General features: G+C 50.8%; 9 protein-coding genes across 20 annotated transcripts in view; 4 read left to right on the top strand and 5 right to left on the bottom strand.

Annotated features, from left to right (window-relative positions):
* Nucleotides 1–1,080: 1,080 nt before the first annotated feature.
* On the top strand, nucleotides 1,081–3,479 carry LOC101734214 (arylamine N-acetyltransferase 2-like). 3 transcript variants are annotated; one of them, XM_004915013.4, is made up of 2 exons: nucleotides 1,081–1,402; nucleotides 1,803–3,479. In XM_004915013.4, exons 1-2 carry the CDS (start codon nucleotides 1,148–1,150, stop codon nucleotides 2,625–2,627), a joined length of 1,080 nt encoding a protein of 359 aa, XP_004915070.1. In that variant the 5' UTR covers nucleotides 1,081–1,147; the 3' UTR covers nucleotides 2,628–3,479. The 3 variants fall into 3 exon arrangements, with proteins under 3 accessions (XP_004915070.1, XP_012820597.1, XP_004915071.1); XM_012965143.3 differs by having other exon boundaries at nucleotides 1,323–1,402; nucleotides 1,811–3,479; XM_004915014.3 differs by lacking the exon at nucleotides 1,081–1,402 and adding an exon at nucleotides 1,411–1,579.
* A 7,209-nt stretch (nucleotides 3,480–10,688) lies between these two features.
* Nucleotides 10,689–26,042, top strand: naprt (nicotinate phosphoribosyltransferase). The gene is given in 12 exon segments (NM_001112995.1): nucleotides 10,689–10,964; nucleotides 13,994–14,125; nucleotides 14,537–14,619; nucleotides 17,732–17,862; nucleotides 19,151–19,266; nucleotides 19,601–19,797; nucleotides 20,442–20,741; nucleotides 22,396–22,476; nucleotides 22,839–22,941; nucleotides 24,529–24,683; nucleotides 24,861–24,974; nucleotides 25,673–26,042. Coding segments are annotated over 5 exon segments (663 nt in total). The 5' UTR covers nucleotides 10,689–10,964; nucleotides 13,994–14,125; nucleotides 14,537–14,545; the 3' UTR covers nucleotides 20,587–20,741; nucleotides 22,396–22,476; nucleotides 22,839–22,941; nucleotides 24,529–24,683; nucleotides 24,861–24,974; nucleotides 25,673–26,042.
* Nucleotides 26,043–27,615: 1,573 nt separating this feature from the next.
* Nucleotides 27,616–40,614, bottom strand: eef1d (eukaryotic translation elongation factor 1 delta (guanine nucleotide exchange protein)). Of its 7 annotated transcripts, XM_012965137.3 has the most exons (11): nucleotides 40,336–40,614; nucleotides 38,710–38,729; nucleotides 34,758–35,987; nucleotides 33,369–33,501; nucleotides 31,844–31,918; nucleotides 29,370–29,441; nucleotides 28,776–28,863; nucleotides 28,429–28,517; nucleotides 28,088–28,309; nucleotides 27,793–27,987; nucleotides 27,616–27,706 (listed from the first exon to the last, which is right to left on the bottom strand). In XM_012965137.3, the coding sequence occupies exons 3-11, from the start codon at nucleotides 35,972–35,974 to the stop codon at nucleotides 27,668–27,670; spliced, it is 2,130 nt and encodes a 709-aa protein (XP_012820591.1). In that variant the 5' UTR covers nucleotides 35,975–35,987; nucleotides 38,710–38,729; nucleotides 40,336–40,614; the 3' UTR covers nucleotides 27,616–27,667. The 7 variants fall into 7 exon arrangements, with proteins under 7 accessions (XP_012820591.1, XP_012820594.1, XP_012820590.2 ...); XM_012965140.3 differs by lacking the exons at nucleotides 34,758–35,987; nucleotides 38,710–38,729 and having other exon boundaries at nucleotides 40,336–40,548; XM_012965136.3 differs by lacking the exons at nucleotides 38,710–38,729; nucleotides 40,336–40,614 and having other exon boundaries at nucleotides 34,758–35,989.
* Nucleotides 40,615–42,330: 1,716 nt separating this feature from the next.
* On the top strand, nucleotides 42,331–44,931 carry tigd5 (tigger transposable element derived 5). The gene has a single exon (XM_012965135.3). The coding sequence runs from the start codon at nucleotides 42,352–42,354 to the stop codon at nucleotides 43,960–43,962; it is 1,611 nt and encodes a 536-aa protein (XP_012820589.1). The 5' UTR covers nucleotides 42,331–42,351; the 3' UTR covers nucleotides 43,963–44,931.
* A 1,532-nt stretch (nucleotides 44,932–46,463) lies between these two features.
* On the bottom strand, nucleotides 46,464–53,848 carry pycr3 (pyrroline-5-carboxylate reductase 3). Of its 2 annotated transcripts, none has more exons than XM_004915011.4 (6): nucleotides 53,703–53,848; nucleotides 51,990–52,054; nucleotides 51,569–51,748; nucleotides 50,387–50,575; nucleotides 49,996–50,088; nucleotides 46,464–48,878 (listed from the first exon to the last, which is right to left on the bottom strand). In XM_004915011.4, exons 1-6 carry the CDS (start codon nucleotides 53,791–53,793, stop codon nucleotides 48,696–48,698), a joined length of 801 nt encoding a protein of 266 aa, XP_004915068.1. In that variant the 5' UTR covers nucleotides 53,794–53,848; the 3' UTR covers nucleotides 46,464–48,695. The 2 variants fall into 2 exon arrangements, with proteins under 2 accessions (XP_004915068.1, XP_004915067.1); XM_004915010.4 differs by having other exon boundaries at nucleotides 50,363–50,575; nucleotides 53,703–53,847.
* A 4,624-nt stretch (nucleotides 53,849–58,472) lies between these two features.
* Nucleotides 58,473–69,086, top strand: LOC100491633 (protein brambleberry-like). 2 transcript variants are annotated; one of them, XM_012965134.3, is made up of 12 exons: nucleotides 58,473–58,754; nucleotides 59,528–59,656; nucleotides 60,705–60,890; nucleotides 61,838–62,060; nucleotides 62,384–62,500; nucleotides 63,635–63,814; nucleotides 64,418–64,624; nucleotides 65,310–65,457; nucleotides 66,193–66,254; nucleotides 66,478–66,662; nucleotides 67,187–67,287; nucleotides 68,475–69,086. In XM_012965134.3, the coding sequence occupies exons 1-12, from the start codon at nucleotides 58,506–58,508 to the stop codon at nucleotides 68,611–68,613; spliced, it is 1,926 nt and encodes a 641-aa protein (XP_012820588.1). In that variant the 5' UTR covers nucleotides 58,473–58,505; the 3' UTR covers nucleotides 68,614–69,086. The 2 variants fall into 2 exon arrangements, with proteins under 2 accessions (XP_012820588.1, XP_017950681.1); XM_018095192.2 differs by having other exon boundaries at nucleotides 67,184–67,287.
* A 2,118-nt stretch (nucleotides 69,087–71,204) lies between these two features.
* gpaa1 (glycosylphosphatidylinositol anchor attachment 1) lies at nucleotides 71,205–82,640 on the bottom strand. The gene is given in 13 exon segments (NM_001015809.1): nucleotides 71,205–71,871; nucleotides 72,549–72,719; nucleotides 73,909–74,105; nucleotides 74,217–74,288; nucleotides 74,791–74,944; nucleotides 75,981–76,177; nucleotides 76,267–76,463; nucleotides 77,434–77,535; nucleotides 77,707–77,854; nucleotides 80,068–80,179; nucleotides 80,778–80,957; nucleotides 82,186–82,280; nucleotides 82,614–82,640. Coding segments are annotated over 12 exon segments (1,848 nt in total). The 5' UTR covers nucleotides 82,260–82,280; nucleotides 82,614–82,640; the 3' UTR covers nucleotides 71,205–71,627.
* A 4,016-nt stretch (nucleotides 82,641–86,656) lies between these two features.
* Nucleotides 86,657–98,950, bottom strand: LOC100135371 (uncharacterized loc100135371). The gene is made up of 8 exons (NM_001114043.1): nucleotides 98,914–98,950; nucleotides 98,567–98,640; nucleotides 96,992–97,268; nucleotides 94,956–95,110; nucleotides 94,143–94,416; nucleotides 93,078–93,223; nucleotides 88,671–88,944; nucleotides 86,657–86,909 (listed from the first exon to the last, which is right to left on the bottom strand). The coding sequence occupies exons 2-8, from the start codon at nucleotides 98,637–98,639 to the stop codon at nucleotides 86,768–86,770; spliced, it is 1,341 nt and encodes a 446-aa protein (NP_001107515.1). The 5' UTR covers nucleotide 98,640; nucleotides 98,914–98,950; the 3' UTR covers nucleotides 86,657–86,767.
* Nucleotides 98,951–108,906: 9,956 nt separating this feature from the next.
* The window catches only part of a4gnt (alpha-1,4-N-acetylglucosaminyltransferase), an 8,368-nt gene continuing 1,926 nt past the window's right edge, over nucleotides 108,907–115,348 (bottom strand). Inside the window, 2 exon segments of one of the 2 annotated variants that reach the window (NM_001016662.2) lie at nucleotides 108,907–110,212; nucleotides 113,785–114,221. In NM_001016662.2, the coding sequence (NP_001016662.1) occupies nucleotides 109,625–110,212; nucleotides 113,785–114,201 (1,005 nt within the window). In that variant the 5' untranslated portion in view covers nucleotides 114,202–114,221 and the 3' untranslated portion in view covers nucleotides 108,907–109,624. 2 annotated transcript variants of the gene reach the window in all.

Below are 115,348 nucleotides of genomic sequence, written 5' to 3'. Positions count from 1 at the left end.
CTGTAGCAAACACCCCAGCTGTACCAGTGCAGGAATGGCTGCCCCCGGGGCTACTCAGCGGGGTATTTATATAAACTATAGTAGGGTTTCTGTAGCAAACACCCCAGCTGTACCAGTGCAGGAATGGCTGCCCCCGGGGCTACACAGCGGGGTATTTATATAAACTATAGTAGGGTTTCTGTAGCAAACACCCCAGCTGTACCAGTGCAGGAATGGCTGCCCCCGGGGCTACACAGCGGGGTATTTATATAAACTATAGTAGGGTTTCTGTAGCAAACACCCCAGCTGTACCGGTGCAGGAATGGCTGCCCCCGGGGCTACACAGCAGGGTATTTATATAAACTATAGTAGGGTTTCTGTAGCAAACACCCCAGCTGTACCGGTGCAGGAATGACTGCCCCCGGGGCTACACAGCGGGGTATTTATATAAACTATAGTAGGGTTTCTGTAGCAAACACCCCAGCTGTACCGGTGCAGGAATGGCTGCCCCCGGGGCTACACAGCGGGGTATTTATATAAACTATAGTAGGGTTTCTGTAGCAAACACCCCAGCTGTACCGGTGCAGGAATGGCTGCCCCCGGGGCTACACAGCGGGGTATTTATATAAACTATAGTAGGGTTTCTGTAGCAAACACCCCAGCTGTACCAGTGCAGGAATGGCTGCCCCCGGGGCTACACAGTGGGGTATTTATATAAACTATAGTAGGGTTTCTGTAGCAAACACCCCAGCTGTACCGGTGCAGGAATGGCTGCCCCCGGGGCTACACAGCGGGGTATTTATATAAACTATAGTAGGGTTTCTGTAGCAAACACCCCAGCTGTACCAGTGCAGGAATGGCTGCCCCCGGGGCTACACATCGGGGTATTTATATAAACTATAGTAGGGTTTCTGTAGCAAACACCCCAGCTGTACCGGTGCAGGAATGGCTGCCCCCGGGGCTACACAGCAGGGTATTTATATAAACTATAGTAGGGTTTCTGTAGCAAACACCCCAGCTGTACCAGTGCAGGAATGGCTGCCCCCGGGGCTACACAGCGGGGTATTTATATAAACTATAGTAGGGTTTCTGTAGCAAGAAATAATAAGCTGCAGAGAGGCATTTGCACATGTAATTGGTATGGAGAGCTGTATCTGCCCTTGCACTGATGGTTCCGACTACATGTATCATGTCAACACTGCAAATTGGTTCCTTCCGGCTGCACGTGTCTGTGATATGTGCCCTCCCCCCCGCACTGTGCTCTGCATATACAACCCCTCCCCATTATATACAGCTCCTCCCCTCTATACACAACCCCTCCCCTCTACAAACAGCTCCTCCCCTCTACACACAGCTCCTTCCAGAGTTCAACTTCCACTTTGGGTGCCCGAGGTGGGGCAAGATCTGTGATTGCTCAGCTGGGGTAGGTGCAAAGCCGTGGGCTGCCGAGGGGTCGGGCACTCCATTCACTCCGTATCCTTCTGTTCCTCGTATTCCTCTTATCCCTTATCCTTCATCTCAGAGGCCCCTGCTCACTTCTCTGTGGGTATGAGACAGTCGCCAGCGTAGGAATCTGCACACATTGCAGTGCCACCTGCAGGTATTCTGATGTAACTGCAAGCAGTGCCTTCCTATATTTTTATCTTTCTTTCCTATTAATAACATTGGCCTTAAGCATCATTTCTACTGCCCCTACTGCCAAGCGATAAATACAATGGAGAGCAATGCAGATCTGAATCTGCTGGCTGTTCTGTTAGGGTGCCGGAGCCTTTATCCTGGGGGAGACATTTCCTTTGCTCTGACCTAGTATTGTCCTTCTGTAGGTTGGCAGGATGGATCTAAAGGGGTATCTGCACAGGGTGGGCCTCAGTACCCAGAAGCCACCGTCCCTGACTGCGCTGCGGGAATTACACCACCGGCACCTTCTCTCTGTGCCTTTTGGGAGTCTCGGCATTCACAGCGGAGAGAGGATCATCCTGGACCACACTCTTCTCTATGATAAAATAGTAGTGAGGAGACAGGACGGGTTCTGCTATGAGAACAACGGGCTCTTTCTGTGGGTGCTTCGAGAGTCGGGGTACCAACCTGTGGTGCTCTCAGCCAGGGTGTGTAACAGTATAACCGGGGTGTATGGGCCTCCCTACGATCACATGATCCTGGCAGTGGAGCTTGAGGGGCAGCGGTGGCTTTGTGACGTTGGCTTTGGTGAGGGGATTGCATTCCCAATCCCCCTGGAGGCCGGGTGGGAGGGGGAGCATCCGAGTGGGGTGTTCCGACTGCAGAAAGCGGAGGAGGAGTGGTACTTGGAGAGGAAAGAAGATGGAGGCTGGAGAAGCCTTTACAAGTTCAGGCTGGAAGAGAAGAGGTTTGAGGACTTCAGGGACATGTGTGACTATCACCAGATGTCCCCTAGCTCCATCTTCTTCTGCAAGTCCTTCTGCTCCCTTCTGCTCCCCCGAGGCAGAGCGACCTACATGGGGTGCCGGTTGATCAGCACTGAGTACACTGCCGGGGGCGGCACCGTGAAAAGCACAACGGAGCTGACGGAGGGTGAGATCCCACGGGTGCTCAGGGAGACGTTTGGGATTGTCCTTAATGGGAAGTTGGTGCCTAAGGACGAGCCGATTGTGCCACCAGAATGTGACTGACGAACTGATGGGATCATGGAAATTGCTTTATTGTAGATTTTATTCATAGGCCAACAAGTACCTTTAGGGCAATGGCGCAGGGGGCAATACAGGGGGGTTTATTTCTCTAGTAAAATCCATTATAACAGCAAAACACTAATAATCGTTCCTCGTTGACTCAATCTGAAATCCCATGGATCTGTGGTGGGACTTATGGGTCTTGCTGTAGTAGCTCAAAAATGCAGTAATAGCAATTTCTGCACCTTCACTTGGCCCATCACAGCACCCATAGCCTCAGGCAAGTAGTACCCCCGTCTGTGTTGTTGCCCCGAAGAAGAAAAATGAATATAAATGTAGGGTTTGTCTTTGCGGGGCCCCTCCTCTGTATCTCAATATGGATATGGGTTTATCAGTACCCATACTCCTCCTCTACACTGGGAGACCCAGTGGTGTAACTATAGAGAAAGCAGACCCTGCGGTTGCAGGGGGTTTATCATTACCCATACTCCTCCTCTACACTTAGAGACCCAGTGGTGTAACTATAGAGAAAGCAGACCCCATGGTTGCAGGGGGTTTATCATTACCCATACTCCTCCTCTACACTTAGAGACCCAGTGGTGTAACTATAGAGAAAGCAGACCCCATGGTTGCAGGGGGTTTATCATTACCCATACTCCTCCTCTACACTTAGAGACCCAGTGGTGTAACTATAGAGAAAGCAGACCCCGCGGTTGCAGGGGGTTTATCATTACCCATACTCCTCCTCTACACTTAAAGACCTTGAGGGAGGATCTTTCCTACAATGTGCAGTAAAAGGATTTTGGTGAGATAATGGTACAGTTTTATTCCATAAAAACAGAATTAAATAAAAAAGAGCGGCTTATGTGACCCTGTTATTCCTTGGACCGTACCATCAGCAGGGGGTCGGGGGGCTTCTGTGGGAAACAACACAAACAGCAGCTCTCTGCTAGTCTTCCTATACCCTCGTTAGTCTGCTGGGTCACATGATGGGATGCCAGTACTAGCCATGTGGCAACCTTACTCACTAGGAAACGAATGGGGCCGGCCAGGTGCAAGTTGCAACTCCCAGCATTGGTGTCAACAATGTGCTGATAGGGCGCAGCCGCGCAGGTAGGTGCACCCCCTGTGGGAACCATGTTGAAGAGGTCTTGGGACTGGGCGGTGGCACCTTACAGCCCCCCTGGCATTCCCAGTACCCAGAGGCACAAACAGCCCCCCCCAGCCCAATAAATAGTGACTGTCTGTGGCACCTTACAGCCCCCCTGGCATTCCAGTACCCAGAGGCACAAACAGCCCCCCCCCAGCCCAATAAATAGTGACTGTCTGTGGCACCTTACAGCCCCCCTGGCATTCCCAGTACCCAGAGGCACAAACAGCCCCCCCCAGCCCAATAAATAGTGACTGTCTGTGGCACCTTACAGCCCCCCTGGCATTCCCAGTACCCAGAGGCACAAACAGCCCCCCCAGCCCAATAAATAGTGACTGTCTGTGGCACCTTACAGCCCCCCCGGCATTCCCAGTACCCAGAGGCACAAACAGCCCCCCCCAGCCCAATAAATAGTGACTGTCTGTGGCACCTTACAGCCCCCCTGGCATTCCCAGTACCCAGAGGCACAAACAGCCCCCCCCAGCCCAATAAATAGTGACTGTCTGTGGCACCTTACAGCCCCCCTGGCATTCCCAGTACCCAGAGGCACAAACAGCCCCCCCCCAGCCCAATAAATAGTGACTGTCTGTGGCACCTTACAGCCCCCCTGGCATTCCCAGTACCCAGAGGCACAAACAGCCCCCCCCCAGCCCAATAAATAGTGACTGTCTGTGGCACCTTACAGCCCCCCTGGCATTCCCAGTACCCAGAGGCACAAACAGCCCCCCCAGCCCAATAAATAGTGACTGTCTGTGGCACCTTACAGCCCCCCTGGCATTCCCAGTACCCAGAGGCACAAACAGCCCCCCCCCCCCAGCCCAATAAATAGTGACTGTCTGTGGCACCTTACACCCCCCCTGGCATTCCCAGTACCCAGAGGCACAAACAGCCCCCCCCCCAGCCCAATAAATAGTGACTGTCTGTGGCACCTTACAGCCCCCCCTGGCATTCCCAGTACCCAGAGGCACAAACAGCCCCCCCCCCCCCCAGCCCAATAAATAGTGACTGTCTGTGGCACCTTACACCCCCCCTGGCATTCCCAGTACCCAGAGGCACAAACAGCCCCCCCCCCCAGCCCAATAAATAGTGACTGTCTGTGGCACCTTACAGCCCCCCTGGCATTCCCAGTACCCAGAGGCACAAACAGCCCCCCCCCAGCCCAATAAATAGTGACTGTCTGTGGCATCTTACAGCCCCCCTGGCATTCCCAGTACCCAGAGGCACAAACAGCCCCCCCCCAGCCCAATAAATAGTGACTGTGGCACCTTACAGCCCCCCCGGCATTCCCAGTACCCAGAGGCACAAACAGCCCCCCCCAGCCCAATAAATAGTGACTGTCTGTGGCACCTTACAGCCCCCCTGGCATTCCCAGTACCCAGAGGCACAAACAGCCCCCCCCCCCAGCCCAATAAATAGTGACTGTGGCACCTTACAGCCCCCCCGGCATTCCCAGTACCCAGAGGCACAAACAGCCCCCCCAGCCCAATAAATAGTGACTGTCTGTGGCACCTTACAGCCCCCCTGGCATTCCCAGTACCCAGAGGCACAAACAGCCCCCCCAGCCCAATAAATAGTGACTGTCTGTGGCACCTTACAGCCCCCCCTGGCATTCCCAGTACCCAGAGGCACAAACAGCCCCCCCCAGCCCAATAAATAGTGACTGTCTGTGGCACCTTACAGCCCCCCTGGCATTCCCAGTACCCAGAGGCACAAACAGCCCCCCCCAGCCCAATAAATAGTGACTGTCTGTGGCACCTTACAGCCCCCCCCCTGGCATTCCCAGTACCCAGAGGCACAAACACCCCCCCCCAGCCCAATAAATAGTGACTGTCTGTGGCACCTTACAGCCCCCCCGGCATTCCCAGTACCCAGAGGCACAAACACCCCCCCCCAGCCCAATAAATAGTGACTGTCTGTGGCACCTTACAGCCCCCCCCTGGCATTCCCAGTACCCAGAGGCACAAACACCCCCCCCCAGCCCAATAAATAGTGACTGTCTGTGGCACCTTACAGCCCCCCCCTGGCATTCCCAGTACCCAGAGGCACAAACAGCCCCCCCCAGCCCAATAAATAGTGACTGTCTGTGGCACCTTACAGCCCCCCTGGCATTCCCAGTACCCAGAGGCACAAACAGCCCCCCCCAGCCCAATAAATAGTGACTGTCTGTGGCACCTTACAGCCCCCCCCTGGCATTCCCAGTACCCAGAGGCACAAACAGCCCCCCCCAGCCCAATAAATAGTGACTGTCTGTGGCACCTTACAGCCCCCCTGGCATTCCCAGTACCCAGAGGCACAAACAGCCCCCCCAGCCCAATAAATAGTGACTGTCTGTGGCACCTTACAGCCCCCCTGGCATTCCCAGTACCCAGAGGCACAAACAGCCCCCCCCCCCAGCCCAATAAATAGTGACTGTCTGTGGCACCTTACAGCCCCCCTGGCATTCCCAGTACCCAGAGGCACAAACAGCCCCCCCAGCCCAATAAATAGTGACTGTCTGTGGTACCTTACAGCCCCCCTGGCATTCCCAGTACCCAGAGGCACAAACAGCCCCCCCCCCAGCCCAATAAATAGTGACTGTCTGTGGCACCTTACAGCCCCCCTGGCATTCCCAGTACCCAGAGGCACAAACAGCCCCCCCCCCAGCCCAATAAATAGTGACTGTCTGTGGCACCTTACAGCCCCCCCGGCATTCCCAGTACCCAGAGGCACAAACAGCCCCCCTCAGCCCAATAAATAGTGACTGTCTGTGGCACCTTACAGCCCCCCCTGGCATTCCCAGTACCCAGAGGCACAAACAGCCCCCCTCAGCCCAATAAATAGTGACTGTCTGTGGCACCTTACAGCCCCCCCTGGCATTCCCAGTACCCAGAGGCACAAACAGCCCCCCCCCAGCCCAATAAATAGTGACTGTCTGTGGCACCTTACAGCCCCCCCGGCATTCCCAGTACCCAGAGGCACAAACAGCCCCCCCAGCCCAATAAATAGTGACTGTCTGTGGCACCTTACAGCCCCCCTGGCATTCCCAGTACCCAGAGGCACAAACAGCCCCCCCCCCAGCCCAATAAATAGTGACTGTCTGTGGCACCTTACAGCCCCCCTGGCATTCCCAGTACCCAGAGGCACAAACAGCCCCCCCCAGCCCAATAAATAGTGACTGTCTGTGGCACCTTACAGCCCCCCTGGCATTCCCAGTACCCAGAGGCACAAACAGTCCCCCCCCAGCCCAATAAATAGTGACTGTCTGTGGCATCTTACAGCCCCCCTGGCATTCCCAGTACCCAGAGGCACAAACAGCCCCCCCCCCAGCCCAATAAATAGTGACTGTGGCACCTTACAGCCCCCCCGGCATTCCCAGTACCCAGAGGCACAAACAGCCCCCCCAGCCCAATAAATAGTGACTGTCTGTGGCACCTTACAGCCCCCCTGGCATTCCCAGTACCCAGAGGCACAAACAGCCCCCCCAGCCCAATAAATAGTGACTGTCTGTGGCACCTTACAGCCCCCCTGGCATTCCCAGTACCCAGAGGCACAAACAGCCCCCCCCCCCAGCCCAATAAATAGTGACTGTCTGTGGCACCTTACAGCCCCCCTGGCATTCCCAGTACCCAGAGGCACAAACAGCCCCCCCAGCCCAATAAATAGTGACTGTCTGTGGTACCTTACAGCCCCCCTGGCATTCCCAGTACCCAGAGGGCACAAACAGCCCCCCCCCCCAGCCCAATAAATAGTGACTGTCTGTGGCACCTTACAGCCCCCCTGGCATTCCCAGTACCCAGAGGCACAAACAGCCCCCCCCCCCCAGCCCAATAAATAGTGACTGTCTGTGGCACCTTACAGCCCCCCCGGCATTCCCAGTACCCAGAGGCACAAACAGCCCCCCCCCCAGCCCAATAAATAGTGACTGTCTGTGGCACCTTACAGCCCCCCCGGCATTCCCAGTACCCAGAGGCACAAACAGCCCCCCCAGCCCAATAAATAGTGACTGTCTGTGGCACCTTACAGCCCCCCTGGCATTCCCAGTACCCAGAGGCACAAACAGCCCCCCCCCCAGCCCAATAAATAGTGACTGTCTGTGGCACCTTACAGCCCCCCCTGGCATTCCCAGTACCCAGAGGCACAAACAGCCCCCCCAGCCCAATAAATAGTGACTGTCTGTGGCACCTTACAGCCCCCCTGGCATTCCCAGTACCCAGAGGCACAAACAGCCCCCCCCCAGCCCAATAAATAGTGACTGTCTGTGGCATCTTACAGCCCCCCTGGCATTCCCAGTACCCAGAGGCACAAACAGCCCCCCCCCCAGCCCAATAAATAGTGACTGTGGCACCTTACAGCCCCCCCGGCATTCCCAGTACCCAGAGGCACAAACAGCCCCCCCCAGCCCAATAAATAGTGACTGTCTGTGGCACCTTACAGCCCCCCTGGCATTCCCAGTACCCAGAGGCACAAACAGCCCCCCCCCCCAGCCCAATAAATAGTGACTGTGGCACCTTACAGCCCCCCCGGCATTCCCAGTACCCAGAGGCACAAACAGCCCCCCCAGCCCAATAAATAGTGACTGTCTGTGGCACCTTACAGCCCCCCTGGCATTCCCAGTACCCAGAGGCACAAACAGCCCCCCCAGCCCAATAAATAGTGACTGTCTGTGGCACCTTACAGCCCCCCTGGCATTCCCAGTACCCAGAGGCACAAACAGCCCCCCCCAGCCCAATAAATAGTGACTGTCTGTGGCACCTTACAGCCCCCCTGGCATTCCCAGTACCCAGAGGCACAAACAGCCCCCCCCAGCCCAATAAATAGTGACTGTCTGTGGCACCTTACAGCCCCCCCCTGGCATTCCCAGTACCCAGAGGCACAAACACCCCCCCCCAGCCCAATAAATAGTGACTGTCTGTGGCACCTTACAGCCCCCCCGGCATTCCCAGTACCCAGAGGCACAAACACCCCCCCCCAGCCCAATAAATAGTGACTGTCTGTGGCACCTTACAGCCCCCCCTGGCATTCCAGTACCCAGAGGCACAAACACCCCCCCCAGCCAATAAATAGTGACTGTCTGTGGCACCTTACAGCCCCCCCCTGGCATTCCCAGTACCCAGAGGCACAAACAGCCCCCCCCAGCCCAATAAATAGTGACTGTCTGTGGCACCTTACAGCCCCCCTGGCATTCCCAGTACCCAGAGGCACAAACAGCCCCCCCCAGCCCAATAAATAGTGACTGTCTGTGGCACCTTACAGCCCCCCCCTGGCATTCCCAGTACCCAGAGGCACAAACACCCCCCCCAGCCCAATAAATAGTGACTGTCTGTGGCACCTTACAGCCCCCCCGGCATTCCCAGTACCCAGAGGCACAAACACCCCCCCCCAGCCCAATAAATAGTGACTGTCTGTGGCACCTTACAGCCCCCCCCTGGCATTCCCAGTACCCAGAGGCACAAACACCCCCCCCCAGCCCAATAAATAGTGACTGTCTGTGGCACCTTACAGCCCCCCCCTGGCATTCCCAGTACCCAGAGGCACAAACACCCCCCCCCAGCCCAATAAATAGTGACTGTCTGTGGCACCTTACAGCCCCCCTGGCATTCCCAGTACCCAGAGGCACAAACAGCCCCCCCCAGCCCAATAAATAGTGACTGTCTGTGGCACCTTACAGCCCCCCTGGCATTCCCAGTACCCAGAGGCACAAACAGCCCCCCCCAGCCCAATAAATAGTGACTGTCTGTGGCACCTTACAGCCCCCCCCTGGCATTCCCAGTACCCAGAGGCACAAACACCCCCCCCAGCCCAATAAATAGTGACTGTCTGTGGCACCTTACAGCCCCCCCGGCATTCCCAGTACCCAGAGGCACAAACACCCCCCCCCAGCCCAATAAATAGTGACTGTCTGTGGCACCTTACAGCCCCCCCCTGGCATTCCCAGTACCCAGAGGCACAAACACCCCCCCCCAGCCCAATAAATAGTGACTGTCTGTGGCACCTTACAGCCCCCCCCTGGCATTCCCAGTACCCAGAGGCACAAACAGCCCTCCCAGCCCAATAAATAGTGACTGTCTGTGGCACCTTACAGCCCCCCCCTGGCATTCCCAGTACCCAGAGGCACAAACACCCCCCCCCAGCCCAATAAATAGTGACTGTCTGTGGCACCTTACAGCCCCCCCCTGGCATTCCCAGTACCCAGAGGCACAAACAGCCCCCCCCAGCCCAATAAATAGTGACTGTCTGTGGCACCTTACAGCCCCCCTGGCATTCCCAGTACCCAGAGGCACAAACACCCCCCCCCAGCCCAATAAATAGTGACTGTCTGTGGCACCTTACAGCCCCCCCCTGGCATTCCCAGTACCCAGAGGCACAAACACCCCCCCCCAGCCCAATAAATAGTGACTGTCTGTGGCACCTTACAGCCCCCCTGGCATTCCCAGTACCCAGAGGCACAAACACCCCCCCCCAGCCCAATAAATAGTGACTGTCTGTGGCACCTTACAGCCCCCCTGGCATTCCCAATACCCAGAGGAACAAACAGCCCCCCCCAGCCCAATAAATAGTGACTGTCTGTGGCACCTTACAGCCCCCCTGGCATTCCCAATACCCAGAGGCACAAACAGCCCCCCCCCCCACACCATGTGGTTCCTGCCCAGCCCACAATAGGAATAATAATAGGAATATCCCCCCCCCCCAGGGCAGACAAGGTTACCTTGCAGAGTTAATGCGCGCCCTAAGGAGCAGCCGGTGGGCGGGGCTACACATTTGGGCACGCCCCTGTGCCGGGGTTACTAGGCCATTGGTATATCCCAGCATGCCCTGCGCGCAGCCTGTGCCGGGGTTAGTAGGGCACTGACATAGGGAAGGCGGGAGTGCCAGTGGGCAGGGGCGGAGCTAGATGCCTGTGAGACAGGGGTTGCTAGGGCAGGGGCGGAGCTGACGGGGGTTGCTAGGGCAGGGGCGGAGTTTGGCTGGCTGTTGGATGGGTACGGGAGTAATGCCAGGAGTAATGCCAGTCAGTAACATGGCGCTGCCGTTGCTGACGGATCTGTACCAGTTCACTATGGCTTATGGCTACTGGCGGGGCGGGCGGCACCGGGACCGGGCGGAGTTCGAGCTCTTCTTCCGGGAGGCGCCGTTCGGGGGCGAATTCGCTCTGTTCTTTGGGCTCCGGGAGTGTGTGAGATTCCTGCGCGACTTTCGCTTCTCTCCTGAGGGTAATGGGACCCCAACTGCCCCATCTACTGCCCCATCTACTGCCCCATCTACTGGCTCTGCCCCATCTACTGGCTCTGCCCCATCTACTGGCTCTGCCCCATCTACTGGCACTGCCCCATCTACTGGCTCTGCCCCATCTACTGGCACTGCCCCATCTACTGGCTCTGCCCCATCTACTGGCACTGCCCCATCTACTGGCACTGCCCCATCTACTGCCCCATCTACTGCACTGCCCATCTACTGCACTGCCCCATCTACTGCTGCCATCTACTGCACTGGCTACTGCCCCATCTACTGGCACTGCCCCATCTACTGCCCCATCTACTGGCACTGCCCCATCTACTGGCTCTGCCCCATCTACTGGCTCTGCCCCATCTACTGGCACTGCCCCATCTACTGGCACTGCCCCATCTACTGGCACTGCCCCATCTACTGCCCCATCTACTGCCCCTGCCCCATCTACTGGCACTGCCCCATCTACTGCACTGCCCCATCTACTGCCCCATCTACTGCACTGCTGCCCATCTACTGGCACTGCCCCATCTACTGCCCCATCTACTGCCCCATCTACTGGCACTGCCCCATCTACTGCCCCATCTACTGGCACTGCCCCATCTACTGCCCCATCTACTGGCACTGCCCCATCTACTGCCCCATCTACTGGCACTGCCCCATCTACTGCCCCATCTACTGGCACTGCCCCATCTACTGGCACTGCCCCATCTACTGGCACTGCCCCATCTACTGGCACTGCCCCATCTACTGGCACTGCCCCATCTACTGGCACTGCCCCATCTACTGCCCCATCTACTGCCCATCTACTGGCACTGCCCCATCTACTGCCCATCTACTGGCACTGCCCCATCTACTGGCACTGCCCCATCTACTGGCACTGCCCCATCTACTGGCACTGCCCCATCTACTGCCCCATCTACTGGCACTGCCCCATCTACTGGCACTGCCCCATCTACTGGCACTGCCCCATCTACTGGCACTGCCCCATCTACTGCCCCATCTACTGGCACTGCCCCATCTACTGGCACTGCCCCATCTACTGGCACTGCCCCCATCTACTGGCACTGCCATCTACTGCCCCATCTACTGGCACTGCCCATCTACTGGCACTGCCCCATCTACTGGCACTGCCCATCTACTGCCTCCCATCTACTGGCACTGCCCCATCTCTGGCACTGCCCCATCTACTGGCACTGCCCCATCTACTGGCCAACTGCACCCCATCTACTGCCCCATCTACTGGCACTGCCCCATCTACTGGCACTGCCCCATCTACTGGCACTGCCCCATCAACTGCCCCATCTACTGCCCCCATCTACTGGCACTGCCCCATCTACTGGCACTGCCCCATCTACTGCCCCATCAACTGGCACTGCCCATCTACTGGCACTGCCCATCTACTGCCCCATCTACTGGCACTGCCCATCTACTGCCCCATCTACTGGCACTGCCCCATCTACTGGCACTGCCCCATCTACTGCCCCATCTACTGGCACTGCCCCATCTACTGGCACTGCCCCATCTACTGGCACTGCCCCATCTACTGGCACTGCCCCATCTACTGCCCCATCTACTGGCACTGCCCCATCTACTGGCACTGCCCCATCTACTGGCCACTGCCCCATCTACTGCCCCATCTACTGGCACTGCCCCATCTACTGCCCCATCTACTGGCACTGCCCCATCTACTGGCACTGCCCCATCTACTGGCACTGCCCCATCAACTGCCCCATCTACTGCCCCATCTACTGGCACTGCCCCATCTACTGGCACTGCCCCATCTACTGGCACTGCCCCATCTACTGCCCCATCTACTGGCACTGCCCCATCTACTGCCCCATCTACTGGCACTGCCCCATCTACTGGCACTGCCCGGGGCATTCCCTTATGTACTGGCACTGCCCGGGGCATTCCCTTATGTACTGGCACTGCCCCATCACTTATGTACTGGCACTGCCCGGGGCATTCCCTTATGTACTGGCACTGCCCGGGGCATTCCCTTATGTACTGGCACTGCCCGGGGCATTCCCTTATGTACTGGCACTGCCCGGGGCATTCCCTTATGTACTGGCACTGCCCGGGGCATTCCCTTATGTACTGGCACTGCCTGGGGCATTCCATTATGTACTGGCACTGCCCGGGGCATTCCCTTATGTACTGGCACTGCCCGGGGCATTCCCTTATGTACTGGCACTGCCCGGGGCATTCCCTTATGTACTGGCGCTGCCCGGGGCATTCCCTTATGTACTGGCACTGCCCGGGCTCCGGGGCATTCCCTTATGTACTGGCGCTGCCCGGGGCATTCCCTTATGTACTGGCGCTGCCCGGGGCATTCCCTTATGTATTGGCACTGCCCGGGCTCCGGGGCATTCCCTTATGTACTGGCACTGCCCGGGCTCCGGGGCATTCCCTTATGTACTGGCGCTGCCCGGGCTCCGGGGCATTCCCTTATGTACTGGCACTGCCCGGGCTCCGGGGCATTCCCTTATGTACTGGCACTGCCCGGGCTCCGGGGCATTCCCTTATGTACTGGCACTGCCCGGGCTCCGGGGCATTCCCTTATGTACTGGCGCTGCCCGGGGCATTCCCTTATGTATTGGCACTGCCCGGGCTCCGGGGCATTCCCTTATGTACTGGCACTGCCCGGGCTCCGGGGCATTCCCTTATGTACTGGCGCTGCCCGGGCTCCGGGGCATTCCCTTATGTACTGGCACTGCCCGGGCTCCGGGGCATTCCCTTATGTACTGGCACTGCCCGGGCTCCGGGGCATTCCCTTATGTACTGGCACTGCCCGGGCTCCGGGGCATTCCCTTATGTACTGGCACTGCCCGGGCTCCGGGGCATTCCCTTATGTACTGGCACTGCCCGGGCTCCGGGGCATTCCCTTATGTACTGGCACTGCCCGGGCTCCGGGGCATTCCCTTATGTACTGGCACTGCCCGGGCTGCCAATAGCTGAAGGCTGGACTATGGGCCAAGCTGTCAGACTCACTGGCCGTTTGTTCTCTCCGCAGATATCAGCTTCCTGAAGGCCACCATGCCGGGCAGCCCAGACGAGGGATTCTTTCGGTACCTCAGTACGGTGACTGCAGAGGAGGTGACAGTGTCGGCCTTCCCAGAGGGCTCAGTGGTATTTGCCAGAGTAGGTATGGTTCCTACATGGGTGCCAGTGTGGCTACTGGGCGCTGCTGGGCCCAAACCCAGGGTTCTGTAGTTAGTGATCAACATACAACCTTTAGCGGCAGGTTGGGCGCCAAACCTTTACTGAGGCCCCACCCAGATTAAGAGGCTGCCGCTCATACCCCACCCTCTCATGTGACATAAGCACCAGAGAGCCCGCCCCTCTCTAAAGGGGAAATATCCCATTCATTGCACAGTGCAGCAGAAACACTGATATCTCTTAATCCGCATTTAATTCATAATGAAAAATGTAACTTTCCTGGTGAAATGCAAAGTGTGATGTGGGGCAAAACCAACCCCAGAGAGTGGGATGGAGAGGGGTATAGACAGGCTTTCTCTCCTTTATTGGGTCTCTGATAGTGTTCTGCTCCCTTTAGGAACCATTGATGAAGGTGCGAGGCCCCCTGCTGGTGGTGCAGCTCTTGGAAACCACGTTGCTCTGTTTGGTGAACTATGCCAGGTGAGTGACGGCCAGTGAGGCAGCCTGATTGGCTCCCATTGCTTTGCTGCTTTGGAGCCCTCCCGCTGATAGTATAGGACCAGGGGAAGAAATGGGAGAAGGATGCAGCAGTGCAGAGCTGTAATACTGGGCAAGGAGTGCAGCTAAATGATGGCTGGGAAGGAGCACAGCAGTGTAGTAAAATGATGGCTGGGAAGGAGCACAGCAGTGTAGTAAAATGATGGCTGGGAAGGAGCGCAGCAGTGTAGTAAAGTGATGGCTGGGAAGGAGCGCAGCAGTGCAGTAAAGTGATGGCTGGGAAGGAGCACAGCAGTGTAGTAAAATGATGGCTGGGAAGGAGCGCAGCAGTGTAGTAAAATGATGGCTGGGAAGGAGCACAGCAGTGTAGTAAAATGATGGCTGGGAAGGAGCGCAGCAGTGTAGTAAAATGATGGCTGGGAAGGAGCGCAGCAGTGTAGTAAAATGATGGCTGGGAAGGAGCGCAGCAGTGTAGTAAAATGATGGCTGGGAAGGAGCGCAGCAGTGTAGTAAAATGATGGCTGGGAAGGAGCACAGCAGTGTAGTAAAATGATGGCTGGGAAGGAGCGCAGCAGTGTAGTAAAATGATGGCTGGGAAGGAGCGCAGCAGTGTAATAAAATGATGGCTGGGAAGGAGCGCAGCAGTGTAGTAAAATGATGACTGGGAAGGAGCGCAGCAGTGTAGTAAAGTGATGGCTGGGAAGGAGCGCAGCAGTGTAGTAAAGTGATGGCTGGGAAGGAGCACAGCAGTGCAGTAAAGTGATGGCTGGGAAGGAGCGCAGCAGTGCAGTAAAGTGATGGCTGGGAAGGAGCGCAGCAGTGCAGTAAAATGATGGCTGGGAAGGAGCACAGCAGTGTAGTAAAATGATGGCTGGGAAGGAGCGCAGCATTGCAGTAAAATGATGGCTGGGAAGGAGCGCAGCAGTGTAGTAAAATGATGGCTGGGAAGAGCGCAGCAGTGTAATAAAATGATGGCTGGGAAGGAGCGCAGCAGTGTAGTAAAATGATGGCTGGGAAGGAGCACAGCAGTGCAGTAAAGTGATGGCTGGGAAGGAGCACAGCAGTGCAGTAAAGTGATGGCTGGGAAGGAGCGCAGCAGTGTAGTAAAATGATGGCTGGGAAGGAGCACAGCAGTGCAGTAAAGTGATGGCTGGGAAGGAGCGCAGCAGTGTAGTAAAATGATGGCTGGGAAGGAGCACAGCAGTGTAGTAAAGTGATGGCTGGGAAGGAGCGCAGCAGTGTAGTAAAATGATGGCTGGGAAGGAGCACAGCAGTGCAGTAAAGTGATGGCTGGGAAGGAGCACAGCAGTGCAGTAAAGTGATGGCTGGGAAGGAGCGCAGCAGTGCAGTAAAGTGATGGCTGGGAAGGAGCGCAGCAGTGTAATAAAATGATGGCTGGGAAGGAGCGCAGCAGTGTAGTAAAATGATGACTGGGAAGGAGCGCAGCAGTGTAGTAAAGTGATGGCTGGGAAGGAGCGCAGCAGTGTAGTAAAGTGATGGCTGGGAAGGAGCGCAGCAGTGTAGTAAAGTGATGGCTGGGAAGGAGCGCAGCAGTGCAGTAAAGTGATGGCTGGGAAGGAGAGCAGCAGTGTAGTAAAGTGATGGCTGGGAAGGAGCGCAGCAGTGCAGTAAAGTGATGGCTGGGAAGGAGCGCAGCAGTGTAATAAAATGATGGCTGGGAAGGAGCGCAGCAGTGCAGTAAAGTGATGGCTGGGAAGGAGCGCAGCAGTGTTGTAAAATGATGGCTGGGAAGGAGCGCAGCAGTGTAGTAAAATGATGGCTGGGAAGGAGCGCAGCAGTGTAGTAAAATGATGGCTGGGAAGGAGCGCAGCAGTGTAGTAAAATGATGGCTGGGAAGGAGCGCAGCAGTGTAGTAAAATGATGGCTGGGAAGGAGCACAGCAGTGCAGTAAAGTGATGGCTGGGAAGGAGCACAGCAGTGCAGTAAAGTGATGGCTGGGAAGGAGCGCAGCAGTGTAGTAAAGTGATGGTTGGGAAGGTGCACAGCAGTGTAGTAAAATGATGGTTGGGATTGAGCGCAGCAGTGCAGTAAAGTGATGGCTGGGAAGGGGCACAGCAGTGCAATAAAGTGATGGCTGGGACGGAGCACAGCAGTGCAGTAAAGTGATGGCTGGGAAGGAGCGCAGCAGTGTAGTAAAGTGATGGTTGGGAAGGAGCACAGCAGTGTAGTAAAATGATGGTTGGGATTGAGCGCAGCAGTGTAGTAAAATGATGGCTGGGAAGGGGCACAGCAGTGCAGTAAAGTGATGGCTGGGAAGGAGCACAGCAGTGTAGTAAAATGATGGTTGGGATTGAGCGCAGCAGTGTAGTAAAATGATGGTTGGGATTGAGCGCAGCAGTGTAGTAAAATGATGGTTGGGATTGAGCGCAGCAGTATAGTAAAATGATGGTTGGGATTGAGCGCAGCAGTGTAGTAAAATGATGGTTGGGATTGAGCGCAGCAGTGTAGTAAAATGATGGTTGGGAAGGAGCGCAGCAGTGTAGTAAAATGATGGTTGGGAAGGAGCGCAGCAGTGTAGTAAAATGATGGTTGGGATTGAGCGCAGCAGTGCAGTAAAGTGATGGCTGGGAAGGAGCGCAGCAGTGTAGTAAAATGATGGCTGGGAAGGAGCGCAGCAGTGTAGTAAAGTGATGGTTGGGAAGGAGCGCAGCAGTGCAGTAAAGTGATGGCTGGGAAGGAGCGCAGCAGTGTAGTAAAGTGATGGCTGGGAAGGGGCACAGCAGTGCAGTAAAGTGATGGCTGGAAAGGGGCACAGCAGTGCAGTAAAGTGATGGCTGGGAAACAGAAGCAAAGGGAAGGTTTCTATGCTTCTATATATTTCTATGTTTGTCAGTATTTTACAATATGGGGAAACACTGGAAGGTTTGTGAGTTTGGGATCCGTTCATTGGCTAATATCAGGAAGTGGTCAGTAGGATGTACCTATGGGTGGGGTGGGGGCGGGGCTTGTAACATCATGGAGTTTCCCTTCTGCCCCTCCCAAGGGGGTGCTGAGGTACCTGCCCAGGAGGGGGCGGTGGGGTAAGTGCTCAGAACTGAACAAGTTTCCTGCTTCCCTTCCCCCTCTGGTTTAGCCTCGTTGGTACCAACGCCTCGCGGTTCCGCCTGGCTGCCGGCCCAGACAAGAAGCTGCTGGAAATGGGTCTGAGGAGGGCACAGGGACCCGACGGTGGGCTTTCTGCCTCCAGATACTGCTACCTGGGGGGTAAGTGGCCCGGAGGCCTGTGTGCTTCCAAATACTGCCACCTGGGGGGTAAGTGGCCCGGAGGCCTGTGTGCTTCCAAATACTGACACCTGGGGGGTAAGTGGCCCGGAGGCCTGTGTGCTTCCAAATACTGCCACCTGGGGGGTAAGTGGCCCGGAGGCCTGTGTGCTTCCAAATACTGCCACCTGGGGGGTAAGTGGCCCGGAGGCCTGTGTGCTTCCAAATACTGACACCTGGGGGGTAAGTGGCCCGGAGGCCTGTGTGCTTCCAAATACTGCTACCTGGGGGGTAAGTGGCCCGGAGGCCTGTGTGCCTCCAAATACTGCCACCTGGGGGGTAAGTGGCCCGGAGGCCTGTGTGCTTCCAAATACTGCTACATGGGGGGTAAGTGGCCCGGGGGCCTGTGTGCCTCCAAATACTGCTACCTGGGGGGTAAGTGGCCCGGGGGCCTGTGTGCCTCCAAATACTGCTACCTGGGGGGTAAGTGGCCCGGGGGCCTGTGTGCTTCCAAATACTGCCACCTGGGGGGTAAGTGGCCCGGAGGCCTGTGTGCTTCCAAATACTGCTACATGGGGGGTAAGTGGCCCGGAGGCCTGTGTGCTTCCAAATACTGCTACCTGGAGGGTAAGTGGCCCGGGGGCCTGTGTGCTTCCAAATACTGCTACATGGGGGGTAAGTGGCCCGGGGGCCTGTGTGCCTCCAAATACTGCCACCTGGGGGGTAAGTGGCCCGGAGGCCTGTGTGCTTCCAAATACTGCTACATGGGGGGTAAGTGGCCCGGGGGCCTGTGTGCCTCCAAATACTGCTACCTGGGGGGTAAGTGGCCCGGGGGCCTGTGTGCCTCCAAATACTGCTACCTGGGGGGTAAGTGGCCCGGAGGCCTGTGTGCCTCAAAATACTGCCACCTGGGGGGTAAGTGGCCCGGGGGCCTGTGTGCCTCCAAATACTGCCACCTGGGGGGTAAGTGGCCCGGGGGCCTGTGTGCTTCCAAATACTGCCACCTGGGGGGTAAGTGGCCCGGAGGCCTGTGTGCTCTGTGTAGGTCCGGATGCCGAGAAGCTCCGCCCAATTAAAGGGGAAGTGTCCTTGGATAGTGAGTCTTCAGTCACATGAGCCAGTGGCCCTAGGCAGGTATGAAGGGATAAGTGCAGGGCCCCAGTCATTCTGCACCGCACCCCAACAGTAACATGGTATGACTGGCCGGCACCCCCCCCCCCCCGTTTGGCGCCATTACTAAAGGGTTGGCAGGGACTTGTAGTTCCACTAACTGCTTCTCCCTTTCCCATAGGGTTTGACTCTACCAGCAACGTCCTGGCCGGCAAGCTCTATGGCATCCCCGTGGCCGGCACCGTCGCCCACTCCTACGTGGCATCATTCTCCTCGGTGGCAGACGTGAGGCACGGGGTGAGTGCTGTGGGCTCTGTGGGACCCTGAGCAGTAATCCATAGCAACCAATCAGCAGGTAGAATCTACTGGTCACCTGTTTCAAAGCAAACATCTTATTGGTTGCTATGGGTTACTGCTCTTTTAGTGCTTTTTATTAGATATGGGGATTGGTCTGCTGGTGGCCTCTATGTTACACTGACAATATCCTGTCAGAGAACTGCTTAGCCAATGGACTTCCAGCTGTCATATAGCCTACAACTCCCAGCAGCCTTTGCAGGGGCCCCAGTGTGGGAATGCTTGAAACAGATTGGCAGCCGAGGAGCCCAATCGTCTCTCTCTCTCTCTCCGGCAGTCTCTGAGACCTCTGAATGGAGACGACCGTGGGGGGGACTTTGTGGAACTCTCGGAGAGGTGCCTGGGGGAGGTGTGTGAGCTTCTGCGGGTCCCCAAGGAACATACCAACAAGGGGGAACTGGCGGCCTTTATTTCCTATGCCATTGCCTTCCCACAGAACTTCCTGGTGGTGCTGGACACTTACAGTGTGATGAGGTAAGAGGAACCCATTACATCAGCATGACCTGTAATGAGGTAAGTGATGCTGCCTGTCCTGTAATGAGGTCAGTATAACACATGACATCATTGTGACCTCGGGTAAGGCTTGCTTTACATCCCAGGGACCTTAGATTGGGTACAAGTTGCATATGACATCAGTGATGAGGCCAGAGTTGCTCATTACATCATTGATGAGGTAAAAGTTGCTCATTACATCATTGATGAGGCCAGAGTTGCTCATTACATCATTGATGAGGTCAGAGTTGCTCATTACATCATTGATGAGGTCAGAGTTGCTCATTACATCATTGATGAGGTCAGAGTTGCTCATTACATCGTTCATGAGGTCAGAGTTGCTCATTACATCATTGATGAGGTCAGAGTTGCTCATTACATCATTGATGAGGTCAAAGTTGCTCATTACATCATTGATGAGGTCAGAGTTGCTCATTACATCATTGATGAGGTCAAAGTTGCTCATTACATCATTGATGAGGTCAGAGTTGCTCATTACATCATTGATGAGGTCAGAGTTGCTCATTACATCATTGATGAGGTCAGAGTTGCTCATTACATCAGAATGTGACTGGCAAGGTTACACATACCCCTCTCGCTAACCCCCCCATCCCATTCCTCGGCAGGAGTGGGGTCCCCAACTTCTGTGCGGTGGCCCGAGCCTTACACCATTATGGCTACCAGGCGGTGGGGGTGCGGCTGGACAGCGGAAACCTGGCCCGGCAGTCGGTGGAGATCCGGGAGATTTTCCATAAGTGCGCAGAGAGGTGAGTACTTGGCCCGCCCTATTAATGGGGATAGACGAGTGCCCCCCCTTATATCTGTCTCTCCTGTGCCCCAGCTTTGCCGTCCCACCATTTAAAGACTTAACCATCGCCGTCAGCAACAACATCAGCGAGAGCAGCCTGAGGCTTCTGTGCAGCGAGGTGAGGGGCGGAAAGTGTGGGGGGCTTTCCCTTTCGGGGGGTTCTATTGCCCCAAATGGGAGCTCTGTAGGCAGGGGCAGCCCAGGTACTAAACTCTTGTACCAGCATCAGAGGGGTTAAAGACTGTCAGGGGGTGGGACTAGAACATTAATGGCAGCTTACAGGGGGAGTGGCATGGGGGTCTGCAAGTCAGGCAGTGGGTGGGACTTAAACATTGTGGCAGCTTCAGGGGGAGGGGCATGGAGTCTGCAACTCAGGCAGTGGGTGGGGCTAGAGCACACTGATGGCAGCTTACAGGGGGAGGGGCATGGAGTCTGCAACTCAGGCAGTGGGTGGGGCTAGAGCACACTGATGGCAGCTTACAGGGGGAGGGGCAGGGAGTCTGCAACTCAGGCAGTGGGTGTGGCTAGAGCACACTGATGGCAGCTTACAGGGGGAGTGGCATGGGGGTCTGCAAGTCAGGCAGTGGGTGGGACTTAAACATTGTGGCAGCTTCAGGGGGAGGGGCATGGAGTCTGCAACTCAGGCAGTGGGTGGGGCTAGAGCACACTGATGGCAGCTTACCAGGGGGAGGGGCATGGAGTCTGCAACTCAGGCAGTGGGTTGGGGCTAGAGCACACTGATGGCAGCTTACAGGGGGAGGGGCAGGGAGTCTGCAACTCAGGCAGTGGGTGTGGCTAGAGCACACTGATGGCAGCTTACAGGGGGAGGGGCAGGGAGTCTGCAACTCAGGCAGTGGGTGGGGCTAGAGCACACTGATGGCAGCTTACAGGGGGAGGGGCAGGGAGTCTGCAGCTCAGGCAGTGGGTGGGGCTAGAGCACACTGATGGCAGCTTACAGGGGGAGGGGCAGGGAGTCTGCAGCTCAGGCAGTGGGTGGGGCTAAAGCACACTGATGGCAGCTTACAGGGGGAGGGGCAAGGAGTCTGCAACTCAGGCAGTGGGTGGGACTAGAGCACACTGATGGCAGCTTACAGGGGGAGGGGCAGGGAGTCTGCAGCTCAGGCAGTGGGTGGGGCTAAAGCACACTGATGGCAGCTTACAGGGGGAGGGGCAAGGAGTCTGCAACTCAGGCAGTGGGTGGGACTAGAGCACACTGATGGCAGCTTACAGGGGGAGGGGCAGGGAGTCTGCAACTCAGGCAGTGGGTGGGACTAGAGCACACTGATGGCAGCTTACAGGGGGAGGGGCAGGGAGTCTGCAGCTCAGGCAGTGGGTGGCAGCTCTAATGGCAGCTTACGGGGGGGGGGGGTGACAAGGAGTCTGTAACACAGTGGGTGGGACTTGAACATTGTGGCAGCTTATGGAGGAGGGAGTCTGTAACTCACAGTGGGTGGGGCTAGAGCACACTGATGGCAGCTTACAGGGGGAGGGGCAGGGAGTCTGCAGCTCAGGCAGTGGGTGGCAGCTCTAATGGCAGCTTACGGGGGGGGGGTGACAAGGAGTCTGTAACACAGTGGGTGGGACTTGAACATTGTGGCAGCTTATGGAGGAGGGAGTCTGTAACTCACAGTGGGTGGGGCTAGAGCACACTGATGGCAGCTTACAGTGCCAGGGAGGGAGGACATTACACAGTGGCTGAGGATTGGCCAGTCGGGGGTCAGTGGGGGCTCGGTTTCTCTTCCATTTTTGATTGATGACTTTTGGCTTGGCAGAAAAATGAAATTAATGTGATCGGTGTTGGAACCCACCTGGTGACTTGCCCCCAGCAGCCGTCCCTGGGCTGTGTGTACAAGGTGAGAGCCCCTGGGTTATTGCAGCTTCTCAGCCTGGAACTGCAGCAGTAGGGGGCGTGGCTGCGTTTGTGCAGTGGGCTTGGCCACACGGGTGTGGTTGTGCAGTGGGCGTGGCCATATTTGTATGATTGTTTAGTGGGCGTGGTCATATTTGTGCGATTGTGTAGTGCGCGTGGTCAATATTGTGTTGTGGGCGTGGCCAAGTTTGTGTGATTGTGTGGTGGGCGTGACCACACTTGTGTGATTGTGTGGTGGGCGTGGCCACACTTGTGTGATTGTGTAGTGGGCGTGGCCATGTTTGTGTGATTGTGTCCCCGACTTTACCCACAAACCCTACATTAAAGTTCCTTCCCTCCCAACAGTTGGTGCAAGTGAATGAGAGTCCCTGTATGAAGCTGAGTGAGGATACAGAGAAGGCGACGATCCCCGGCAGCAAAGCCATTTACCGACTGTTTGGCCATAACGGTGAGTGCATAGGGGCAGGGTGATTGTGTGTTATCTGATCCCCCCATTGTAAGCAGCAGTCCTGCCCTGCTTTATGGCTGAGATTCTAGCTATCTGTATAACAGAGCATTCTGTCACAGTGGCACAGATCCTATCTGATCCCCCCATTGTAAGCAGCAGTCCTGCCCTGCTTTATGGCTGAGATTCTAGCTATCTGTATAACAGAGCATTCTGTCACAGTGGCACAGATCCTATCTGATCCCCCCATTGTAAGCAGCAGTCCTGCCCTGCTTTATGGCTGAGATTCTAGCTATCTGTATAACAGAGCATTCTGTCACAGTGGCACAGATCCTATCTGATCCCCCCCCATTGTAAGCAGCAGTCCTGCCCTGCTTTATGGCTGAGATTCTAGCTATCTGTATAACAGAGCATTCTGTCACAGTGGCACAGATCCTATCTGATCCCCCCCATTGTAAGCAGCAGTCCTGCCCTGCTTTATGGCTGAGATTCTAGCTATCTGTATAACAGAGCATTCTGTCACAGTGGCACAGATCCTATCTGATCCCCCCCCATTGTAAGCAGCAGTCCTGCCCTGCTTTATGGCTGAGATTCTAGCTATCTGTATAACAGAGCATTCTGTCACAGTGGCACAGATCCTATCTGATCCCCCCCATTGTAAGCAGCAGTCCTGCCCTGCTTTATGGCTGAGATTCTAGCTATCTGTATAACAGAGCATTCTGTCACAGTGGCACAGATCCTATCTGATCCCCCCATTGTAAGCAGCAGTCCTGCCCTGCTTTATGGCTGAGATTCTAGCTATCTGTATAACAGAGCATTCTGTCACAGTGGCACAGATCCTATCTGATCCCCCCCCCCATTGTAAGCAGCAGTCCTGCCCTGCTTTATGGCTGAGATTCTAGCTATCTGTATAACAGAGCATTCTGTCACAGTGGCACAGATCCTATCTGATCCCCCCATTGTAAGCAGCAGTCCTGCCCTGCTTTATGGCTGAGATTCTAGCTATCTGTATAACAGAGCATTCTGTCACAGTGGCACAGATCCTATCTGATCCCCCCATTGTAAGCAGCAGTCCTGCCCTGCTTTATGGCTGAGATTCTAGCTATCTGTATAACAGAGCATTCTGTCACAGTGGCACAGATCCTATCTGATCCCCCCATTGTAAGCAGCAGTCCTGCCCTGCTTTATGGCTGAGATTCTAGCTATCTGTATAACAGAGCATTCTGTCACAGTGGCACAGATCCTATCTGATCCCCCCATTGTAAGCAGCAGTCCTGCCCTGCTTTATGGCTGAGATTCTAGCTATCTGTATAACAGAGCATTCTGTCACAGTGGCACAGATCCTATCTGATCCCCCCATTGTAAGCAGCAGTCCTGCCCTGCTTTATGGCTGAGATTCTAGCTATCTGTATAACAGAGCATTCTGTCACAGTGGCACAGATCCTATCTGATCCCCCCATTGTAAGCAGCAGTCCTGCCCTGCTTTATGGCTGAGATTCTAGCTATCTGTATAACAGACCATTCTGTCACAGTACATGTAAGGAGATGAGAATAAATACTCTATATAACATGCTATATTCAATACTGTAGATCACCCAATCTTGGATCTCTTGGCCTGTGAGGATGAACCACCCCCAGAGACTGGGATAGAGCTGGAATGTCACAAACTGGGGGGCAATGGAGAAACTGAGCGAGTCGCCCCAGTTAAAGCGGAGCTTATGCACAGCGTTTGCTTTGATGGGAAGGTAAGTGTCCCTACACCCCCTACCAATCGTATTGGGCTATTAGCAACTGATTATTATAAATGAACCATTTATATCATATCATTACAATATGTCCTTGGTTCTTTCCTGCCCAATCAGATTACAGTATTGACATTAATATAAATCTGTCTGCCCAGTAAGATTGCTTTGTATTTTTAGGAAAAAGATGGCAAAACCTTTCCATCTCTAATGCAAATCCGGGATCTTGCCCAGAAATCTGTAGCTAAGCTCAGCCCAGAACAACGGGATCTCGATGAGCCAAAGCCTTACAGGGTAAGTGGGTTTCTGCTTACTGAAATGGACTTAACATAGGGATAATGTACCCCCTACTGTAAATAAGGATATTAGCAGTCACTGAGGGGTTCTGTGCCCCCCATATAAAGGCACAAGGCTGCAGGCTGAGTTATAGAGGGAACTCTGAGTATCACTCATGTATTATAAGGGATAATGTACCCCCTACTGTAAATGATAAGGATATTAGCAGTCACTGAGGGGTTCTGTGCCCATATAAAGGCACAAGGCTGCAGGCTGAGTTATACAGGGAACTCTGAGTATCACTCATGTATTATAAGGGATAATGTACCCCCTACTGTAAATGATAAGGATATTAGCAGTCACTGAGGGGTTCTGTGCCCCCCATATTAAGGCACAAGGCTGCAGGCTGAGTTATACAGGGAACTCTGAGTATCACTCATGTATTATAAGGGATAATGTACCCCCTACTGTAAATGATAAGGATATTAGCAGTCACTGAGGGGTTCTGTGCCCATATAAAGGCACAAGGCTGCAGGCTGAGTTATACAGGGAACTCTGAGTATCACTCATGTATTATAAGGGATAATGTACCCCCTACTGTAAATGATAAGGATATTAGCAGTCACTGAGGGGTTCTGTGCCCCCCATATTAAGGCACAAGGCTGTCAGGCCGGGGGCAGTAAGTTCCTCACTGTATTTCTGTTCTTGGCGCTCAGGTTGCGGTGACAGAGAAGCTTCACGCCTTATTGACGCAGCTTAGAGGAACGAGCCCGTTGCAGTGAATTCCCTCCCAGCTTGTGTTCCGGACCCGCCCCTTTCTGCAGCTCCACCTCTCGCGTTACACGGAATCACGGCGGGCCCTTGCGCCCCTCCTGTTCTGACTCGCCAATCAGAAATGCCTTATTTACTACTGTGAAGCTGAGACACTGCCAGAGACCCCCGGGGGGCGCTGCTGCTGCTCTGCTTTCTGCCTATGGGGGTCTGTAGGTTAGAGGTTCAAATACTGTGAAATGGATTTTGCATCTGAAATATACTGTTTTTGCTTTTGTTGTTTTTATATTTGCAAATGATCAAAATCTAAAATGCGTTTATTGTTCTTAGTGTGGTCCGAAAAGTCGTCAAGTCTGAAGCCCCCGACTATATATCTCTCCCCCCCCCCCCCCCCCCCCACTTGGCTCAGTCCCATTTACCTCTTGCCTGCCATTATACAGCCTACTGCACTGCCTAGCAACAAACACAGTGTGGGAAAAGCAAAGATCCAGGCAGGAAGGGGTGTAAGTAAACGGCGGCCAGCCAATGACAGATAAAGCACAGGAAAGGGTTTTCGGGGTGGGAATGGCGGCCAATCAGCCTGACTAGGGAGGCGCCAAATTTACCATTTTGGATTCGGTCAAACCTTTGTAACAGATTCAGCCGAATACCAAACGGAATGTGAATCCTGACACCAAGGAAGGGTTAAAGAGAACTGCGTTCCCATTGGATTTAATTGATTTGGCCGAATGTGAATCCTACTGCAAAGGCCCAAATCCCATATCTACGTACCAGGATTATATGAACCCCATGTTGGCCAGCGTGTGGTGCTGCAGCTCCTCTTCCTGAAGAAGCAGCACAGGAGGAAGGGGCGTGTGCTGTGTGACCCCTGCTACAGTTTTGATTGGACAGATACTACATGGGATCTAGCCCTGTGTGGCTGCCATTAGGTCAATGGATTCTGGGGAGTCCTGCAGTCTGGGGGACCCCGCCTTCCTTCTTTTCTCTGTATATTCCCCTTACCCTTCTGTATTCCTATTCGTCTTCTCCAGCTCCACCCCTGCTCATTTATTCGCCCTCACTCCTTTCTGTCAACCCTGTTGCAGTAACTTAATTTTCATTCTAATCCAACCCATTCCTATTCCCAGCCCCACCTCTCTTCCAATCCCCTCCCCTGTTCCCAGCCCCACCTCTCTTCCAATCCCCTCCCCTGTTCCCAGCCCCACCTCTCTTCCAATCCCCTCCCCTGTTCCCAGCCCCACCTCTCTTCCAATCCCCTCCCCTGTTCCCAGCCCCACCTCTCTTCCAATCCCCTCCCCTATTTTCTTGTCTCCAGCTCCACCTGGATTCAATACCCCTCCCCCATTCCCTTTTTCCAGCCCCGCCTCTATTCCTTTCTCCAGTTCCATTTCTGTCCCAATCCCTATTTCTTTTCTCCAACTCCATCTTTTCCCTCAGTTCCACCTCCAAGACTGGCAGAAGAGCATAGGTCCAACTCCAGATGTGGGTCAGGACTCCCTTGGTACCTACCCCCTGGGGCAAACTGCCACTTTCGAAGCTCACTAACAAAACTCTACCTTAGAATGTAATTTAATGGACAAGGTACCCCCCCCCCCCCAATGGTAAGGGCTGAGCCATTATTGGTTCCATGGAGCTGCTGATCCAGAACCTACAAATTAACTATTTCATGGCATCACTGCCCCGGTTTGTATCTATGGAGTCTGGGATCTGACCCGTTTATACTGCACCCCCCTGTGTCAGGGTACAATGCCCCCAGGTACAGTAGGGAAGGGCTTCTGTAACTGATATGGCAGCCCCGCCCCCATTACAAGGCCTGAATAATGAGTGCTAGCTCTGGCGCTACACTCCCAGCGGTTCGGTCGGCGCATGAATGAGACAGACAGACATGGAGCAGTATCTGCACGGTGCTTTATTGGCAGCCCAGCCTGGCAGGGGCCATTTTAGATCTTGTTGAAAGCAGCGATGTCGACGCTCTGCACCTGAGAGAGAGAAGCAGCCATGTTAGTAAGTGAGCTGGTAGGGAACAGAACCTCAGCGATTGGACCAATCAGCACTGGGCACTTACATAGTCCTCAAACTTGGTGATCTCCTCTTCCAGGATGTCTGTGCCGACCTTGTCGTCCTCGACGACACACTGGATCTGTAACTTCTTGATCCCGTAACCGACCGGAACCAGCTTGGAGGAGCCCCACAGCAGGCCGTCCATCTGAACCGTTCGTACGCACTCCTCCAGCTTCGCCATGTCCGTCTCGTCGTCCCACTGCAGAAAGCAATGTCAGTCGCAAGTGCCGCCTGCTAAATACTCACAGAACCAGTCGGTGAAAGTAAAGGGGAAGTAAAACACGAGGAACCAGACTCACCGGCTTCACGTCCAGTAGGATGGACGACTTGGCTATGACTCCAGGCTTCTTGGCTTTCTTCTCAGCATACTGCCGTAGCCGCTCCTCCCTGATCCTCTCGGCCTCCGCATCCTCCTCTTCATCGCTGCCAAAGAGGTCGATGTCATCGTCATCATCCTCAGCGGTTCCGTTCTCTTCCTTAGCGGCCGGCGTGACTTGGACCTTCTGTACGGGAGCCGCTACCTGAAAGGAAGCAAAACAAGCAGCTGGACGTGGGGGAGATATTTTGAAAAACACCAGGAACCAGAAGAAAAATAGCGCCCCCTAGTGCACTTGCTAAAAGGCTGCCGTTCATTCTGTACCTTTATGGGTGGCTGGGAGCTGGCCGACTTCTCCAGTGTGCTGAGGCGGCTCTCCAGCTTAGAAATGGCCGACTGAAGGTCTTTCACAACTAGAGCGGAAATGAAGAGGTTAAACTGGAGCCCATTGACATATACAAAAATAATACATTTCTGTAATATAGTTAGTTGGGCACAAATGCCATCTATCAAGGCCGGAGTGGGCAGATGTCTAACATAATAGCCAGAACACCAAAAGCAGGAGTAGTGCTCTGGCCATTATGTTAAAGTTATAAGCAACAGTATGAAGCCATTGCTCTAAGGTTACAGTCACATGCCAGCCCCGGCCAATCAGAAGTAGAGTCGGGCACCTTTATGGAGGCTTTGGTTCTCCTGTTCCAGATTCGCTACTCGGGCGGCCAGCTCACTGCTGTCTCCGCTGTTGGAAGCGGCCCCACTCTGAAAGACCAAAAGGAGAGGAAGAGGTTAAGGAAGGATGAAGAATTTTGGGTAACAAATAAAAAAAAAAAAAAAGGTCACATGACCCACAATAGCTGGAGATGAAATACATGAGCGGGGGGGGGGGGATAAGCAAGTGGCAGCACAAGCAGAGAGAAGATGGGGGCGCAGAACCCCACAGCATTGCCCTGACACCGGGAGAGCAATATAAGCAATGACTGCCCTCACTGCCAACTACAGGGCTGAGACAGCCAAGGCGACAGTTAGCAATTCATATATTTAAAATTTTCTGCCATTTTAAAGTGGAATGGAGGGGGGGGGGCTGCTGAGGAGCTGCACTCTCCTACCTCTAGGACATCGACCATAATGGGCAGCGGAGTCCTTGGCTTAATGCCACCCGGGGCCCCAGTTGTGAATCCAACACACTCAGTACATAACAGTATCTGGGGGGGGGGGGGCCTACGGTACCAGTTACATGTCTGTCCCACGTTCCCAGAGAAACTTACAGTACGGGGCCCTGTTTGGCCCTGGGGGAGGGCGGCCTGAGCTTCCTTAGGGTTATGCAGGACTGTCCTGAGCTAGAAAGGGGAAAACGTGGATTTAATGGCGGATCATCAGGAGGCAAGGGGGGCAGAACATGCATCACACGGGGCAGGAAGGCCTGAGCATGCACCCCCACTCTGGCCATTCCATATAATGAGGGTCTGTAGCCCCCCGAGCTACTATTAGCATCCATGCAACTAGGAGTCAGGGGAGAGGGGAAACACTCCATGGGTCAGGTGTCATGGCTCCGCCCATTGGATGGGGGCAAGTGGGTACAAGCATTGCACAGCAACACTCCATGGGTAGGTGGGAAGGTCAGGTGTCATGGCTCCGCCCATTGGATGGGGGCAAGTGGGTACAAGCATTGCACAGCAACACTCCATGGGTAGGTGGGAAGGTCAGGTGTCATGGCTCCGCCCATTGGATGGGGGCAAGTGGGTACAAGCATTGCACAGCAACACTCCATGGGTAGGTGGGAAGGTCAGGTGTCATGGCTCCGCCCATTGGATGGGGGCAAGTGGGTACAAGCATTGCACAGCAACACTCCATGGGTAGGTGGGAAGGTCAGGTGTCATGGCTCCGCCCATTGGATGGGGGCAAGTGGGTACAAGCATTGCACAGCAACACTCCATGGGTAGGTGGGAAGGTCAGGTGTCATGGCTCCGCCCATTGGATGGGGGCAAGTGGGTACAAGCATTGCACAGCAACACTCCATGGGTAGGTGGGAAGGTCAGGTGTCATGGCTCCGCCCATTGGATGGGGGCAAGTGGGTACAAGCATTGCACAGCAACACTCCATGGGTAGGTGGGAAGGTCAGGTGTCATGGCTCCGCCCATTGGATGGGGGCAAGTGGGTACAAGCATTGCACAGCAACACTCCATGGGTAGGTGGGAAGGTCAAGTGTCATGGCTCCGCCCATTGGATGGGGGCAAGTGGGTACAAGCATTGCACAGCAACACTCCATGGGTAGGTAAGAAGGTCAAGTGTCATGGCTCCGCCCATTGGATGGGGGCAAGTGGGTACAAGCATTGCACAGCAACACTCCATGGGTAGGTAAGAAGGTCAAGTGTCATGGGTCCGCCCATTTGATGGGGGCAAGTGGGTACAAAGAGGGCAAGCACTGCACAAAAACACAATTACACAATTCTGGACCATCAGAACCAGGTGAGAGTCATGCAGAGCCCGGAACCCGACTATACGGGGCACCCACATTGTTACGAGAGCAAATGGAGAGCATTAAAGGTTTCTTAATTAGAACCTTATTTTTTTGGAGCTTTAGGTTAATTAGCAACAGCAAGCTGCCCAACGTCTGTACATTGCCCTATGTATGTACATTGCCATAAAGCAAGGCAGGACTGTCGTTCTTGTTAGAGAGGCGGTAGAAATGGCCACTCATGGAGAGCATTTCCCAGAGTTTAGGCCGTATGGTATTGCCTCAAAGCAGATTGGGCAGTTTGGCAGCTTCTGGCCAATCGTATTGCTCCTTGGTTGGTCAGCTGGTTGCAAATTAACAGCTAAATGCAGTTGTTGACACAAGCGAGCTAGGGGCGAGAGTCTGACCGCAGGACAGGGGAAGCCTCCCATGATCCTCTGGGTGTGACCAAGCTGCGGCCAGGAGACCATTATGGTTGGCCAAGGCAATAATCACACGGCCCATATGCCATAAATGGGGCCAGGGCGATAGTAAATAAACAAGTCACCTTTCATTTGCACCCAAGAGAATAAAAAGGGGGGAACAAATGCCATGAAGGGTCTGCCTAGCAACAGGGCCACATTCTACATAGAACACCACATGGGGCAGCTAGACATGGAGTTACAGGGAAGGGTTAAATCATGCAGGTTGTGCAATGGTACAGGGGTGGCAGGCAAGGAGAAACCATGTGACCTAAAGAGCAGCTGATAGGCCGGAAGGAGCACATTAGCCTATCATGCACACTATTGGCTTATTAAATTATAATGCCAGAATACCCGGTCCCAAATGGATTAACAAGATGGCTGCCTGCCCCTCCCACATACCCAGGCTGCTCTCTCTCATGGTCATTAAGGGGGTGGCGGGACCCTAGTCCATAGATATCGCAGCAATGTGACCCCCTCAGGTATGGAACACAGGTAGATCATTGGCTAAACCTCTAAACAGGCCCCTCCCTCCAGGGGTCATCCCCTGTAGCTCCCCACCCTCTTCTAAGCACCTGCCCCTATCTGACATCACAGGGGGCAAGTAAGGTGCATATTCTTAAATCCCCTCTAAGGTTTGGGACAGGGGTAGGTGAGGGAACCCCAGACCCCATGGGGTATCAGTGTGCAGTGGGAGCCTATCACAGTTTGGCCTTGCCTGCCATGTACCCCGACACACAAGCAATGATGGAAGCAGAGACGCGGGTTAGGGTATGGCAGCTCGCCCCGCCGCTGGTGAGACTCCGCGTCCTTATGTACTCACTCCGGCCAGCGATTTCTGGATATTCTCCCTGGCTCTCGCAATGTCTCGGAGGATTGTGCTCGCTCCGTCCTGCTCCTGCCGCCGCCACCACCGCGCAAACAACCACAGACAATTACACGGAGAGAGAAAGAAAAGGACGAATCCAATTATAATGCTACAAGCTTTTGGCTTTGGCCAACTGGCCTGTTCTGTTGCGTTGATATGGAACCTTAAGGGGACACACAGAAGAGCAGATGGGCCAAGGGGCGTCCTTCAAAGAAGGGCCAAGGGGCGTCCTTCAAAGAAGGGCCAAGGGGCGTCCTTCAAAGAAGGGCCAAGGGGCGTCCTTCAAAGAAGGGCCAAGGGGCGTCCTTCAAAGAAGGGCCAAGGGGCGTCCTTCAAAGAAGGGCCAAGGGGCGTCCTTCAAAGAAGGGCCATGGGGCGTCCTTCAAAGAAGGGCCAAGGGGCGTCCTTCAGAAAAGCGAAAGAAACCGGGTAACTGACACACATGGTGCTTAAGGGGCTCAGCCCTACGTCCGATGCTAGTATGCACTCACTGAGTGGGGCAAGAAGAAATCTGTCCTATGAACAAACTGAAGGGGAAAGAGCAGCCAGGAGTAGTCGGAGATGAGGACACAAGACGTCCCATGAGCACCCAAGATCATGCAGAGACAGCAAGAGCCCCATTAGCCGTCCTACAAGGGCAGCCAGGTAACAGTAGCACAGGATTAGTAGACACCCCGTACAAGAAGCCGAGCATTAAGCAGGAGTCTGTAGGTAGGAGTAATGGAAGCTGATTGGAGCTTGAGTCCCCTCCCTGCCTTTCAGAACATCCAAGTATACTTAGTAAATAAGGAAGGAGTTGTGTTTGGTGAGAAGCTCAGAAGATACTGCTGGGAATGTGAGCAGGGTGGAGTCCCAACTGTGCTACTACCCAGGGGCACCCATATAACTGGGAGCCAATGCAGTGTTACCCAGGGGCACCCATATAACTGGGAGCCAATGCAGTGTTACCCAGGGGCACCCATATAACTGGGATCCAATGCAGTATTACCCGGAGGCACCCGTATAACTGGGATCCAATGCAGTATTACCCGGAGGCACCCGTATAACTGGGATCCAATGCAGTATTACCCAGGGGCACCCATATAACTGGGAGCCAATGCAGTATTACCCGGAGGCACCCATATAACTGGGATCCAATGCAGTATTACCCGGGGGCACCCATATAACTGGGCCCAATGCAGTATTACCCGGGGGCACCCATATAACTGGGCCCAATGCAGTATTACCCGGGGGCACCCATATAACTGGGAGCCAATGCAGTATTACCCGGGGGCACCCATATAACTGGGCCCAATGCAGTATTACCCGGGGGCACCCATATAACTGGGAGCCAATGCAGTATTACCCGGAGGCACCCATATAACTGGGATCCAATGCAGTATTACCCGGGGGCACCCATATAACTGGGCCCAATGCAGTATTACCCGGGGGCACCCATATAACTGGGATCCAATGCAGTATTACCCAGGGGCACCCTTACCTGTGGGGAGTTGTGGGGGTTATTAGGTGCGGACCCCCTGCTTAGGGTCTCATAATACTGCCTCTCGGCATCGTCGTACTTGCACTTGTCGAGCCAGACCTTCTCTGTGCTGATAAACGAGGCCGACATTTTCCTAAAAAGTGAGGGAAGAAAAAACATTGTTATTTTACAAAACTACCTTCCTGCGTCTCATTCACTTACCAACTTAGTGCTTATTTCACGTCTATGGGCCCTGCGTGAAAGCCCCTGTATTCTAATTGGCTTATCCAGTCTCCCCTACAGCTCTATTGGCTCTAGGGTGGGGGCGCCACGGCCACACTGGCTCATTTATACAATACAGGTTAGAGCTGAATATAAACTGTAATGATACGCAATTCCTGCCCCACTATATAGGGAGCATCTAATAGTAGTAGTACAGGGGGTATATAATACTAGTACAGGGAGTGAAGAATACTAGTGGTAATAGTATTATAGGTAGTATATAGTAGTAGTGGTAGTATATAATAGTAGTAGTATAGGGAGTAAAGAATAGTACACTTAGTATATCATAGTAGTATATAATAGTAGTAGTATAGGGAGTATCGAATAGTAGTGGTAGTATCTAATAGTAGTAGTAGTAGTAGTAGTACTATAGGGAGTATATAATAGTAGTAGAAAAATGGCAACTTGGCTGCCGCTCTCTCTGGACTCGTTGAGTGCAGTTTTATTGTTGTACCCAAGTGGCCCAGTGGTGCCGTTAGCACTCCTATTGGCTAAGGAACAGAATACAACTAGCCAGGTGCCCAAACTAAACTCTACCTGACAATTTCCATGTGTTTAACATCTGAAGACCCCGGGCAGCACATGTGTGGGGTCCTCGGTACAACCCTTTCCAATCCTTAGCTTGCTTGGGTTCTACGGAAGATCAGTAGCCCATACAAGGTCTGACCCCACAGGGTATCTAACCAATGGGCTGAACCGACACATATTATGCAGTATGGCTGCCTTTACACTGCCCTGACCGATATCAACATTTGGACAATCAGGCCACCATACACATACCTTTTATCATTTCTATTGGCTACATGTATGGCGAGTTTATCTAGTTATCTACCCTTGTACCCTGCCGAAGCATCCCAATGGGTACCACCAGAATGGGTGACCACTGCATGGAACCATTAGGCGGCACCCAGAACACGAAGTCTAGAATGACTGGGAATAGCGGCCTGTGCATCTGTAGCTCAAGGGAGCAGGCTGGCCGTACATAGGTGGGCATATTACACATACAGACCGATAACGAGGGAGCACAGCACCGATCCCACCACCCTTTCCATAAATACAATTAGTAGTTAATAATTTTGCGCAGGAAACACATTTGGCCACAATACTGAGAAGCACAAAAAAGCCTACTTAGAATGGCAGGGGGCGCCGCATCGCTTGGACTTGGCGGGTCTTGAAAGCTTGGAGGCGGGCGAATCCTTGAAATTTAAGGAGGAGCCCAAGTGTTGGCCTATGTAGAACGTGGCCTCCGCTCTGTCATAGGAAGTCTTATCAAGCCACACGGTTTCACTGTCCGGATGGAGGAAATAATAGACGGGTTTATGGAGCAGCCCTCCCGTTTCCTCGGGAATAACGGGCAACTCGCATTTCTTGGTGGTGGCCTGTTTGGTGGTGGATTTCCGATTCCACTTGTCGCGCTTGTTTTTCTTCCCAGAGTGCACGCCCCAGTGTTGCTGCGCTTCAACCCGTAATGGAGAGTGGCTTCTAGCCACCGTCTCGTAAAAACTTCTCTCTGCCTGGTCATAGGCCGGCTTGTCTAGCCACACCTCGGCCAGGAGATCTTGGAGACCGGCCCAATGAGGCTTTCCATTCACAGTTGGGTCGGAGGAGGGAACCAGCGAGGAGACAGAACCCAAATCCAGGAAGGGGTGCGAGGCGGGAGTAGGGATGGCACTGACGTACCCTTCATCAGGGGTTCCTTGTATGCCCCCCGGGAATCCACTCTCGGGTTGCCTAAGTGGAAGTTCAAGGGAATGTGGGGCAAAGGGTGACCCGAACCTCATAACAAACTGATGCTCTGCATCATCGAAGTTCAGTTTATTCAGCCATATGCCATTGTCTACATGATGACAAGCAACCAGCCCACTGTGGCAGCAGTTACTGATGGGTGGGTGCCCAGTACCAGACCCGATATGCTCAGATTCCCGAGGAGTCAGTGTGACAGCACCGGTTAGTGGATTTGTCTCTGGCGCCCTGGCCTGCTCTGCGGCACCCTTGGTATAATAAGCGCGTTCAGCCTCTTCATACGCACACTTATCTAGCCACACCGTATCGGCCATCAACCCAGCAAGAGTGCAGTCGAAACTCGGCAGAACGACCTTGTTCTTCGGAGACTTTCTTCGCCTTTTCTGCCTTTTGCCGTTCGCCTTCTTTTGGTCGATATTCAAGGAATTTTCACCGGAATCGGAGAGGCTTACACCATTGGAGACACTGCGCTCTCTTTGGCCTTTGGGCGGTGCAGCTGCATTCCCAGCCTGAGCTTCACAACTGGCCCGTGGGGCCTCGACGCATTGAGGCTTCTCGACCCAAGTGGACTCCACTGGGCTCTGGTGTTTCCTGGTCCTCATTCTGCCTGAAACGCTACAGAGCATAAACTAAGCAACTGGAAAGCATTGGTCAGAACATGCAGGTTAATATACAAAGCTTTAAACAAGAAGACAGATTAGGGGTAAACGGCCCATACCCAAGCTGAAGGGCATAATCTAGACTAGTGGAACGTGCGGTCACCAACTGCCCAATGAGGATATTATTGGCTCATCTTGACCGTCTCTTCCCTGGAATGGTGCAGGTGGTGAGTAGGTCGCTATCCCAAGAAGGAAACCCACCTCCCATTGTTAGTACCCCCCGTTTAACAGTAATGTCAGCACGACATGGAAACTTAAAGTCTTCTTGTGTAAAACTTGGCTCCCCATTTAGCTCTCCCACCGCCAAGACTCAAACATGGAACATGCAACAACTGACTGGGCTGCAGGAAACAAGTGAATGATAGAGGAACCCAACAGAAGATCCATTCTTTACTCTAGAACTCTTCTGTATGTGCATGGCTGGAATAATGGCGGCTCTACTAATGCAGTCTTTGGAATCAGTTTGCCACCAAGAACTGGACTGTTTTGGTGTCTAAAGCTTGTGCCCAAGCAAGAAGATTCGGAGGGTTGTGCATCATTTCCAGCCAGACTGGGCACTTCATTTGGGAGAATGACTACTATTAAACCCCAGGGCACAGAGCCTTCATATCTGCCCTACTAAGGACTTATGTTGGGTCTCTCACACCTTCACAATTACTTGCAGGCTCGGGACTCTAGGGTCGGGGCTCGGGACTCTAGGGTCGGGGCTCGGGACTCTAGGGTCGGGGCTCGGGACTCTAGGGTCGGGGCTCGGGACTCTAGGGTCGGGGCTCGGGACTCCCAACCAGTGACTTGGGGGCAACATGTTGCTCACCAGCCCCTCCGATGTTGCTCCCAATGTCCTCAAAGCAGGTTTTCATTTTTAAAATTTCTGACTTGAAGACAATATTTGTAGGCATAAAGACTGTGTGTACTGCCAAGCAGAGCCTCCTGTAGGCTGCCAGTCATCACTGGGCTATCAAACAACCAATCACAGCCCTTATTGGTCATCCCCCAACATTTTTTACATTTAGAGACCCCAGGGTCGGGGCTCTCTAAGGTCGGGGCTCTCCCACTTATTCCCCAAGTCACAGCACACTGTGTATGGTTCTTATGTGCCCAGGACGATTCCTCTCCATGTATCTGTTTTTACTTAACAGCAGCAGTCTCAATTGCCCCAGCAGAAGCATTTACCAACCACAGAACAGCAATGTTAGACCACTAGGCGGCGCCGTTGGGGTATGTGGAAAATACTGACCTAGGCAATCCGCTGCTGCTTGTTATTGATATACAGTACATAAATAGCAGAGAAATTCTCAGTGCACAGAACCCACATCATCCGTCAGTGACTAGAGGGTAATAAATGTAAAATAGCCCCTGCTTACAACCAGGAGTATAATTTCCTATTAGACTAGGAGCACACAGCCCCTTCATCTTAGGGCCATCAGCAAAGCACAAGGTGTGAGCCCTCCGGCTAGTAGCCCCCCAGTCCTTAGCACAGGGTGAGGGGTGCCCAACATGCAATGACAGTGACTAGCCACAATACGGGGACAAGCACACAATAGCTGCACCTACGTTACAATGCTACGGGCGAGTGGAATGAACGAGACGACGTCACAATGGAGATATGAAATTGCTCTTTCCATTATAAGTTGAAGGCCCAATCAGAGAGTATATATACGTATAGCTGCTACTCGCACCTATAGAAGGGGCAGGCGACCTTTGGCGCAACCACCCCCCTTCGGGTTTGCAATGATTAACCCTTATGGGTTTATCCAATCAAACGATTCTGCAGTCGGGAGTGCATGGGATCGACTTTGCTGATTGCGTAAACCAAAGTGTTGTGGTCCCTTAAGCAACAATTCAATTTAAGTTAGCTTTCAGTATGTTATAGGATGTCCTAACCCTAGTAACTTTGCAATTGGTCTTCATTATTTATTTTTTTATAGTTTTTAAATTATTCGCCTTTCTCTTCTGACTCTTTGCAGCTTTCAAATGGGGGTCACTGACCCCGGCAGCCAAACCCTATTGCTCTGTGAGGCTCCAGTTTTATTGTTACTTTTTATTCCTTCTCTTTCTATTCAGCCCCTCCCCTATTCATATTCCAGTCTGCCATTCAAACCCCTGCCTGGTTGCTAAGCTAAACTGAATTGGTCTTCATTTTCTATATGTGCTTTTTTAATTATAAAGCTTTTTGTTCAGCCGCTCTCCCATTTGGAATTTCAGCAGCTATCTGGTTGCTAGGGTCCAATTTAACCTAGCAACCAGACAGTAGTATGAAAGACATGGGAATATGAATAGAAGAGGGCACACATAGAAAGAAGGAATAATATAAAGTAACAATAAAACTGGAGCCTCACAGAGCAATAGGGTTTGGCTGCCGGGGTCAGTGACCCCCATTTGAAAGCTGCAAAGAAGCAGAAGATTGTTGCTCAAAAAATATAAAAAATAAAGGCCAATTGAAAAGTTGCTAAGAATAGGCCATTCTACAGCATAGTAACATAGGTTGAATAAAGACCTACTCTGTTTCCTGAGGGTGAATGACCCCTTTAAATGAAATTGGTTCCTAAATCCTAACATTTTAATGGGTGACCCCCATGGAAAGAGCAGATGAAAGGGGGGTGGGGGGTGGGCATGCACTGGTGCAGAGGATTATGGGATGGAGCGATGGCGGCAGGATAAGGTCGAGGCATACTCACTATGTACCGGGGTGCAAGTCCTGAGTCAGCAGTAAAGAGAAGGGCAGGCAGAGTTAGAGCAGAGACACCCCAGCCGGCAACCGAGACAGTCACAATAAGGTTAGTGCTGGGAGACTGCATGCACACCCAGCGCTCTCACTCACTGGCACACTCACTATACATACGGTAAGGGGGCAATTATACACGGCTAGATACATGCACTGCGCGGGGGCAACGGCTAAACTCCCCCAATCAGGTTGGAACATGTGGGGTGCAGAGTGGGACTCCCTGTGTAGAATGAATCCTGGGGTCTGTTGGCTGATACAGCGTCCCATATACACACATATACATACGGTAAGGGGGCAGTTATACACAGCTACATACATGCACAGAAACGGGGGGCGATGCACAGGGGCAACGGCTAAACTCCCCCAATCAGGTTGGAACATGTGGGGCGCAGAGTGGGGCTCATGTAGTATGAATCCTGGGGCCTGTTGGCTGATACCGTATGTATATGTGTATATATGGGACGCTGTATCAGCCAACAGGCCCCAGGATTCATTCTACACGAGTCCCAACCTGATTGGGGGAGTTTAGCCGTTGCCCCCCCGTTTCTGTGTATGTATCTAACTGTGTATAATTACCCCCTTACCGTATGTATGTGTGTATATATGGGATGCTGTAAGGGGGTAATTATACACAGATACATACACAGAAACGGGGGGCAACGGCTAAACTCCCCCAATCAGGTTGGAACATGTGGGGTGCAGAGTGGGACTCGTGTAGAATGAATCCTGGGGCCTGTTGGCTGATACAGCGTCCCATATATACACATATACATACGGTAAGGGAGTAATAATACACGGCTAGATACATGCACTGCACGGGGGCAACGGCTAAACTCCCCCAATCAGGTTGGAACATGTGGGGTGCAGATTGGGACTCATGTAGTATGAATCCTGGGGCCTGTTGGCTGATACAGCGTCCCATATATACACACACTCACTCTCATATAAATATATATATATATTATACACAACATCCATTCAACCGCTATAATGCACCCCAGTATGTATGTATGTATGTATATCTTTATTTATAAAGTGCTATTATGTACGCAGCGCTGTACAGTAGATACATTAATACAAACAGGGGGTTAATAAGATAATAATATGAAATCCGTGCGCCCCGAGAGTGACGGCTCACAGTCCCGGTGTCTATAGGAACAATTACACATATATACAGTGTATAGATATTATACATAGATATTATACATAGATATTATACATAGATATTATACATAGATATTATACATAGATCAATAGTGACCGGTTACATCAGACGGAGGCAGCGGGAGACTGTACAGTATTGATCCATATCCCCCCAAATAACTGCATAAACCCCCCCAGCTGGCAATAAACATCCCTGGTTCCCTTACCCCCCCCCCCCTCCTGATACCCAGGTCCGGCACAGGACCCATAGAGACCCACACAGACGCCACAGGGCGCCGGCCCCGTACCCACGCACACCCGCCGGCCCCGTACCCACGCACACTCGCCGGCCCCGTACCCACGCACACCCGCCGGCCCCGTACCCACGCACACCCGCCGGCCCCGTACCCACGCACACCCGCCGGCCGGTACTCACACAGATTCCGCTGGTTGCAGCCCGGAGTGAGGGAGGGAAGGGCCGAGGGAGACCATGTGACGCGCACTACTAGACAGGCTCGGCCGGAGCAGCCCACTAGCGGGGGTTTCCTTCTACTAACGCTCTCAGCGCTAGAAAGCTCGGGCCGCGCTGCGGGCTAGCGTTAACTCCATGGCAGATTTAACAGCCTTTTATAATAAACCGCTCTAATTTCCGACCTACGCTGTTGCTTTATACTCGCTCTGCTAAGCGTTTAAACTCCCGGCTCCCCCTTGCCGATTGGTTTAGCCCGATAGAGAGAGGGGGTTTGACATTTGGAGCATGCGCAGTAGCACAAGCTGACGCGAGTAAAATTTCTCAAGCGTGCGTGACAGAAAGACGAATCCAATATGGCGGCGGAAGGCTTCCTGCGCATGCGTGATACCGTATCAGCTGTGCGTAAGTGCCGAATAGGACGCACTGCGCATGCGGGATGCTCAGGTTGGATGCAGCGGGGTGAGGAGTTTGTGCGCAGGCGCAGCATCCTCTGGCCCGTCCTTAGCCTGGCACAGCTGGGTGCGGAAGCAGGCTTCTGTGAGAACTGCCAATGGGAGAGAAGAAAGAGAAGCTCCGGGCTGGATATAAGCACAACCTGACGGGCTGCAACTGCCAATCCCATTCCCAATGAAGGGCAAATACAGACTGTTCAGCTGGCATTACAGTGGGCAACCCCCATATTCTTCCTGCCACCCTGTGTAACCACATCTGCAGCACCCAGCATTGTGTAAAGGGGACTTGTGTATTGTTACAGCTTGTGAATGCTTATAACTGGCACAACTTGGCATCCCACTGGTATTGGTGCCACCCTGGCACCCTGTGTAACCACATCTGCAGCACCCAGCATTGTGTAACAGGGACTTGTGTATTGTTACAGCTTGTGAATGCTTATAACTGGCACAACTTGGCATCCCACTGGTATTGGTGCCACCCTGGCACCCTGTGTAACCACATCTGCAGCACCCAGCATTGTGTAACAGGGACTTGTGTATTGTTACAGCTTGTGAATGCTTATAACTGGCACAACTTGGCATCCCACTGGTATTGGTGCCACCCTGGCACCCTGTGTAACCACATCTGCAGCACCCAGCATTGTGTAACAGGGACTTGTGTATTGTTACAGCTTGTGAATGCTTATAACTGGCACAACTTGGCATCCCACTGGTATTGGTGCCACCCTGGCACCCTGTGTAACCACATCTGCAGCACCCAGCATTGTGTAACAGGGACTTGTGTATTGTTACAGCTTGTGAATGCTTATAACTGGCACAACTTGGCATCCCACTGGTATTGGTGCCACCCTGGCACCCTGTGTAACCACATCTGCAGCACCCAGCATTGTGTAACAGGGACTTGTGTATTGTTACAGCTTGTGAATGCTTATAACTGGCACAACTTGGCATCCCACTGGTATTGGTGCCACCCTGGCACCCTGTGTAACCACATCTGCAGCACCCAGCATTGTGTAACAGGGACTTGTGTATTGTTACAGCTTGTGAATGCTTATAACTGGCACAACTTGGCATCCCACTGGTATTGGTGCCACCCTGGCACCCTGTGTAACCACATCTGCAGCACCCAGCATTGTGTAACAGGGACTTGTGTATTGTTACAGCTTGTGAATGCTTATAACTGGCACAACTTGGCATCCCACTGGTATTGGTGCCACCTTGGCACCCTGTGTAACCACATCTGCAGCACCCAGCATTGTGTAACAGGGACTTGTGTATTGTTACAGCTTGTGAATGCTTATAACTGGCACAACTTGGCATCCCACTGGTATTGGTGCCACCCTGGCACTGTTTCATTAGACTTTAGAGCTCTCCCACTTTAATGGCGGATAAATCCCTTCTCCAAGAAGCAGATACTGAGTTGATTGCCATATTCTTACCCGCTGATGCCAGTCCTGATTTCCTGTAACCAACCAGCCTGTCTGTACCCAGTGGCGCCACAGCTGGAATCTCCGAATGCACGCCCACTATGGTAAAGATGGCATTTCGCAAAGCCTACTCTATCAAGGATAAGCTGGAGGCCATCGAACGGGTGAAAAATGGAGAAAGGCAAGCAAGTGTATCGAGGGACTTTGGGGTGCCGGGGGGGACCCTGCGGGGCTGGCTGAAGGACGAGCAAAAACTCAGATGGTTCCTGGACCAGCTCGGGGGCGATGTGGGCACCCACAGGAAAAAGATGCGACTTGCCAATGAGGAAGAAATAGACAGGGCAGTGTACAGCTGGTTTATCTCCCTGCGCCAGCAGGGCATTCCTCTGTCGGGGCCCATTATCCAGGCGCAGGCAGAGGCGTTTGCCAAGCAGATTTACGGAGACGAATGCACCTTTAAGGCGAGCCACGGCTGGTTCTGGCGCTGGCAGAAAAGACACGGAATATCCAGTCAGCGCATATATGGCGAATCGGAGGTGAGGCAGACAGAAATGGATCCTGTGATAATATTCCCGGAACAGCCCAATACTCCAGTCGCTGACAGCGGCTACGGAGATGAGCAGATATACAATGCCAATATTACCGGGCTGTACTGGAAACTGCTGCCCGACCAGACCCACGACATGATCTTGGCCAAGCAGCCCGACGGCTACAAGCACATAAAGGAAAGGGTTACGGTTCTGTTGGCCGCCAATCTCACGGGAAGCCATAAGCTGAAGCCTCTGGTGGTCGGGAAGCTCCGGGATCCCCCCAGCCTGCGCCACCACAATCAGGACAAGTTCCCCGCGGTTTATCACTACTCTAGAAACGCGTGGGTGACCCAGGAGCTCCTGAGAGAGTGGTTCCTGGAGGAATTTGTTCCTGCAGTCAAGCGTTACCTGAAGAGATGTTGCCTCCAGCAGAAAGCCGTGCTCTTAGTCAACCAATGCCCTGGGAAGCCACCTGAGGAAGATCTGCAAACGGCTGATGGCAACATCCGAGTCTTATTTCTCTCCAAAACCACGAGGAGTAAAATCCCTTCCATGGACCAGGGAGTCATCTCTTCCTTCAAGCAACTGTACAGGCGAGAGCTTCTCAAGCTAATGGTGTCCTGCGATAGCTCCCCCTCTGACTTTGTCACTTCTTTCAGGCTCAAAGACATGATTTATCTAGCAGGCCAGTCGTGGAACATGATACAGGCCGGGAGCATTGAGAAGTGCTGGCTCTATGGTCTTCGGGCGGCTTTTGAGACAAACGCCAGCGCGGAAACCAAGGAAGAGGAGTACAGCAAGGTCTTCGCTGATTTGACCAATCTGGCCACCTTGGCCTACAAGCAGATGCTGCCTGAGGACATCGCCGAGTGGGTTCACCTGGACGACTCCATATCCGTTGTTGAAGAGGACAGAATTGGAGATTCTGGCTGCACGTTCCTTGCACCCGATGACCCCTCGGGAGATATGGACATGGGCGTCGATGAGATAGAGAGGGATCCTATGCCGTCTGCGGCTGAGGCCATCCACGGCCTGAAGACCGCTCTACGTTGGTTAGAAGCTCAAGACCCGCAGAAAGTCGGTCCTCTGAAAATAGTGCAACTGCGATCACTAATAACCACGGCTCAGCGGCTTCAAGCGCAGCTACAGGGCAAAGCAACAGACTGCGACGGAAGCCCCTGATCCTTACGAGACTGGGGGGGCAAATAGCTAAAAGCACTAGAGAGTTTGTGAGCACACATAGAGACAAAGTATATATTTTGCACTACAACGTAGTATTGTCCAATGTAAGTCCTCGGGGGCAGCTATCGAGCCCCCACTCTTCCTTAGCAATGTTCTCTTCAGTACAATGTAGCAATATGAACCCCAAATGTTGGGCCAAATAATCCAACTCTGCTTGGTAGTCTAGCGCCCCTTGCTGCAGGCAGGTAGTACTACTCAGAACTCGGGACCCAGCTCACTACTGCATTATACACAACTGGGTCACTGCTGGGCCTGGGGTTTCCCTTATGTATTTCTCCAAGACTTTCAGTGCTGAGGACGGGGGGTCCAGGGTGTAGCACTCGTGCCCCTCAGCCTTCGCCACTGTGGAGAGGTATAGTCCATTTCATTGCTATGGCTTTGTACCATAGAAACCAACAGCAGAAGCTCATCTTGTTTTCATTGCTTTGGGTACAGAACCATAGGAATGAATTGGACCAGTTTCTATATACGGTGCCAATTGGCTGAGCCCTGAGGCTGCCAACGTTACTGGGCATGTAGACTTCAGCCGTCCGTATGTGCCCACATTTGGTCAAGCAGTTTGGCCGATTTCAGCCATAATGCCTGGCCATCTGGACATGTACTCCAGGTTGGTGGATCATCTTGTGATCCTATTGGATGATGCCAGCTAACAAGGAAAAGGAGCAGCAGCTCTTCATCATTTCCTATTGTTCTTGCTGTCGGCCTCAATAAATGGACCAATCAGAAGCCATACTGGTACCCCTCTGTTTAGCGTATGGGCCAGTCAGTTGGATGCCTGATATCATTGGCCGGTGAATGGGCAGCTTTAGTGCTGCAAAGTTGAATTTGTACTTCGACGCAGACAGCAAGTTATTTCCAGTTGGGCTTTCTTTTTTATATTATTTGTGATTAAAGGATAAGTAAGCCTTTTATCTTGAAATCCCTTAAAATTACTCTAAACGACCCCCAGCATGCAGATTTATTTCGTTTCACTATTACAGCTGAACTGCATCTCTTTTACTGACTTCCTTGTCTACTGAAAAGCCCCACCCCTTTTGCATTCTGAGCCCTCCTTCTCTCTCCGACTATGATGACCTCAAAGAGGTGCCGACTGCTCGTGCCTGATTGATTTTAATTGGCGCAGAGGCACCACTTTGAGGTCATCATAGTCGGAGAGAGAAGGAGGGCTCAGAAAACAAAAGGGCGGAGCTTCATGCTAGATATGGAAGTAGGTAAAAGAGCCGCAGTTCAGCTCCTTGTAATAAAGGTTCTGGACTTGGAAGCGCTCTACAGCTGGCCGTGACAATGGTTTGTTTACAATTTGTGGAGGATTCGGCCTACGGTGCATCCCTAGCAGTGATCCGTGCTTTCTGATTCGCCAGTGGCACTGCACGTGCTCAGTGAGCTCTTGGCTGCTGGTGAGAAGCTGAGGGTTGGGGGTCGTTGGGGAAATCATCAAGGTGAAAATGGAGGTCCAACTGTTCTGATTTTGAATGAATTCTGATGCAGACTGCACTGATTTCTATGCTGTAATGTAAATCTGCATTCGTTATTCAGCCCTGGATTGTGACTGTTATATTGTAGGAAACCCTGTTGAGCTGTAGTTCAACACTAAACGGTTATGTGGTTGCTAGGGAACTGCTCATCCTTGTACCACTGACCCTAGCAACCACATAATAAGAGGCAACTAATTAAAAAGAAAAAAACAACTGCAAATTGGATCAATATTCTTATATAAACTTCGCATTTGAACAGGTTTTTAGCTGCTAGGGTCTCTGCCCCTAACAACCAGACGGGTTGCTGTAACGATAGGAGCTTTACAACTTTTCAATTGGTCTTCATTATTTATTCTTTATAGTTTTTGAATTATTTCAAATGGGGGTCACTGACCCCGGCAGCCAAAAACCTACTGCCCCAGTTTTATTGTTACTTTTTATATTCTATTCAGCCCCTCTCCTTTTAAAGGGGATATTCACCTTCAACTTTTAGTATAATGTAGAGAATAATATTCTGAGACAATTTGCAATTAGTCTTCATTTTTTATTTGCAGTTTTTTAGTTATTTCACTTTTTGTTTAGCAGCTCTCCAGTTGGAGGTTCAGCAGCTGGTTGCTAGGGTCTGAACTACCTTAGCAACCAGGGAGTGGTTTGAATGAGAGACTGATATATGAATAGGGGAGGGGCTGAATAGAAAGATAAGGAATAAAAAGTAACAATAACAATAAAACTGGACCCTCACAGAGCAATAGGGTTTGGCTGCCGGGGTCAGTGACCCCCATTTTAAAAGCTACCTGGGCCCCCAGTGTGGGGGGTTACAGCCCTGAATAGATGCCCCCGTATCTCAGGACACACAGGTAAGGAAAGTCACAGAAATGCCCAATCCCTGCCAGCTCAATGCAGCGCCACTGATACCTGTGTATAATCACCAGTGTAATAAAAGCCACTTTATAGGGAAACTTTCCCTTTAAATGAACGAACTTGTCCAAAAAATTCTTTATTTACAGCATTTTGGGTAATTGAAACAGACGTGTAGGTTGGGTCGTACCATTGTGGCCTCCCAGCAAGGTGTGTCTCTGGGCTCAACCACCACTCTCCACTCCGGGTAATGGGGGGCTCACAGGGGCAGTGGGGTAAGTGCATCAGTGTTATATCTGATACTGCCTGGGTCAGTTACTAGGACTGTATATTGATAGACACTATGATGTGGTAAAAATATTCACCCGCAATCAGCACTCGATAGGCCGCCTGTAATCATGGCTTCCTGTCAGTCTGGGGACCAATAAGATATTATTCTGCAATGGTTGCCTGGGACCCAGCAGAATCTTCTTCATCCTAAGTGCACTGGGGGTGGGGGAGGCTGCTGGGAGTTGCAAAAGGAGTGGCCTATATGGACCAATACTGTGCCTGGGGCAGGGAGGCTGCTGGGAGTTGCAAAAGGAGTGGCCTATATGGACCAATACTGTGCCTGGGGTGGGGGAGGCTGCTGGGAGTTGCAAAAGGAGTGGCCTATATGGACCAATACTGTGCCTGGGGTGGGGAAGGCTGCTGGGAGTTGCAAAAGTAGTGGCCTATATGGACCAATACTGTGCCTGGGGTAGGGAGGCTGCTGGGAGTTGCAAAAGGAGTGGCCTATATGGACCAATACTGTGCCTGGGGTGGGGGAGGCTGCTGGGAGTTGCAAAAGGAGTGGCCTATATGGACCAATACTGTGCCTGGGGTGGGGGAGGCTGCTGGGAGTTGCAAAAGGAGTGGCCTAAATGGACCAATACTGTGCCTGGGGTGGGGGAGGCTGCTGGGAGTTGCAAAAGGAGTGGCCTAAATGGACCAATACAGTGCCTGGGGTGGGGGAGGCTGCTGGGAGTTGCAAAAGGAGTGGCCTAAATGGACCAATACAGTGCCTGGGGTGGGGGAGGCTGCTGGGAGTTGCAAAATGAGTGGCCTAAATGGACCAATACTGTGCCTGGGGTGGGGGAGGCTGCTGGGAGTTGCAAAAGGAGTGGCCTATATGGACCAATACTGTGCCTGGGGTGGGGAAGGCTTCTGGGAGTTGCAAGAGGAGTGGCCTATATGGACCAATACTGTGATTGGGGTGGGGGAGGCTGCTGGGAGTTGCAAAAGGAGTGGCCTAAATGGACCAATACTGTGCCTGTGGTGGGGGAGGCTGCTGGGAGTTGCAAAAGGAGTGGCCTATATGGACCAATACTGTGCCTGGGGTGGGGAGGCTGCTGGGAGTTGCAAGAGGAGTGGCCTAAATGCACCAATAATGTGCCTGGGGTGGGGGAGGCTGCTGGGAGTTGCAAAAGGAGTGGCCTAAATGGACCAATACAGTGCCTGGGGTGGGGGGGGCTGCTGGGAGTTGCAAAAGGAGTGGCCTAAATGGACCAATACTGTGCCTGTGGTGGGGGAGGCTGCTGGGAGTTGCAAAAGGAGTGGCCTATATGGACCAATACTGTGCCTGGGGTGGGGAGGCTGCTGGGAGTTGCAAGAGGAGTGGCCTAAATGCACCAATAATGTGCCTGGGGTGGGGGAGGCTGCTGGGAGTTGCAAAAGGACTGGCCTAAATGCACCAATAATGTGCCTGGGGTGGGAGAGGCTGCTGGGAGTTGCAAAAGGAGTGGCCTATATGGACCAATACTGTGCCTGGGGTGGGGGAGGCTGCTGGGAGATGCAAAAGGAGTGGCCTATATTGACCAATACTGTGCCACTATCACTTCTCCCTCTGATCTCCTATTTACCCCAGGCCGGGGGTTTGCACACAAAAATGAGCCTAACATTTTTTCAGCAGAATTTGGAATTTTCTATGTATTTATTTTATGTGTCTGAAGAGGATCCTGTCTCCCGTCACAGCCGCACATTTGCCCCGCAGCGTTGGGGGCTTTGATAGGACGAGAGTCCGGGGGTAACAAGTGGTCGCCACCCACAATGCCGATTTGATATCATTGTCGGGGGCCGGAGGAGGGTCTGGCACCGCTGCTGAGGCTGAAATGTTTCAGAACATGGTGTTACTTGCCCTTTAATAAGGGAATAAAAGCATCATATGCTGCAGGGCAAGGTCTGGGCACTGTGCCTGGGGCCAAACGATGCCATTGGTAGGCGGAGTTTGCTTCGGTCAAACCTGGACCCCCCTATTAACATAGAATCATCTGCCTGCAGCTCCCCCCCTTCTGTGAATGGGCCGGACCGGTACCAGAAGTTCTACTTTCTGCCCATATCCATTGCCCTTGTTGTCGCCGCTTCCACAGCGTTCATGACCGTGGCCCTTAAGCCCCCTTTCTCCAGCTCGTGGAGCCCATGAATGGTCGTTCCTCCCGGGGTGCAAACGTCCGACCGCAGGGTCGCTGGGTGCTCCTCACTCTGCAGAAGCATCTTGGCCGCCCCCTGGGGGGGGAGAAAGAAATGTGATCATAAAGACAAATCTGCTGCGTATACAGAATAGTGCAAACTGAGAAAAATAAGAGATCCTATTTAAAGGGGCGGTTCACCTTTAAATTAACTGTTAGTAGGTTGTAGAATGGCCAGTTCTTAACAATTTTTCAATTGGTCTTCATTTTTTATCGTTATTTCGGACTCTTTGCAGCTTCCAAATGGGGGTCACTGACCCCGGCAGCCAAACCCTATTGCTCTGTGAGGCTCCAGTTTTATTGTTACTTTTTATTCCTTATCTTTCTATTCAGTCCCTCCCCTATTCATATAGCAGTCTCTCATTCCAACCACACCCTGGTTGCCAAGGTAGTTGAGACCCTAGAAACCAGCTGCTGAAACTCCAGTTTTATTGTTATTGTTACTATTTATAACATATCTTTCTATCTAGCCCCTCCCCTATTCATATTCCTGTCTCTCATTCGAACCACTGCCTGGTTGCTATGGTAATTTGGACTCTAGCAGCCATAAAGCTGCTAAAACTCCAAACTGGAGAGCTGCTGAATATAAAGCTAAATCATTCAAAAAATAACAAATACTGAACTATGAAGACCAATTGCAAATTGTCTCAGAATAGAACTTTCTACAAGATACCAGTTAAATTCAAGAGTGAACAACCCCTTTATGGTGTTACTTGCCCTTTAATAAGCCTGTACAGTGAAAGGACTTTAACCCTTTACATCATGTAGACGGTAGAATCATAATGGCACTGCCATAGGAACTATGTTTTTGGATTATAGGTTGTTTGGGGTCAAAGTTGGAAGAACTCACCTTACTGGTTCCTCGGGGGCGGTACCTTGCCCAAGTGCTGTGCCAACCAACAGGGCCTTTCGGAAGGTTATGGTTGCACCTTAGCACAAGGCTAGTAGCCCTAGCGCTGCCGGCAACCAACCAGAGATGAGCGCCACGTGTGAACCACCGGCCCGTACATGTGGGGGCAGTAGCACAAAGGGCAAGTAAACCTTTAGCTTCTATTTTATAGGCTTTGGCAAAAGCTTACACGGAGCAGAACAAGGCCACTAAGGAGACCAGTGAATGGTATAAAGGTTAGTCTTACAGTTCTACAGAACCTCACCAGCAGAGTCTGAGCGGCGATCTGTCGGGCGAGGGCGCCCGGCATCCCCATCTTAACCGCCCCGTCGGCCAAAGCCTCGGCGAATGTGTAAACCTGCAGGGAGAGAGAGGGGCCAGGTTGGGCCAAGCAGTTCGGGGGCCACAGTAAACGCTCAGATCACTGGGCTCGAGGCGGCCCATTTGGCCAATAGGTCTACGGACAAAACAATTCTACTGTGACCCGCTTCATTCAATATATACGGCTAGGGGTGATGTCTTGTTTGGGCGCCCAACAAGGCCGGACTTGGGCCACTTTGATCAAAGTCTATTAGTCATTAGCTGTTTCGGAATAGCCAATGGGACCAATGAGCAGCGTCCCCCGTACTTACGTAAGCCACCCCGCTGCCGCTCACCCCCGTGTGAATGTCAATATAGGATTCTGGAACCTCCACGCACAGCCCGCACGTACGGACCAGGCTCTGAAACAGATTGGCTTCCCCCTCGCCGGCACAGCGACCCCGGGAAAATACAACTGCCCCTTCCTGAACCACACAGGGCAGGTTGGGCATCATGCGGATAACCTTGGTCCCAGGAGGCAAATTCTGGAGAGAATAGAGAATAGGAACAGTATAAAGACAGTGCTGCATTCATATCAGGGAGACTCAATTGCGCCCCCTAGCTGTTGTACTAGTCTGTGGATGGCATATTCCTCAGGGTGGGTACAGGCCTGGACTGGCAATCTGTGGGTTCTGGCAAATGCCAGGGGGGCTGTTTGTGCCTCTGGGTACTGGGAATGCCAGGGGGGCTGTAAGGTGCCACAGACAGTCACTATTTATTGGGCTGGGGGGGGGCTGTTTGTGCCTCTGGGTACTGGGAATGCCAGGGGGGGGCTGTAAGGTGCCACAGACAGTCACTATTTATTGGGCTGGGGGGGCTGTTTGTGCCTCTGGGTACTGGGAATGCCGGGGGGGCTGTAAGGTGCCACAGACAGTCACTATTTATTGGGCTGGGGGGGGTGCTGTTTGTGCCTCTGGGTACTGGGAATGCCAGGGGGGCTGTAAGGTGCCACAGACAGTCACTATTTATTGGGCTGGGGGGCTGTTTGTGCCTCTGGGTACTGGGAATGCCAGGGGGGCTGTAAGGTGCCACAGACACTCACTATTTATTGGGCTGGGGGGGGGCTGTTTGTGCCTCTGGGTACTGGGAATGCCAGGGGGGCTGTAAGGTGCCACAGACAGTCACTATTTATTGGGCTGGGGGGGGGGGCTGTTTGTGCCTCTGGGTACTGGGAATGCCAGGGCCTATTTTGAATCCCAGTCCAAGCCTGGGTGGGTACAAGTATAAGCCACACCCTTCCCTAATATCTGTGGGCATTTGGCACCATCATGCAACTCCTTGAAAGATGGGTATATAAAGACTACATTTCCCAGAATTCCCTTTCCGGAAGCACTTCCTTCCTGCCTAAGACCAGGGTACTAGGGCTGCTGTACACTGCGCTTGTACGCCCCCACCCAGGGGCATTGAATTCATGGGAATATTCTTATTATTGAGTATTCTATATACATTCATTCCTGAATCACAGCCACTATACCCACCGTCTCCAGGGTCTGCAGCGTGACCCCGGCCGCCATGGAAACGATCACATGCTCAGCAGTCACTTCTGGGGAAATCTCTTCCAGGACCGAGGGAATGATATGGGGCTTAGTAGCCAAAAACACCACTCGGCAGCGAGACACCACCGAGCGGTTATTGTGCGACGTGCGGCAGCCGCGAAGCTGAGGGGAATAACCCAGAATTAGCTCCCTGTACTGCTCTGATTCTGTTTTATTATTATTATCATTTACCTCCAATTGCAACTGAACTAACTGTAAAAAAATTCCCTTTAGATGGGAAAATAACCATAAATGTATTACAGGTTATAAGTCCTGCTATGAGGTATAATGCCATTCACAAATAACCAAATGTAATTAGCTGCCCCCCCCCCACCAAAAAAAAAATAACACCAACATGGGTTACCTTGAATTTCTCCAGATTGCGGTCCGTTGGGGCACTCACCGTAACATTCTGAGCCGCAATTTTCCCTTTTAAAATATATATAAATGTATTAATAAGCTGTTGATCCCCATAAGGTTGTGTATTATAAGGGATAATGTACCCCCTACTGTATACGATAAGGATATTAGCAGTCACTGAGGGGTTCTGTGCCCATATAAAGGCACAAGGCTGCAGGCTGAGTTATACAGGGAACTCTGAGTATCACTCATGTATTATAAGGGATAATGTACCCCCTACTGTAAATGATAAGGATATTAGAAGTCACTGAGGGGTTCTGTGCCCCCCATATAAAGGCACAAGGCTGCAGGCTGAGTTATACAGGGAACTCTGAGTATCACTCATGTATTATAAGGGATAATGTACCCCCTACTGTAAATGATAAGGATATTAGCAGTCACTGAGGGGTTCTGTGCCCATATAAAGGCACAAGGCTGCAGGCTGAGTTATACAGGGAACTCTGAGTATCACTCATGTATTATAAGGGATAATGTACCCCCTACTGTAAATGATAAGGATATTAGCAGTCACTGAGGGGTTCTGTGCCCCCCATATAAAGGCACAAGGCTGCAGGCTGAGTTATACAGGGAACTCTGAGTATCACTCATGTATTATAAGGGATAATGTACCCCCTACTGTAAATGATAAGGATATTAGCAGTCACTGAGGGGTTCTGTGCCCCCCATATAAAGGCACAAGGCTGCAGGCTGAGTTATACAGGGAACTCTGAGTATCACTCATGTATTATAAGGGATAATGTACCCCCTACTGTAAATGATAAGGATATTAGCAGTCACTGAGGGGTTCTGTGCCCCCCATATAAAGGCACAAGGCTGCAGGCTGAGTTATACAGGGAACTCTGAGTATCACTCATGTATTATAAGGGATAATGTACCCCCTACTGTAAATGATAAGGATATTAGCAGTCACTGAGGGGTTCTGTGCCCATATAAAGGCACAAGGCTGCAGGCTGAGTTATACAGGGAACTCTGAGTATCACTCATGTATTATAAGGGATAATGTACCCCCTACTGTAAATGATAAGGATATTAGCAGTCACTGAGGGGTTCTGTGCCCCCCATATAAAGGCACAAGGCTGCAGGCTGAGTTATACAGGGAACTCTGAGTATCACTCATGTATTATAAGGGATAATGTACCCCCTACTGTAAATGATAAGGATATTAGCAGTCACTGAGGGGTTCTGTGCCCCCCATATAAAGGCACAAGGCTGCAGGCTGAGTTATACAGGGAACTCTGAGTATCACTCATGTATTATAAGGGATAATGTACCCCCTACTGTAAATGATAAGGATATTAGCAGTCACTGAGGGGTTCTGTGCCCATATAAAGGCACAAGGCTGCAGGCTGAGTTATACAGGGAACTCTGAGTATCACTCATGTATTATAAGGGATAATGTACCCCCTACTGTAAATGATAAGGATATTAGCAGTCACTGAGGGGTTCTGTGCCCCCCATATAAAGGCACAAGGCTGCAGGCTGAGTTATACAGGGAACTCTGAGTATCACTCATGTATTATAAGGGATAATGTACCCCCTACTGTAAATGATAAGGATATTAGCAGTCACTGAGGGGACAGCAGTACCAGTGTAACTATGGGCAGTGCCAGGGGACAAGGGTATAACAGTAACAGTGGGGCAGGAGTTGGGGCGGTACCTTCGCGCAGAATCCCCTCCAGGACCCCCTGAGCCATACGCCCGGCACCGATACATCCCACCGGCACAGGAACATGCGGAGCGGCGGCCATAGCTGTGAGGGACTGGCAGTGCGACCAGCCAATCAGCGGCCGCGGGAGGAGGCAAATGGGAGGTGTGAGCCAAGGCAGGGATGTAATTGGTGCGAGGTAAGTGACGTCACATACCCGATCTTTTATAAGCGCCTCCCTGAGACCGCTCCGCTAATGAGACCGGGGGGACAGGTGAGTGTGTGGCGTTTCCCGCGGAAAGAGGTGCCCGGTCCGGGAGGGGCTGGGATGGAAGTTTTGTGCGGTTGGCTCCGGCTGTAAGGCTCTGATAGTGTATGGGGGGCCAGTCAGTCCGGGGGAGATAGTGTTACTAAGTGTAACGGGGGGGGGGGTTAGTGGATACAGGGGGATAGTAGTTTTAAAACTTTAGGGTTGAGGTCGGGGCCCCGGGCACAGGGGGGGGGGGGGATATTCCTGTGAGATCTGTTCCCCCTCAGCCCCTTGTACCGCTCTGTCCCCTCATTCCTTCCTGCATAGTAGGTTCGGTTGGTAAATGACTCCCATTAAACTCACCCTTCTGTCTCCCACCTCATCCCCCCACAGTGTGGCCCCAAAAGCCTCCCAGCCCCGGAGCAAAGGGTTAATTTAACCCTCTAGTTACTCAAAAGGCATCAGCCTCTTCCTTGTACCTATCTAATGTATCTGCCAGTACCACTGATTCAGGGGGGGGGATCCCACAACTTCCCAGCCCCCCTGTAACTCCCCTTCCTTGTACCTATCTAATGTATCTGCCAGTACCACTGATAAGGGGGGGGGGGATCCCACAACTTCCCAGCCCCCCCCTGTAACCCCCCTTCCTTGTACCTATCTAATGTATCTGCCAGTACCACTGATTCAGGGGGGGGTCCCACAACTTCCCAGCCCCCCCTGTAACTCCCCTTCCTTGTACCTATCTAATGTATCTGCCAGTACCACTGATTCAGGGGGGGGTCCCACAACTTCCCAGCCCCCCTGTAACTCCCCTTCCTTGTACCTATCTAATGTATCTGCCAGTACCACTGATTCAGGGGGGGATCCCACAACTTCCCAGCCCCCCCTGTAACTCCCCTTCCTTGTACCTATCTAATGTATCTGCCAGTACCACTGATTCAGGGGGGGGTCCCACAACTTCCCAGCCCCCCCTGTAACTCCCCTTCCTTGTACCTATCTAATGTATCTGCCAGTACCACTGATTCAGGGGGGGGATCCCACAACTTCCCAGCCCCCCTGTAACTCCCCTTCCTTGTACCTATCTAATGTATCTGCCAGTACCACTGATTCAGGGGGGGGGTCCCACAACTTCCCAGCCCCCCTGTAACTCCCCTTCCTTGTACCTATCTAATGTATCTGCCAGTACCACTGATTCAGGGGGGGGGGATCCCACAACTTCCCAGCTCCCCCTGTAACTCCCCTTCCTTGTACCTATCTAATGTATCTGCCAGTACCACTGATTCAGGGGGGGGATCCCACAACTTCCCAGCCCCCCCTGTAACTCCCCTTCCTTGTACCTATCTAATGTATCTGCCAGTACCACTGATTCAGGGGGGGGATCCCACAACTTCCCAGCCCCCCCTGTAACTCCCCTTCCTTGTACCTATCTAATGTATCAGCCAGTACCACTGATTCAGGGGGGGGATCCCACAACTTCCCAGCCCCCCCCCCTGTAACTCCCCTTCCTTGTACCTATCTAATGTATCTGCCAGTACCACTGATTCAGGGGGGGGATCCCACAACTTCCCAGCTCCCCCTGTAACTCCCCTTCCTTGTACCTATCTAATGTATCAGCCAGTACCACTGATTCAGGGGGGGATCCCACAACTTCCCAGCTCCCCCTGTAACTCCCCTTCCTTGTACCTATCTAATGTATCAGCCAGTACCACTGATTCAGGGGGGGGATCCCACAACTTCCCAGCCCCCCCCCCTGTAACTCCCCTTCCTTGTACCTATCTAATGTATCTGCCAGTACCACTGATTCAGGGGGGGGATCCCACAACTTCCCAGCCCCCCTGTAACTCCCCTTCCTTGTACCTATCTAATGTATCTGCCAGTACCACTGATTCAGGGGGGGGTCCCACAACTTCCCAGCTCCCCCTGTAACTCCCCTTCCTTGTACCTATCTAATGTATCAGCCAGTACCACTGATTCAGGGGGGGGGTCCCACAACTTCCCAGCCCCCCTGTAACTCCCCTTCCTTGTACCTATCTAATGTATCTGCCAGTACCACTGATTCAGGGGGGGGGATCCCACAACTTCCCAGCCCCCCCTGTAACTCCCCTTCCTTGTACCTATCTAATGTATCTGCCAGTACCACTGATTCAGGGGGGGGTCCCACAACTTCCCAGCCCCCCCTGTAACTCCCCTTCCTTGTACCTATCTAATGTATCTGCCAGTACCACTGATTCAGGGGGGGGATCCCACAACTTCCCAGCCCCCCCTGTAACTCCCCTTCCTTGTACCTATCTAATGTATCTGCCAGTACCACTGATTCAGGGGGGGGGTCCCACAACTTCCCAGCCCCCCTGTAACTCCCCTTCCTTGTACCTATCTAATGTATCTGCCAGTACCACTGATTCAGGGGGGGGGGATCCCACAACTTCCCAGCCCCCCCCCTGTAACTCCCCTTCCTTGTACCTATCTAATGTATCTGCCAGTACCACTGATTCAGGGGGGGGATCCCACAACTTCCCAGCCCCCCTGTAACTCCCCTTCCTTGTACCTATCTAATGTATCTGCCAGTACCACTGATTCAGGGGGGGGATCCCACAACTTCCCAGCCCCCCTGTAACTCCCCTTCCTTGTACCTATCTAATGTATCTGCCAGTACCACTGATTCAGGGGGGGGATCCCACAACTTCCCAGCCCCCCTGTAACTCCCCTTCCTTGTACCTATCTAATGTATCTGCCAGTACCACTGATTCAGGGGGGGGATCCCACAACTTCCCAGCCCCCCTGTAACTCCCCTTCCTTGTACCTATCTAATGTATCTGCCAGTACCACTGATTCAGGGGGGGGATCCCACAACTTCCCAGCCCCCCTGTAACTCCCCTTCCTTGTACCTATCTAATGTATCTGCCAGTACCACTGATTCAGGGGGGGGATCCCACAACTTCCCAGCCCCCCTGTAACTCCCCTTCCTTGTACCTATCTAATGTATCTGCCAGTACCACTGATTCAGGGGGGGGATCCCACAACTTCCCAGCCCCCCCTGTAACCCCCCTTCCTTGTACCTATCTAATGTATCTGCCAGTACCACTGATTCAGGGGGGGGATCCCACAACTTCCCAGCCCCCCTGTAACTCCCCTTCCTTGTACCTATCTAATGTATCTGCCAGTACCACTGATTCAGGGGGGGATCCCACAACTTCCCAGCCCCCCCTGTAACTCCCCTTCCTTGTACCTATCTAATGTATCTGCCAGTACCACTGATTCAGGGGGGGGGGGATCCCACAACTTCCCAGCCCCCCCTGTAACTCCCCTTCCTTGTACCTATCTAATGTATCTGCCAGTACCACTGATTCAGGGGGGGGGATCCCACAACTTCCCAGCCCCCCCCCTGTAACTCCCCTTCCTTGTACCTATCTAATGTATCTGCCAGTACCACTGATTCAGGGGGGGGGATCCCACAACTTCCCAGCCCCCCCTGTAACTCCCCTTCCTTGTACCTATCTAATGTATCTGCCAGTACCACTGATTCAGGGGGGGGATCCCACAACTTCCCAGCCCCCCCTGTAACCCCCCTTCCTTGTACCTATCTAATGTATCTGCCAGTACCACTGATTCAGGGGGGGGGGATCCCACAACTTCCCAGCCCCCCTGTAACTCCCCTTCCTTGTACCTATCTAATGTATCTGCCAGTACCACTGATTCAGGGGGGGTCCCACAACTTCCCAGCCCCCCCTGTAACTCCTCTTCCATGTACCTATCTAATGTATCTGCCAGTACCACTGATTCAGGGGGGGGGGGATCCCACAACTTCCCAGCCCCCCTGTAACTCCCCTTCCTTGTACCTATCTAATGTATCTGCCAGTACCACTGATTCAGGGGGGGGGGATCCCACAACTTCCCAGCCCCCCTGTAACTCCCCTTCCTTGTACCTATCTAATGTATCTGCCAGTACCACTGATTCAGGGGGGGGGGGATCCCACAACTTCCCAGCCCCCCCCCTGTAACTCCCCTTCCTTGTACCTATCTAATGTATCTGCCAGTACCACTGATTCAGGGGGGGGGATCCCACAACTTCCCAGCTCCCCCTGTAACTCCCCTTCCTTGTACCTATCTAATGTATCTGCCAGTACCACTGATTCAGGGGGGGGGGGATCCCACAACTTCCCAGCCCCCCCCCCTGTAACTCCCCTTCCTTGTACCTATCTAATGTATCTGCCAGTACCACTGATTCGGGGGGGGGATCCCACAACTTCGAGGTTGAGTGTTGGGTCAAGAACCCACTCATTTCACAACCCCCCCCCCCATATTTAACCCTTACCGGCCTTCAGACTGGGCATAGAAACCACTAACTGCTCTTTGCTGCTGTACCAAGTTATGTGGTCATGTTGCTAGGGGCAATGAGCCTGGAAACGTGAAAACCAGGCATTACATTAGGTACTGGGAGGTACTAACCCATTGCTTACAGCCCAGGCCCAACGGTACCAAGACTTCTTTATCTGCCTGAGTGGAACCTCTGATTCCCTTGTTTCTTTATCTTAGAATCTCCGGCCCAAGAGCAGCCAAACTCAACGATGCCCGGGGCCCAGATCCGATGGACTCTCTTCTTCCTCACCTTCATGTCGCTGGCCGGGCCCTCCTTGGCCTTCTTTGGCTGGTTTACCCGTAAGGCATCACCGAGTCGCGGTTCCTCTGAACCCACTGCTCCTGCTGATCCCAAGTCTCTCCCCAGCGCACCTTTTGAAATGACCACGGCGGATGAAAAGTTCTTGGCAGAAGCAAAGCACCTAGAGCTCTCCCCCCTGGACAGCTGCCACTTCAAGGTGGGTCCCAGTACAGTATGGGGGTACAGCTTATTGTGTGCCCAGAACATTCCCTCTCTGTATATTTGTATTTATACATATGGGTAGGGGGTGCCATAGTGTTTCCCTTAGACAGTACAGTATGGGGGTACAGCTTATTGTGTGCCCAGAACATTCCCTCTCTGTATATTTGTATTTATACATATGGGTAGGGGGTGCCATAGTGTTTCCCTTAGACAGTACAGTATGGGGGTACAGCTTATTGTGTGCCCAGAACATTCCTTCTCTGTATATTTGTATTTATACATATGGGTAGGGGGTGCCATAGTGTTTCCCTTAGACAGTACAGTATGGGGGTACAGCTTATTGTGTGCCCAGAACATTCCTTCTCTGTATATTTGTATTTATACATATGGGTAGGGGGTGCCATAGTGTTTCCCTTAGACAGTACAGTATGGGGGTACAGCTTATTGTGTGCCCAGAACATTCCTTCTCTGTATATTTGTATTTATACATATGGGTAGGGGGTGCCATAGTGTTTCCCTTAGACAGTACAGTATGGGGGTACAGCTTATTGTGTGCCCAGAACATTCCTTCTCTGTATATTTGTATTTATACATATGGGTAGGAGGTGCCATAGTGTTTCCCTTAGACAGTACAGTATGGGGGTACAGCTTATTGTGTGCCCAGAACATTCCTTCTCTGTATATTTGTATTTATACATATGGGAGGGAGGTGCCATAGTGTTTGTCGGTTCTTGGTTAAGGGGTTTCATATACGTTTCTGATTGGCAGGTTGTGAGCCAGTTACAGGCCTCGTGCACTGACATGTCTGAAGAGGAGATAGCAAAACTGGGGGTTTCCCTGTTCAACTGCCAGGCCGAGGTGGAGGGGCGCCCCACTTTCCCCTGCACGGAAGACATGGTAAGTACAGCTGGTTTGGCATCTATCTGCCCCATACGTCTCAATCCTGCCCATATCGCCCTTCCATACGACACTTATCCCCTCATCCCCATTTGTTGCTTATATTTGGTAGAAATGTAATGTAATTCCTGTTGGGTTACTTACCCTTTGCTTTTGTAAAGCTGTTTCTGTCTTCAGAATTTGCCAGAAAGTCACTTTTATTTTAATAACTCTGCGCCCAGAGACACTGAAAATCATTTTCCCCCATCTAGTGATATATATTGTACTGGTTTAGGGGCACAGTTTGGGTGCTGGGCAAAACTAAAAGCTCTATATGGGCACCTATGGGTGGTGCTGGGTGGGACTATCCAACTGTATTTCAGTACATCAGGCAATCATACTGAGCTGCTTCAGTACCAGGGACAACTCCGGGCAGCAGCAGCAGCCACTATGGTTTCTATGGAGCATTCAGCACTATGGACAGCGCCAGGCAGCAGCAGCCACTGCTGTTTCCATGGAGCATTCAGCACTATGGACAGCGCCAGGCAGCAGCAGCCACTGCTGTTTCCATGGAGCATTCAGCACTATGGACAGCGCCAGGCAGCAGCAGCCACTGCTGTTTCCATGGAGCATTCAGTACCAGGGACAGCTCCGGGCGGCAGCAGCCACTGCTGGTTATACAGAGAGTTCAGCACTAGGGGCAGCTCCATCCAGTGAGTGCAATGCAGCTGTTGCCACGCTGTGGGGCAGGCCTTATCCCAGTGGCATGGGGGGGGCTAAGAATAAAGGCTAATAAGGACATTATTTGGGCAGAAAGCCCGTTTGCCCTCCTAAAAGCTAAACGTGCAGATCAGTTCAGTCTAATTTGGGGTTAAACATTTGCTGCTCTAGATATCTTTGACCAATGCCGGAACAAATGGCTGATACCCCAGTGTTTCCCTGTAACCTTGTTGGAACCCAAGGGGGTCAGTGACGACCAGCGCTCAGCCCCCCAATAGGGAAATTGACTGAAACCGTAACGGTTTCGCTGGTTGTTCCACTGATCATTGTGTTCTCTTTCCCTGGATAGACCTTGGCGGAATGTACCAAACCCATGGATCCGGACACCTGGAACGCCTATCACATCGTTAGCAACAGGGCCCGGTCGGTCTGCTATGCTACACGGCAGCTCCACTTCCGCCGGCGCACTGAACTTACTGTCAACACTCTGGTGTCTACCGCGATGAGCCAACTGGAAGCCATGAAACTGCTGAAGGTACCGGCTACGGGTTTGCCCAACTAGTTTGTTCTCTGGGATTGTCACGGCGCTGCCGTCCCTATAGATTTTCCTCTTTATTCTGCCTTTCAAACTTATACTCTGAAATGCCGGTCCGGTTTAACCAGTCATTGGCAACCAAAGAGCAGGTTTATCCCAAATGAATAGAATGTTCATATTGTACCTTGCAACCTAGAACCAGTATTGAAAAAGTTAAGGGCGGCACAATACATTTGCACCATTCAAAACTAGAAAGAATGAAAAATGACCAATGTTGGATGGAATTACACTGTAGGGACCTACAGCTCTTGTACTGAAGTTGCTACATTGTGGCCAAGTCATTGACTCTCAGAACCAGCATTTGGGTTGAGGCAGAGGAAGATAGTTGGGCCACAATAGTACAAGCTAGAACCCTATATTCTGCAGAAAGCTTTACCTGCCTGAGTAACAACCATAGAAGCTCCCTCTGTTTGTTTAAGATAGCAGCTGCTATTTTAGCTTGGTCCCCGGTAGCTTCCTGCTGCAGCTCTGGCTGCTGGTAGCTCAGATTACACAGATGGGAGGGGGAGCAAATTCTGATGGGAGGGGGAGAGGAGCAAACTGAGCCGGCTCTGCGTGCCCTGAAGGATTTTTCGGAGAGGAAGTCTGATACCTAAAAACATGTTTACATAAAAGGAGAGAAGAAATCCTGTTTCCTTTGATAGAGGACTCGGTGTACTCAGTGCAGCTGTGAGTGCTTATGGCTGTATTTACCTTTTATGATGAAGCTTACTGAGCAAACAGGGTTCACAAAATCACACCCTTTATGGGTTAGGGGGGGCCATGCATTTACTTCTGGGGGGATTGTGTAGATTAACACAATAGGCCCTCCCCCCCCCCCCTCAGATGTCCAGAAGTTTTCCCTTGAGTTCTTCAGAGTGATAAAGTGCAAATTTCTGGCTTTACAGGACGGACAAGAGGAGCTGAAGGAGCTGACGTCCGAGTCCCTGCAGAAGGTGGTGAGCAGTCAGAATGAACTCTTGGGCCAACAGGAGCTTCTGCAGAACAATCAGGAGAAGATGGAGAATTCCATCAATGGCAACTTGGAGATGTTGGCGGAGGAGAAAGCTCTGATTGCCAGCGGGCACCACCTGGTCGCTCAGCTCATTGAAGGCATCACAAAGAAGATGGGTAAGGGTAGACCTTCCAGATTCATGGGGGTCAATGTGCTTTAAAGGGGGGATACAGGTCATGTCCAATGCAATAGGCTCTTGGGTGGGATCCCAGAATGATGATTTGGTTTATCAACCATAAGCACCTTGGCAATCCCTGAGTGACTGTCTACATTAGTTCATCCAATAGCCATGCAGGGACTTCTGGGGGATTTTCAGTGCAACAATAGTGGTGGGGCTCATTGTGGGGCTCATTGTGGGGCTCATTGTGGGGCTCATTGTGGGGCTCATTGTGGGGCTCATTGTGGGGCTCATTGTGGGCTTTACAACTCCTTTGTGTAGAGAACGTGAGCAGCCAACTGGTGGAACAGGACACGGAGCTGCAGGAGGGGCACCGAGCCATCCTGGCCGACCTGACGGAGGTGCGCAGCCGATCCCAAGCGGTCTATAACAAAATCGGTGAGTTTGCCCTCCCCCAGTGAATAGTCTCTTTGAAATATTTTAATACCTGCAACTCTGGGTGTTAAAAGGTTAATAGTAAGTCTGCTGCACCCCCTTAATAACTTGGGGTTCCTTCTCCACCTCTAACCCACTTGCCCCCTTCCTTTAGGAATTTACTTTGGCTGTTGGCTACTGAGCATGCTCAGTTCTTCTCAACTTCTCAACTCCGTTATAGCAGCCAATGAACAGATGGCACTGCTGGTTTCGATAGAAACTCTGTTCTAGCTGTGCCCTCTGCTGGAGAAACATGTTTTTTCCACCTAACCTTCTGTCCTGAGCTCACGTATTAAAGTTCTGCCTGTGTAAGCCTGCGTTCCTCATTGCATGAATGTGCTTGTCTGGAAATGCAAACGTCACAGATGTCAGAGGGAAAATGGCCGCAGAGTGAAAGCTGCTGTATATACTGTATATTGTATGCGTAGGGTGATTATATAGAAGGGTAATGGTGCCTCCTGTCCCCCCTACGGCTGGCCCTGTTTTGTCGTGCCGTAAAAATGTACTTGGGTATATGGTGTTGGGATGTGGCTTGACTTGTTTCCCCATTCAATAGCAACGAGCACTTAGTGGAGGGCAGTGGTAGCCTCTGTGTGCGGGCAGTGGTAGCCTCTGTGTGCGGGCAGTGGTAGCCTCTGTGGCGGGCGTGTAGCCTGTGTGCGGGCAGTGGTAGCCTCTGTGTGCGGGCAGTGGTAGCCTCTGTGTGCGGGCAGTGGTAGCCTCTGTGTGCGGGCAGTGGTAGCCTCTGTGTGCGGGCAGTGGTAGCCTCTGTGTGCGGGCAGTGGTAGCCTCTGTGTGCGGGCAGTGGTAGCCTCTGTGTGCGGGCAGTGGTAGCCTCTGTGTGCGGGCAGTGGTAGCCTCTGTGTGCGGGCAGTGGTAGCCTCTGTGTGCGGGCAGTGGTAGCCTCTGTGTGCGGGCAGTGGTAGCCTCTGTGTGCGGGCAGTGGTAGCCTCTGTGTGCGGGCAGTGGTAGCCTCTGTGTGCGGGCAGTGGTAGCCTCTGTGTGCGGGCAGTGGTAGCCTCTGTGTGCGGGCAGTGGTAGCCTCTGTGTGCGGGCAGTGGTAGCCTCTGTGCACAATAGTAACCTGTCTCTCTGCAGAGTCGGACCTGGCCCTATTCCTGTCCTATCAGAACCAGACGTCCCAGTACTACGATGTCCTGATGGAGAAGCTGCACAGAATGAACCAGAGCCTGGGCACGGTGCTGTACGCCATGGAGCATATGCACAGGAGTGTGGAGCAGAGACTGGGGTACATCCAGGGATTCATTGGTTGGGCAGGTAATGTCATTTCCATGTCTGTCTCGCTGGCCCCTCTCTGCACCAAGCAGCCCCCCCCCCATAGACCCAGCACCCCCCCCCATAGACCCAGCACCCACCCTGCGCTCTGGGATCCCTTGCAAAACCTTTGAGTTAACTCTTAGTATGATGTAGAGTGATACTCTGAGGCAATTTGCAATTGGTCTTCATTTTTTATTTGTATTTAAGTTATTTCATTTTCAGTTCTGCTTTCCAGTTCGGAATTTCAGCCGTTATGTGGTTGCTAGGGTCCAAGTTACCTTAGCAACCAGGGAGTGGTTTGGATGAGACACTGGTATATGAATAGGAGAGGGCTGAATAGAAAGCTACAAAAAGTAACAACTGCAGAGTTGCAAGAAGGAAGAAGAACAAATAATGAAGACCAATTGAAAAGTTGTTTGAGTAGGCCATTCTGTAACATACTAAGTTAGTGTAAAGATGAACCGCCCATTTAAAGGGACAGTACGTCTGTTCAACATGAGTTGATATTAAATAACACATTCAACCCAATGTCTAAGAACTGTCTGTGGCCCCTGAACCGACCAACCAGAGTAAAGGCTGTAACTTTCCACATCCGTGTTCCAGGCATGAACCTGAGCGCCATATACACGTGTGTTCTGCACGGCGCCTATTTCCTCGTGCTGGCGCTGCTCATGACCTTCCTGCAGACCCGCGGCTTCTCCAGGGCCGTCCTGCTCCTCCTCGTGCTGCTCAATGCTCTCTCCGAGCTCAACCACCGCCTCTCCCTGGGCTTCCGCTCCCTCACTGTCCTGCTGGTGTGTGTGGTGATAGGTAAGTACCGGCCCAGGGCTTCTTGGTTCTGCCAGGGGGAGCGTCGGCACCTCCGCAGCTGACTCCACCCCCCAATAGGAATCTTATTCCTATTGGAATTACTCCGGTTTAGATGGGAGGGGGGGAGCGAGGTTAGATGGGAGAGGGGGAGCGAGGTTAGATGGGAGAGGGGGAGCGAGGTTAGATGGGAGAGGGGGTGGATTGAAGTTAGATGGGAGGGGGGGGAGCGAGGTTAGATGGGAGGGGGGGGAGCGAGGTTAGATGGGAGGGGGGGGAGCGAGGTTAGATGGGAGGGGGGGGAGCGAGGTTAGATGGGAGGGGGGGAGCGAGGTTAGATGGGAGGGGGGGGAGCGAGGTTAGATGGGAGGGGGGGGAGCGAGGTTAGATGGGAGAGGGGGTGGAGCGAGGTTAGATGGGAGAGGGGGTGGAGCGAGGTTAGTTGGGAGGGGGAGCGAATTCTGATGCCCTGAAGGATTTTTCAGGAGGGCTGATACAGAAGAACATGTTGACACAAAAGAAGACAAGAAATCCTGTTTTCTTCTGCTGGAGGCTTTAGCATTTTGGGGGAGGGCTAATGAGAAAGGGGGAGGTTATTTGGCCCCCTGATGGCAGGCTGTAAGAGGGGGTTAAAGATGTTCCTATGCAGATATGGGGGTGCAGTAATCTCCTCGCTGTTCCCCAATAGCAAACTGGATGTTGGTGAATTTCATTCGGGGCCTGGTGAAGTTCCGAAGTCGGAGGAAACACAAAGCTCTCCCCCCTCCTCACATCGGGGCAGTGAGCGAATCCTGCAAAGCCGGGGGCAAGGGCTACTGCTCCTCTACCCCAGAGAGGTATGTGCTAGGGCTACTGCTCCTCTACCCCAGAGAGGTACGTGCTAGGGCTACTGCTCCTCTACCCCAGAGAGGTACGCGCTGGGGCCACCTAATCCTTGGCTATGAGTCAGTCTGTGCGGTGCCAGTAGCTGTGAGGGGGTCTCACTGCCCATTGGGTGGCACAGGGGGCCCCACAGGAGCCGGTACCTGGGTTGGGGAATTATCTACTGTAACTTTACATGGAAATTCTACTTCTGTTTCAGCCTCTATGGTGTGAGGGAGGAGCCTCCGTACTACAACTTCCCATCATGCCCTGCTGGCTCTGCTTGTAGCACACACTGCAGGCAGCACCTTGCACTTGCCCTTTAATGCCCCTGGCTGATTTTGTCTATTTCCCATCTGCCTTTGCATTCATGGTGGGGAATGGTTATAATAGGCTTGTAATAATAACATAGGCTGATAATAGCCTGTCATTGGCTGATACTAGAATAGCCTATCATCATTGGCTGATACTAGAATAGCCTATCATCATTGGCTGATACAAGAATAGCCTATCATCATTGGCTGATACAAGAATAGCCTATCATCATTGGCTGATACTAGAATAGCCTATCATCATTGGCTTATACTAGAATAGCCTATCATCATTGGCTGATACTAGAATAGCCTATCAATCATCATTGGCTTATAGCATAACCTCATAATAGGCATATAATATTTTAGGCTTATGGGGGTGCATTTCTCTGCTCACAGGGCTTGTGATTTGACGCTGCTGAAGGAGGAGCTTAGGGAGCTGGAGGAGAAGGATTTGCACGGTGAGTGAGAGGAGAGCCCTGATTGGCTGTTCCTGCCTAATTTCTTGAATGGTGGGAACCCTGTCTGCCCCCTGAGCCTTCACGGGTAGCACCCCAATTTAATGTTTTCCAAGGGTAGCGCCAACACCACTTGCCTGTATGGGACCCCAATAATCCGTATCAATTCTGGGGATATAAATTGGGGGTTCTGCCGCACACGCTCAGTCCCTTCGTTACGTTGCAGACTCCTCCCTTCTGGAGAACGAATCTTTGCTGAAAGACGATTCCATCGTGGCTTCTTCTGCTCCCATGAACTGGAAGGCGCAGCAGAGTCTCATGAAGACCCCCAACCACTCCTCCCCGGCCATGAAACTACGGAGGCTCAGTGTGTCCAGATCCGTCAGAGGGAGTGAGACTCCGGCAAAGCAGGTGATGCCATGTAGGGGGCGCAATGGAGCAATGGAAGCCCCGGTCCAGCTGAACTATAATACTGGGGGCAGTGTAACAGGCGCCATTATGTTTGGGATTGAAGGTTTCCAGAGACTTTGGCCCTAGAGATCCCATACGGAGGAACCTACTAATTGGGCTCTGGGTGGTTTGAAAGGGTTAAATGTTAGGGGGGGTGCGCGGCAATTTTTAACCCTTCCCAATCCTAATTGGTGGGTTCGGGGGGTTCGGCCGAACACAAAAAAGTGGGTTTTGTGCATCCGTAGTTAAAAAAGTTCTGTGTATCCTCACTGTTCCCCCTGTGCTGAACTTGCTGCAGCCCTGCCTGGGGCAATTATTTAGGGCTAGTTACCCCTTGGGGCAGAATTTAGCAGTGTTATCCTTGTTGTGATGTTTGAGGGGGTGATGATGTCTTGATCATCAAATTGGGGCTGAAAATCCCCCCAAAAACCCCTCTGTTGGCCATTGAGTTCAGTTGTCCTGAGTGCAGTTATTTCCGTCAGCAGGGGGCGCTGGACAAAGTCCCCCAAAGGCACCTTGGCGCGGTGTTTGATGCCTTGTCCTCGTCCAAGAGTTACAGCCCCAACAGTTCCATGTGCAGCAATGCGTGAGTACCCCGACTTTTGTCTCATTGATAAACAATTAGGGGTTTGTTAGCCAACAGACATTAAAGGACAAGTAAACCCTACACTTTCCTACCATGTATATAAGTTGGGCACATCTCCCCCACCCAAACACCATCAGTACTGCCTATAGCCCCTCTGGTCACCAGCACCATCACATTTTCCTAAAACAAAAAGCAGCTTTCACTCTGCGGCCATTTTCCCTCTGACATCATCAGCGACCTTTACATCTGCAGACAAGCACGTTCATGCAATGCAGAGTGCAGGCTTACACAGGCAGAACTGTATTAAGTGAGCTCAGGGCAGGAGGTTAGGTGGAAAAACATGTTTCTCCAGCAGAGGGCACAGCTAGAGCAGAGTTTCTATGGAAACCAGCAGTGCCATCTATCCATTGGCTGCTAGGCTGGCAGGGGTGTTTAGTAACCTGAGTTGGGAAGAACTGAGCGTGCTCAGTAACCAACAGCCAAAGTACATTTTTTGTGAGGGGGGGTTATATTTCCTTTACTGTATATATGTACAATAGTATGTATAGTGGCAATGTTTCTTCTGTCTTGAGTCACCTTTCTGTAGCCGACTGATAGACAGACGCTTGTGCCCGACTGATAGACAGACGCTTGTGCCCGACTGATAGACAGACGCTTGTGCCCGACTGATAGACAGACGCTTGTGCCCGACTGATAGACAGACGCTTGTGCCCGACTGATAGACAGACGCTTGTGCCCGACTGATAGACAGACGCTTGTGCCCGACTGATAGACAGACGCTTGTGCCCGACTGATAGACAGACGCTTGTGCCCGACTGATAGACAGACGCTTGTGCCCGACTGATAGACAGACGCTTGTGCCCGACTGATAGACAGACGCTTGTGCCCGACTGATAGACAGACGCTTGTGCCCGACTGATAGACAGACGCTTGTGCCCGACTGATAGACAGACGCTTGTGCCCGACTGATAGACAGACGCTTGTGCCCGACTGATAGACAGACGCTTGTGCCCGACTGATAGACAGACGCTTGTGCCCGACTGATAGACAGACGCTTGTGCCCGACTGATAGACAGACGCTTGTGCCCGACTGATAGACAGACGCTTGTGCCCGACTGATAGACAGACGCTTGTGCCCGACTGATAGACAGACGCTTGTGCGACCCTCTCCTTTCTTCCCAATACAGGTCTGTCTCTTCCATGTCCCCTCGTCAGTTCTGCCAGGCCACCACAAAGGCTGGTCAGCCCTGCCGCAATAAGGCCAGTGGGGGCCACGAGTTCTGCCGTGTCCACGCCAATGGGCAAGCGTCCTACATTGCCTTGTGACTGTCCTGTTTTGATTGGATCATTCCATGCTACAAGATTCAATGGAGGCGCCAAACCATCTCCATTACAGATGTTGCATTTAAAGGGGAACATAACCAATCTAGAACCTAGATTAATTCTAGTGTAATTCTGTATATTTTTGTGGCTCTCATTGTGGGTAAATGACTGTCGCCCTTTGGACGCTTATTGGAACTTCCCGGATGGAAATGGCATCTCGTAGCAAAGATGGCGGCTTGTATGGATACAACTTGGCACTTGTGTAGAAGCCCCTCCCCCAATGCCCCGCCTACAGGTTTTTATATTCGACTTTGGAAACGGACGTATTTCCTGAACATTAACGGGACTGAGGGATTATGGAACCGGTCCCTTCACTGTTTGTGCCCAGTATTTGTTTTAACGTTATTTCCTGCAATCTGTCGCTTTTGTCTGTCATTACATAATGTCTATTTATAATAAATTTTTTAAAATAAGTGTTTCTGGACTCGGTCTGAGGGAAAGTGGAAATGAAGGGAATACGTTGGGTCACGTTCATAATTTCTGAGCTGCCCTCAGCCATGTGACTTGTGCTCTGATAAACTTCAGTTACCCCCCCCCTCCCCCAGCAGTCATTCAGCAGATCAACAGGCAGGTAATAAGATTACATCCCCCTGACACTTGCATTGCTAACAATGCTTCTATGCCCCACCTACTGGTAGAAATGGGAATTGCATTCCATAGTAAAAGTCAAAGTCTGGCTTGGGACTCCTCCAGTTACATGGGAGTAGGAGAAACAATAGGTTAGCTGAAAGCAGTTCTAATGTGTAGCGCTGGCTGAAAGCTCAGACTCAGGCACACTTTACTGCTGCGCTGCAAGTTGGAGTGATATCCCCCCCCCCCCCTCACCCCCAGCAGCCGATCAGCAGAACAATGGGAAGGGAGCAAGATAGCAGCTCCCAGTAGGTATCAGAATAGCACTCAATAGTAAGAAATCCAAGTCTGGCTTGGGACTCCTCCAGTTACATGGGAGTAGGAGAAACAATAGGTTAGCTGTAAGCAGTTCTAATGTGTAGCACTGGCTGAAAGCTCAGACTCAGGCACACTTTACTGCTGCGCTGCAAGTTGGAGTGATATCCCCCCTCCCCCTCAGCAGCCAATCAGCAGAACAATCTGAAGGGAGCGAGAGTACAGCCCCCTGACTCCTCTACTGAAGGATTCAGCTGCCTGACCCTCTAGTGCCTCAATGTTTCTATCCTTTGGTTTGGGCTAACAGCACTGCCAGCAGGGCTACTGCTCAGTATTTTAATGACTGGGGAAACTGACAAAACTGCCCATACTGACTCCCACTGACTTAACGCAGACTTCCCATGGGTAACAAATCGCCCCAATGTGCCATCTGCTGGTGACAAATCTTCAGAAAACACCTTTGCATTGGTGTCAATGGGAATCTCTGGCTAAAATCCCTAAAACATATGAATTGTGGAATTGCATGAAAATGGCTACGCCATTCATAGGTTTTGCCACCCATAATTCACACTGACTCCAAAGAAAGGGTATTTTTGACAGATGTGGGTCATAAATCTCCCACTGTGCCAGAACCCATGATGGCAATGGCAGATGGGGGGCGCTGTAACTGTACTTGCTGTGCCAGGCAGCTTCAGTTTCCAATAGGAAGTAACATGGGTAACTTCAGGGCAGGCAGCGAGTAAACAGACTCAGGGCAACAGACAAGGTCAGGGCAGGCAAACGGGAATCCAGATAAAAGGGGCAAGCCCAAGAAGTCAGAATAAGCAGACGCAAGGGAGGAACTCGAGGCTTGGCCAAAGCAGGGGAGCTAATGAGCCACCCCAGGTTGTTGGAGGAGACAGGTTTAAATTGCCCATTCATTGGGCTATTGCCTGCAGCTGGTTTGTAGGCAGTTACAGGGAACACTGACAGAGGAAAAAGTAATGATATCCGCCAGGCTCAAACCACACTGTGGCTCAAGTAGCAGGTCCCTGGTTCAGGTTGTTCCTGACATAAATAACGGCACAGTGAACAATAACTTTAGATCCTAAATACAGTGAGAGGCAGAGGGTAGTGACACCACAAATGCATTAGATACAGTGATAAGCAGTGGCAACTTTAGCCCCAAATACATTACACAGTGAGAGGCAATGGTTCCTGGCACCCAAGATCCCCACTTACCCTTCCAAAAGTCAGGTTACCTAAAGCCTGGAGATGGTTTTAACATTGTATAGGCTAAAATGAACTCTGGAATCAGTAGCATTGTTACAAATGCTCCTATGCCCCATCTAGTGGTGGATATGAGAATAGTTGGCTGGTACCAAGGGAAAAGGATCAGGCACTGTTGACTGTTACCCCAATGTTTCTATATATCTGTAACCTTGTTATGGGCTAAGGGGGCCCAGCCTGAAGGCCAGTTAGGGGGGGATTGCATTTGGGGTGAGTGCATACTTATGCTCGGGGAACACTACTACTTGTTTGCCCAAGTCAATATGTTATTAAGCTCTTGGTTAAACAGAAATGAGTAAATACTCCTGAAACTCCCAGCATCCTCTCTCTGACCCCCGGCAGTCCGACAGCCTCAGACACGAGCAGAAAACAACAGAATATTCTCCAAAAACAAGTCTCTTTAATACACTTTCAATTCAAGGCTGTAGATTTCAAGTCGTATCATTTCCTAGTGGGGAGTGAGGGATAATATTGATTTTGTCTCTATATATTGGGCCGTTGGGTTGTAAGAAGCCGGATTCACAGCCAAATGCCGACTGTCAGCTCTTGGGAGTCACTGTCTGAACAAAACAAATATAAATAAGTCCGTACAACCCAAACCTTCATGCACAAGTTCTGTCTCCTCTGCTGCCCTGTAACCCTCTCCATTACCCGTATAGTCAGCGCTCTCTAGCGAGACACACAGCTGGGTTCAACCTGGCCGGGTCTCTCAGCCAATAGCAATAGGACTTCTGGTTCCGAGAGTCCGACCTGGCCACAGTCTAGTTAAGGCCAGAGAATGGAGAGATATTTTTGCCCCCCTCCTATTTCCAGAAGACCACGTTCCAGAGCTGCAGCCAGCAGGGGTAGACGAAGAACGCAATGAAGGGGAAGAGCAAAGAGCCATAGAGGTAATGGTCCAACATGCCCCCGGCGATGGCCTGAAGGAAGAGCTGCCAGCACTCCAGCAAGCTTACGGGGTACTCGATCAGCTCCCGGTACAGGAAGATGCTGCCGAGGAGAGTGGTTGCCGGGGTGATCAGGACCAGGAGGAGCGCATACAGGGCCCTAGGGAGAGAAGAAAGGGTTAACACCATGCAGTGTGGGTGGGTCATAGCCAAGACCTGTTTATTCTTAGTGAGTTTCCATACAAACACTGAAACTACTGAAATAATATTGTGTAGAACCAAGAACCTTCCTCTATGGAACATAATCTCATTACATTGGGGCCCCCCAGTCGGATATTAGGGACACACCGACTCCCCGATTTGGCCACGATTTGCCCTTTTTGGCAGGATTTGGATTTGGCTCAATCATAAAAGGGTTTGCTCAGCTTTGCGTTTACTTTTAGTAGGATGTAGACACTGCTATTCTGAGACAGTTTGCAATTGGTCTCCATTTTGTATTATTGTTTTTGAGTTATTCTTCTTATTTAGCAGCTTTCCAGTTTTGGCCCAAATTACCCTAGCAACCATGCGGTGATTTAAATGAAAGGCTGGAATGCACATAGGGGAGGGGCTGAATAGAAAGATAAGGAATAAAAAGTAACAATAACAATAAAACTGGAGCCTCACAGAAAATAATACAATAACCATAAAAAATAAATAATGAAGACCAATTGCAAAGTTGCTAGAAATAGAACAATAATTATTAATTGCCGGGCGGGACTGTGACAGATCAGAGACCACACAAGACCAACAGCGGCACCGTTACACAGTGGATCGGAGCAGAGGATTTCTACTCACCTTGGCCCAGTAGGTTGCACAATGGCCGCCACAGGGACGATAGTGACCGCCAGCAGGAATCCCAGGGAGAAGTTAATGAGGGAGATGCAGCCCAGAAGGACAGCGAGGTACAGTAAGGAGATCAGCTTGAGAGTCATCCAGCCCTGGTCCGACCCGGCGCCGCTCAGAACTCTGTAACGGCAAAGCATCAAATGGCTACTGCACTGCTTATACCCCTAGCAGCCTGAGGGGCAACACCTTACGGGGTAACAACGAAGCACAAGGGGGCAGCCTGAGGGGCAACACCTTACGGGGTAACAACGAAGCACAAGGGGGCAGCCTGAGGGGCAACACCTTACGGGGTAATAATGAAGCACAAGGGGGCAGCCTGAGGGGCAACACCTTACGGGGTAATAATGAAGCACAAGGGGGCAGCCTGAGGGGCAACACCTTACGGGGTAATAATGAAGCACAAGGGGGCAGCCTGAGGGGCAACACCGAAGCACAAGGGGCATCAGAACCTCGTGTTTGGGCTCTACATCCCTGAATGGGGGGGGATTTATCGTTAACTTGCTTTGTTGGAAGGTTTAAGCTTCCTATGGAAGCTCAGAATAGTAGAGGAATAGAATAGTCACTGACAGCCTGTCCTTGGCACATGTTCAAAGGGAAGTTAATCCCCTCATTGGTTTCTATTTCACCCAGTTTCAAGGGGAAATTAATCCCCTCATTGCTTTCTATTTCACCCAGTTTCAAGGGGAAATTAATCCCCTCATTGCTTTCTATTTCACCCAGTTTCAAGGGGAAGTTAACCCCCTCACTGTTTTCCATTTCACCCAGGTTCAAGGGGAAGTTAATCCCCTCATTGCTTTCTATTTCACCCAGTTTCAAGGGGAAATTAACCCCCTCATTGCTTTCTATTTCACCCAGTTTCAAGGGGAAATGAATCCCCCCATTGCTTTCTATTTCACCCAGTTTCAAGGGGAAATGAATCCCCCCATTGCTTTCTATTTCACCCAGTTTCAAGGGGAAATGAATCCCCCCATGGAAATTAACGTTCCGCTTAAACTTGAATTTTGAGTTTTAACAATTCAGGCATTATCGTGCCATTTTATAATTACAGCAGCGATCGAGTTTAATTCGAATGTATACATGTTGAGTTTATACGACTTTCAAGGCCAAAAGGCAACGAATTTTATTAAGTCAGGCCTATAGTGTTGGTGCTAGCCTCTGTGGCTACTAGCAGCTAAGGCTAACGTGCCCAGGTCACTACATGTGTGCATTAGTGGTCAGTAGCTGTGCCAATCATGGGTGCTGCCAGCCCGCTGCCACTGCCTACCTGCCCACAAGGGCCCCTCAAGCTGGCGCAGCTGTGGCTCAGTACCTGTGTGTGTTGTGGGGCAGTGCAAGTCCTGCCACGTAGATGGCGATAGCGGTGAGAACAACGGCCTCGGATTCAGAGACAGGGAAGTGGTCAGTGGCCATCTCCTGGCTCATTACTGGCAGGTAGTACAGACTCAGGCCGGTAGCGTGGCAGATCACAATGGGGGTCGCGAGGGACAGGATTCCGGGTCTTGGATCCTACAGGAAGAAACAGATAGATGTATATATATATTACTGTGCTGGGGGGTCAAAGTGGTTGTTTCTCGTAGCCCTTTTGCCTCCTCTGATCCCTTACAGACCCAACGGTACCTGCTCTGTATCCATGACTCCGTCCTCAGCCGTCCCATCCGAGCGCCTCAGCTTAATCCACAGGTCCAGGGAGTAATTACATCGTTAAGGAGAAAGCAGGGAGCAAATAATTCAAAAACAATATAAAATAAATAAGGAAGACCAATTGCAAAGCTGCTTAGAATTGGTCATTCTGCAACAGGGGTGGGCAGACTTGGAAATGCGGAAGTGCGGCGTGAATGCGTATGTACGTGACTTCCGCATCCCCGGCTTCATCGAGGCCCACCAGAAATCCACGGGTGGACCGTGATCGACGTATTGGCCACCCCTATTCTACTACATACCCAAAAGATGAACTGCCCCTTTAAAGTTTACTTTTGTTCAGCTTTAATAGAAAACCTTCCACTTTCTGCTGGCTGTGTAGGAGAACTTACAGTCCCTCCCACTGTAGGAAGGCAGCCAATCAGCAGCTAGGCAGACCGAAGAGGAAACCGCAGTTTATCTTTCTGTATGTAGGTAGCACTATGACTGGCTACCCATATCCAACTGTGCTCCAGGGGGACAGTACAGCCCCCGGGGTTTGGGGAAAGGATATCCTGAGGATCAAAATGAGGATGAAGAAGCCGATGGCCGGCATGTAAATCCCGATGGAGACAAAGCGGGACAGGCACGGCAGCAGGTAGAAGAAGTACGACTGGTGCAGGCGCTCCGAGAGGTTGTTCAGCTTCCGGAACATTCCTTCCAGGGTCCTATAGAAGAGAAAAAATGATGGTGTCAGCAAGTTAAACAGCACATTTAAGTAATGAACAGGGGACGCAAACCTAAAACATAAAAAGCTGGGGAGCAACACAAGAATAAAAAAAGGTACCTGGGGCTGCCAAATAAGGGCTGTGATTGGTTATTTGAAGCCCCTATTTGGACTGGCAGCCTACAGGAGGCTCTGTTTGGTCTTAATGCCTCCAAAAATTCAAAAATAAGTACCACCAGTTGGCGACCATTGCACTAGCATATTGCGAGGGAGTCAGAATTCTAAACAGTCACCAAAGATGCCCAAGTTGGGGCTGGAAGTTTCCACATCACTATGGAGACGTTTCCAGAAATGTATCCACAGGATTTACACATGATATGATGTATGTATGTAAGTATGTATGTATGCAAGTATGTATGTATGCAAGTATGTATGTATGCAAGTATGTATGTATGTATGTATGTGTGTATGTATGTATGTATGTAAGTATGTATGTATGCAAGTATGTATGTTATGTAAGTATGTATGTATGTATGTATGTGTGTATAAGCCAGGGCTGGAACTAGGGGTTGGCAGAAGAGGCAGCTGCCTAGGGCGCAACGATTAGGGGGCGCCAGGCAGGAGCCTCTCCTGCCTACCCATAGTCCTCCTTCTTTGTCATTGCCCTGCCGCTTGTCATTAGCGGTGGGGGCAATGACCCATAGAATTGCACACACCCCCCACGAACTGTGTATGCGCACCAAAGCACCATAAGAACACGCTGCTCTATGACAATGAAGGAGGACTAGGGGTAGGCAGGAGAGGCTCCTGCCTGGCACCCCCTAATCGTTACGGGGGGGGCATGGTTGCCTAGAGTGCCCGCCCCTGGTTTAAGCCACTAAAAGTCACCTGGGTTGTGAGGAGATACTGAGAACAACTAGATTGTGAGGTGTACGAAGCTTGAAAACTGTGGTACACCCCCCATTCTAGTCATTCTCAGTAACTCCTCAAACCGCCAGTGAGGATCAAGGTGACAGTGGGGGAAGATGGCCACTTACTTTCCCACTGTGTTCATGTCATATTTGTACTGGCGGAAGCTGTTGATGCCCCGCAGGGTGATGGCTTCGATGTGGTAGCGCAGGAAGAGGCCGTGGTCCCCTTGGGGTCTCCCAGAGCCCTGTTTCAGCATCATGATCAGCATTGTCTGGAGGCTGTGCAGGTACCCGGGGAAGGTGTCGAAGTCAGTTCTCTGAAGCTGAATGTAATAGAGAGAGATCAGGGCTGAGCCAGGCAATACAGGAGCACAAGGAAGTGCAACAGGAAAGGCAATGGGAGCGGCCTGACCTTGCCCTGAATGGTGCAGAGCAGCGTGTTCTTCTGGCAGAAGGCGTAGAACAGGTTGACCAAGTCAAGGTTGGGTAGTTGCCCATTTAAACCTTCCACCACCAAATCGAAGCTGGTGATCACGTCGCTGCTCATCTCCAGGGAAACGGCGGCCTGAATGGCTCCGGCCCGACCCAACATCACCGACGACTTTATCTCTGCAAGGACATGAGTGTGAGGGAGATCGGCAAGGCATGTAATACTCTAATAATTATCTACTCTATTAATGAGGTAGGAGCTGGGCTGCGTCAGAGCATTAATCAAGCACCTTCCACCTACAGGAAGGCAGCGCAGGCCAAACCGCTATGTGCGAGTACCAATAACTGGTTAACTCCATTATTGAAGAGACCTGCGCAATTGGTCTACATTTGTTGTTATTTGTGTTTTTTGAATTATTGACTTTGTGTTCAGCGGCTCTCCAGTTTGGAATTTCAGCAGCTATCTGGTTGCTAGGGTCCAATTTAACCTAAAAACCAGACCGTGGTATGAAAGAGGCATGGGCAATATGAATAGGGGAGGGGCTGAATAGAAAGATAAGGAATAAAAAGTAACAATAACAATAAAACTGGAGCCTCACAGAGCAATAGGGTTTGGCTGCCGGGGTCAGTAACCCCTATTTGAAAGCTGCAAATGAAGGCAATTAATTAAAAAAACTGGAAAAAAAATAACACCAATTGAAAAGTTGCTAAGAATAGACCATTCTACAACATAGTAAAAGGAAAAGTTTACCTTTAACTCTAGTAATAAGTAGAATAATAAAGGTCCCCATACACCTACGGGTGGGCGATATCGGGGAGTGTGTAGGATATTTCGATCTTTTGGCCCTCGGGCCAAACAATCAAATTATATTGGCGGCAATGGGCCAGTTGGTTCGGACGCCGCATCAATGAGCCGATGTGGTCCCCGATCCGACTGAATTTTCTAATTTCCAATTTCAGGCCAGATATCGGTCGGGCAGGCCCCTCGTTTCTGCCCCTACACGGGCCGATAAGCTGCCGAATCAGTCCCAATTGGCCCGTGTATGGGGACCTTAAATCTCCTACCCACAGCCTGAAGGTGTACAGGGCCCCGTGACGAGCAAACACTGATATCCACCAAGGTGCCCCGGGGCACGGAGGCATCACATACCTGTCACATTCACATCATGGTAGCCCTCCAGCCAGGCCTCCATCCCAATCAGATCGTGTTCGTTCACCAGGAAGATGATGTCCTTAGCCCAGTAGATCTGCCCTTTGAGCACAAAATTAGAAATGAATGGCTACGTTTGGCTCCACATACAGTGCCAGCCGCGGCACCCAAGGGGGGAAGGGTGCATGAAGGGAGACTGGACCCGTGCGCAGGAACATGGTTACCAGGAGGGCCAGTACCATAGATTGCAGGCAGCGCATTTGGATCTCTCACCTCTGAAGTACGATGCCAGCGCCAAGAGAAGCCCGACGGCCTGGTTATTGTTCTGCCCTTCGCTACAAGGAACACTCAGTACCAAGGACTCTGTACTGGCAGCACGCGGAGCTCTCAGTATCCCATACACGTTGGTGCCTTTCACCATCTGTCAGGGAGAGGTAAAAGGAGGGAGAATGATTATTAGCTCTATAGCAGGGATACTCAAACTATGGCCCCAAGGTACGGTAATTTACCTGCTCCCCGCTACATTCTCACCCCTGGCAGTGGGAAGCAGGAGGGGGAGCTGGGAGGATACAGCAGGGAGGGAGAGGACGCAGGGGGAAGCTAGGAGGGGGGAGCTGGGAGGGCGGAGTGGGGAGGGAGAGGACACAGCAGGGAGGGAGAGGACACAGTGGGAAGCAGGAGGGGGGAGCTGGGAGGGCGGAGTGGGGAGGGAGAGGACACAGCAGGGAGGGAGAGGACACAGTGGGGAGCAGGAGGGTGAGCTGGGAGGGCGGAGTGGGGAGGGAGAGGACACAGCAGGGAGGGAGAGGACACAGTGGGGAGCAGGAGGGTGAGCTGGGAGGGCGGAGTGGGGAGGAAGAGGACACAGCAGGGAGGGAGAGGACACAGTGGGGAGCAGGAGGGGGGAGCTGGGAGGGCGGAGTGGGGAGGGAGAGGACACAGCAGGGAGGGAGAGGACACAGCAGGGAGGGAGAGGACACAGTGGGGAGCAGGAGGGTGAGCTGGGAGGACAGAGCGAGTAGTGGGAGGACGCAGCGGGGAGCAGGGAGAGAGGACGCAGTGGGGAGCAGGGAGAGAGGACGCAGTGGGGAGCAGGAGGGTGAGCTGGAAGGACAGAGTGAGTAGTGGGAGGACACAGCGCGGAGCAGGAGGGTGAGCTGGGAGGACACAGCGGGGAGCATTGAGAGAGAGGACACAGGGGGGAGCAGGGAGAGAGAGGACTCAGCGGGGAGCAGGGAGAGAGAGGACGCAGGGGGGAGCAGGGAGAGAGAGAGGACGCAGCGGGGAGCAGGGAGAGAGAGAGGACGCAGCGGGGAGCAGGGAGAGAGAGAGGACGCAGCGGGGAACAGGGAGAGAGAGAGGACACAGCGGGGAGCAGGGAGAGAGAGAGGACGCAGCGGGGAACAGGGAGAGAGAGAGAGGACGCAGCGGGGAGCAGGGAGAGAGAGAGAGAGGACGCAGCGGGGAGCAGGGAGAGAGAGAGGACGCAGCGGGAGCAGGGAGAGAGAGAGGACATAGCGGGGGAGCAGGGGAGAGAGAGAGAGGACGCAGCGGGGAGCAGGGAGAGAGAGAGAGAGGACGCAGCGGGGAGCAGGGAGAGAGAGGACGCAGGGGGGAGCAGGGAGAGAGAGAGGACGCAGCGGGGAGCAGGGAGAGAGAGAGGACGCAGCGAGGAGCAGGGAGAGAGAGAGGACCGCAGCGGGGAGCAGGGAGAGAGAGGATGCAGGGGGGAGCAGCGGAGAGAGAGGACGCAGCGGGGAGCAGGGAGAGAGAGGACGCAGCGGGGAGCAGGGAGAGAGAGAGGACGCAGCGGGGAGCAGGGAGAGAGAGAGGACGCAGCGGGGAGCAGGGAGAGAGAGAGGACGCAGGGGGGAGCAGGGAGAGAGAGGACGCAGCGGGGAGCAGGGAGAGAGAGAGGACGCAGCGGGGAGCAGGGAGAGAGAGAGGACGCAGCGGGGAGCAGGGAGAGAGAGGACGCAGCGGGGAGCAGGGAGAGAGAGAGGACGCAGCGGGGAGCAGGGAGAGAGAGGAGCGCAGCGGGGAGCAGGGAGAGAGAGAGAGGACGCAGCGGGGAGCAGGAGGGTGAGCTGGGAGGACGCAGCGGGGAGCAGGGAGAGAGAGGACGCAGCGGGGAGCAGGGAGAGAGAGAGGACGCAGCGGGGACCAGGGAGAGAGAGGACGCAGCGGGGAGCAGGGAGAGAGAGAGGACGCAGCGGGGAGCAGGAGGGTGAGCTGGGAGGACGCAGCGGGGAGGGAGAGGACACAGCAGGGAGCAGGGAGTGGGAGGATGCAAGAATGGGTTGTAGTTTGACCCCGCAGCAGGGAGTCGGGGTCCGGCCACCCAACAGTCTGAGGGACCATGAACTGACCCCGTTTGAGGACCCCTGCTCTATAGTAATGGGGGTACTACACAAGTTCCAACCTATAACACTGGAATGTTCCATCATCCCCTCCCACATCCTGATTGGATAAACCTGTAATGATCTGCCTCCCTATTCTTCATCATGGAGACTAGGTGAGTGGCGTATCCCCGAATGCCCAGCATGCAAGGCGGCTACGTGGCACAGCCGGAGATGGCACGGAAGCGGTTACCCAAAGAAACGGCCCTAACAGCACAGATCACCGCTTACGTACAAATCGTTCCGTCGTCTCATCAGGAAAGGGCAGCGTTCGGACAAAGCTCTGAGAATACACCTCCAAGCCCAGCCCCCGCATGGTCCTCTCCAGCCAGGCCACCGGCGACCCCCTGCGCAAGCGAAAATCCTTAGTGTCATGATAAATTCCAATCACGGTATTTGCATTAGATATGAGCCTGTGGTGTTATACAGGAAAGGGATTGGCCGCCTTTGAGTTAACTGTTAGTAGGATGTAGAGAGTAATATTCTGAGGAAATTTGCAATTGGTCTTCACTTTTTATTATTTGTAGTTTTTTAATTATTTCAATAATTGTTCAGCAGCTCCCCCGTTTGGAGTTATAACAGCTATCTGGTTGCTAGGATCCAAATGACCTTAGCAACCAGGGATTTGGTTGAATAAGAGACCGGTATATGAATAGGGGAGGGGCTGATTAGAAAAAAAAAAGTATAAAAAGTAACAATAACAATAAAACTGGAGCCTCACAGAGCAATAGGGTTTGGCTGCCGGGGTCAGTGACCCCCATTTGAAAGATGAAGAGTTTGAACAAGGGAAATAATTCAAAAACTATATAGAATAAATAATGAAGACCAAATGAAAAGTTGCTTAGAACTGGCCATTCTATAATATAATATGAACCACCTGATATAATACCTGGTATTTCTGACTTCAGTCCCTAAATTGTTAGCTCTCTGGCCAAGGTCACTCACCCAGCCGACTTTTTGTGCGCTGCAAACTCCCGGGCGTAGGACAGACCCCTCTCCCCAGACACAAACTGCTCCTCTACCATAGTAGATCCCATGGAATTCTCCGAGATATACGAGCGCAGAGTGAAGGGCTGGAACGCCAGGCCCAGGAACCACATCGTGCCGACCAGGTAACTGATAATACTGCGGGGGACACAGGGAAGGAAGGGGTTAAACCTGGCAGGTAAGTCAGGTAAGTTATAGATCTCATTTGAAGGGGAAATTGTGTGAAAAACAATATTGTTATCTATTTATAGAGGGAATGGGCTTTAAAATGTAGCATTTTGGGCTCATTTATTGCCCCATTAGCCCCGCCCATCTGTTCCACTTCCTGCTGCCTCCTTTCCCAGGCTGTGCAGGGGGGCGGCGGCACTGTAGGATAGGGACCAATCAGCAGCTAGGCTGACCTGATAGGGAACTGAATCCTGTCTGTGCTTGTGTGAGTGCAGGGCTGTGATTGGCTCTCCCCCATCTACTGTGCTTCTGGCAGGGACCGTTAGGACACGCCCACCCCTCATTTGAAACCCAGACAGGGACCTGAGAGGATCTATAGGGAGCTCCAAGACCCGAGTGAAACCAGCACTGGATATTATTAATAAATACCTACAGGGTTAGGGGGGTTTCATTTATCCTATTTGTCTCCTTTAAAACTCCCAAAATATTTGAATGTTTTGAGTCTGACAATTGCTAAAAACATATATATATAACCTATTTTGGACAGGAAGTCACATGCACAGAGAGGAACAATCACAAAACAGGTATAAAGAAACCTAGGCAACCAATCAGAGCTTTGCTTTCATTCGTCCTGCATAGAGCTCATTGCTGTCTGCCTGCAATTGGTTAATAATCTGGGGGTTATATTGATACCAGCACTGGATATATCTGCCCTTATTCCAGGGGTGGGCAAACTACGGCCCCCGGGCCACATTCGACCCGTTGGTCTTTTCAATCCGGCCCGCCGACTCCGCAAGTCTCATCATACGAGACTTGGTGTCTGGGGACTGACGAGGGGAAACGGCGTAACGCCGGCCTGTCTGTCAAATTTTAAAAGTCAATGTGGCCCCTGAGCCAAAAAGTTTGCCCACCCCTGCCTTATTCCCACACAGCCTTACGTACAATCATGGGCAGCCAATATGGCCAATGCCGGACTCACCCCCGGTGGCTCTGCCCTAAGGATATAACAGAATATAATGTCTCTGGGATAAGGAGAAATGAATCCTACACAGGGGCCACAGCTCATGGCGCCAGTTTGGGGGCCCCAATAATGAATGATGAATAAAGTCTGAAGATAGTCGGGGCCCCCAAAGCGGAGCATGAACGGAAAGCACTGATTGGTCGCATTTCCAGCCGCCTCCCATATCTTGCCGCTCACCAGAGTGGGGTGTTCAGTTGGGTAACGACGCGGGACAGGGCCTGGCGCCGGTTCGGATCAGAGAGGAGCCCCATTTTGTAGCGTCGCTCCTCCCCCTGCGGAGAATTAAAGAGACAGACACGGTGAGCATTTTATATAATAATAATAATAATAATAATAACACATTGTCCTGTCTGCCTCCATGATGTCACTATGTGCATGAGTTTGTGTATGTATATATATATATATATTAGTGGGGGCTCCACAGGAAGAATAGAACAAAACAGTATAATATGGAATAAAATCAATTAAATTCTAGAAAAATCCACAGTGGGCCCTTATGGAGCCCATTTCTCCCCCCCCCCTGCTACATTATTAACATTTGCAAGGCCGGAAAGAAACAGATAAAGCAGCCGCACCCCATTCCCTCCCCAGACCCCTGCACCTACCCTGCCTGTCACCTCACACCGGGAACGTCCACTTCCTGTCAGTGGATAAGCGCCGCCCTCTCCCTGTGACGTCGCGCTACCTAGCGTCAAGCAGGCCGGGAAGCGGAAGAACTAGAGGGGGATGCGTTCTGGAGCGAAACGCATGGGTTCCGGACCGGAAGTGACGGAACGCGGTAGAGCGCTGAGAGTCATTGGTTGTGCAGTAACCGTAGAACTTCACGCTGATTGGCTGCGCATGAGGCGCAACAACATGAAGGAAACTGACAGGGCTGAAGAAAAATGCCGACATATATATTTATATTTTTATCTTTTTTTTTTCCTGTTAGTAATGTTGGCATGAGGCATCATTATTATTGGGCGGGCCGGTAACCCCAATGCTCCCAACATTTTGAAAATGGAAAGAGGGACAGAAATAAATGCTGTGGGCAGGGTGGTGATTTTTTTGTCCACGCCCATTTTTGCGACCACGCCCCCTAAATACCACTCCCATTTGGCAGGTTGTTTAAAGCTTAAACACATTTCTGGGGGGTTTGGGGGTCTTGTTTTATGTGTTATGACAGTTTCTCTGAAAAAGGTGAAGTTGCCCTTTAATCTGTGAGTCTCAGTTCCCCCAAGAGACCTGTTTACTTTTACTATTAGTTACAACTGTATCTCAGTGCAGGGGGGGATTTTTACCTTTCTGGTCTCTGCCAAAAGCTACTTATTTAATTAAATGTGAGAAACACTGTATCTAAGTGCAGGTGACACTCGTTAATATTTCTGGTCTCTCTGCCAAAAGCTACTTATTTAATTAAATGTGAGAAACACTGTATCTAAGTGCAGGTGTCACTTGTTAAGATTTCTGGGCTCTGCCAAAAGCTACTTATTTGATTAAATGTGAGAAACACTGTATCTAAGTGCAGGTGTCGCTCGTTAAGATTTCTGGTCTCTGCCAAAAGCTACTTATTTAATTAAATGTGAGAAACACTGTATCTAAGTGCAGGTGTTGCTCGTTAAGATTTCTGGTCTCTCTGCCAAAAGCTACTTATTTGATTAAATGTGAGAAACACTGTATCTAAGTGCAGGTGTTGCTCGTTAAGATTTCTGGTCTCTCTGCCAAAAGCTACTTATTTGATTAAATGTGAGAAACACTGTATCTAAGTGCAGTTGTCGCTCGTTAAGATTTCTGGGCTCTGCCAAAAGCTACTTATTTGATTAAATGTGAGAAACACTGTATCTAAGTGCAGGTGTCGCTTGTTAAGATTTCTGGTCTCTCTGCCAAAAGCTACTTATTTAATTAAATGTGAGAAACACTGTATCTAATTGCAGGTGTCGCTCGTTAAGATTTCTGGTCTCTGCCAAAAGCTACTTATTTAATTAAATGTGAGAAACACTGTATCTAAGTGCAGGTGTTGCTCGTTAAGATTTCTGGTCTCTCTGCCAAAAGCTACTTATTTTATTAAGTGTGAGAAACACTGTATCTAAGTGCAGGTGTCGCTCGTTAAGATTTCTGGGCTCTGAAAAACCCAAGCCATGTGGGAATTGCTATAGGGCGTATTCCATTATTTTCAGTAGGTCTTTATTTTGGGCATATTTATGCGTTTTTTAATAACGGGATGTATAAATTCCCTGTGTGATTTCGCCCTAAGGGTTTAAACGCATTTTGCTTCAAAATTCATGGTGACCCTCTAGCATTTAGCGCGGAGATGTGTCGCACCATTGCTTGGGGACTTATTAATAAAAGTGTGTAAACCAACAGCACCAGTCATGTTGCCCATAGCAACCAATCAGCAATTAAGATTGAACATCTACCCGCAATTTGGAAAACAAAAGCAAAGAGCTGATTGGTTGCTATGGGCAACATCACCAGTGATGTTGGCTTCCAGGCTATAATAAATATACCCCTTAATCTCACTGTTATAGGCTCTATGCCGGGGCCTTCTCTGCCCTAAGCCTCCTTGGCCAATCAGCTGCATTTAATACGGTTACCCCTCCCCCTGATGCAAATTCTGAATTTCTTGGGATCCGCTATCAGGCTGCGTCCTGGCTCTCTGCTTTCTAGGGGATCCGTCACTGTCAAATGTAAAAAGACTTGGGGGGCAACACAAGCACCATTAAAGTTCATGGAGGAGCCAAATAAGGGCTGTGATTGGCTATTAGGGGCCTCTATGCACCCTATCAGCTTACAGGGGCTTTATTTGGTAGGAAATCTTGTTTTTATTCAACCAAAACTTGCCCCCAAGTCAGGAATTCAAAAATAACTCCCTGGTTTAGGGGCACTGAGAGCAACATCCAAGGGGTTGGTGAGCAACATATTGCCCCGGAGCCACTGGTTGGGGATCACTGATATAGGGGCACCACAAGGTTCTGTTTTTGGGCCGTTGTTATTCTCCCTATACTCTTATCCCCTCATTCGGCTGTAAATCCCATCTGTATGCTGATGATATTTACATATATTTATCAGTTGAATCCAGGACTTAAATCTCTAACTGCCACCTAGCAATCTCCCCCTGGATAAACAAACCCCACCTCAAACTGATTTTAACACTGAACTGATCATCTTCCCACCTAAGCCTGGCTCTACACCCCCTTACAATCTTTGATGATTGCAGCTCATTAACCCTGTCAGCTCAGCACATTTTTTGGGGTTGATCTTTGACTCCTCCCTCTCCTATCCAGGGCACAAATAAGCACTCACCCCAAATCCCCCCCTAACTGGCCTTCAGGTTGGGCCCCCTTAGCCCATAACAAGGTTACAGATATATAGAAACATTGGGGTAACAGTCACCCCGCTATAGTTCCAGGGGTACCCAGGGCACAAATAAGCACTCACCCCAAATCCCCCCCTAACTGGCCTTCAGGCTGGGCCCCCTTAGCCCATAACAAGGTTACAGATATATAGAAACATTGGGGTAACAGTCACCCCGCTATAGTTCCAGGGGTACCCAGGGCACAAATAAGCACCCCAAATCCCCCCCTAACTGGCCTTCAGGTTGGGCCCCCTTAGCCCATAACATGGTTACAGATATATAGAAACATTGGGGTAACAGTCACCCCGCTATAGTTCCAGGGGTACCCAGGGCACAAATAAGCACCCCAAATCCCCCCCTAACTGGCCTTCAGGCTGGGCCCCCTTAGCCCATAACATGGTTACAGATATATAGAAACATTGGGGTAACAGTCACCCCGCTATAGTTCCAGGGGTACCCAGGGCACAAATAAGCACTCACCCCAAATCCCCCCCTAACTGGCCTTCAGGCTGGGCCCCCTTAGCCCATAACAAGGTTACAGATATATAGAAACATTGGGGTAACAGTCACCCCGCTATAGTTCCAGGGGTACCCAGGGCACAAATAAGCACTCACCCCAAATCCCCCCCTAACTGGCCTTCAGGCTGGGCCCCCTTAGCCCATAACAAGGTTACAGATATATAGAAACATTGGGGTAACAGTCACCCCGCTATAGTTCCAGGGGTACCCAGGGCACAAATAAGCACTCACCCCAAATCCCCCCCTAACTGGCCTTTAGGCTGGGCCCCCTTAGCCCATAACAAGGTTACAGAGATATAGAAACATTGGGGTAACAGTCACCCTGCTATAGTTCCAGGGGTACCCAGGGCACAAATAAGCACTCACCCCAAATCCCCCCTAACTGGCCTTCAGGCTGGGCCCCCTTAGCCCATAACAAGGTTACAGATATATAGAAACATTGGGGTAACAGTCACCCCGCTATAGTTCCAGGGGTACCCAGGGCACAAATAAGCACTCACCCCAAATCCCCCCCTAACTGGCCTTCAGGCTGGGCCCCCTTAGCCCATAACAAGGTTACAGATATATAGAAACATTGGGGTAACAGTCACCCTGCTATAGTTCCAGGGGTACCCAGGGCACAAATAAGGTTAGGTAGCACCAGGGACTGGGCTGCAGGGGTTCTGGTGGGGCAGTTACATGGATGATATATTGGGGGAGGAGTTCAGCACAGTATGGGAAGCCCATGATTGGATAAAGTTACCCCCCATTCCCAGAGCTGCTTTAGTATCACAAACAAGGGACAGAGACATCAAGTTCATGAATTCATATCAATTTATTCATTGTCTGTTTATTGTGATTAATTCTAAAAGGTTGAGTTTTCCTTTTTATAATAAATGTGAGACATTCCAGGAAATGAGTTTTTGTTCAGATTTTCGCATAAACCTCCACTTCACAGAGCTGGAGAGTTTCCGGCCTCCCGGGAATCACCACGCTCACGTAGCGGCCCCCCATCCCGTTACAGGACAGGGTGATGGTCGGTTTAGAGACGTCGGTGACAACGCCGCATCTGGGGGGGGGGGTAAAAAAATGTCAGATGTTAAATATCAGCAGGAACTAATTAGCCAAAAAATGTATCTTATTATTTGAGCATTAATGACTAGGGGGCACCGAATCCACTTTTTTTGGCAAATACTGAACCAAATCCGCAGCCTAATTAGCACATGCTTTGGAAGGGTTAAAGGGGACCTGTCACCATAAGAAATAATTCCAAATCCTGTGCTATCATGTTAGTCGAGCAAAATAAACTTGACTTGCGCTGTATAAATTGTTTCATTTCTTTTCCCTTCAGTTTTGGAATTTACAGTCACAGCCAGCAGGCCGGCGCCATTTTGTTTACACTGTTATTAAGGCAAAGCTTTGTATCCCCCCAAAATCTTATGCATTTGCCATCAGGGTGAAATCTAGGAAGTGCTGAATGAAAAGTTAAGGTAAATGTAATTAAAAATCTGAGCTGTCAATCATATATTGCCTGCCCCAACATCCTCCAGCTCCACTCCCCAGCTTCCTGCAGCTCCCCCCCAGCATCCTCCCCAACATCCTCCCCAACATCCTCCAGTTCCACTCCCCAGCTTCCTACAGCTCCCCCCCAGCATCCTCCCCAACATCCTCCAGTTCCAGTCCCCAGCTTCCTGCAGCTCCCCACCCCAGCATCCTCCCCAACATCCTCCAGTTCCACTCCCCAGCTTCCTGCAGCTCCCCACCCCAGCATCCTCCCCAACATCCTCCAGTTCAACTCCCCAGCTTCCTGCAGCTCCCCACCCCAGCATCCTCCCCAACATCCTCCAGTTCCACTCCCCAGCTTCCTGCAGCTCCCCACCCCAGCATCCTCCCCAACATCCTCCAGTTCCACTCCTCAGCTTCCTGCAGCTCCCCACCCCAGCATCCTCCCCAACATCCTCCAGTTCCACTCCCCAGCTTCCTGCAGCTCCCCCCAGCATCCTCCTGATGTTCCTTACTCCAGAAGGAAAGGTAAAAACTTAGTAGCTTCATCAGCACTCACAGAAACGCTTCACAGAGTTCTCTGTCAAAAGATTTGTTGTGTCTGTTTTCCTGTCCAGAAACACACAGCTCTCTGCTCGTTCCTGCTCCCCACTCCCATAAGAATGCTAAGAACTCACTCCCCCCCCCTTAGGAATGTGGATCTGAGCCAATCAGCTGGAAGCTGACTCATAGTCTTACTGGAGTGAGGCATTATGGGAACTTTCTTTACACAGCTCAGCGTTTTTTCTTCCTGTTTGGCTTCTGATCATCTGAACTATTGAAATATGTTGAGACTATTGGGCACTATTGAGAGAACTGAGGGTATGCCTGCAGCTTGGGATTAACTCTTTATTAGCCTTTCCTTCTCCTTTAAAACAGCCTTTTAAAAAAAGTACAAATGAAAACAAAAATGCTAATTTTTTTCATATCGTCGGACAAATTAAAATGTCAAAAAATACCCCCCAAACCTGGAAGCAAAGAAAGATCTTCCAGTTGTAAAAGGGACGTCCACCATTGGCTTCTGCATGATCAGGGTCGGACTGGGGAGTGAAGGGCCCACGGGGGCTCCCACCCCAGGGGCCCTGCAGGTGCCCGCGCCCATAGCCCCCCCGAGGGGCCCCCCTAACCCCCCTCGCAGGGCCCCCCACCCGGCGTCCTCCTCTGAGCGTGTAAAATTAACGCATCAGCGCAGGAGCAGTTGCGCAGGGGTGTCCCGGCGGCCCAGTCCGACCCTGTACATGATCCCGCCAGCTGTAAGATATACAGGTATAATGTGTTCAGGACTCACACTGGGTTGTCACGGGATGATGAACTCCCAACGCGGACCTCGGCCCCCAACAGGCGCTCCCCGCAGCAGTCCCCTCTGTTCACTATCAGCACTTTCTCCACGCGGTACGGCTTCTTCAGGTCCAGCTGCCACCAAGCCGGGTTGTCATTACCGGTGTGGGAACATGATCCCGCCATCATATTTGAGTTGGTATTACCATCGATGGCGGTGGCGGCGTTGTACATGGGGCCGTAAGTTGAGCTCTGTGTGGCTTCTCCCGATCCGGCCACGTTCACTGCCGACACAAGATCATAAATAAACAATGAAGACGTTAAAGGGGAACCGTCACCCTAAAAAATAATTCCAAATCCTTTTTCTGTCACATTAGTTGAGCAAAATAAACTTTACTTAGACCATATAAACGATTTATTTTTTCCCCCTTTAGTCTTGGAATTGACAGACACAGCCAGCAGGCCGGCGCCATTTTGTTTATATTTTGTATCCCCCAAAATCTTATGCATTTGCCATCTGGGTGATATATAGGAAATGCTGAGTGGGAAATTAATTTAGTAACATAGTAACATAGTAACATAGTAAGTTGGGTTGAAAAAAGACGTACGTCCATCAAGTTCAACCATAATGCCTATATATAACCTGCCTAACTGCTAGTTGATCCAGAGGAAGGCAAAAAACCCGATCTGAAGCCTCTCTAATTTGCCCCAGAGGGGAAAAAATTCCTTCCTGACTCCAAGATGGCAATCGGACCAGTCCCTGGATCAACTCAATTTAATCGTAATTAAAAATTTGAGCAGTCAATCATATTTTGCCTGCCCCGCCTCTATGCCTGTGGCATAGAGGCGGGGCAGGCAAAATATGATTGACAGCCCCGAATAAGGAGTTATTTTATCTTAGTTGGGATCAAGTACAGGTACTGTTTTATTATTACAGAGAAAAGGGAATCATTTAACCATTAAATAAACCCAATAGGACTGTTCTGCCCCCAATAAGGGGTAATTATATCTTAGTTGGGATCAAGTACAGGTACTGTTTTATTATTACAGAGAAAAGGGAATCATTTAACCATGAAATAAACCCAATAGGGCTGTTCTGCCCCAATAAGGGGTAATTATATCTTAGTTGGGATCAAGTACAGGTACTGTTTTATTATTACAGAGAAAAGGGAATCATTTAACCATGAAATAAACCCAATAGGGCTGTTCTGCCCCAATAAGGGGTAATTATATCTTAGTTGGGATCAAGTACAGGTACTGTTTTATTATTACAGAGAAAAGGGAATCATTTAACCATGAAATAAACCCAATAGGACTGTTCTGCCCCCAATAAGGGGTAATTATATCTTAGTTGGGATCAAGTACAGGTACTGTTTTATTATTACAGAGAAAAGGGAATCATTTAACCATTAAATAAACCCAATAGGGCTGTTCTGCCCCAATAAGGGGTAATTATATCTTAGTTGGGATCAAGTACAGGTCCTGTTTTATTATTACAGAGAAAAGGGAATCATTTAACCATTAAATAAACCCAATAGGGCTGTTCTGCCCCAATAAGGGGTAATTATATCTTAGTTGGGATCAAGTACAGGTACTGTTTTATTATTACAGAGAAAAGGGAATCATTTAACCATTAAATAAACCCAATAGGGCTGTTCTGCCCCAATAAGGGGTAATTATATCTTAGTTGGGATCAAGTACAGGTACTGTTTTATTATTACAGAGAAAAAGGAAATCAGTTTTAAAATTCTGAATTATTTTATTATTATTGAGTCAATGGGAGATGGGCTTTGCGTAATTCGGAGCTTCCTGGATAACGGGTTTCACTAAAGGATAAGTAAATCTTTAAAATACGTGAATGTAACTTAATGAGAGGGCTATTCAAAGTACTTTTGCAATTTAAGTCATTATTTATTTATTTTGCAGTTCTGGGATATTAAGGGATAAAGCACTGCCAATATGAATGAATATTGTCACAACAGCGCCACCTGCCGGTCAGTTTCTGACCACGACCCCCAACTTCCTCAACAACATTGTGATCGGAAACTGACCAGCAGATGGCGCTGTTGTGACAAAATTAATTCATATTGGCAGCACTTTATCCCTTACTATCTGCAAATTAAAAAAAAGAAAAGAATGTTAATTGCCAAAAGGTTTACTTATCGCAAGTCCTATGTTTAAAGGAAAACTATACCTTCATAATGAATATTAACAAACATATATATTAGTGACCTATTACACATTCTTACCAAGAGATATCAATAAATATTGCCCTTTTACATCACATTCCCCTGTTCTCTCTCATAAAAGGCATCTGATAGTTTCGTGGATTTGTTGTAATGCCGGCAAATTTTAAAAAGTGTCGTATAGACTGTCATTATTGCGATGTCATTTGTGCGCCAAAAGATTCTCTATACTAACTTGTGCCAAATTAATCGTTCTGCATTTACATTCCCCCCCCCCCCCGCCATTTTTGTTATGGCGGATTTTGATTTAAAAAATGTCTGTAAAAATTAAGGGGGTATCACTAATTCTCAAAAATAGTATCTAGAAGAATTAAGTCTAAAACAAATGGACTTTTCTGAGTTTTTCTTGAAAACGTTTCACCACTCATCCGAGTGGCTTCTTCAGTTCAAATGACTGGTAGGGAATTCCCCGGCATTTAAACTCTTGATGGTAGTACAGTCACAGACAGCCAATCACAATGGTTCCATTGAACTTGTTCAGTTAGGTGTTAGCTGAAACTGACAGGTGTAAGAAGGTATGATCCAATCACAATGGTACCATGATTCTCATTGATGAAGGTGTTAATCCTTCAAAGTACATGACTGGAAGTGTGAATTGTTGTGAAACCGCCGGGGTAAGGATGTCAAAGCGGCATTGTATGTAGGTGACAAGCGGTGTCGCAGGCCCCCTCCTCTGTTCAGGGATGGTTTTTCCAGGCTGGCAGTAACGTGCATATCTTGGACTGAGAGTACAGATGGTTTAAAAGAGGTGTGAAAGAGGCCATTTATGCCAGCCTGGAAAAACCATCCCTGAACAGAGGAGGGGGCCTGCGACACCGCTTGTCACCTACATACAATGCCGCTTTGACATCCTTACCCCGGCAGTTTCACAACAATTCACACTTCCAGTCATGTACTTTGAAGGATTAACACCTTCATCAATGAGAATCATGGTACCATTGTGACTGGATCATACCTTCTTACCCCTGTCAGTTTCAGCTAACACCTAACTGAACAAATTCAATGGAACCATTGTGATTGGATGTCTGTGACTGTACTACCATCAAGAATTTAAATACCGGGGAATTCCCTACCAGTCATTTGAACTGAAGAAGCCACTCGGATGAGTGGTGAAACGTTTTCAAGAAAAACTCAGAAAAGTCCAGTTGTTTTAGACTTAATTCTACTAGATACTGTATATCATGGCCTGGATAAATGAGAATCTTCATAGACAATTCTCAAAAAGATTGTATATACTCTACCAAACAAAAATAGCCACAGCCACTTTTTATTGTCTTTTTTTTTTTTTAATTGTCCGTAGAGGTTGATAAATGACGAAAAATTGGCGCAAATGCTACATTTTTATGACATTTTGCTTTACCAGTATTTTTATAAATTACCCCAAAGTCTGCCAGTAGTGCAGTGATCCCCACCCAGTAGCTCGGGGGCAACATGTTGCTCCCAGTGGACTCAAAGTGGCTGCCCGTTGTTAAATTTTTGGCTTGGAATAAAGTTTTGGAAGCAAAGAGACACAGTCTTTCTCCAAGCAGAACCTCCTGCAGGTCACATGGGGCTACCAACTAGCCAATCCCAGCCCTTATTTGGCACCCCCAAAGAAACTTTTTACATCTGAGTGTGGCTCACAAGTAAAGTAGGTTGGGGATCCCTGATGTAGAGTAACAGATTGCTCGGAACGGGGTGGGAAAACTTGATTGTTTCATAAATAATAATCGGTTTGTTTTATTATATTGTAAGACTATTTACTAAAGGTGAAGCCTATATTCCATTTTTTGTTTTGAGGACAGTTCCCCTTTAAGTGATCCACTGCACAAATACTAGGGGTGCACTGAATCCCGAATTCGGTTTGGGATCTGGGCCAAATCCAGGCTTTTTTTTGAAGGATTCAGTGTCGGCCGAATCTGAGGCCCCGGCTAAATTGAATCCTAATAAGCATAAGTAGCATTCGGAAAGGGTTAAATGTCAGGGGTAAAAAATTGTGGAGAACAAGGCGATTTTTAACCCCTTCTGATCCTAATTAGCATATGTTAATTAGGATTCAGGTCGGGATTCTGCTGAAACCTTCGGGGTGGGTTTGGGGGTTCGGCCGAACCCAAAAAAGGGGGTTTGGTGCATCCCTAACAAATACCCTTAGATGGCACCGACAGTAACACAGCACTCCCAGCAGCCCTTACCTGCAGCTTCTACCCCATAAACCTCCACTTCACAGAGCTGGAGAGTTTCCGCCCTCCTGGGAATCACCACGCTCACGTAGCGGCCCTCCATCCCGTTACAGGACAGGGTGATGGTCCCTTGGGAGGTGTCAGTTACGGTGCCACATCTGATGGAAAGGACAGAAAAGATTGTTGAAATGGAGGCAGGAGAGGGAGAACAGTGGAGCAATTTAAACCCAAATATTTCCAGCACTCTGACCCTTTTTCATATTTTAATGCTTATTATAGTCAGCTGCCTAACCCCCATGCTGAGTACTAAGGAGATACAATGCTTGATACAGATATTTATGGCTGATTATTGTCCATTAGGGTCCATTGTGGCTCCTGAAGAGTAAAGGTGGCCGATAACTGCTGCCGATGGTCAGCCTGTGTATGGGGCCCTCAGATGGGCTTGCCCGACTAATATCTAGAGCAGTGATCCCCAACCAGTGGATCAGGGGCAACATGTTGCTCCCCAACCCCTTGGATGTTGCTCTCAGTGCCCCCAAACCAGGGAGTTATTTTTGAATTCCTGACTTGGGGGCAAGTTTTGGTTGAATACAAACAAGATTTACCACCAAATAAAGCCCCCTGTAAGCTGATAGGGTGCATAGAGGCCCCTAATAGCCAATCACAGCCCTTATTTGGCTCCTCCGTGAACTTTTATGGTGCTTGTGTTGCTCTCCAAGTCTTTTTACATTTGACTGTGGTTCACGAGTAAGAAAGGTTGGGGACCCCTGATCTAGATGAAAATCAGGCAGATAATGATTGGGCAGGTTTAAGAACCCCATCAGGGTGAAGAACGCATTGGTTAGTTGATATGGTCCTCGCTCTGGTGGCCACATCCCGTCAGGGTGAAGAGTGCATTGGTTAGTTGATATGGTCCTCGCTCTGGTGGCCACATCCCGTCAATGGGATTCAAGGGTCAAAGGATTGGCTCAATCAGAGCATATTGGGGGAAGACCTTGACCTTTTGTGTAGGGACAGCTTTACCTTCCTGGTTAAAGACAAGAATGAAAGGAAGATAATGGGGGGTTTGGGACTCACACTGGGTTCTTATTATTGGTTGAACTTCCAACGCGGACCTCGGCCCCTTGCAGACGCTCCCAGCAGCAGTCCCCTCTGTTCACTATCACCACTTTCTCCACGCTGTATGGCTTCTTCAGGTCCAGCTGCCACCAAGCCGGGTTGTCGCTACCGGTGAGGGAACACGAGCCCTTCATCATATTTGCGTTCTTGTTGCCGTCATTAGCGTTACTGGCGCCATACTCGGATCTGTAATTGGAGCTCTGTGTGGCCACTCCCAATAATGCCACATTACCTGTTGAAGCACAACATGGCGCAACTTTAGGGATGAACGAAACCTCAGTCCATATAAATGCACTACGGACGTGACTGAGCTGAATTATAATGAAGTTTCAATCAATCTTAGTATAAATAATACCACATATAATGATGTTACCCCCCCAGTCCTCTAATATCCATGAATTATAAATAAATAATGTCGGTTTCATGGGGCAGATTTATTAAGCATCAGTATTAAAAACCAGGTCCCGTGCTTAAAGGAAAACTATACCTTCAGGATGAATACTTACCCAACAGAATTTATAATATAATAAATTTCAATTAAATACCCCCCGGCTCTGGACCAGGGGTAGGGAGAGGAGGTCCCTGCTTAGCACCCCCTCATCGTTACATCGTTCCATAGGGTTGAAAAAAGACCAGAGTCCATCAAGGACTCCTTTTGTGTCTGTAAGTTCCCTATACACATAAACTGTAAGCTCTGCGGGGCAGGGTCCTCCTCTCTCCTTTGTCCCCATGTAGAAATCCCCATAGATGCACTAACCCAGCAGCCCTTACCTGCCACAGCTTTAACTTCCTGCCCATAAACCTCCAATTCACAGAGATTGAGATATTCATTCCGCCCGGGAATCACCACACTCACATAGCGGCCCTCCTTCCCGTCACAGCACAGAGTGGTAATGAGGTTTGAGAAGTCGTTGATGATGCCGCATCTGGGGGAAAATAAATGATTGGATTATATTGTGACAGCGGACAAAAGTCTCCCACTCACCATTGTCCCATCCCACTCAGCATTGTCCCATCCCACTCCAGCAATGTCCCATCCCACTCCAGCAATGTCCCATCCCACTCAGCAATGTCCCATCCCACTCAGCATTGTCCCATCCCACTCCAGCAATGTCCCATCCCACTCAGCATTGTCCCATCCCACTCAGCATTGTCCCATCCCACTCCAGCAATGTCCCATCCCACTCAGCATTGTCCCATTCCACTCAGCATTGTCCCATCCCACTCAGCATTGTCCCATCCCACTCCAGCAATGTCCCATCCCACTCACCATTGTCCCATCCCACTCCAGCAATGTCCCATCCCACTCACCATTGTCCCATCCCACTCAGCATTGTCCCATCCCACTCAGCATTGTCCCATCCCACTCCAGCAATGTCCCATCCCACTCAGCATTGTCCCATCCCACTCACCATTGTCCCATCCCACTCACCATTGTCCCATCCCACTCAGCATTGTCCCATTCCACTCAGCATTGTCCCATCCCACTCACCATTGTCCCATCCCACTCACCATTGTCCCATCCCACTCCAGCAATGTCCCATCCCACTCACCATTGTCCCATCCCACTCACCATTGTCCCATCCCACCCAACATTGTCCCATCCCACTCACCATTGTCCCATCCCACCCAACATTGTCCCATCCCACCGAACATGTCCCATTCCACTCAGCATTGTCCCATCCCACTCACCATTGTCCCATCCCACTCAGCATTGTCCAATCCCACTCACCATTGTCCCATTCCACTTACCATTGTCCCATTCCACTTACCATTGTCCCATCCCACTCACCATTGTCCCATCCCACTCAGCATTGTCCCATCCCACTCAGCATTGTCCCATCCCACTCAGCATTGTCCCATCCCACTCAGCATTGTCCCATCCGACTCAGCATTGTCCCATCCCACTCAGCATTGTCCCATCCCACTCAGCATTGTCCCATCCCACTCAGCATTGTCCCATCCCACTCAGCATTGTCCCATCCCACTCAGCATTGTCCCATCCCACTCAGCATTGTCCCATCCCACTCACCATTGTCCCATTTCACTCACCATTGTCCCATCCCACTCAGCATTGTCCCATCCCACTCAGCATTGTCCCATCCCACTCACCATTGTCCCATTCCACTTACCATTGTCCCATCCCACTCAGCATTGTCCCATCCCACTCAGCATTGTCCCATCCCACTCACCATTGTCCCATCCCTACTGGGGCACTAGGCATCATTTGCATGTTAGTGTCACAACATGGCCGCCCCCATGGGACCTCCCACCTGTTATTGGGGGCAAAGTGCACAAAATGGTATTGTTTCCCCCAACCAGAGTGTGGGCTCTATTAACCTCCAGTTATTATTTTATAGTTGTGAGAAAAGAAGCAAAGATTTGTAAAAGGACAACATGGGGAAGAAAATGGAGGTTATTTAAAGGGAAACTACCCCCCCAGAATGAATATGTAACCAACAGACAGTTTATATTATGTTAAGTTTCCTATTAAAGAATCTCCCCAAACTGGAGTATATATATCAGTAAATATTGCCCTTTTACATCCTTTCCCTTGAGCCGCCATTTAGTGATGGGCTGTGTGCTCCCTCAGAGATCAGCTGACAGGAAGTGATGCAGCTCTAACTGTAACAGGAAGTAGTGTGGGAGCCAGAGGCAGAACTCTGCCCATTCATTGGCTGATGGGGCCTAGCATGTATGTAGTGCTCCTGGTTCAAGTCCAGTCAGAAGTAAATTCTGTAGATATTTTTAAGAGACTATCTATTCCTACAGAACAGAGAGGGATAAATACGGTGTCTGTTACTCACACTGGGTTGTTATTATCTGGGGAATTTCCAACGCGAATCTCGGCTCCTCTCAGGCGCTCTCGGCAGCAGTCCCCTCTGTTCACTATCACCACAGTGTCAACGCTGTAGGTCTTCTTCAGGTCCACCTGCCACCAAGCGGGATTGTCATAAGCAGTGCTGGCACAGGGGGCTGTGAGGAGATTGGTTGCCCTATTGCCATCGGCCGCTGCTTGGGCGCTGTACCGAGGGGCGTATGTGGAGCTTTGCTTGGCGTCCCCCGACTTTGCCAAATTAATTGCTAAAAAATAAAAGTATATCAGTGATTTCACTTCTAAACAATGATACAGAGATGCACAGTAGGGGGTACAGTGTTATGTCTATTAATAACATGAAATAAACCCAATAGGGCTGTTCTGCCCCCAATAAGGGGTAATTATATCTTAGTTGGGATCAAGTACAGGTACTGTTTTATTATTACAGAGAAAAGGGAATCATTTAACCATTAAATAAACCCAATAGGGCTGTTCTGCCCCAATAAGGGGTAATTATATCTTAGTTGGGATCAAGTACAGGTACTGTTTTATTATTACAGAGAAAAGGGAATCATTTAACCATGAAATAAACCCAATAGGGCTGTTCTGCCCCAATAAGGGGTAATTATATCTTAGTTGGGATCAAGTACAGGTACTGTTTTATTATTACAGAGAAAAGGGAATCATTTAACCATTAAATAAACCCAATAAGGGGTAATTATATCTTAGTTGGGATCAAGTACAGGTACTGTTTTATTATTACAGAGAAAAGGGAATCATTTAACCATGAAATAAACCCAATAGGGCTGTTCTGCCCCAATAAGGGGTAATTATATCTTAGTTGGGATCAAGTACAGGTACTGTTTTATTATTACAGAGAAAAGGGAATCATTTAACCATTAAATAAACCCAATAGGGCTATTCTGCCCCAATAAGGGGTAATTATATCTTAGTTGGGATCAAGTACAGGTACTGTTTTATTATTACAGAGAAAAGGGAATCATTTAACCATTAAATAAACCCAATAGGGCTGTTCTGCCCCAATAAGGGGTAATTATATCTTAGTTGGGATCAAGTACAGGTACTGTTTTATTATTACAGAGAAAAGGGAATCATTTAACCATTAAATAAACCCAATAGGGCTGTTCTGCCCCAATAAGGGGTAATTATATCTTAGTTGGGATCAAGTACAGGTACTGTTTTATTATTACAGAGAAAAGGGAATCATTTAACCATTAAATAAACCCAATAGGGCTGTTCTGCCCCAATAAGGGGTAATTATATCTTAGTTGGGATCAAGTACAGGTACTGTTTTATTATTACAGAGAAAAGGGAATCATTTAACCATGAAATAAACCCAATAGGGCTGTTCTGCCCCAATAAGGGGTAATTATATCTTAGTTGGGATCAAGTACAGGTACTGTTTTATTATTACAGAGAAAAGGGAATCATTTAACCATTAAATAAACCCAATAGGGCTGTTCTGCCTCCAATAAGGGGTAATTATATCTTAGTTACATGTGAAACATCTGAGATACATATGAAATCAAGAGGATTCTCCTACCTCCGGGCAGGACGTTGCAGGAATGGACCCACCCAATGGAGATGCAAACCAGCAGGACCACAATGCACTTCATCCTAATGGAGAAGAGACAAGACAATGATAAATGGTGACATCCCTATACTCCACATATTGTAGAGACCGGTGCAGACTGCAGATAAAATATATACACAATATCCAAAATCTTACATTGCACAGTTAATAATTCTATGCTTCCTTACAAAGGTACCCCGAGCCTAGTAGGCAAGTAACTCCGCATACATTCCCATGAAGCAAACAGTTCAATATACCAATATACCAATAACTATACAGAACTATGTACATATGTGAGTGAATAGGATCATCTCTACCTGTTAGTGGGTCAGGTTAATGTCCGGCTTCTTTCTCCTTCCCCTGCAGTACCTGCCTCCCCTCCCACCTAGCTCCTCCTTATATACCATTCTTGGGGGGAGTGGCCGAGTCAGATGACCGAACCTGTCTGACTAATTGGAATCCCAGTCTGGAGGCAGAACAGGACTGTGATTATGATCTTCACTGACAGCTTAAATACTGACCCCCCCGGGGCATCCGAGCTTGGGGTTCCAAAGAAAGGGAAAACCTGTTGCTCAGCATTTTCAAGTATAATATACACCCCTATACGTATACAGATGGGCCGGATTGGCTTGTGTGTCTAACACAGCATAACTGCACTCATTTAACTCTTCTTTCCCCAAGGATAATGGCTGAATTCCACATGAAAGCCCAATACAAAGTGGGGTACTCGTGAGAAGTGGAAGGAAAATCAGACATGATTCCAAACATTTTTTACAAATAAATAACTGCAAAGTGGGGTGTGCGTAATTATTCAGCCCCCTTTGGTCTGAGTGCAGTCAGTTGCCCATAGACATTGCCTGATGAGTGCTAATGACTAAATAGAGTGCCCCTGTGTGTAATCTAATGTCAGTACAAATACAGCTGCTCTGTGACGGCCTCAGAGGTTGCTAAGGGAATATTGGGAGCAACAACACCATGAAGTCCAAAGAACCCACCAGACAGGTCAGGGATAAAGTTATTGAGAAATATAAAGCAGGCTTAGGCTACAAACAGATTCCCAAAGCCTTGAACCTCCCACGGAGCCCTGTTCCACCGATCATTCAGAAATGGAAGGAGTATGGCACAACTGTAACCCTACCGAGGCACGGCCCCCCCCTAAACTCACAGGCCCAACAAGCGCTGATCAGAAATGCAGCCAAGAGGCCCATGGTGACTCTGGGGGGGCTGCAGAGATCTACAGCTCAGGGGCGGGGAATCTGTCCGACAACTATTAGTCGTGCACTGCACAAAGTTGGCCTTTATGGAAGAGGGGCAAGAAGAAAGCCATTGTTAACAGAAAACCATAAGAAGTCCCGTTTGCAGTTTGCCACAAGCCATGTGGGGGGGGGGGGGGGGCAGCAAACATGTGGGAGAAGGTGCTCTGGTCAGATGAGACCAAAATTGAACTTTTTGGCCAAAATGCAAAACGCTATGTGTGGCGGAAAACTAACCCTGCACATCACTCTGAACCCACCATCCCCACTGTCACATATGGGGGGGCAGCATCATGCTCTGGGGGGGCTTCAGCAGGGACAGGGAAGCTGCTCAGAGTTGATGGGAAGATGGATGGAGCCAAATACAGGGCAATCTTGGAAGAAAACCTCTTGGAGTCTGCAAAAGACTTGAGACTGGGGCGGAGGTTCCCCTTCCAGCAGGACAACGACCCTAAACATAAAGCCAGGGCAACAATGGGTTAAACCCAAACATATCCATGTGTTAGACTGGCCCAGTCACAGCCCAGATCTAAATCCAATGGAGAATCTGTGGCAAGATCTGAAAACTGCTGTTCCCAAAGGCTGGCCATCTAATCTGACTGAGCTGGAGCTGTTTTGCAAAGAAGAATGGGCAAGGATTTCAGTCTGTAGATGGGCAAAGCGGGTAGAGACATACCCTAAAGCCTGGCAGCTGGAATTGCAGCAAAAGGGGGTTCTACAGAGTATTGACTCAGGGGGCTGAATAATTACGCACACCCCACTTTGCACTTATTTATTTGTAAAAAATGTTTGGAATCATGTATGATTTTCCTTCCACTTCTCATGTGTACCCCACTTTGTATTGGTCTTTCCCGTGGAATTCCAATAAAACTGATTCATGTTTGTGGCTGTAATGTGACAAAATGTGGAAAAGTTCAAGGGGGCCGAATACTTTTGCAAGCCACTGTATATGTCCCTACACTTAAAATGGCAGTTTCCTATTTAGGATTACCCAATGGCACATACTGCTAATAAAGTATATTTATATGAAAATGGTTTATTTAGATGAAGCCGGGTTTTACATATGAGCTGTTTATGCAATATATTTGTATAGAGACTGTGAAATGGTAACGGGAAAACAGTTTGAAGGGAGATATATTTCCCCGGGTTCATTTCCTACTCCCTGATGTAAAGCTCAGAGACTGCAGGAGAATCCTGGTGAGACTGTTCCAATTGTTAGAGGGATGGTTTCCCAAAGTACCAGGGACAGAAGCTCTGGGGTGTCCACTGGACTTTATTCAGGCTCCAAGCGTAGAGTGGTGCCCAGTCAGGGGCAAGAGGTTTCTGATAGAGAGAGAGAAGGGGGGTACACTGGTGGCAGTGTAGAGAGTTTGGTCATTTTGCTGCTAATTGCCCCCTGTAGCTGGGGAAGATGGAAGTCCCTGTATGCCCAACTGCGTGTCTTTCTTCCCAACAGGAAGAGACTGGTAAACAGTTTTGCCTGGTAGGACAGCAGGTATCGGCTCTCCTGGACTCGGGGAGTTTGGTAACATTAGTTCATGCCAGTTTGGGGGACACAACTGACTCTAAACTCGCGGGTTGGGGTTATGTGCATACATGGGGACACAAAGGACTACCCAACTGCTGTGGTTATTTGAAACCCAATGTTAGGTATCAAGTTGGGGTGGTTAGAAAGCTAATGCATGCTGTGATACTGGGGAGAGATTTTCCATTGTTTTGGCAGCTGTGGGGTGGAGGGAGTAACCCGGGAAAAGGGTCCCCAATGGAGGCAGAGGAGCCAAACTTGTCACCAGAACCCTATACATCCAGTGATAGTCCTTTAAAGGTTGGGGTAACCCCTGATATTTCCTCACCCCTAGAGGTGTTTGCTGGCCTGGAAGAAGTAGTACAGGAGGGTGATGTGGTACCGGAGGTGTCCCGAGACAATTTTGGAACTGCCCAAATGAGGGACCCAACTCTGTGCAAATCCTCAGTGTGTGTAAAAGTAATACAATGGGGAACCCTGATTCCCAGGGGCAGAAAAATTGATCCCACACATGGTCAGGATCTGTTATATCAAGTGAGTGAGATGAGGGGTGAATTTATAGAGCAACTGGTGGTGTCCCAGCAATATAGGAGGGTGGTGTTAGATATGGCACACCGCATCCTCCAGAGGTTCTTTTGGCCTGGGGTAATGGGAGATGTAAAGTGGTACTGTAACTCCTGCCCTGACTGTCAGATAACTGCACCCAAGCCTCATTACAGAGGTCCCCTTCCCATCATTGAAGTTCCCTTCTAAAGGGTTGCCATGGATTTGGTAGGTCCCCTGCCAAAATCCGCTAGAGGGCACCAACACATACTGGTACTATTGGATTACGCCACCCGGTACCCTGAAGCAGTCCCCCTAAGAAATACCTCATGAAAATGTATCACCAAGGAGTTTATTCACTTGTTTTTACAGATGGGCATACCGAAAGAGATCCTGACAGATCAGTGTACCCCATTTATGTCCAAGGTGACCAAAGAGTTGTGTCACTGCTTAGGTGTTAAACACTTCTGACATCAGTAGTAGGAAAGCTTCTGGAAGGGGTAATAAGGGATAGGATAGTTGAATACATTGCAGTTCACAATACTATTAGTTTGTGCCACATGGTTTTATGCGTAACAGATCTTGCCAGACTAATTTAGTCGCCTTTTATGAGGAGGTGAGCAGGAACCTTGATGCTGGAATGGCAGTGGATGGGATCTACTTAGATTTTGCTAAAGCGTTTGATACAGTACCGCACAGAAGGTTAATGATCAAATTGAGGAATATTGGCCTAGAACATAATATTTGTAATTGGATAGAAAACTGGCTGAAGGATAGAGTACAAAGAGTGGGGGTAAATGGAACATTTTCTAATTGGGCCAGTGTGGTTAGTGGGTACCGCAGGGGTCAGTCCTTGGTCCTTTGCTTTTTAACTTGTTTATTAATGACCTGGGGGGGGGCATAGACAGTACTGTTTCTATTTTTGCTGATGACACTAAATTGTGCAAAACTATAAGTTCCATGCAGGATGTGCCGCTTTGCAGAGCGATTTGACAAAATTGGAAAACTGGGCAGCAAACTGGGAAATGAGGTTCAATGTTGACAAGTGCAAAGTTATGCACTTTGGTAGGAATAATATAAACGCAAACTATCTACTGAATGGTAGTGTGTTGGGGGGATCCTTAATGGAGAAGGATCTAGGGGTTTTTGTAGATCACAAGTTGTCTAATTCCAGGCAGTGTCATTCTGTGGCTACTAAAGCAAATAAAGTGCTGTCTTGTATAAAAAAGGGCATTGACTCAAGGGATGAAACATAATTTTGCCGCTTTATAGGTCCCTGGTAAGGCCTCACCTTGAGTATGGGGGGCAGTAACAGTGAGTATGGGGGGCAGTAACAGTGAGTATGGGGGGCAGTAACAGTGAGTATGGGGGGGCAGTAACAGTGAGTATGGGGGGCAGTTACAGTGAGTATGCAGTGCAGTTTTGGGCTCCAGTCCTTAAGAAGGATATTAATGAGCTGGAGAGAGTGCAGAGACGTGCAACTAAACTGGTAAAGGGGATGGAAGATTTAAGCTATGAGGTTAGACTGTCGAGGTTGGGGTTGTTTTCTCTGGAAAAGAGGCACTTGCGAGGGGACATGATTACTCTGTACAAGTACATTAGAGGGGATTATAGGCAGTTGGGGGGGGTTCTTTTTTCCCATAAAAACAATCAACGCACCAGAGGTCACCCCTATAGATTAGAGGAACAGAGCTTCCATTTGAAGCAGCGTAGGTGGTTTTTCACGGTGAGGGCAGTGAGGGGGTTGGGGAATGCCCTTCCTAGTGATGTGGTAATGGCAGACTCTGTTAATGCCTTTAAGAGGGGCCTGGATGAGTTTTTGAACAAGCAGAATATCCAAGGCTATTGTGATACTAATATCTACAGTTAGTATTACTGGTTGTATATATATAGTGTATGTATGTGAGTGTATAGATTGGTTAGTATAGGTTGTGTGCTGGGTTTACTCGGATGGGTTGAACTTGATGGACAATGGTCTTTTTTCAACCCTATGTAACTATGTAACTATGTAACTATGTAACTTACACAAATCAGTGTACCACCCTCAAACTGATGGGTTAGTGGAAAGGTTTAATAAAAACCCTGAAGGCCATGCTGAAAATGGTGAAAAATTGGGGCTGTCTATTACCATTTCTGTTGTTCTCCATCAATGAGGTCCCTCAAGCCTCAAATGTATGGTAGACACCCAAGCCAAGGAAACAGGAAACAGGAGGCTACCTCCTATAAGACTGGGGTAGAACACATTGTGCAAATGCAGGAGCATATTACAACTGTGTTACCCATAGTAAGGGAACACATGGCAGAGGCACAGGAGGCCCAAAGCAGGGTTTACAACAGATCTGCAACAGTAAGGACCTTTAATCCTGGGGGCAGAGTGTTGGTACTTGTTCCCACAGTTGAGAGTAAGTTCCTGGCCAAACGGCAGGGGCCCTATGAAATAATAGAAAAGGTTGGAGAGGTGAACAATAAAGTAAGACAACACGATAAGAGGAAACAAATTCAACATGAATTTGTTAAAGCCATGGAGGCAGCAGGAGGTCCTGGCATCAGAACCAGAAACTGTTCCCTGTGGGGATAGTCTGATACCCCAAGTAAAAATGGTAGAAATCCTGTCAGTGTCCCCAAAACAGGAGGTTTTTGATGAGAAATAGGGATGTCTTTTCTGCCCTTACTGGGAGAACTAATCTTATCAAATATGATATTGTTACAGGTAAAGGTAAACGTGAAGCCCTACCGAATCCCTGCAGCACAGAGACAGGCAGTCTCTAAAGAGGAACAGAAATGTTGGAACTTGGCGTAATTGAGGAGTCCCACAGTGATTGGTCAAACCCAATTGTTTTGATTCCCAAGCCTGAAGGGAGTTTACGGTTCTGCAATGACTTCTGTAAACTGAATGAGGTCTCAAAATTTGATGCCTACCCCATGCCCTGGGTAGATGAACTTATAGAGAGGCTGGGCCCTGCTAGGTACCTCACCACTCTAGATCTCACTAAATGGTGAGGAACACCCAGTAGTCTATTTAAGCAGGAAGCTTACACCGGCCGAGAGTAGCTACTCCATTGTAGAGAGGGAGTGCCTGGCAACCAAGTGGGCATTGGAGGCCCTGAAGTACTATCTGCTGGGTCGTAAGTCTAGGTTGGTCACTGACCATTCTCCCCTCGGTGGATGTCAGAAAATAAAGAATAGAATGCTCGAGTCACCAGATGGTTTCTGGCCGTACAGAACTTTACGTTTACCGTGGAGCATAGATCTGGGGCAGTGCAAGGGAATGCAGATACCCTCTCAAGGGTTCATTGCCAGGGGGCTCATTGTGCTCAGCCCTATGGGGGGGACAGTTTGAAGGGAGATTTATTTTCCCCAGATATATTACTCCCAGATGCATAGCGGCCCTGAGGGAGCCTCACCTGGGGAATAATTAGCGGTTAGATCTGCCTGCAGCGAGAGTTAAGGGCTCAGACTGAGAACTGAAACCGGTGTGGGAGGGTCTGTGTTTGTGTGGGAGGGGTCTGTTCCTGTGTGGGAGGGTCTGTGTCTGTGTGGGAGGGGTCTGTTCCTGTGTGGGAGGGTCTGTGCCTGTGTGGGAGGGTCTGTGCCTGTGTGGGAGGGTCTGTGCCTGTGTGGTAGGGTCTGTGGCTGTGTGGGAGGGTCTGTGCCTGTGTGGGAGAGTCAGTGCCTGTGTGGGAGGGTCTGTGCCTGTGTGGGAGGGTCTGTGTCTGTGTGGGAGGGTCTGTGCCTGTGTGGGAGGGTCAGTGCCTGTGTGGGAGGGTCAGTGCCTGTGTGGGAGGGTCAGTGCCTGTGTGGGAGGGTCTGTGCCTGTGTGGGAGGGTCTGTGTCTGTGTGGGAGGGTCTGTGCCTGTGTGGGGGGGTCCGTTCCTGTGTGGGGGGGTCCGTTCCTGTGTGGGAGGGTCCGTTCCTGTGTGGGAGGGTCCGTTCCTGTGTGGGAGGGTCAGTGCCTGTGTGGGAGGGTCTGTGTCTGTGTGGGAGGGTCTGTGCCTGTGTGGGAGGGTCTGTGTCTGTGTGGGAGGGTCTGTGCCTGTGTGGGGGGGTCCGTTCCTGTGTGGGGGGGTCCGTTCCTGTGTGGGAGGGTCCGTTCCTGTGTGGGAGGGTCAGTGCCTGTGTGGGAGGGTCTGTGCCTGTGTGGGAGGGTCTGTGTGGGAGGGTCTGTGCCTGTGTGGGAGGGTCTGTTCCTGTGTGGGAGGGTCCGTTCCTGTGTGGGAGGGTCTCTTCCTGTGTGGGAGGGTCTGTGCCTGTGTGGGAGGGTCTGTGCCTGTGTGGGAGGGTCTGTACCTGTGTGGGAGGGTCTGTGTCTGTGTGGGAGGGGTCTGTTCCTGTGTGGGAGGGTCTGTGCCTGTGTGGGAGGGTCTGTGCCTGTGTGGGAGGGTCTGTGCCTGTGTGGTAGGGTCTGTGGCTGTGTGGGAGGGTCTGTGCCTGTGTGGGAGAGTCAGTGCCTGTGTGGGAGGGTCTGTGCCTGTGTGGGAGGGTCTGTGTCTGTGTGGGAGGGTCTGTGCTGTGTGGGAGGGTCAGTGCCTGTGTGGGAGGGTCAGTGCCTGTGTGGGAGGGTCAGTGCCTGTGTGGGAGGGTCTGTGCCTGTGTGGGAGGGTCTGTGTCTGTGTGGGAGGGTCTGTGCCTGTGTGGGGGGGTCCGTTCCTGTGTGGGGGGGTCCGTTCCTGTGTGGGAGGGTCCGTTCCTGTGTGGGAGGGTCAGTGCCTGTGTGGGAGGGTCAGTGCCTGTGTGGGAGGGTCTGTGTGGGAGGGTCTGTGCCTGTGTGGGAGGGTCTGTTCCTGTGTGGGAGGGTCCGTTCCTGTGTGGGAGGGTCTCTTCCTGTGTGGGAGGGTCTGTGCCTGTGTGGGAGGGTCTGTGCCTGTGTGGGAGGGTATGTGCCTGTGTGCGAGGGTCTGTGCCTGTGTGGGAGGGTCTGTGCCTGTGTGGGAGGGTCTGTGCCTGTGTGGGAGGGTCTGTGCCTGTGTGGGAGGGTCTGTGTCTGTGTGGGAGGGTCTGTGCCTGTGTGCGAGGGTCTGTGTCTGTGTGGGAGGGTCTGTGCCTGTGTGGGAGGGTCTGTGCCTGTGTGGGAGGGTATGTGCCTGTGTGGGAGGGTCTGTGCCTGTGTGGGAGGGTTTGTGCCTGTGTGGGAGGGTCTGTGTCTGTGTGGGAGGGGTCTGTGCCTGTGTGGGAGGGTCTGTGCCTGTGTGGGAAGGTCTGTGTCTGTGTGGGAGGGTCTGTGCCTGTGTGGGAGGGTCTGTGTCTGTGTGGGAGGGTCTGTGCCTGTGTGGGAGGGTCTGTGTCTGTGTGGGAGGGTCTGTGCCTGTGTGGGAGGGTCTGTGTCTGTGTGGGAGGGTCTGTGCCTGTGTGGGAGGGTCTGTGTCTGTGTGGGAGGGTCTGTGCCTGTGTGGGAGGGTCTGTGTCTGTGTGGGAGGGTCTGTGTCTGTGTGGGAGGGTCTGTACCTGTGTGGGAGGGTCTGTGCCTGTGTGGGAGGGTCCGTGCCTGTGTGGGAGGGTCTGTTCCTGTGTGGGAGGGTATGTGCCTGTGTGGGAGGGTCTGTGTCTGTGTGGGAGGGTCTGTGCCTGTGTGGAAAGGTCTGTGTCTGTGTGGGAGGGTCTGTGCCTGTGTGGGAGGGTCCGTGCCTGTGTGGGAGGGTCTGTTCCTGTGTGGGAGGGTATGTTCCTGTGTGGGAGGGTCCGTTCCTGTGTGGGAGGGTCCATTCCTGTGTGGGAGGGTCTGTGCCTGTGTGGGAGGGGTCTGTGCCTGTGTGGGAGGGGTCTGTACCTGTGTGGGAGGGTCTGTGCCTGTGTGGGAGGGTCTGTGCCTGTGTGGGAGGGTCTGTACCTGTGTGGGAGGGTCTGTGCCTGTGTGGGAGGGGTCTGTGCCTGTGTGGGAGGGTCTGTGCCTGTGTGGGAGGGGTCTGTGCCTGTGTGGGAGGGTCTGTGCCTGTGTGGGAGGGGTCTGTGCCTGTGTGGGAGGGTCTGTGCCTGTGTGGGAGGGTCTGTGCCTGTGTGGGAGGGTCTGTGCCTGTGGGGAACAGCTTGAAGTGCTGTGGGGTTTTTTTCTCCCCAACAAAAGGACTCTCTCAAGGTACAGTGACTCTGTGGAGATGTGCTTTTGGGTTTAGCCGGGTATCCCAGTAGGGGGCTGGTAGCAGAGAGGAAAGCACCCTGTGTATTAGTTAGAGCCCAAGTGTGGCAAGGGTTTGTTTACTTTTGTTTTGTTTATGCTCCTGCCTGATACCGGAGGTAATAAATGGACTTTGTTCACCTAAAGACCTGTCTGTATGTCTGATCTCGCTCACCAGACCTACACTGGTTGAGGGAATAGTTTCCCTTTAAATCAGCAGGGGGCAGGTAAGGGAATACCTTCTATACCTACTATACCTACTATACCTACTATACCTACTATACCTACTATACCTACTATACCTACTATACCACAGTACTTTACACCGTGGGGCCGGAATGTCGAGATGTTGGGCACAAACATTACTGTACAAAGTGGTATAAAATGAATGCGCTGTTCATGGAGACGCCCTGTCCTTCTTACTGGCGCTTCAACACCGGCAATTGCCATTTCTGAAATAAAAAATACACACACGGGGGGGCAAGTGTTGAGTAAGAAGTGGAGGCATTTATCAAGGTGTGTTTATTTTTACTATAGAAATCTCTTCTTGTCTTTGGGGCAAAATGAGATTTTTCCTGTTTGTTACAATAACAAATATAAAGAATCTAAATTACTCGCTGGAGGATATTTGGGTTCCTTAGAAGGAATCTTGTTTGTCCAGTTCTCCTATAGAGAACTGCTATATAGAGCTGCTTTAGGCAGGGAGACCTACAGCAGCTATTGTCACAGAACTAGAGATGGGGGAATGTCTCGGAGTCTGAGAGAGGGATCACACAGCGTTTAATCAGAATATTACAGTGTGTTTCTTGCCATTGTCATGCCCCAATTCTGCCCTGGCAAAGGCCTGCAGTGCCCTTATACACAGCAACAAATCCAACAATTCACAAGGCATTGTCTGTATTTAAATGAAAAGGAAAGGTACAAACTCAGTAGCTCAGAAAGGTCTATGTAAATACAGCCATAACGCTGCACCGAGTCCTCTATGAAAAGAAACACAGGATTTCTTATCTCCTTTTGTGTTACATGTTCTTCTGTGTCAGACTTCCTGCTCTCAGAAAAATCCTTCAGGAATCTGTGCAGCTCTCTCCCCCTCCCTTCTCCTCCTCCCCCTCCCATCAGAATTTCCTTCCATCTCTGTGTAATCTGAGCTACCAGCAGCCTAGGTACCATTTCCTAGGTGTGGGGCGTGGAACTATTACACGCAGAGCGACAGAGTACGCAAGTTCCAATGTTCATCCAGTCACACAGTTCATCCCCTATATCAGGGGTCCCCAACCTTTGTTACCCGCGCGCAACATTTTTAAATATAAAAAAAAGTTGGGGAGCAACACAAGAATGAAAAAAAAGTTCCTAGGAGGGGAACAAAAATGGCTATAATTGGATTTTTGATAGCCCAATGTGGACTGGAAGCGTCGAGGGGGCTCAGTTTGGCACTACACATGGTCTTTATGCCTCCAAGTCAAGAATAAAAAATAAGCACCTACTTTGAGGCCACTGGGAGCAACATCCAAGGGGTTGGTGAAGGCCATGTTGCCCCCGAGTCACTGGTTGGGGATCCCTGACCTATACCCATCTAGTTAATGAGTTCTAACCAATAACTAGCCGTAAATACTCTCATTCCTTCTGAGAGCCCCATAGAGCGTGGGGCAATACAGTTGGTACAGATGTTCCACCAGTGTGTTACTCCCAGGAACCATCGTTTTCTGTCCTCGATTTAAATAGTTCCAGAGATGCAGGGCGTAGGAATCCCTGAACTTTGGGACATTTTGCCAGACCTCGTAGTATCTGCTCCAAGATTCGTAAGGAATAGGATAGAACCTCTTCACTTTTAAAATAGAGATGTCGCCACATTTAACATCCTCCGTAGACTGGAACCGAGGGGCAATACAATATTGTTTCAGAACTCGTGTGAAAAGTTGGGGACCTTGGTGCCCCCATTTTGCCCCTCTGTAATTCCGCACAAAGCTCTCCATGCCTTTCCAGGCAAAAGAGTGCCGAGGCGTCAGCCCAAAAATACCGTTACTGGAAAAGTCCGATGATTCGGCTGCCAAAAAGTTGCCAGTGGGGATGGGCCTCATGGATATGAAGTCAGAATCCATGTAAATGCCGCCGTGCCTCCAAATAAGCGCCAACCTGCATCCGTCGGAACTGACGTGCGTCCAGTATCTTTCACGTTCAGGATTAACCTACGTATGGAAAAAAAAATGGAAAATAATTCCACTAGTAATGGGATCCGGCTACCAAAACAGTCACAACAAAAGGTGAAGGGAGTGGGTTATATACTGGTAATCTGGTAATCACCTGGAAATACCCCGATTTGTAGCCCCGGGGGCAGCCATTCCTGCACTGGTACAGCTGGGGTGTTTGCTACAGAAACCCTACTATAGTTTATATAAATACCCCGCTGTGTAGCCCCGGGGGCAGCCATTCCTGCCCTGGTACAGCTGGGGTGTTTGCTACAGAAACCCTACTATAGTTTATATAAATACCCGCTGTGTAGCCCCGGGGGCAGCCGTTCCTGCACCGGTACAGCTGGGGTGTTTGCTACAGAAACCCTACTATAGTTTATATAAATACCCCGCTGTGTAGCCCCGGGGGCAGCCATTCCTGCACTGGTACAGCTGGGGTGTTTGCTACAGAAACCCTACTATAGTTTATATAAATACCCCGCTGTGTAGCCCCGGGGGCAGCCATTCCTGCACTGGTACAGCTGGGGTGTTTGCTACAGAAACCCTACTATAGTTTATATAAATACCCCACTGTGTAGCCCCGGGGGCAGCCATTCCTGCACTGGTACAGCTGGGGTGTTTGCTACAGTAACCCTACTATAGTTTATATAAATACCCCGCTGTGTAGCCCTGGGGTGCAAACACCCCATCTGTACCGGTGCAGGAATGGCTGCCCCCGGGGCTACACAGCGGGGTATTTATATAAACTATAGTAGGGTTTCTGTAGCAAACACCCCAGCTGTACCAGTGCAGGAATGGCTGCCCCCGGGGCTACACAGCGGGGTATTTATATAAACTATAGTAGGGTTTCTGTAGCAAACACCCCAGCTGTACCGGTGCAGGAATGGCTGCCCCCGGGGCTACACAGCGGGGTATTTATATAAACTATAGTAGGGTTTCTGTAGCAAACACCCCAGCTGTACCAGTGCAGGAATGGCTGCCCCCGGGGCTACACAGCGGGGTATTTATATAACCTATAGTAGGGTTTCTGTAGCAAACACCCCAGCTGTACCGGTGCAGGAATGGCTGCCCCCGGGGCTACACAGCGGGGTATTTATATAAACTATAGTAGGGTTTCTGTAGCAAACACCCCAGCTGTACCAGTGCAGGAATGGCTGCCCCCGGGGCTACACAGCGGGGTATTTATATAAACTATAGTAGGGTTTCTGTAGCAAACACCCCAGCTGTACCGGTGCAGGAATGGCTGCCCCCGGGGCTACACAGCGGGGTATTTATATAAACTATAGTAGGGTTTCTGTAGCAAACACCCCAGCTGTACCAGTGCAGGAACGGCTGCCCCCGGGGCTACACAGCGGGGTATTTATATAAACTATAGTAGGGTTTCTGTAGCAAACACCCCAGCTGTACCAGTGCAGGAATGGCCGCCCCCGGGGCTACACAGCAGCTTATTATATAAACTATAGTAGGGTTTCTGTAGCAAACACCCCAGCTGTACCAGTGCAGGAATGGCTGCCCCCGGGCTACACAGCGGGGTATTTATATAAACTATAGTAGGGTTTCTGTAGCAAACACCCCAGCTGTACCAGTGCAGGAATGGCTGCCCCCGGGGCTACACAGCGGGGTATTTATATAAACTATAGTAGGGTTTCTGTAGCAAACACCCCAGCTGTACCGGTGCAGGAATGGCTGCCCCCGGGGCTACACAGCGGGGTATTTATATAAACTATAGTAGGGTTTCTGTAGCAAACACCCCAGCTGTACCGGTGCAGGAATGGCTGCCCCCGGGGCTACACAGCGGGGTATTTATATAAACTATAGTAGGGTTTCTGTAGCAAACACCCCAGCTGTACCGGTGCAGGAATGGCTGCCCCCGGGGCTACACAGCGGGGTATTTATATAAACTATAGTAGGGTTTCTGTAGCAAACACCCCAGCTGTACCGGTGCAGGAATGGCTGCCCCCGGGGCTACACAGCGGGGTATTTATATAAACTATAGTAGGGTTTCTGTAGCAAACACCCCAGCTGTACCAGTGCAGGAATGGCCGCCCCCGGGGCTACACAGCAGCTTATTATATAAACTATAGTAGGGTTTCTGTAGCAAACACCCCAGCTGTACCAGTGCAGGAATGGCCGCCCCCGGGGCTACACAGCAGCTTATTATATAAACTATAGTAGGGTTTCTGTAGCAAACACCCCAGCTGTACCAGTGCAGGAATGGCTGCCCCCGGGGCTACACAGCGGGGTATTTATATAAACTATAGTAGGGTTTCTGTAGCAAACACCCCAGCTGTACCAGTGCAGGAATGGCTGCCCCCGGGGCTACACAGCGGGGTATTTATATAAACTATAGTAGGGTTTCTGTAGCAAACACCCCAGCTGTACCAGTGCAGGAATGGCTGCCCCTGGGGCTACACAGCGGGGTATTTATATAAACTATAGTAGGGTTTCTGTAGCAAACACCCCAGCTGTACCAGTGCAGGAATGGCTGCCCCCGGGGCTACACAGCGGGGTATTTATATAAACTATAGTAGGGTTTCTGTAGCAAACACCCCAGCTGTACCGGTGCAGGAATGGCTGCCCCCGGGGCTACACAGTGGGGTATTTATATAAACTATAGTAGGGTTTCTGTAGCAAACACCCCAGCTGTACCAGTGCAGGAATGGCTGCCCCCGGGGCTACACAGCGGGGTATTTATATAAACTATAGTAGGGTTTCTGTAGCAAACACCCCAGCTGTACCAGTGCAGGAATGGCTGCCCCCGGGGCTACACAGCGGGGTATTTATATAAACTATAGTAGGGTTTCTGTAGCAAACACCCCAGCTGTACCAGTGCAGGAATGGCTGCCCCCGGGGCTACACAGCGGGGTATTTATATAAACTATAGTAGGGTTTCTGTAGCAAACACCCCAGCTGTACCGGTGCAGGAATTACTTTTTCCTTAAAGGAACAGTAACACCAAAAAATGAAAGAGCTTTAAAGTAATAAAAATATAATGCACTGTTGCCCTGCAGTGGTAAAACCGGTGTGTTTGCTACAGTAACACTACTATAGTTTATATAAATAAGCTGCTGTGTAGCCATGGGGGCAGCCATTCAAGCTGGAAAAAAGGAGAAAAGGCACAGGTTACATAGCAGATAACAGATACGTTCTACAGAATACAATAGTGTTTTATCTGTTATCTGCTAAGTGCCTGTGCCTTTTCGCCTTTGAATGGCTGCCCCCATGGCTACATAGCAGCTTATTTATATAAATTATAGTAGACTTTCTGAAGTAAACACACAACTCTTACCAGTGCAGGGCAGCAGCACATTATATTTTAGTTACTTTTATACACTTTCATTTTGTTGGTGTTACTGTTCCTTTAAATAAACTAGCACAAGTTTTGTCGCAGTTCTTTTTTTCACATCTGCGGTGGTTTTTTTCACAAACTTGAATTTTGATCTGCCCCTTTATGTATTACGCCCTAAAGTCACATTTTGATAAATCTGCCCTAAAACCCACCCAACGTTCTATTCATTCCTATGGGATTTTTAGTGGACTCGCTAGTGAGAATACGGCGCTCACCTTACCTTCTCATACCACCGTCTGAGGGGCGTCCCATGAAATAATCTTTCCATTTGCAAAGGGAACAAGTGGACGTTATGAAAAGACGAGAGGGTCGGGAGGCGCTTGAGTGCGTCCCTCATTGCGGTTATGTCCCGTAACCCTTCCATGAAGAAAACCACGGGTCGGTGGCGGTACACGCGGGCCGCAGATTCTATGGTGCATAATACTAGCGAGGGCGGCTTCATTCTGTCTGTCGTCTCAATAAATATAATTCCGTTCCCGTCTCTTAGAACTTCCGCTGGGCTGATGGGAGGGGGCGGGGCTGAGGGGAGGGGCCACTGGGAATGCGCAGAGGGTTGTACATTGGCGATTCTGTAGAAGAATCTGCAGGTCATGAACATAAACATGAGGAGAGCGAAACGTCTCAGTCGTTTGGGCATTGTTTTAAAAAGTGCTCAATCTGCAAAAAAACAAAAATCCTGTTCAGTGGAAAACATTTCCCGGAATTGGAGGCAACCATCTATTGGGCACGGGGCCAAATTTAAAAGAAAACTAACCCCCATACAATAATATATTGCATAAACAGCTCCCATGTAAAACCCTGCTTCATCTAAATAAACCATTTTCATATAAATATACTTATTTAGCAGTATGTGCCATTGGGTAATCCTAAATAGGAAACTGCCATTTTATGTACTAAGGGCCGCCCCCTGGGATCATAGGAGTCACAGTGCACACAAACAAGCCAAGGCACACATACATGCTAGGCCCCATCAGCCAATGAATGGGCAGAGTTCTGCCTTTTGCTCCCACACTACTTCCTGTTACAGTTGGAGCTGCATCACTTCCTGTCAGCTGATCTCTGAGGGAGCACACAGCCCATCACTAAATGGCGGCTCAAGGGAAAGGATGTAAAAGGGCAATATTTACTGATATATACAGTATATTCCAGTTTGGGGAGATTCATTAATAGGCCACTCCTGCAGGGAGGGGTTTGGTGGCTGAGATTTTACAGCCCCACCTGTTTACCCATAATAGTATTTGTCCCCGCCCCCTGTCCCCCGCCCAATACAATGAAGCCATTTACACTACAATGGCACAAAAACTTGCTGAGTATCTATTAAGGCCCCTTTCTGTTGCTCTATTTCTGGGTTTCATTTAACCAGTTAACATTTCCCCCTTATTCGGAATGCTCAGGAGATGAGCTGAGATCTGAGATCATGTAAAAGTCAATGAGCGATATCCCTTCCCTTTCCTGGAACATCCTTCATTTTTGGCGCTGTTTTTTGTGCAACAATTCAAAAAAGTTGAATAAACCTAATAGGGCTGTTCTGCCCCAATAAGGGGTAATTATATCTTAGTTGGGATCAAGTACAGGTCCTGTTTTATTATTACAGAGAAAAGGGAATCATTTAACCATTAAATAAACCCAATAGGGCTGTTCTGCCCCAATAAGGGGTAATTATATCTTAGTTGGGATCAAGTACAGGTACTGTTTTATTATTACAGAGAAAAGGGAATCATTTAACCATTAAATAAACCCAATAGGGCTGTTCTGCCCCAATAAGGGGTAATTATATCTTAGTT

This window comes from Xenopus tropicalis, chromosome 6 (assembly GCF_000004195.4).
Source record: "Xenopus tropicalis strain Nigerian chromosome 6, UCB_Xtro_10.0, whole genome shotgun sequence".
NCBI classification, from domain to species: Eukaryota; Metazoa; Chordata; class Amphibia; order Anura; family Pipidae; genus Xenopus; species Xenopus tropicalis.
Note: the sequence above shows the minus strand (reverse complement) of the source record. Positions and strands in the feature narration are given on the sequence as shown.

What these genes read in the sequence shown, in the direction of transcription:
- LOC101734214 (XM_004915013.4), top strand. Translation starts at nt 1,148, where the DNA reads ATGGTTCCGACTACATGTATCATGTCAACACTGCAAATTGGTTCCTTC. An exon ending in TCTGTGATTGCTCAGCTGGG is followed by an intron (nt 1,403 to 1,802) that starts GTAGGTGCAAAG and finishes GTCCTTCTGTAG; the next exon opens with GTTGGCAGGATGGATCTAAA.
- eef1d (XM_012965137.3), bottom strand. Translation starts at nt 35,974, where the DNA reads ATGAGGACCAGGAAACACCAGAGCCCAGTGGAGTCCACTTGGGTCGAG. An exon ending in GGCGCCCCCTGCCATTCTAA is followed by an intron (nt 33,502 to 34,757) that starts GTAGGCTTTTTT and finishes CTCACTTTTTAG; the next exon opens with GAAAATGTCGGCCTCGTTTA. An exon ending in GCCAAACAGGGCCCCGTACT is followed by an intron (nt 28,864 to 29,369) that starts GTAAGTTTCTCT and finishes TTGGTCTTTCAG; the next exon opens with AGTGGGGCCGCTTCCAACAG.
- tigd5 (XM_012965135.3), top strand. Translation starts at nt 42,352, where the DNA reads ATGGTAAAGATGGCATTTCGCAAAGCCTACTCTATCAAGGATAAGCTG.
- pycr3 (XM_004915010.4), bottom strand. Translation starts at nt 53,793, where the DNA reads ATGGCCGCCGCTCCGCATGTTCCTGTGCCGGTGGGATGTATCGGTGCC. An exon ending in GCAATCTGGAGAAATTCAAG is followed by an intron (nt 51,749 to 51,989) that starts GTAACCCATGTT and finishes TATTCCCCTCAG; the next exon opens with CTTCGCGGCTGCCGCACGTC. An exon ending in GCGGCAGCGGGGTGGCTTAC is followed by an intron (nt 50,089 to 50,362) that starts GTAAGTACGGGG and finishes CTCTCCCTGCAG; the next exon opens with GTTTACACATTCGCCGAGGC.
- LOC100491633 (XM_018095192.2), top strand. Translation starts at nt 58,506, where the DNA reads ATGCCCGGGGCCCAGATCCGATGGACTCTCTTCTTCCTCACCTTCATG. An exon ending in AGCGGTCTATAACAAAATCG is followed by an intron (nt 62,501 to 63,634) that starts GTGAGTTTGCCC and finishes GTCTCTCTGCAG; the next exon opens with AGTCGGACCTGGCCCTATTC. An exon ending in TGCTCCTCTACCCCAGAGAG is followed by an intron (nt 65,458 to 66,192) that starts GTATGTGCTAGG and finishes CTCTGCTCACAG; the next exon opens with GGCTTGTGATTTGACGCTGC.
- LOC100135371 (NM_001114043.1), bottom strand. Translation starts at nt 98,639, where the DNA reads ATGAAGTGCATTGTGGTCCTGCTGGTTTGCATCTCCATTGGGTGGGTC. An exon ending in TTATGGGGTAGAAGCTGCAG is followed by an intron (nt 88,945 to 93,077) that starts GTAAGGGCTGCT and finishes TTGTGTCGGCAG; the next exon opens with TGAACGTGGCCGGATCGGGA. An exon ending in TCATCCCGTGACAACCCAGT is followed by an intron (nt 86,910 to 88,670) that starts GTGAGTCCTGAA and finishes CCCCCCCCCCAG; the next exon opens with ATGCGGCGTTGTCACCGACG.